This window comes from Antechinus flavipes, chromosome 6 (genome assembly GCF_016432865.1).
Source record: "Antechinus flavipes isolate AdamAnt ecotype Samford, QLD, Australia chromosome 6, AdamAnt_v2, whole genome shotgun sequence".
Taxonomy (NCBI): Eukaryota; Metazoa; Chordata; class Mammalia; order Dasyuromorphia; family Dasyuridae; genus Antechinus; species Antechinus flavipes.
In genome coordinates this window covers 14884737-15028915 of record NC_067403.1, presented here as the reverse complement: position 1 = coordinate 15028915, position 144179 = coordinate 14884737, and the positions used below count along the sequence as shown (strand labels likewise).

At 35.7% G+C, this 144179-nt stretch overlaps 1 protein-coding gene and 1 long non-coding RNA gene across 2 annotated transcripts; one reads left to right on the top strand and one right to left on the bottom strand.

The window, feature by feature from the left end:
- Nucleotides 1–34223: 34223 nt before the first annotated feature.
- On the bottom strand, nucleotides 34224–69552 carry LOC127541278 (uncharacterized). Its single transcript, XR_007948418.1, has 2 exons — nucleotides 68455–69552; nucleotides 34224–34888 (listed from the first exon to the last, which is right to left on the bottom strand). It is a non-coding gene; the product is annotated as an uncharacterized LOC127541278 (long non-coding RNA).
- A 149-nt stretch (nucleotides 69553–69701) lies between these two features.
- DHX15 (DEAH-box helicase 15) lies at nucleotides 69702–135331 on the top strand. The gene is made up of 14 exons (XM_051966543.1): nucleotides 69702–69908; nucleotides 83645–84080; nucleotides 87213–87406; nucleotides 99877–100036; nucleotides 103872–104090; nucleotides 111079–111246; nucleotides 116571–116657; nucleotides 118297–118446; nucleotides 118808–118916; nucleotides 121034–121225; nucleotides 124372–124494; nucleotides 127478–127668; nucleotides 132503–132672; nucleotides 134789–135331. The coding sequence occupies exons 1-14, from the start codon at nucleotides 69838–69840 to the stop codon at nucleotides 134904–134906; spliced, it is 2388 nt and encodes a 795-aa protein (XP_051822503.1). The 5' UTR covers nucleotides 69702–69837; the 3' UTR covers nucleotides 134907–135331.
- The last annotated feature ends 8848 nt before the right edge of the window (nucleotides 135332–144179 follow it).

Sequence of the window (144179 nt, the reverse complement as noted above, 5' to 3'; positions counted from 1 at the left end):
ATGGGACAATTGTTAAATGGGGATATAAAGGTCAAGGGAAGTATTTAAGATCTATTTTTTAGTATTGGTAATGCTTGGTTATATTTGCAGAGCAAACTAATAAATATTGTAGATACAATTTATTTGGCTATTTAATGATCAGGTTGCTGTATTAAGAAGTTGCTGTCCATGGTCTGCTTCAAATAATACCTAAAGACAGAGGGAGACAGATACAAAGCTAAAGAAGTTAAACATTTTAACCCAGAATTCAATTCAATTTGATAAATATTTATTAAGCACTTACTGTGTGCATGACTTTGTGCAAATCTTGGGCTGCAGAGACAAAGATGAAACAATGGCATCCTTAGAAGATATTTAGAAGAAATGTCAGAAGATTGTATATGTATGGAAATAAGAAAACACAAGGGAATTTGATGATAAAAGGAGTCTTAACAAGTGATGATGGAGTATTGTGAGAAGTTTTGCAAAGTAGATGGCCTTAAAGAAAGCTAAAAATTCCAAAATGTAGAGGAAAGAATAAGGTATGAGAGATTTCAATTCATTCATTTCAAAGAGGAGGCAACTGAGGTCCAGGGGTGCAGAGTGATCTCCACAAGAATATTCATTCATTTGGCAAATCTGGCACTAGATGCCGGGTCTTCTGATTCCTGTTCTTGTGCTTTCTTCACAACATTAATCTGGCACCTCAGTACCTTGACTCACACTTTCCAAGTATTTCCCATACTGTCATTTAGCTCCAATTAAGGAACTGTGTAACAGCCATGCTGCTAAAAATCATGACACAAAACAGCAATAATCTAGAAGTATGGGGTGATGATTTAAACCTACCATCAGATCATAGAATCATAGAACTGTGAAGTTGGAAAAGGCCCTAAGAATCGCTTCATTTTGCAGATAAAGAAACAAAAGCTCACAGAAGAGAAATGTCTTATTGAAGGTCATGAAATTAATTAGTAAAATATTTAGGACTAGACTTCAAAATCCTGGAGGGAAATAACCATTTAAGAGTGCTGGCGAGAAAGGGACTTTGTTTCTCACCCTACTGAGATGGGAGGATATTAGAAAGGTGGGAGACAATTAAACCGGTGTCTGCCATTATCAGAAGGGACATGGAAAAACCCCAAAACCCCTTTGCAGGGAGTCAGAGGAGGAACAGTTATAATAGGCCTAGAGGTCAAATCTAGCACTCCATAAAATAATAGACCCACATGTTTAAGCAGGAGAAGGTGATTTGAGTTTACGTGTAACAGGTTAAAAATGTATAATGGAAAATAGATAGGAAGTTCCCCTATGGAATAAACCAATCTGAAGGAAGAAGCCTGGAGCTCTGAGTTGGAACATGGTTTTCACCTAAAGATTTAGTAGAGGGGAAAGTTGATGATAGGATGCTTACTTTTCATGATGCTCCTATTTCTACCCTGATCCACCCGGGCTCAGCTGAAGAAAGTGCAGCTGTGGGATCAGCAGGTTTCAGTATAAGAGAGAATGCCTTAATTTTGAGTTTAGGCTTATCTAGTAACCATTGGACTTACTGGTCCCACCAGCTGCATTTTACAAAGCAGTCTGCCCTCCCCTTCCCCCACAAATTGCATTGATTTACACTCTAGACAACACTGCAATTGCCTGAGCATATGTAATCTCTTCAAATTAAGCCAACTTCACATTCTGCACAGAATATGGAATACTTCTGGGTGTTTACAAACACAGTTACCCCGGGCCATGCTGATAAAATCGTGGGAGAAAACAGTAATAACCCAGAAATGTGGAGTGAAGGTCGAAACTTTCCATGAGGTCATAGAATTATGGAACCAAGAAGCTGAAAGGGACCCTTAAGATCACCTAGTTCAATCTCCCCATTTTATAGGTTAAGAAACAAAATGCTGCGGAAAGGAAACATCTTTCTGGAGGGACACAAAAGTAGTTAGTGACAAAGCTCAGGACTCAGGAACAATATTCTTTCCACTGTACCAATATGAACATATCACAGGGGGCAATGACAGATATTCTGAGAGTGGACAGACAGCGTGGTCTAGTACTGGACTGGTGTTTGGTATACATAAAGCAGATTCCAGTTCTACTTTGCTCGAAACCTTCCAATGACTCCAGTAGCATTGCCTACCACTTAAAGAGCAAGATCAGGAACCCCAATTTAATGCTCTTTAAAACTGTAACCTTCCTAGCTTTTAAGACTCCTTTCATACAGTGTATGTGCTAAAGAAGAGTAAAAGAAAATTAGTTAGGAGGGAGGATCAGGAATTAGTTCATAGAAAGAGTGGAATGGAAGTTAACAGATAAAAAGGAGGTAGTACATTCCCTAATATAAATACTGGAGCTAAATACAAATAAATATAAATTTAAATAGATATAAATAGATATAATAAATTAAATTTATAAATAAATAAAACAGTATAAATATATAACACATATAAATATTTATTAATATAAACATAAACAAATGCCCCCTAAAATAAATACAGTAAAAGAGAGTTTACCTCATTGTGTTCAACCCTGTTCAGACTACCTCTAGAGCATTATGTATAGTTCTGGCCAAGGGAATTAGCCATTTTCTTCTTGCTCCTAAAGGGTAGAGGCATCACAATGGAGCAAAAATTAAAGAAATATAGATTTCATCAGATTTTGAGTTCACTGAGGACAGGGATTGTCTTTTGCCTATTTGCATATCCCCAGAACTTAGTATGGTGCCTGACATATAGTAGTAGGTGCTTAGTGAATATTGATTGATTTTGCTCCCTACAAGGAAAACACTATCTTGAAATTGGAATCATCCCAAACTGCCTCAGTAGCTAATGAGTTCCCATTCCACCTGTCCTTGGAAGAATTTGAACAGAAGCTGATTAGTCATTGTGAAGGCTGTTACAGATGTGATTCATCCTTTAATAGAACTAGATGACCTTTGAGGTCCCTACTAGCTCTTCAATTCTGTATAAGCATCAAAGTAATCTCTAATTTGAAGAGTCTCTGAGTTGCCAGAATATGCTTGAGAAAAAGTCTTTTTTTAAAGTCTCTAGCCAAAGCTGACTGCTCTGCCAAATGATATAATATTTCTCACCCCCCTCCTTCACGATACCAGTCTGGGACCATTCTGGTTCAATATCCTTTCTGGAAGGATAACTGAACTGGAGAAATACAGGGCTATTTTCTCTGGTTCTGATGATGCCCTAGACCTGATGACAATGGTATCGAGTCCCCCTTCACCAGAGGGCTTCAAGAAGAAGCTGAATGACTGCTTTTGGAGTGTGGCATCCAGAGAACTCTTATTAAGGTCCAGGTTGTTCAAGATGGCCCTCTCAATTCTGACATTCTGTTATCCTATGGTCTGGAGAATGGCAATAGCTTCTGAGGTATTCCATAGAAGCTCTAATCTTTGTCTAGGGGAGCCTCCAAACTAAAATGAGCATGAAACCAAGTCAGTCTTTTGGGGAATCTTCGTTGAATTGAGGCTGGCTGAAGCAGAAGCTTCCTCAAATCCTGATCCATCCTTTTAAGACTCACTGGGAACAGGCTGAGATAAAGCTACAGAACATTAATCCTGTGACTTCTTCTGAACTCTCCTGAGCATTTTATTTGTGCCTCTCTTACTAAGCATTTTTCCACACTATCTTGTAGTAGTTACTGAAATATATAACTTCTCTCTTCTGCTGGACTATGAGCACCATGAGGGCAAAGATTCCTATCTCCCCCTGGACAAATCCTGAATAAATGTGTGTTGGATGAATGAATGAACCCACAAAACATGAATGGACAGGAGTTGTACCATATAATTTCCAACCAAACAAAGCACTTGTCTCTAAAACCATAGAATGCTACTGCATCCCATTGGTCCACTTCCAATAAAGAGAGTAAAGTTTGCATTTATTCCTTCCTCACCTCCCCTTTCTGGATGGAGTCCCCATAGTACAGGAGCTCCTTATTGTGCCCCATAAATGTGAATGACTTTAAGAGTTTGCAGAGTTTTCAGAATTACATTGGATGCCAACAATATTTCTAAGAAATAGGATGAGATTTATTCACAGATAAGGATGCTGAACCTCAGAGATGGTAGGGGATTTCCCCTGATCACACAAAAGTTGGAAAGCAGAATATACAGCCAGGGCTTCCGATTCTATGTCCAATGATCCTTCCATTCTGCTGTTCAGCTGTATATAGACATGTTCAATCTCTACTAGAACGCAAACTACTAATCTATTGGAATAGGAGTCTGGACCTATACCTTACATAGAGCCCACTGTCTTGTAGATAGTAGGCTCTCTGATATTTGCGGGATGGATAAAAGGCTCCCTGATTGTCTCTACTCAGCTAAAGGATGTAGTAGGAAAGGACCTGCTAACTAGCCAAGGTTAGGGTGTTAGCTGATAAGGCTTGTGGTGGTCTCTTTACAAGGGCTATTTGCATTTTAATAGATGCCTCTTGAAGACCCCAAAGCCTTCTGAGAACTACCAAGGGCTGACCCTCAGAAAGGGATTTCCTGCACCTCCTTGTCAGGTGGGACCTGCAGCTCAGCCAAGACAATGACATTTCTGCAGAGCCAATTTCCATAAGGCCTACAGCGGGCAGACTGTGGGGACAGAGATATTGATTGAATCTGGAAAGTGATTGTAGTGCTCCAGGATGGAAAGGATTACGCAGGAGCTATTTCTGTCAGATCCATTCATATAAAGCATTTCAGACCCATTCATATAAAGCCTATTTAAAAATATATATATATACATAGTTTACTTGCTGTGTACCACTGGGGAATTTCAATGAATCATCCTGAAAATAGCCAAAAGTCAAAAGGGGAAAAGCAAGGAAGAATGAGGGGAAGTGAGGGAAGAGAGAGAACTAGGGAGAAAGGAAAACGAAGAGGGAATAGAGAATATGTACAGACTTGATTTTCTTGGGGAGTACAACAGGGAAATCTTCATTTAAATAGAAAATACTCAAACCAGTGCTGGAATATGCATTTCTCCCTTCCCTTCTCTTCCCTTTCCCTTTCCCCATTTAAGAGAGCCAGGAAAATACAGTCACTTCCTCAAGGGTTGTGTATGGGAATGGTGGAAAGAAATGGGAGAAAAGGAAGGAGTGTGAGGTCTTCATCAGGAAGGGTCTGAGCTAGGAAATAAGAGAAAGCTCCAGCTAGTTTTCCTATCTCCTGGCGTACCGAGAAGGCCACATGAAAGAATTGGAAAGGCCCATGACAAGTCAAGGAATTGGAGATAACCTAAGACTATGTATAGAGTTGCCACAGTAGGATGGATTTCAAAGGTGTCAGTTAAGTAGCCTTGTAACTGTAGGCTATTCATTTAAACTTAACCTCTCTGGGCATCATTGTGGCCATCTGTAAAATGAGGGGGTTGGACTAGAAGGTCTCTTCTATTGCTAAATCTGTGACTCTATTGAACTACGTTGGTAGGAGGTTGGAAAAGAAAGAGAACTATTATCCACCAGCCTAGGTGGAAAATGAGCAGCAGGATGCCAAACAGAGAAGGGTGAGATTCTAAGTGATTCTGGAGACTGAGACACATCTTTCAGGGACAATGGTTGTGAAGTCGAGGATTTGTTTCTGATTTCATCCTATAATATCATATATTTTGAGACTGAAAGCAAGGAATTGACCTCAGTATACTAAGGATTGGAGTGGTTACATGGTGCAATGGCTAGAGTGCTGGTCTGGAATAGGAAGACTCATCTTTCTGAGTTCAAATGTGGCCTCAGATACTTACTATCCTGTGTGACCCTGACCAAGTCACTTGATCCTGTTTGCCTCAGTTTCCTCATCTGTAAAATAAATTGGAGAAGGAAATAGCAAACCACTCCAGTACTTTTGCCAAGAAAACTCTAAATGGAGTCATGAAGAATCAGATGTGACTAATCAACAAAAATAACAAGAAAAAACCTCTCTGAAGGGGAGACTATATCTTAGTATTTCTCTACCTCCTTTACCTGATATTCAATCTCTTTATGAGTCCTTGAGGAACAAAGCAGGGGTTAAGATATGATGAAAATAAACTCTGAGGTGCATAATGCATGTTAAAATTGTATTTTGTTTTTACTCCTTCTAATTAGAACAATAAGTTTAGAAGGGGCTGGTATAAAGTAACAATAGCAGGAACTAAAACAGCAAAAGGGAACCTGGAAGTCATTTACAGACTGTCCAATAGATAAAGAGAGAATGAAGTTTGTTGCAATGTGTCTTATAAATTAAGAAAAAAATCACATCCTGAGATTATGTGCTAAATCAGGAGAAGTCCCTTTGGTCTCATTAACTGTCCAAAGTCTATAAAGCATCGAATAAGCTCCAGATATCTGAAGAACAGCAAATGTTACTGATAACTTTGAGATGACAAGAACACATTAATGAGCTAAGCCCAAGGTGGCACAGATAAGATTAGTCTGTTTTCCATGAAAAACAACAACAACAAAAAATAGATCCTAAATTCCTGCTCCCTAAGCATGTTTCCATCTCCTAAAGCAAGTTGTTCAATGTGTTCAATTTTTTGCTCTATGTTGCTCAAGTGCTCCCATCTGTGGTCACCTAAGGGACTCTCCCTCTCCTAATTCTCTTCCCCATGCTGACTTTTCCTACCATTCTATCATTAACCCCATGCTATTTGCCAGTGAACCTTCCTCCCAGCCATCTGTCCCAGTACTCTGTGCTTTATTAAAGTATGATGGAAGAATTACTCCCCACTTGTTGCCATCATGATTTTTCCCTGCAATTATCTAAAAAAAAAAACTAGGCATTTTTTCACCACATGTCCCAGAGGTGGACTCCTTATGATGCCATTCTCTTACTCCATAAATAAATTACCAACTCCAAATGGATGAAAAAAAGAAACTTGTCATAATCTTTTTTAAGTAAAGAAGGGAGATAAATCATCAGTTGGAAAGAAAGAAGAAGGCGGCTTAAAATATTTGAAGAGAAAGAAAAATCAGCTGGGAAGAATGTGATAGGAAGCCATTCAATGAAGAACAAAATGATTACTGTGCAGCAGTGAGAGCCCAATTGATATTACCCAATTAATTACTCAAAAGCTATAATCTTAGCAATTTAGAAATTCTCTACAATGACAGATTGTGATTGTCTCTGATTCTTGTCTAAGTACCTTCACCAGTAGACCAAAAGGAATCCACCCAATATACTGGAGACCTAATTAACTCCCCATGAAGGTATCAATGGGATGTTCCAGCCATCTGCCTATCATCAATCATCCTTGCCGAGGGACCAATCTGTCTTCTCTTTCTATAATGAAATTCCTTGATGGTGTTCTTTATTCCTATTTGCTTCAGAGTTCTTCACTGTTTATATGTTGTAGTCCGTTCAAAGCCACAATATGTCTTTTCCTCTTGTTTTCTATTTAATATGAATTTTTAATTCTTCAAAGCCTATTATAGTCTATGTCTCATTTCCTTATAACACTATCAGGAGAGTGTGATCATTAAAAAGATGGTCCTTTTTTTCATGAGAAATAAGGGATCATTAAAGGAATGTTGGAGTTTCCTGAAAGTAAATGTAGATTTTTATTTATCATTTATTAAAATTTTATGAACTGAGCTTTATGTGGCTAGATAATTGTCTAACCCCAAAAGCTTACTATAGAGGTCAGCTTGACCTTGGAGATGTTCCAAGGAATCGGGATGGTTATAGGGAATATTTAGATCTCATCCAGTGTTTGTTTTGGGTCCCCTTGGGTCCCAAAGTTGTGTTTTAGGTTCCCAAAATAGATTATCTTACCTGCTGATATATATCAATCTGATCTTTTTTTAGAGACTACTTACTGCCTACACAAAGCCAAATGTACTTTCAATCTTGGTCTGAATTCATATAATGTAACCTCATAAAGACCTCTTTCTGGCTCTCTCTCTGTCTTTCTTCCAAACAACCTAACAATTTTTTTTCTAAAACTCTTTAAGAGTTTAAAGCTTGTTCTCAAGAATAAGACAGACTAGCTCTATCTTTCCTTCTATTCAATTCTAAGCTCAAATCATTGCCCATTTGTATTCATTTATTTCAGATATACTTGCAGGAACTGGATAATCTTTACAGATTAGACAACCCAAAAATATATGTTGTAATATAAGTAATAGTTCTTCTTTATTTTGAATGATTTGCCCATTGTCTCAAAGGACTTGTGAGCCAGAGGAGAGTCTTAAACTCAGGTCTTCTTGATTTTAAGGCTGACTCTTCATCAACTATATCACTTTGCCTCTCTAATAATAATAATAATAGAAATAATAACAACAATGGACATTTGTATGTATAGTGAATTAAGGTTTGAAAACCAATTTACATGCTTACCTCAGTTGAACCTAACTGATTATTTTCATTTTACAGATGAAGAAATCAGAAACTTAGAAAGGTTAACTGCTTTGCCCAGATCATGCAATAGTAAATGTTAGATTCAGATCATGAATTAAAGGAAAGCCTAAATCAAATGCTACGATAGGAAGATGTCATAGGAAACTTGGCAGTAGCATGTGAGAAGAGAAGCGAATTTTTTTTTGAAAAATGGAAAAGGCCGAGAAGACAAACTTCTTCTAGAATGACCCTCTTTTAGGAATAGCTCATCTTTTTCTTTACTTTTCTTTTAAATTTTTGTTTTCAGTTGCAAATTCTCTCTCTCCTTCTATCCCTCCCCCACTATTTCTTATTAAGAATGGCAAAGTCAGAGAAGACAAACTTTTCCTGGAGTAAGATTGTTTGTGAACAGCTAATCTTAAACAAAGCAAAGGGATTTTCCATTTCTCTTTCTCTTTCAGGCTAGACGGACAGCATTGGTTTGTGTTTTGGCATCTGTTTTGGTCTTAGAGGGAAGGCCCTAGTATCTGAGGTCTGATTTTAAATAATTCTCTTTTGGCTAATCCAGTCTCTATGCCTACTCTCTCTGTTTCTATCTCTGTCTCTCTCTGTCTTTGTCTCTTTCTTTTCTCTGTGTGTGTCTGTCTGTCTCTCTCTTTGTGTGTATCTCTCTCTTTGTATCTGTCTCTCTGTCTGTTTCTCTCTGTTTCTGTGTCTCTGTCTTTGTCTGTCTCTCTCTCTCTCTCTCTCTCTCTCTCTCTCTCTCTCTCTCTCTCTCTCTCTCTCTCTCTCTCTCTCTCTCTCTCTCTCTCTGTGTGTGTCTATCTCTGACTTGGACAAGTTTTGGTTAGAGTTCTTATTCATGTTCCTCTTGTAACTGCAGGTACTCTGAGGTACCAATTTCCTCATGTGAGTCTTCTTCTCATCTCTAAAACTAGATGAAGGTACTAAATGTTTTCTGGGAGCCTTCCAGTTTTGGAACTATGCTTGTGGCTTCCCACTGTACTCCCAGTACCTTCCAATGGAGCTACATCCAATTCATATACTATATATATCTTGTATGTTATTGCATAGTTGTGTGCATGATATTTCCTTCATTTGAATGTGAATCCTTTCAGGTCAAAGATGGTTTTTTTCTCTTTTTGTGAATCTTAGCACTTAGCAGAGTGCCTGATACGTAATTAAGCACTGAATAGATGCTTGTTGCCTATATAAAATGAAAGGTGTTAGATGAACAATTTCTGACATTTGAAAGATGCTGTGGCTCTATGATCTTCAAGAAAATGAAGGCCATGGAAAACGAACCTTGTGAGACTGGTGTAATTTTCAGAAGTCCCTAAGTAGTATTTATATAGCACTCTAAAGTATATAAAATGCTTTCATGTGGATTCTCTCATCTGAACCCTACAACATCCTTGGGATTTTCTTTCCCTTATTTGTAAAGCAGATACTACAAAGCATTTCTCTCCCACCGACCTTCTTCCCTATCGGCTGATGTGTAGGAAGTTTCTAGGGTAGATTTCCCTTTGTTGATGCAATCTAAAATCTTGGGGAATTGCCAGAGGAACTTAAAAATTAGGTGATTTGTTGAAGGTCATACATCTAGCTTATGTTAGACCCTGGATTTGAAAGCAGGTCTTCTTGACTCAAAGTCCCACACTCAATCAACAAATGGTTATTAGCACCTATTGTGTACTAAGCACCATGCTAGGTCCTAGGGATATAAAGACATAAGTGAAATAGCCCCAACTCTCAAAGAACTTACATTATGTTAGGTGAGCCATACATATACATATATACATACATACATACATATATATATGCATGCACATGCAACATAAATACATATAAAATAAATAAAAGGCAATGGGAGGGATTAGCATCTGGAGGAGGGGGATTCAGAAAGGCCCTATATAGAAAATAATATTTGAGCTGAACGTTGAAGGAAACTAGGAATTCTGATAGGAAAAGAGAAGGAAGGAATAAACTCTAGGCATGTGAAACAGCTTAAGAAAAGGCACAGAGGGCAAAGAACTGAAAACTAAGTGGATGCTCATCAGTTAGGACATGGCTGAAGAAATTATGGTATATGAATATGATGGAATATTATTGTTCTGTAAGAAATGATGAGCAGGATTTCATAAAAATCTGGAAAAATTTATATGAACTGACACTGAGTGAAGTGAACAAAACCAAGAGAATATTGTACACAGTAACAACAAGCTTGTGTGATAATTAATTGTGATGGACTTGCCTCTTCTCGACAGTGTAGTGATTCAGGGTCATTCCAACCGACTTGGAATGGGAAATGTCCTTCACATCCAGAGAGAGAACTATAGAGACTGTTGATCAAAGCATAGTATTTTCACCTTTTTTGTTTGTTTCTTTCTCATGACCTTTTCTGATTTTTCTTGTACAACATGATAAATATGAAAATATGTTTAAAAGAACCGCACATATTTAAGCTATATCAGATTGTTTGCTGTGTTGTGGAGGAAGGAAATAGGGGAAGGAGGGAGAAAAATCTTAAATTCGAAGTCTTACAAAAATGAATGTTAAAACTATCTTTATATGTATTTGGAAAATCAAATATTATTGTGTGTGTGTGTGTGTATATATATATATATATATATATATATATATATATAGAGAGAGAGAGAGAGAGAGAGAGAGAGAGAGAGAGAGAGAGAGAGAGAAGAGAGAGAGCAAGAGAGAGGGCACAGAGATGAGAGATGGAATGTTCTATTAACCAACAGCAAAAAGTCTGGCTTATGTAGACAAAAGACTATGTGAAAGGGGGTAATGAATAATTAGGCTGGAAAAGTAGGTCAGAGACATTATCAAGGATTCTAAGAAATACATAACCTAATTTTTTTTATTGGATCCTACAGGTTATTACCTGTAGAAGAAGCCACTGAAGTTTCTCCTCTTGAAAAGGAGAGTAGCATGGTCACACCTATGAAATAGGAAAATCACTTTGGGGATCTGAGGCCAGGAGAACTATTAGGAAGTTATTGTAACAGATAATGCAAGAAAGAAGTCAAGAGAACCTAAACTAAGGTGATAAAAAGGAAGGAAAGCTCAAGATGTTGAAGAGGTAGATTCAAAATATCCTGAGTGACAGAATGCTGAAGACTTGAGAATTATTTGGATGGAAAAGAGAGATTTAAGAATGATGACTCAAGGATGGGTTCAAGGATATTGTACAGAAGCAATATCCTCACCTCTGTTGCCAAGTGTGTTGGGCTAGATTTCTTTTAAAAAGTATTGAGGTCTTTATAGAGACTGTTAGCTGGGGGACTAAAGACTCATGTTGTTGACTTCCTGGTCACCGAGAATTAAACAGCCTGAAGAAACCTCAGGTGCTCCAACTCAATGGTGGATCACAATGAGCACCTTAGGCAAACTCCATTCAGCAGAATTGATATCCTTTTAGGAAAAACTCTATTAAACTGTCCCCAAAGCCTATCCTTATTGAACAGCTTCTTCCCTATGCCTAAGTAAATCCTCCTTTATTAACTATTGCATAACCTACAGTGGTAGATAGTTTTGTTGCAGTATCAAATTTAAACTATCAATCCAGCCTAGATCACATATGAACTTTGGTGGCTGAAAGAGCAGTGACTCTATCCATTAGTTTATCTTGCCTTCCAAAACACATTTTATTTTAAAGTTCCATGGATAAGTACAAGTATTCAAACATGCAAATGAGAAGAAAAGAAATATGAAAACCAAAAAATTGTAAATGATCCTTCATGAAACAATAAACTGTTATTCATCAATTGCCAGGGGGGAAAGTACACTGATTTTAATAGCAACAGAGACATCTGTTCATTTCCATGACCTCTTGAGAACATTTTTTTCTGTATATTTAACATGCACTTGGTGCTATTATTGTTTTTTTTATTTACATATTCATAAACAGTGTGTATATTATCCTTTTGGTTCTGCTTTCAGCACTCTGTCACTTCATATAAGTATTTACATATTTCTTTGAATTCTTCACATTTGTTGTTTCTTATTGTACAATAAGAATCCATTGCATTCAAATACTATAATTTGTTCAGCCATTTCCAATCCCTGGTCCCCTGATTTTCTCCAATTTGTGGCAATTGAAAATAGTGCTCTGAGTTGATAAACAAGAAGGTAGACTAGATATTTCCTTTGATAACCTTCAATGTCTCAAATCTCTCCAAAATAAAAATTATGTGCCATCGATAAAGAAACTTCAACTGTCTCGATGATTCCGATCACCTGGAATCCAAAAAAAGGTTGAAAAAACAAAATTGTAAACTGATCCTCACTGAGCTCAGTCAGCTCTCCTCCTCCATACCTAGCAACTTACCCATTTTTGAAGGTAGGAGGTCCACAGGTGTTACCCATAGTACCCATTTGGGGACCTTTTCAATATGTGTTCAATTGTGCTGATTTTTTTTCCCTATTCTAAAAATATTTATTGTTATATGGTCTGGTTCTCAGACAGAACCCTTCTCCCAGGACCTAGACTTGGATTACCAAGAAGACGTCAAAAACAGATAAAATCAATAAAAAGTTATTAAAATCAAGGATAACAACAAAAAGAAAATTATACTACTAGGAATATTTTGGTATAGAAAGGTCTTTGATAGCGATAGTTCTTTAAGTAAGTAAATAAAGTAATAACTTCAAAAATAATCTAATAATAATAACAGTTAATATGTATCTAGCACTCTAAGTTTTGCAAAGCATGTTGCACAAATTAATTCCTTTGATTCTTTTAACAACCCTAGGAACTAAGTAGTACAAGTTTTATGTACCCAATGTGAAGAAGAGGAAGCAAGAGGGAGATTGGTTTGGGAAGGGAAGTGGAGAAGGGGGAGAGACTTGCCTTGGATCACACAGTTAGTTAAGTATCAGAGACATGATTGTATAACAACATTTCTCTTGACCCCGACTTCACTATACCATTCTGCCAGCCCCACAATGGGACCACTGGCCAAAGGGTAGGAACTTTTATTTTCCTCTTTCTGTGCAAAGTCCTTTCCAAAAAATTGAACCAATTCCTACTTCTTCCTCAGTGTGATTTCTAGCCTCTGGATGCTCCTATGAAGAAAAAAAAAAAAAGAAAACTAATTCTCTCCCATCTATTCAATGCTGCTTGAGAGTCTCTGAATAAGGAACAAAATCTTCCATTCCTTAGGAAGAGTGAATGAATGAAAAAGTATTAATTCCTTATTTTCATACTTACAGTATGTCTGTTACTGTGCTAAAGACCAAGGAATACAAATACAAAAAGCAAGACTGTTCCTACCATCAGGGAGCTTATGTTGTAATGGAGAATATGACATGCAAAAGGGAGTGATGGCCACAGAGGGGCACTTGAGTCCAGAAAGTTAATGGAATGGTGAGTAGGACCACAAGTTGGGGAGTGTGGTAAGTGGGGGTTGACTTCCCATTCAAAAGCAATGGCGGAATTGATTTTATCCTAGTCCATATTCTATGACTGATGAGGTGAGTAGAGGAAACAAAACAGGAGGGGGAAGGAGAGCAAGAGAAACAGAAGCAATAGGAACACTGAGAGGAGCTTTTCTGAAAATAGAAGCCCAGGAGGGATAGTGACCAATAAGGAGAAGGGATCCCCAGGGCCAAAATTTCTCCAGGGAAAAAATAAAAGTTTCTCTATGGAAAGATTAAGTTTAAAATTCAATCGAATTCATAGAAGATTCTCTGACATTCAAAAGCACTTAATACATGTTTGTTGATTTGAATTAAATTTAAATAACTGATGTCAGAGCCTTTCCTGAAAGCAGTTTTAAAGGGGCAAGGGAACTAGATGCTTAAATGTTCTAAGGTGGAAGAACTGGAAGAGTTTGGATATAGGAAGAGGTCAGGAGGGGCTGATCCCCCTTTTTAATATATAAAAGACCATTCTACATGATGGAATGTACTGAAAACATTTATGCCCTGACCTAAGCAGCGGGCATAGAACATTTCCCCAAGCCTGTGAAAATAGCTGAAATTTTGCTGACAGAAAATTACGCTGTTCTCATAATCAGTAATTTGAGGAAGAAAGGGGGGAATTACCTTTCAAGACCACACATGAATTTTCTAGTCAGCAAAACCTCATTCATTCTGGTTTTTTCCCCTCAGTGCCCAAGACGTTGCCATGTCAAATCATCGTATACCTCAAAGACAAAGAAAACTAGTTTTCTTTCAAATAGATAAAAAGGAGATGACTCGAATTTAAATTTAATTTTTAAAGTTAGTCTTCAACCTGGAGTCTGCATTTAAAATCTCAGATACTTCCCAGTTGTATGATTCTGGACAAGTCAATAACCTGTATCTGCCTGTTTCCATATCTGTAAAATGGGCATTTTAATAGCATCTACCCCGCCTCCAGAGTTGTTTTGAGGATAAAATGAGATATGTACAAAGTTTTTTGCAAGCCTGAATGTTATATTTTAACTAATCTTGCTGGAGTAAGCATTTAATAACATCTGGACTCCATGGAATAGCAATTATTTCTCAATCAGTAAGCACTGAGTATTTGCCATGTATCTAAGACAATAATGTCCAATAAACAAGGTATTAAAGAACCACAAGATATAGCTCTCATATTTAATCATACTCTTAATTTCTTTTTTCATGAACTTAACGAATATGAACATTTCAACAAAGAACAGAAAAGAACACAAATTGTTTACTTCTGTTATATATAATTTTTAAGTATAAATTCAATTTAATGTGAGAGTATCAGAACAATCCTGTTTGTCTGTGACCACCGCTGACCTTCCATCCATTCTCTTATGTGTACTTTTAAATGTTTTATTGATAGTCTTTTCTGATTTTCTCATTGTGTGTCACCATCACTCTCTCAAGAATATAAGCCCTCTTTTCTAGCCAATAAACAGAATCAAGCAAAGCACATCTACCTACTGATTTTGTCTATAAATATACGTCTCATCTTGCACATTTATTCTCTCATCTTGCCAAGGGGGTGGGAAGCATGTTTTCTTAGCAGGCTTTTGCAGTCATGATCAGTCACTAATGCTGAATTTTCATGATCAGTCTTGATATGCTCCTATGACCTACTGTCTTTCTCCAATTTCCTGTTTCCTTTCTCACTTTTCCCTTTCTCTCCATGTATCTCTATAAAAAGAGGATCTTAGAAAATTTAGCATGGTGAGGAAATAAACAACTCTTGAATGAGGGAGTGAAAGAGCTAGAAATAAGAAGTCTTTTTCCATTGGACGTCTCAGTCTCCATTTTACCAATAAATACCTATAAATCATCCATAGTGTGCTAGACATTTGCAGGAAAAAAACTACTTTATTATTTATTAATATTGTTGGAATCTAACCTTATGTGGCTAGCTATTATTTAATTCCATTCAATTAATTTAATTCAATTCTTCCCAGAGACCCTCAAGGGGAGCCAGAGCTTACTTTAAGAAATGTTTGGGACCCACCCAAACTTGTGGTTTGGGTTAAGCTAATAATTTGTGTTGGGTTCCATCAATTTTTACTGAATGTTTTGACTTACCTGCTGATATACATCTCAAACAACTCTGGAAACCGTCCATTTTGAAAACTGCATTGTGGGCCACTCAGCTTGTACCCTTGTTTGAACTCTCTATAATGTAAGACTTACAGAAACCCACGGTGAGCCAGCACCACCTTTTTTTTCTGGCTCTCCCTTTTGTCTGACTTAATAAAAATTTTTCTAGATTCCTTTTTAGGTTTCTGATTTGTTCTTGACTGACCTGTTATCCTGGGCCATAAGAATGCAAAGTCAATACAAAGAATACAAAACCAAAACATCTCTTACCCCAAGGAGCTTCCATTCTCTTGAGAAGATACCACAGATATAGAGATACAGAAATACAAAATGTGTACAAAGACTTTCAAGAGGAAGAGAGTAGTAAAGGTATCAGGGAAGGCCCAAAAGGGGGCCTTTCCGTGAGGGACATGGCAGATGACTTGGGCAAAGCAAAAGAGGTAGGAGATAGAATGCCAGAAGGGCATTGAAGGGTTATAGGGTGATGGACAAAGAACCAGAAAGGCCATCTTTTAGGAGCCATCTAGTCATTTTTCAGATGAAGAAACAGAACCAGTTGGACTGAACAGAGAGGGCACAAAGAGACAAAATTTGAAAAAAGACCACCAAAGTAGGTAGGAGGCAGCCTGTGACTGTCTTTAATTTCCAGGATGAGGAGTTTGTGTTTTATTCTATAGACTATAGGGAACTCTTGAACATTATAAAATTGGGAGTCAAATCTGTTTTTAGGTAAGATCTGTATCCTACAACATTAGCTAGGCAGCTTTCTGAGAAATGGAGTGGGGAGAGACCAAACAAAATGCTGGAGTAGAAGGAAAGAGCCTAGCTCCCTTAACAACTACTTCTACAACAATCCAAAAAGAATTCTGGACCAAGTCCTGAGAGGGAAATCGAAGGAAAAGCTACAGCGGGCCGTCTTTCTGACCCAGATATATATTTGAATCTGCAGATTAGTGAATGAGGCAGGAACAAGGATGGGCCTTAAAACAAGCCCAGAAGAGTCAGGACACCTAGAGCTGAATTTGCTTGTCCAGAAGATCAATTAGAATTCCTAGAAGAAATGATAAATGACTTTTAAACTGAGTTTAAAAACATTTTAAATTAAATGAGAGCAATAAAGGAGATAATTTTAAAAATAGATGAGAGATATTAAGGAGTGAATTAGAAAGAGAATTAATAACTTAGCACAAGAAGTAAAATATATATATATATATACACTAAAGTAACAAACTCCTTGAGAATTAGAATGGACCAAGCAGAAGTTAATGACCATATGAGATAATAAAAAATATTAAAACAAAGTCTAAAGCTTGAAAAAATAAAGGAAAATGTAAGGTATCTCATATAAAAATAGCTTATCTTGAAAACAGGTCAAAGAGAAATAATTTGAGAATCATTAGAAGTCCATAACTAAACAAAAAAATTGTAGGCTTAATAAATCATAAGAAAACTTCCTAGATGGAGGGCAAAGGGAAAATAGAAGAGAAAAAATCCAGTCAAGAAAGAAACAACAATATGAAAAGTCTCAAGAATGTCATAGCCAAAAACCAGAGCTTCCATGTCAAAGAAAAAAAAAATATTGTAATCTGGCAATGTTGTAAACACTGATTTACACAGGTGAAGAAATACAAAATTTACACAGATTTCCAAGTTGGAAGACACCTTGAAGATCATTTAATCAAATGCAATTCTGAATAAAAATCTCTTCGACAACATACCTACATAGTATAGTGTTTGAAAGCCTTTATTGTTGGGGTGGGAGAACCTACTATATCCTAGTGTACCCTGTTCTGCATTTGGATAGCTCTAATCATTTTACCTTATAATAAATATGAATCAGCTGCTTTGCCGCTTCCAATCATTTTTCCTAGTTCTATCCTCTGGGGCAGAACTGATGTAATTACCTCTCCTACCATCTTTCAGATTCTTGGAGAAAACTATCAAGTACCATACACACACATACACACACACATATCACCTCAACCCCCATCTTCTTCTCATGACGTTGCTATTTTTGGTACTCACGTGAGCATCTACATTTATCCCTATTATAATGTATCAAATTAAATTTGGCTCAATGTTCTAGCCTATCAATATAATTTTGGATTCTGATGTGGTCCTAAGTTCTTGGCAAGTAGGGAATCTCTCATTTATTGTATTTGAATTTGCAGTTCCTAACATAGTAGGTATTTAATAAATATTTATTGATCGACTGGCTAGAAAAGGAGATGGCTCCTTTTTGTTTCAGCAAAAATGAGGAACAACTTAATGTTGCATTGGTTATGGCAAAATATTAAAAAGGATTCAAGGAGGTGAGACCTCCAGAAGAATGCAAAGATATTGTATGGAAAGACAAGGACAAGAATAGCAGACATCTATGGTCTTAGAAGGCATACAATTGTAAGTCCATCAAAAGATGGAATAAATTAAAATACAAATGCTAACAATGGCTGTTAGCTCTCAATGATCATCTCCATGTTAGGTCTGGTCAAGATGGAAAGATTTCAAGTCCAAGCTACCGATTGTATTGGTTGGCTATCAGCTAACAGCCCACCTAAGAAGAAAGGTCGATCCCCAGAAGATGGAATAAAAGATTTTTTAAATCCACAGAAATTCATGAAGACTATTGTCTAAGATGCAGAACAATAAATAAATTAATTAATTAAAAATAAATTTAAAAAGATGCAAAGCAGCTGTGATCTGAAGTGATGAAGGGAATTTCCACACCACCAAAAGCAGGGGATCACGGATTGAGAACTGGAAGGAACTTCAGAAGTCATCTACTTCATATACACCCCCCTTCGTTTTATGGATAAGGAAGCAGACCAGAGAGTAACTTCTGTTACTTGCCTAAGGTCACACAAATAGTGTCTGAGATGTGTTTTGAACCCGAGGCCACTAACTCCAGATTCTTATACCACACTGCTTTCCCCATTATAAAGTTTTGAAGTAAATAAGTTCATTAAAAGTAGAAATGATGACTTTTTTTTGTCTTTCATCTGGCTACACAGAAGGCAGTAAATATTCATTGCTCATTTGATTTCAGTTATTTGATTTTTAGCAATTAAGAGTTTGCAGCAATTATTCCAGCTTGCTGGCCCACAGTAATTCTATATTCAGCTGGACACCAGTGAGCCATTGACACGGGACCTCTGGGTGTGTTTGTTTATTTTAGTCCCTGCTCATTCTAGCTTGCTCCAAGAAAGGGGTCTATGGTGCAGAGAGTGCTAGCATTCCTGAACAGTTGTTATCACCCTCACCATGCTGAGCTGTCACATGTCACTGGCCCAGCCACACTAGAAAGAGGACGCTTCTCCAAGAAGCGTAAAATAAATCAGTCCGAATAATCAGCATCTTTCTACTGTGCTGGGCAACAACAAATCCACATAAATGAACCTTTGATTCCTTCCCTTTGGTTCTCTTCTGGTTCAATACTTTTTATGCCCTTGGACTGTTTATTAACATATTGTACAGTTTTAAAATGTGTTTTACTATTGTACAGTAAAAATATATCAGTGTGGATGACCTGCTATTCAGAGTTTGTGATGATTCAAATAATCTATCCTCTTTATCTTGCTGGATTACAAAATCTAGCAATCAAATGACTTATCCAAAAACACACAGCTAATACCTGGCAGAACTCAGACCTAGATGTTTTCTCAGGACCCTTTCTATTATGCTACGCTTAATTACAGCTTTCTCTCTTCCTTCTTTCCTTCCTTCCTCCCTCTCTCCCTTCCTTCCTTCCTTCCTTCCTTCCTTCCTTCCTTCCTTCCTTCCTTCCTTCCTTCCTTCCTTCCTTCCTTCCTTCCTTCTTCCTTCCTTCCTTCCTTCCTTCCTTCCTTCCTTCCTTCCTCTTCCTTCCCTCCCTTCCAATCTTCCTCCATTACTTTCTTTCCTCCCTTCCTCCTTTCTTTCCTTCCTTTTTCTTTCCTTTTTTTCTTTCTAAATCAACATTCTTTTAGCTCATATATTCCTCAGAGATAGGGTTTTCCCTTTCCCAGCAGCTTGCTCCAGTCTCTTCTTAATTTTTTTTAAAAATTCAAATAACAAGTATTTTAAACAATTTTTTCTTCCCTCTGTCTTCACTATATCATCCCCTGCTCCTCTCCATTGAGCCAATTAAAAAAGAAAACTCCTCAAAGAAAGAGAGAGAGAGATTTATTTGGAGGTTTCTTTTCAAACATATATACACAGGTGGGAGGGCAAAACGAACATTAGTTAGGTTTCTTTCTGGACTTCAAATTTGTCATTTCTCTGTTAGGAGATGTGTGACTTATTTTATCTTTATTCTTTCATATTCAAGCTTTTTCATTGTGTTGATCAGAGTTCTAAAGTCTTTCAAAGTTATTTTTCTCTATAATGTTCTAATTATAGTTTTCCTAGTTCTGCTCATATCTCTCTGCATCAGTTCACAAAGATCTGCCCAGTCTCCTCTGAAGCTGTTCATTTCATAATTTTTTATGATACAATAATATTTGATTATATTCATATATTATATTGTGTTTAGCCATTACCCAGCAGGAAGATGGTGCCTTAGTTTCTGGGACCTACACAAAAAGAGCTGTTATAAATATTTTGGTACATATACATATATATTTTTGTCTTTGGGGTACAGAACTGGTAACAGCGTAGCTGGGTCAATGAATATGCACAGTGTAATAACTTGTGGGGCATAATTCCTATTCCTTTCCAGAATGGCTGGATCAATTCACAGCTCCATCAACAATACACTACTGTGTCTGTTTTCCCACAGCTGCTCTAACATTTGTTGTTTTCCTTTTTTTAATCATCTTTGCCTGTCTATGTGTGATATGAAACCTTAAAGTTACTTTAATTTACAGTTTTCTAAAGGTAATTTAGAGCATTTTTTATATAATTATTGATTGCTTAGATTTCTTCCTTTGAAAACACCTTTTCAGATTCTTTAATTGTTTATCTGTTGGGGAATGGGTCTTAGTTTTATGTTTGAATCAGTTCCATATATATGGAACTTACATATATGTATATTATGTATACATGAAACTTATAATTATGCACATATATGGAACTTATAATATGGCATTCCATATTTACACATACATATGTGTATGTGTACATACATATATGAAATAAGAATGGATAAACTCATTGCAAATTTTTTTCTCCAATTATCTGTTCCCCTTTAAACTTTTGCTATCTTAGGTTTGTTTATTCAAAAACTTTTGAAATCCCGTATAAATAAAATGGACAATTTAATTTGTGTGGTCCTCTTTACCACTTCTTTTGTCATGAACTCTTACCTATCCATAGATCCAAAAGGTAATTTCTTCCTTGCTCCTCTGAACTGCTTATGATTTAGCTTTAAAAAAAAAAATCTAAGTCATGGATCATTTTGGAGCTTATCTTGGTTTACAGTGTGAGGTATTGGTCTAAATGTAATTTCTGACAGACTACTATCCAATTTTTCTTAGCAGTTGTTGTCCAATAATGCATCCTTCCCCTAGTAAATGAGGTCTTTGGATTCATCAAACACTGTTACTGAGTTTGCCTGCCTCTGGATGTTGTATACTTAATCTGTTTGACTAATTGATCACTCTTTTTTTAAACCAATACCAAATTTTCTACAAAAATAAGTTTACTAAGCAAATTCATGGCAAATGGCTTTTTTTTATGAAGATTGTGGAAAGGGTTTTTTGCTTACCTAGGATAAAATATTTTGAACACTTAGCATCTTCCTTTTACAAACAAATAATTAATGTGTCATTTACAAATTATCCTTATTCATTAAATTATATTTGGCAGGATCTACACTTGGCAATACTTCGTTTACCATCAGCTTGTGCTAATGCCTATACTTGAAAGTAATAAGTTTGCAATTTTTAAAAATGGTTCTATAATATTCTATAATTTAGACGTTTCACTCATCCAGGTTGGCCTTTCTCCCAAACTAGTCACATTTTACTTTTAATTCAGGATTATAGATCAAGCCTCTCTAGTTACAGGTCTCCAAATGCACTCAATGTCGTCTTTTGCCTTTGTGTTATCAGGATTTGTGACATTAGAATCACTTACCGCTGGGAGATTTTGTCTATCATTTAGTGGGTTGGGGGATGGACAGTTAGTTATCTTTCTTTAGAATTATGACTCGCCTAGAGAGATATGTGACAGCAGCAGATGAGAATGGCAGTCTACTGCAGCACTAATGCTGAGATCCATTTTTTTCATTCAATTTCCAGTGGACTAATCCAATTCTGTCGTTCTCATAATACAGCCTTCTAACTCTCCACAGCCACTCGGTACCAAAAAAGGATAGTTTGATGGAGTTGTCGATTTTCCAGTTATGCAAGATGATTTCTCTTATAGCCAAAAAGCAAACTCTTTAATAGTCTTTTGTCTGCCAATGTGCCCGTTAGGAAAGCTTTACTTTCACTAAATAATATCAATGTGGAACGAGGGGACAGATTGGACCACTACTCGGTGTATGGAACCAACAATGTTCTTTCCCAGCATATGATATAGGATGATACATTCAGGCCCATTAATACAACCCAGATATTCGAATGGCCGTGTTTATAGGAAAGCAGACTGGATTAGTGAAAAGATCTGAAATCAGAGCTCTTAAATTTGAACCCCACCGCTCCTACTTCCTGTCTGTGTAACCTTAGACAAGTACCACAATTTCTTAGGACCTCAGTGAACTGCCTCATACAATGGAAAAGTTTAGCAAGATTTTCTCTAAGTTTTTCTCCTACTCAAAATTATAAGATACATAAGATAAAATAGTATTATTAAATGTTAGAAAAGATCATGTTCTTGTATAAGATTATAAAAGTCTAAGACTTTGGAGACACAAAACACAATTTCTAGGCATCGCCTCACTTTCGGTAACAACTGCATTTGTTGGTTGTAAAGCAAATCCTATTTTCCGGTTGAGTTTATTTACAAAATTAGAGCTGTGTTCTGATGGAAGGAAAGTCCCCCAATGGATTGATTTCAGTTAAATGCACTGGGACAAACTTTTATTAGGCTCCTATCATGAGTGACTATTTTTGGTTGAGGAGGGATGAGCATAGTGGCCAAAGCCTCTGCCATATTGAATATTTTGATGTTGAAATTATTTTACTTTTGTTTCTTTAACTTGATGCATTTTTTTCCTCTCTGTTCCCATCCCTCTCCTCCACTGAATCAAAAAAAAATCACTTATGCTTATATGGTTTTCTGACTAATGTTCTCCAGTCTTCAGAACTTACCTTTTCACCTTTTCCTTTTTTTTCTGAGTATGTCTAATAGCAAATGCTTTAAGAGCCTGTCATCATCTCTTCAACAGCCATATCTGACTCCATCCCCTTCAGTCTTCTCCAGCAGACTGAACCCACGATCACCCCCATTTTCTCTAATTTTCTATCTTACCCTATCCAGCGACTCTTTTCCTGCTAACTATGAATGCTTTGAATCTACCATCCCCACCAGTCACCTTCATATAGCTCTTCTCATCTTCTTGACTAGAGTCTGTGAGAAAGTCATCTATCCTAGATACCTTCACTCCCTCTCTTTTCAGTCTCTTCTAAGTCTTTGACAATTTGGCTTCCAACTTCATAACTCAGTTGAACCTGTTTTCTTCACCCTTAATTGATGACAAATCTAATGGCCTTTTTTTTCATCCTCATCCTTCTTGACCTCCATGTTGCATTTGACATTATTGATCTTCTCCCAAATACTTTTCCCCTTTACATTTTTGTGACATTGCTCTCTCCTCCTTCTCTTTCCATCTGACCACTTTCCCCCAGTCTCTTTTATTGCATGAAGATCCATGTCTCACTCAATAATATAAGTAAATCCCAAATTGCAATTCTGTCTTCTCTTTTCCTTCTATATTATCTCACTTAGTGATCTCATCAGCATCTAGGGAGTTCAGTTATTGCTATGCAGATGATTCCCAGATATATATAGCCTTTCTTTCTTTCTCTGGTGTGCATATGTCTGTCTCTCTGTCTCTCCGACTATCTGTGTATGTCTCTTTCTCTGTCTTTGTCTGTCTATCTCTTTATCTTTCCTGAATTCTAACTCACTCTATCAACTATGTCTTAGCATCTTGAAGTAAATATCCTTTAGGCACCTCAACCTCAAAACCAAACTTATTTCATCTTTCCTGGGACTAAGTAACATAGTGATATGATTTGATGTCATGATGATCTCATTTCAAATGTTGTCTCAGGTGTTTAGAAGCTGAGTGGCTAAGGGTAAGTCACTTAATCTCTCTTAATAAAGTTTCCTTCTCTGTAAAATGAGAACAATAAGAACTAATAATAAATATAGCTAATATAAAGTAGACTTTACCATTTGACAATTTATGTAAAGTACTTTCTCAACCTTAAAGTACTATTTAATATTACTTATTATTATTAATAATATGATATAGAAGGCCTGTTACATATACTATTAAGTATAATCTCCTAGACCAACCTTTATCCCTCAGTTGCAAAACACCTGGGATGTTCCAAACATGAAGAACCTTCTACGCAAAGACAAGAAGGTCGATAATGGGATGTCTTGTTACCCATCTTGGGCCCCATCAGGTCAATGTCTGGACTAATATCACTCCTTCACAGGCCAAAGTGAAAACGATATCATCTTTATTGACCGATACCGGTACATACTCCCAAGAAGCATTGCACTGTCCTACGTAGGGTGCCGGTGACACCGAGGAACCAGCTGCCCCCCATTTCCCATTTAGAACCCTATATCCTGACCGAGCCTGGCCTAGTCAGCTGTACATGAATGGGAACATCCCAGAGAAGCACATAATACCATGTCAAACACCATAGTAATCCCTGGCACACCGTGATTGATCGTTAAAAGTGGGCACTATCCACTCTGCTCACAATGTTAAGCCGCCTCTATTTGACCCATCTCAGAGGTGTAAAAATCCAGCTAATTTACTAGTTTAAAATATTTGCTCTCTTATATATATTTTCTAAAAATATGGGTCTACCCACTTTACGGGGTGAACGAGCGAATGTATTACAAAATACTGGGAGCTCTTCAAAGGGAAGATGTTAGGCCAAATGTAAACTCCATTCAAGTCTACAAATATTTATCAAGCTTCTGCTCTGCTAAATGTCAGTGATAATGCAGCTACCGATAGGAAAGTTGCTATCTGCAAGAGTAATAGGCAGATTTGCTTTCTATTACCTTCTATTTGGAGTGGATTGAAAAATAGCTATTTGCAGTCCCAATAAGACACTGAGCATTGGTTCTGCTAAGCCCTTTGACCTTTCTTTAAAAATCACACTCACCTCCGGAGACCTAGAAAGTGATAAATTCTTGGGGGAAAGGGCTCTTCCCAGGGCATATTTGGCTACATCCACCACATCACCACCATTAGTCCCCAATTTACAGAGGTCAACTTGCAAGCATCCATTACTACTACTACCAGGGGCTTTGGAGTTCTAAGTATCAGTAAAATGGAGGTTTGTTTGTTGAGCATAGTATCCTTCCCTGTGTCTCTAAATCATCCCACACAAATGACCTGCTATACTCATTAACAAGTCTTGAATATAAAGATGTGTTGATATAATTTTATAATAGAGTAGACTAAAAATATTTTTATTCTCTAAAGAGATAGGAATTAAGGTTAGGAAAGGAAGGACAGAATATGTCTAATGAGGGGTTTGAGTATCTGCTATCTATTAGCAGGCCTTCTTATAATTTTGCCACTTGCAATCCCTTTTTGTCTGAGAAATTTTTATATGATCCTGGGTATATAGATATATAAAATAAGTATACAAATCAAAAGTTTATTAATAATAAATCATAATTTCATGATGAATTTGCTAGACTCTATATGAGGCCATGAACCATAGTTTAAGAAGCTGGGTGTGAGGACAATCACCAAAAGGGAAAGAGAAGGGATTTTGAAATCATAATAATCTGGAAAAAGGAAATATGCTCAGTCAATTTGGAAGTTTCTCTTCAAGTGCTCCCAGTCTTTCCTTCCCACGGTGGCCTGATGTAGTCTGTAGTCTCTCAAGATTTTGAGAGAGCCGGGTTCCAAACTCAGTTCTGACGCCCACTAGAAATGTGACTGTGATAAGTAAGTTCTTTAACCACTGTGAGACTTGCTTTTATAGTATCTTAGGATTACACAGAGATTTTGAGCTGGGAGGCGATCTTAAAGGCAAGCTCATCCAACCCCCTAAGTGAGCCATAGGTCTTAAGTAAATTGCCCAACATCACCCAGATATTAAATGGCTGAGGACCCCTGACTCAAGATCAAGGTTCTTTCCTTATGTGAATAATCATGATGATCATAATTGTATTGACTACCTCCCCAGATTTTTGTGAAGAAAAATCCTTGAAAACCTGAAAATACTACATCAATCTGAGTTTTTGTCATTATTTCAATTTGCTCAGAACAAATAATAACACTATGAAAAAAGTAAACAACTGGGCAAGTCGCTTGACTCCAATTGCCTTAGCAATGAATGAATGAATGAATAAACACATAAATAAACAGACAAACAAATAAATAAGTGAATGAATGAATGAATGTACTGCAATTACTATAGCTTTGATACTAAGGCAGGGTGGCCTAATGGATGAGGTCTGAATTGAGAATCCAAGAATGATGAAGGCCTTCAAGATCATGCCATGTGAGGATCGGCTGACGGAAGGAGGGATGTTTAGTCTAGAGATAAGACAACTCAGAGAGGAACACGATAGCTGTCTAAATATTTGAAAGGCTGTCATCTGGAAAAGGGATTGACTTGAGTTGTTTGGTCCCAGGAGCATACAATTAAGAGGACTGGATAGAAGGGAGAATGATATAATTATAGTAGGAAGGGAAGGCAATCAATAAAACACTGAAAAAAGAAAGAAAAACAAGCAAGTTAATTCTGGAAGAAATCTTAGTGGTTATCTCATCCCTCCCCATTATTTTATAGACAAGGACACTGAAACCAGGCCAGAAGTGTGCAATCCAAGGTCACGTAGCCAAGTTTGGACTCCAGGCTTCTGATTCCTCGGCCAGTTTTCCTTCTAGTATCGTAGAATGACAATCCTAGAATGTTAATGCTGGAAGGAACTTGAGAAACAAACTGGTCAAACCCCCTCATTTTGTTGACTTTTTTCATAGTGTTATTATTGCTACAGTTGTTTTAAAATATAAGACTTTCATTTATTTTGAATTATTATTTTTGATGTGTTTTCACATCAAGGACATTTCCATTTACCACTTACCAACCCCCTCACAAACACTCTCCCCTTTCCTGACGAGAAAGAGTTAAAACCAATCTATCATAGCTGACCATATATGCAACAAATTATAATTGTGGTTTCCCACATTTTCAAAGAAGAAAAGAAATACTTCCTCATTTATTATTAGGGGGGTCAAGACTGATCATTTTGTTACAGATCTTTATTATAAAATAAAACTTTGCAACTATAAGACCAGTCTTTGTAAGAAATAGACTTTGAAATAAAAGTTTCTCCTTAAGTTTTCTGGCATCCAATCTGACTTGTCAACTCCTCTTTGGATGTAGTTCCAAAGGTAGCATTTCTTCCATCAAGAGAGGAGTATTTTGGTGGAGTTTTTGATGACGTGGATTGGTTCTTGGAACTTTAGACTGAATCCATTGCAAATATGCCCAGTTCTCTCTTTCACATTCATGGTTCAGAAGAGAGAAATATTTCTTCTATCTTCCTCCTTCATCCTTCCCTTTGGTCAGTGACCAAAAGGGAGAAATGTTTATCTACAGACGAACCTTTGAAAATGAGCTTGCAACACCCCTGCAAGAGTTTATAAGTGAGCCAGAGGTTCTCTTTAGATTGTGTTCCCTGGTTTCCATATCTCCCCCTCCCAAATATAGCGAGTCGCCTTCTTTTCCAAGGCTGCAGGAACTAAACACAAATCTGCAGGATGTCTCTGTACTCTGTATGCTGAGAGGAAAAGGACTGCCATTCTCATCGTTTAAATAAATGCTGGCATAGGATAGAATTATGTTTTAGGCTCACTTTCCTTCCTTTTCCCTGTAATACCATATCTTCTCTTCTTCCTCCTCTTCTTCTTCCTCCATCATCAGCACTCTCTCTGTGTCACATGCATTATCATAGAATATATCAGATGCTTTTCTGAAAGCTCCAATCATTCCCAGAAAGCTTTGTTGGCATAGTAATATAGTAGACTGCTAGGAATGATGGGCACATTATTGGTCTTATGATGTCTCCTGATGTCTGGGATATCATTTCTTTGCAGGGTTTGTGAGAACAGAAGTTGCGCGTCTGACCTTTACCATACCCAACATGTAACTAAGGGGAAAGGGGAAGGGAAAATGTTATCCTTTTACAAGCACCAAAGTCAAGAACTTCTCATTCTGAGACTGAGTTAGAAAGAGGAGGGAAGGAGTTTGGAGGGTGGGGGGTGGTAGGAGGGAAAGAAAGACAAAGAGGTAGATATTCTAGTTTTACCTACTTGGAATTAAAATGAAACAAAGATTATTCTAAAAAAGAACTGGAACACCATTTTCCATGGTTCTACTCTATTATCTATTGTGTTCACATAGAGACAAGAATCAAATTTCACAATTAGGCCATCAGGTGAGAAAGATTTTGCAGAGCCTCAGATATTTTTAACCAGCTTCATATAATGTCCCGTAGATCTAGGATGCCTGGGAGGTCGATATCATCCTTAAAATGTGGGATGTAGAATTTCAAAGCTAGAAGGCACCTGCAAAATCATCGACTCAGAGGATTATTATAGGTCAGATTTAGAAGGAATTGGAAAAGTCGCTTAAAGATAGGATCATAGATTTGGGGCCGGAAGGGATCATAAATCTCCCTCATTTTACTGAGAAGAAAACCAAGCCCACCTACAAGGGCTAAGTGACTTGTCTAATAGTCGACAGACCATCAGTGGCCGAGCTGGGATTCAAATTCATGTCCGTTGATGCCAAGTCTAATCCTTTCTACTAAACCAATGGTTTCCAACACTTTTTGTTCCTCTAAATGTTTTTAACAACAGCAGCAAAATGTGTTGCAAATTCCCATGGTAATTTAATAGACTATTCATAATGTTTTATTAGATTTATTTAATATTTCCAAAAATAATGATAACTTTTGCTCCCCAAAAGTTCCAAATTTAAACATATAATTATAAAATATAAAATTTAATACTGTGTATAATTGTGAGAATTCTGAATGTTTTTCCAAATTATAAAATTATAAAATTAACACTTTATTGAGGACCTTCTGTAAGAATTAAAAGAAGTGATACAATAAGACTTCATGTGGTTACTATTACATGTAAGAATTTACATTAAATTTCTAATTTTTATAAATTGTATTTAATATAAATAATATTTTAGTGAAATAAGTTATAATTTGGAAGATATTTAATATGATTTAATAATATATATAAACTTAATTTCTGGACTTTTTTATTTGAACAAAAAGTTGTCAATATCTAGCTTAATATCAAAAATATTCTCTCTCTCTCTCTTTTATGAGGCTCTTCATATAAAGTGACTTGCTCAGGGTCACACAGCTAGGATATATTAAGTATCTGAGGTCATATTTAAACTCAGATACTCCTGATTCCAGCACCACTGCACCAACTACCTCCCCCCAAACACATTCTTAAATTTTATTCTGTGTTGAGTTTGCTTCTGAATTTTTATTAAAAACAAGAATGTAGTGAAAATGCTTATTCACATAAATAAATGAGAGAAATGGTTGGAGAATTTTACCAACTCTCTTGCTGAAAAATAGAAATTCTTTTTTTTTTTTTAATTTTTAGCCAATTGGCCAATTGATGAAAATGAATATTTAATGATGATATAAAATCTTACTGTTCTGCTTAATGACAAGTGTAGTTTTTAATTGTTTTCAAGAAAGTTATAGAAGTCCAGTTCCCTTCTAACATTTAAATATGAATGGATAAAAGTGACCCTGGGCAGCAACTCACTGTTTGCCTCAGTTTCCTCATCTGTAAAATGAACTAGAGAAGAAAATGGCAAACACTCCAGTATCTTTGCCAAGAAAACCCCCCATTAAATGACTAATGTATATAAAATTCAATTTCCCACATTACATCATTTTAAACCATGATTATCTATAAACTAAGCTTTTGAAAGAAAAGAATCATGTCAGACATGACTTTCTCCTCTTCTGTTAGCATACTAGCTACTCTCACCAAAACTCTACTGAACTCTTGAGTATTGCTAACCAGTTCCTTTGAAAATCTAACAGATAGAAAAATAGTAACGTAAGTGAGGAATAAGTTTAAATTTAAATACAGCCTTAACAGAGCAATGAGAACAATATAAAATTTATTTCTGTAGTACATTTGTGATGATATGTGATAGTTTCAAGATGTCTTATAATGCACATGCCCACGGATCATGATTTTTAAATAACCTGACACTTACCCTGGAAGAACCCAAACACTGGACCATCTTGATGATGTGATGATCCAGCTAATAAGGTACTATGATCAAATTACAGAGGAGAACCAGGAAAGTTCTTAGTTGCAGTGTATAGAGGGCAGATACTAATTCATGTGACCATCTTTAAGATGAGTTCCCTCCCAAATGTCCAATACTTATGGCAGTCTAGAAGCAATCTCATGACAGATTGAGAAAACTGTAAGAACTGTAAGAAAGCTTAGTCAGAAGTGACTAGAGTTTGATGTAATTGGTGGATAAACACCAAAATCATTATAATGATCATGGGCTTACATTGCAGCAGAAACAAACCTTTAAAGCTTCAAATATGTACTGGCTTGTTACCAATGAGAAAATATCTTTTGCAACGTAATTAAACAATTGTTTGCTGTTAAGGTGCCATTAAAGAATTTTTAGCATCAGTCTCTTAGACCATCATCACAAACCCTGGAGGGATTACTTGACTACTAAACTAAAACTACCTGGATTACACTTTACATCCTATGAGTCCTTCCTTACATCATAAATGAAGAGCTGTGACGCAATGACTTATCTAAGGCAACTTGGTGGCACAATGAATAGGGCACTAGACTTGGAATTAGGAAGAGTTCAGATGTGGCAACAGATACTCATTGAATTAAACTACTTAGTACATTTTTCAAGAAAGTAGTAGAAGTCCAGTTCCCTTGTAATATTTAAATATGGTGGATAAAAGTAACCCTCAGCAACTTACTGTTTGCCTCAGTTTCCTCATCTGTAAAATGAACTGAAGAAGAAAATGGTAAACCTCTCCAGTATCTTTGCCAAGAAAACCCCTAAATTGAGGTTACAAAGACACAACTAAAATGATTGAGCAACGAAGTCGTGTAGCTACTTGATGATCTATAAAAAGTCACTTGGGGAGGACAAGACATTTTTTTAAACCTTACTGTAGACTGGGTAGAGGCAAATAGCCTTGGTCCTATGCTTATGTACATCTGCTTGAATTTTATATCTAGAATGTAGGGTTTTTAAAAAATACTCTACAGCCTTGTATTTCTCAAGCTCCATCTTCCTCATCTACCTAACCCCACTCTTGATCCCTGGAATGGGCAAGAGGAGGATGGCGCAGGAAGCACTTTTAAATATGCTTTAAACGAGCAAGGACAGTTCAGAACAAATCCTTTTGTGCAGCCTGAAAATCCACCCCAGGTCAAGTATAACCCCATCACTGCTCTCACCCCCTGGCCTTTGCCAACCTTTGGTTACAACCTTGGCACAGCCTTGGATAAAATTAGAAAATAATAGCTTTTCCCCTACTCCCTTTGTCCTATTTTTCATTTGACTGACACTGATAGCTTTGCACCATTTTTAAATGGAGACTTTTTGAAGTTCCAGCAGGTGACCTCTATTTACTACAATAAAATTAGTGATTTATAGAAAGTCAGATTTCCACAATCCCCAGAACTCCTTTTATCCCTAACTACTATGTCAACAAAGCACCCAGCATCAAAGGTCTGGATTATGTAGCAAAATAAATCACTTTGAAAATCCCAATAGTGATGTAGAGAATAAAAAAACTCTTAACTGGAAATGTGTAAAGAGGAAGAGATCATATAGGAGAAGCAGATGCAGCCAACCTTGGCTGTGCTATATTACTCAAGTTGCTATGGGGCAGAGAAGATTGGATATTTAATGTCAATGTTACTATGAGAGGGGATGAAAAGCAAAAAACTCCAAGACAAAATAAAAAAGGGAAATAGAACCTTTTAGACTCTATAGACTATAGCTTTCCTCTCCTCTCCCTCTCTTCTGCATTTCTCTCTCTTCTCTTTTTTCATTCCTTCTCTTTTCTCCTTTTTCTCTCTACTTCTTTCCTTCCTCACCTTCCCTAAGAAACAGATGTGAAATGATAGAAAAACTATTAGACAATGTCAGAAAGCCTGAATTAAACTCTTCTCTTTGACATATATGAATTGTTTTTACCCTTAAGAAGTCACTTAAGCTGCCTGAGTCTGTTTTTTCTCTCTGTAAAAAGGAGATAACTTTTCATCCCCTACCTCATAGGATTATATGGAGAAATGCACTTTGTAAACCTTTAAAAATTATGTATTTTAAAGTCCTGTGAAAATCTAATAGTGCTGTAAAAATGCCAGCTTATTACTTATTTAATTATATTCTTTATTTAATATTCAAAGCTAGAATTGCAGAAAGCTCTTCCACACTCAAGGAATTTTTAATACCAAGGACTATCCTGAAGTTCAGAAATGGAGAAGAGTAAAGTCCAGCCACAGAGACTACTTTTCCAGTCCCCACACAACCCAGAGTTCCAGTATCCATTTCTGGCTCTTGGAATTTGATGTAAAGGGAAAATGATGAAGACGATGCGTTTGACATGTCACAAGAACTAAGGATGGGCCACAGTTGGGACACTAGGATTCTATTCATAAGAAGTAGGTAAAAAGAGCTCTTCTTAGAGGGTTTCTACTTGGGGTTGGATGATTTAAGTTACTTCGTTCATATCTTTCATTTTATAATTTGTTCAGTTGCTTTCACTTATGTCCAACTCTCCATGATCCTGTTTGCAGTTTTCTTGGCAATGGCACTGAATTGATTTGCTCTCTCCTGCTCTGTCTCATTTTACAGCCGAGGAAACTGAGGCAAGCAGAATTAAGTGACTTGCTTAGTGTCAGACAGCTAGTGAATGTCTGAGGCCAGGTCAGACACTCTGTCTACTTTGTCCCTTCCATTTTGTAATACATTTAATAAAAACATATTAGAATAATTGTATCATAACATGTTATAAAAGCTCATATTCACCAAGTTTTCTATGCTTTACCAAGCTCCTTCCTCCCAGCACCTCTCTAAGACAGACGGCACAAGTGTTTCCAGCTCCATGAGAAATCTGATCAAGGCCCTTGCCCAAAGTCACATGGTTCAAAAGGGCAGCAAGCTAGGATTCAAACCTAGGTGTTCTAATTTTGAGATGAGAGCAAACTACTCTATTTTGCTTCTCTCACTCAATATACAACGTTTCATTACTCCTTATAAGCTTTCCTTCTGTAGCAAGGGGACTTATTTAACCTTATCTGTGTCATAAATGACTTTGGCAGCCTCATGAAGCTTATAGACTCTTCTTAGAATAATGTTTTAAAACATAGCCTATGTAGCACTGTGTCCTCTGGCTCCCCCATCTGCCCTTAGGGTTCCAGGGCATGTTCCAGGCTGTTTTTCTCCTCCATGGAGCAAAAAATTGGCTCCCTTCCCCTCCCCATTCTTAGATGCTAATGACTAGCTCTAATTTCCATTTAGATTTCTAGAAGAATAAGATTAAATTTTAGTTTAATTCCTATATAGTATCAATCCTACCAAATTCTCTGCTTCTAATGGCTTAGGTCCAGATTTTTGCTCCTCGAAGTTTTTCATGGTGAGCTGGCTGTAACATCGAGCTAGAACACAGATTCTGGAATGCTAAGATGCTGATATGCAATTTGGATATTTTAAATTCAAAAGGTTTGAAAAACTCTTTTCCTTCCATCTAGAATAGATAGATCAGACAAAAGGGGGGGAGGGGAGAGAGGGGAATGAAGTCTGTTTATCAAGACCACATGGTTAGACCACAAGGGAAAAACTCCTGGGACTTCCCCCTTTACTACATGGATTATCACCAGGCAGAGTAAGATGATTGGTTCTACTGGAAAAAAAAAAAAACTAAATGAGATGATAAAAAGGAGTGAATTGAAGCCTGCTAATCTCTTTTAATGCCTCTGCAGCCAATCAGAAAGCTTCTTCTAAGCACCATGTGCTTAGCCAACCAGAGCCAGTTCTATGGGAGCTTCACAGTCGCTCCAAGATACTTCCCTTAAACATCATCATGTTACTTCCCAGCATCCTCCATGGGGAGAGGTTGCATCAACTAAGAAAGCTAAAACAAACTGTTCCTACACCAGATCCCCTCAGGATTACAAAGAAAGCCAATTACATCAAAGTACAGTTATAAAAATATTTATTAAAAACAAGTTCAAGAACCCCAGGTTAAAAATTCTTATTCTATAGCTTCTTTTACAATTCTTTCTACCATATCCAAGAGATCTTTATTTCAACTCTTATATAGAAGATAATATTTCTATTACGCACTGATTGGATAAAATTCCTCTTGGAATCAATGACTTTCTAATCCATAATACTCCAAGTATATGCTTTCATATGTAAGATCAGAGTTCTTTTGCTATTCCTAGTTAAGCTGATGCAAGCAACATCCCCTAATACAGCAAATATCTAGCTTCATCTGTTCCAGCAAAGGCAGAACAGCTGCAGAAAAGTCAATAGAAAACAAAGGCAGCTAAAGTAATAAGCAATAGAACGATTCCCAACAATTCTCTATTCATAATCCACATTTAATTCAAAAATACAAAAGGATTTGTTTAGAGTCTGGCAGGTTTTTTAATGGCTCTTCTCTACAGCAGCATCTCTGAAGTGGTGGAGATGTCAAGCAATTTTTGACTCTTTACCAAAGTAAGGAATTAAACACACAAGAGAAACAAAGGGTAATGATACAGCAAATGGCAATGCGTCCCATTGTTTGGCGGTGTCTAGCAGGGTGCCACAGGGATCAGTTTTCATTCTGGTCTAATTTAACATCTTCATTAATGATCTGGAAGAGAAAGTAAACAGCACATTAATTATAATCACAGGCAATGCTAAATTAGGATTTACTGCATGCACCACAAAACAGGACACAGAAAGGGCTTGCAATGGAAAGAAAAGAACAAAATGAGATTTAGCTTGGAAAATTATGAAATTAATATCCCAAGACAGAACTATAGAATGGGAAAGAGACACCTAGAAAGAAGTTATAATGTTAGACAATGTATATTACATTAAAAAAAAACACTTTGCAAAATGTTTTTACATCCATTATCACATTATCACATTTGATTCATCAGAACCCAAGAAGAACTTTGATAGCATCAATTCCCTTCCAGGAAGCCACAGTTATTTCCTCAAGATCACCCAGATAGGTAGCAAATAGAACAGCTGAAAATTGAATTCAAGTGCTCTGATTCCAAATACGTTCTGCTTTCAACTCCACTGCAGATTTGAGTTCCAGAGGTTAAGTTCCTTATCCAAAATGATATGGCATAGACCTGAGTCCAGAATCTGCTCTCCCAATTCTTTCTGAGCTTCCTTCATCATAAGAACAGAGCTCACTACCTGAAACCCAGTAGAAGTAATCAGGAACATACAGAGACATTGGTGTATGTCAAGAGAGACAGATGGGGGAGGTGATTTCTAGCACGATATGTGGAAAAATCCCTGAAGGTTCTGAGAAATCGCCCCCACTGAAAGTATTTCTCTTACCTACCTAAAATTTCACCATTAGCTCATTCTTTACTGACCTTCTTAAGAAGATGTATTTTTAAACTGGTTTAAGGTGTTGTGTTATTTGGTAGTTAAACAAATACATCAGAGATGGGATGACAATGGCTAAAAAGCTGGAATGAGAGGCAGAAGGGTGTGGGTTCAAAGCCTGTTTCTGACGGATAAAGGACAGGTCACCTAATGAATCTCTCCTTAAAACTTGATAACTTTTTAAACCTAGAGGTTTCTCAGATAGAATCAGATGAGCCCACAGAAGCCATCCAGCACAGCCTTTCATCTCACAAATGAGGAAATTGAAGACAAAGGAAATTATGACTTCCCAAGTAAGAGTGAGTGTCAGAAGGGAGATTTGCACCAAGGTCCCCTGACCCTTGCACCAGGGGTCTCGCCACTGAACCATGTTGCCGATTTCCTTCCTTGAATAGTTTGCACAGTAGGACTTCCCCACGCTGATGAAATTAGCAGTTCCATGTCTGGACTGCCATGAACAAAACAAAGACACCGGCTCTCAGTTAGGAAGAGTTAAAGGGGAGTGGGGAAGCCTATAATTGGCATTGTCCCAGACTTGGTTCAATGCTATATGGTCAGGCCGTGATCAACTAGGTTGATGGGATGGTAGTAGTCTTAGATGTCTGATGTAAGCATCACAAGGTGGAACCCTGGCATTGGTAAAAAAGCAATGGAAGTTCAGTATCTGGTGCATAGGAGGCACTTAAATAAAGGATTATTGATTGACTGACTGACTGACATCATGGCTCTGCCTTTGGCTGAGCCTGGAAATACGGTTGTTTTTTCCTAAAGGAGGATGGGATTACACTGATCCATCCACACTTTGTCACCTGGTTCTTCTTGTAACTAATGGCATGCATTCACAAGACAGCTGGCAAGGGTGAGGGTTACAGTTCCGCAGGGGAACCCAAGACATCAAGAGATCAAGCCATGACCTTGGGCACATTAGGGCTCCACTGGAAGCAACCGAGCAAACAAGGTCATGTAACTACAGTAGGCCTAATGGGATTAGAGGATGCTAAATTTAGACAGCAAAGACTTTCTAATGATGAATTCTGTTGCAGGGCATAGCAGCATGCTCCATGTAACCTTTGAAGCTGGTAATGGGTATTTGTCAAGCACAGAGCCGAGAAAAGGCCCTTGGACTCTTCTCTTTGCCCAAATTGTGGACAGTTCAGTAATGGCAGAGAAGACCCTTGGAGAGTGGGAAAGAGTGCTGACAGAAGGGAGCTGGGATGGTCGGGCAAAATTATAAACAGGCTAAGTTTGTTTCCAATGTCTTCCAGATTTCTCCCTCACTGAGTCTCTATCCAGAAAGATCATGATCACAGATGACGGTCTAAGTCTTACCCTAAGGATGACTTCTATTATAATAAGGAAATGCCAAAGAACTGTCAAGATGTATAAGAATGAAGCTATTATGGTGGGATGACAGACACAGGGTATTATCCAGTACCCCAACTTAATGTAGTAATGCATTAGAATTACCTCCTCCCTGAGATAATAAGCTATTGAGTCTCTTCATTAAATTTTTTTAAATAAATCACACTGAAAACCTTTAAAAATATTATACAACTCTTTAAGTGGAAAACAGGATTATTCTATTATTTAATTTATAAGATGTTTTCATATCTATTTTAACACTGAAATAATCTTCGTACTTTTAGAATACAAGGACATAAAGTCATAAAAGAAAATACAAAATTATGTTGAATGTAAATTGAAAGATACAATAGCATATGAAATCCATGTTGATACTTCAAGAGATGCCCTTTTTAGGTGGTGCAGTGGTAGCACAGTGATCTGGGAGTCAGGAAGATCTGCATTCAAATCTTGCCTCAGATACTTACTAGTTGTATGATCATAAGCAAGTCACTTAACCTCTCTGTGCTTCAATTTTTTCACCTTCAAAATGAAGATAATGATCCCAGTATTTTTGTAAAGATCTAAAGAGACAATATTTATAACAGTCTATTTGTTGTAGACTGAAACCCTTCTATGCTTTCATATTCTGTGTGATTCTCAACTCCTTTCTTCCATAAGTTTTCTGTGAAAGACCTAGAAAACACCCTGAAAAACTGCATCTGGGCCTTTTACTATTGGGTGCCAATATTCACAACATTCAAACTGCCTTTTTGTTATCTTTTCTGCTCTTGATGCAGGACTAGGTTACTTCCTTTTCTTGTCACACATGGCGTTGATGACATTTTAATGTCACTTCTGATGAAAAAAGTAATCATTAGTACTGTGCGGTGTCCTGCTTATATCCACAATCAATCAATTCATCAGTCAATATCATTTATTTATTAGGCACTTACTACATACATGCCAGGTATTGTGCTGAACATTAGAGATATAAAGACACTAATGAAATAGTTGCTGCCTCAAAATTTACAAATCTATCTATATATTCGTGTGTGTGTGTGTATATACAATATATATGCGAAATAAATACCACGTCAATTGGAAAGGTAGGTGGGATTCAGAAAAGGTCTCATGTAGAAGTTGATGCTTGAACTGATTTTTGAAGGAAAGTAGGAATTCTAAAAGTCAGAGGTGAAAACAGACACACAGACATACATATAATAGTTATGGGCTCCAGTCTATACAAAGGGCGAGTGTCAGTGGTTTATAAAAGAAATGGCAAAGGGCAGATTGGCTAAAGCAGACTTTTTGTAAAGGGAAGTCATGCAGCAGTCCAGAAGGGTTGTGAAGAGTTTAAAATGCCAATAGAAGCGTTTATATTTGAAGTTAGAGGTAATAGGGAACCAGGGGAATTTACTAATAAAAATAATTTGGTCACACCTGAGCTTTGGGAATATCCCATTAGTGTCTGTCCTATGATCTTTGGCAGTTCTGATTCTTCAGAGATCAAGGTATCCCTGTGATTCCCAGTCATATAACGCCAGAAGGAAAATGCTCCTGTTAAGCAGGTGACCTTTGAATGCAAGGAATACTAAAACCATGAGGATCACTAAATTCACTTCAGGTTCCCAAATGGGATCCCACCCTATAATTCTATTCTTGGCCCAGCTGATTGTCCATGGGCATTGCTTGACCAAGATTAATATATTGAGACTCATTGAATGGACTATTCACTCATTTGCATAGAATATAAATGAAAGAAAAGGATGTGAGGAAATCTGACAATAATTAAATGAAATACAAAGTCTTGATGATTTAATGCTTTTCCTAAATTACTTGAGAATTACAGTTTTGCATATTAGATATAATACTATCCAAAAAGGAGAGGAAAACAAACCACATAAAGCACATTAATGTAATAATAATTCCTACTTTCCTTCAAAGATTAGTTTAAGCATCAGTTTCTACATGAGGCCTTTTCTGAATCCCACCTACCTTTTCAATCGACCTTGTATTTATTTTACATTTATATTGTGTACACACACATACACACACACACACACACACACACACACACACGAATATATATAGAAAGATTTATAAATTTTGTTGCAGCAACTAATAAGATGAATCCATAACATTTTTAATCCAATTTATCACCAAATGGTGATTGGTACACATATGAAATTCTATAAAATCATAATATGGAAGTCTGTGAACACTGTTTATATTTTCTGCTTAAATTTAAGCATAGAAACCTTTTTAAACTGCTAAGATTTCTTTCTTGTTTGATGAATCTTCCATTTTTCTCTGTGATGCTGCTAAAACTGTCCTTACTCTGGGACTACTAAACACTGTGTCTGGGGTGGGGGGAACCAAACTATTCTGATCTGTTTTCCCTGGAATCACAGGTTCTATCTTCATCTTTCCCCTTTCCTCTCTCCATTCCCATAATCAAATCAATACTTTCATTATCTCTGAAAAGAGCATGTCCATAAACTGTCCTATTGCTCCACTCACTCATTTTGCCACTTTCCAAACTATAACTGCCTTCTTTAGCCACTTTTCCCCTCCCTGTGCAGTCTCCCCCATTAGATTATAAGCTCATTGAGGGCAGGGAATGGCTCTCTTTTACTATATGGCCATATGCTAGCCCAGATACTTAGCAAATAATGTTTAATAAGTGCTTTGCATTTATTCATGTATTATAAGTATGAAGTATTATCTATATGAAGGTATAAACAGAAGTAAGAGAGAACAAGAGTTATGTGGGCAAAGAGGATCCATGACAATATAGAAAATGGAAACTGTAAGTAGCATAAGCGTGGCAACAATGTCTTATCTCCCCCTGGTTTCCCTGGCTTCCATTGGATCTTAGCTAAAATCCTACTTGTGTAAGAAATCTTTTTTGATTCTACCTTGATGTTAGTGTGTGGTGAGAATAAGGATGGTTTTCTCTGGGAGAAGGTAGGTTTCTCGGGGGAGGTTTTCTGGAGGCAGTCTTAGTTGCAGTTGAAAGTAGTAATCACCCAAATGCAGCTGGCTGGTAAAAATACAAATGTTTATTTCTCCTTCCAAGTCTTGTCTCTTTCCTTGGGCCTGGATAGCTAGATTCTTAGAGGCTTATTTCTTTGCTTGGTTCCAAGATCTCCCTCCGAATGTCTCCAAATCCAAAGGTTTTGTCCTTCAGCCTCTGAGTCTGCTTTCTTCAGCTTCCAGCCAGCACAAAGATGGAATGAATCTCTTGTCTCCTTCACTTGGGGCTCGGCTAGCTTTATGGGGAGTCTTTCAGACCAGCTTGGTCTCAGTGGGGGAAGTGCAGGAGCCCAGCCACCACAGAGAGCCTTCTCAATCTCCCACTCAACTCTCGACGTGTAGCTTCTTCCTCTCAAAACTCTTCTGACTGGCCCCTTTGAAGCTCTATTTATTCTAGACAGAGGAATTGTGGGATGTGAGAGAAAGGGATTATGGGTTTTCTCACATAGTGCTCTCTGGCCCTAAGAGCTTCAAGGGAGGTGTGAATTCACAAAGTTACACAGTTAACTTTGTGAATCTCACATACTTGTGAACTCCAATGAGTAAAGGTGTAAACACAAGCATTGTATTAATTAGTTCTACTTAGTACCTTGTTTCAGGTTCTGGCCCCAAACATCTTCTTGTAAGATCAGATCAATAATCTACCAACTCTAATGAGTTAGCAGTTTGTAAAGATTCCAACATTAGTGCCTTCCCTCTAAGATTATCTTTGATTTTATTTATATCCTGTTTCTTTGATTTGGGGTTGGGTTTTTTTTGTTTGTTTGTTTATTGTTTTGCTTTGTTTTTGCATATTGTCTCTTCTATTACACTGTAATCTCCTTGAGCATAGGACCTGTTTTTACCTGTCTTTCATTCCCTAGAGCTCAGTGTAATATTTAGTAAAGAGTATACAGTAGGTATTTAATAAATGCTTACTAAATTATGAGCCTAATAGCCTAGAAGAATGATGAAACTTTTAACAGAAATAAGGAAGTTTGTGAGTTTGGGGCAAAAGATAATAAACACAGTTTTTAAATTGTATTTGAGCTGTGTTTGGCACACCCAGTTTGAAATGTCCAGTGGGCATTTGATGATGGAAAATTCTCTCCTCTCTTAGGAGAGAGACTAGAGTTAGAAATGTAGATCTTTGGACCATCTGCAAAGAGATGTTTATTAAACCCCTGAGAGCTGATGAGGTCACTGAGCAAGAGAGTATGGAGAGAGAAATCCCAATAGTAATCCATGTTTGGCTTTTGAATTGGTGGAATTTAAATAGCAATGTGAAGGATAAATAAGTATTTAGCTAGAAAAGAAAGGGAAAAAGGGCATTTCAAGTATAGGGAACAGTGTGATCAAAGGCTTGGAGGTAGGATAGGGAGTCTGGAAGTGATTAATATCAGACAAGGGTGGAAAGACAGATGGCACCAATTTGTGGAGAGGTTTGAATGGCATGTAAATGAATCTGATTTTTACTTAATAGGCTATAGGGAGCCACTGAAGAGTTATAAGCAAAATTATGTCTATATCTATGCATAAGAGAGATCATTGTAGGAGTGATAAGAAGACTAAATTGGAGAGAAGAGCAGCTAAAGGTAAGAAGGCCTGATAGAATATTATTCCAGTAGTAAAAATAAGTACAAGGATGGCAGTAATAGAAAGAAAAGAAAGGATATAAGTAAGAGCTCCTCCAAAGGTGGAATTGATAGGGCCTGATAGCTGATTGGATAGAGGAGTTAAGGGGGAGAAGAATAAGATATAATACCAAGATCTTTAGCATCAGAAACTGACAGGAATAACAAATTAGAAAGAAAGAAAAAGCGGGCATGGAAAAATCAAGAGAAAGAATTAATGGAGTCTGAATACAGATCAAAACATACTTTTTAAACTTTATTTAGTTTGGTTTTCTATGTTTTCTTTTATTATAAGTTTTCTATATTTTATTTTATAAATGAAATAATATGGAAATGTTTTACATAACTACATATGTATAATCTAAATTAAATTTCTTGCCTTCTTAATGATAAGGATGGGAGGCTTGGGGAAAATTTGGAATCTGAAACATTTTAAATTAATGTTAAAATTGGTTTTATATGTAATTGGGAAAATAAAATACAAAATAAATAATTTTAAAAATAGAAATATATATTTCATTTTAGATTCTGGTAGGATATCTTCTTGGAGAAATCCTGAAAAATTTTGGAAATATGGGTCTAGAGCTCAACCAAGAGGTCAAGACCGGAGATGTAGATATGGAAATTTTGAATATAAGTAACAGTCAGATTCATGGAAGTGAAGAAAATTGTGAAAGGATAAAGTGTGGTATGAGAAGGGACCAAGAATCAATACTAGGAGAGAGGTTTGGAAATTTAGGGTTCATATATTAGGATAGGTAGATAGATAGATAGATAGATAGATAGAAGATAGATAGAATATAATTAGATTCACAGATACATAGGTATATAGGTACATAGATACATACACAGAGAGAGAGAGACAGAGACAGAGACAGTCAGAGAGACAGAGATGGATAGATACATAGATAGATGATACATAACTATATTCTTCATATAATTGGTTTCCTCTATAATCATTAATTTTATTTTATGCATTTAAAAACATTATTTTGGGAAGGGAGTCCATAAACTTCTCATGATATGAAGAAGCTTAAGAACTCTTCAAGAAGAATATCCACCCTAAGAGATAATGAAGAGAAAGAGAAGCCGGTGAAGGGAATAGAGAAAAAGCAATTTGAACAACAGTAGAAAAACCAGGAAAGCAGATTTTCTCAAAAGCCAAAGGAGAAAAAAATATCCAGAAGGAATAGCTACTTCATGTAATGACAGCTTTATCTTATGCTTTTTCACCATCTATACTCCTATTCATACTTTCTAGTTAGAACATTTTTCTTCCTGACTCACAAATATATTGTCACAATATTAAAAAAGGAAAAAAAGCAAATAAGTATGGAAACATAAAAATAGTTGTGTAATATAATCTGAGTTGAAATGCAAGATTATGTGAGTTGTAAACATATCTTCAGTATTTATTTTTTTTTCTCCTTTACAATAGAAATTTATTATTTGAGAAGAATCTTTTAAAAAATCGTAATATCTATAAGATGCTTCTTGGTTCCCATGAGATCTTTTCTTAAGAGACTTTATAAAGGCAAACTAAATGCTTCCTGGACAGTAACAGAGTTATTCATATATACAACTTAGAAAGCAAGGCAAGAAAGTACTAAAAATATTTTATAGAGCCAGAAAAAAATAAACAAAACTCATCTAGAAGAATAAAAAGTCAAAAATATCAAGGGAATCAGTGTAAAAAAATATAAGGAAAGGTGGCCTAACTGTACCATATCTCAAATGGTTTTATAAAGTGGTCATTATTAAAGCAATCTGGTACTGGCAAAGAAATAGAGTGATGGATCAATGGGATAGATTAGGTACACAATACATTGTAGTAAATGGCCATAGTAATTTAGTGTTGATAAAACCCCAAATCCAAGTTTTGAGAACAAAACCTCACTATTGAAAAAATTTTGGGGGAAACTGGAAAATAGTCTGGCAAAAATTAGGCTGAGTCAAATTTATAAAAATACAAGACATTGCCCAGTTGAAAAATGGTCAAAGGGTCTGAATAGGAAGTTTTTAGAGAAAGAAATAAAAACCAACTTTAGTCACATGAAAAAATAATCTTAATCATGATTGATTAAAGAAATTCAAATTTTAAAACTCTGAGGTACTGCCTCACATTCTCAGATTGGTTAATATGACAGAAAAAAGAAAATTATAAATGTTGAAGGGGGTATGGAAAACTGGGACATTGTTGATGGAGTTGTGATTTGATCCAACCATTCTGAAGAACAAATTGGAATTATGCCCAAAGGGCAACCAAGCTGTGCATACTCCTTGATTTAGCAGTACTACTAGTAGGTCTATATCCCAGGAAGATTTTTTTAAAAGACAAACTATTTATTGCAGCTCTTTTTGTGGTGACTAAGAATTGGAAATTAAGGGAATTAAAATTAATAAATAATTAACAATAATTAATAAAAATTAATTGGGAAATGACTAAATGAGTTGTGGTATATAATTGTGATGAATAGTACTATGCCAAAAGAAATGATGAAAAGTCTGATTTCAAAAAAAATCTTCAAAGATGTATATCAACTGATGGAGAGTGAAGTAAGTGGAACCAGGAGAACATTATACATAGTAACAACATTGTGTGATGATCAAGTATGATAGACTTAGCTATTCTTAGCAATACAATGATTCAAGACAATCCCAAAGGACTCATGAAAAATGCTAGCCATCTCCACAGAAGAAACTGAATACTGACTAAGGCTATTCCCCCCCCACTTTTCTCTCTCTCTCTCTCTCTCTCTCTCTCTCTCTCTCTCTCTCTCTCTCTCTCTCTCTCTCTCTTTCTATATATGTGTGTGTGTATACATATACATATGTATATAAATATAAAATAAATTTAAAAATATAAAATATATACACACATATATACTTCTTGCTCTCTTCTAGTCTTCTGCCCCACCCCCAAATGGAAATATGTTTTATTTTTTATATGATTACACATGTATAACCCATATCAGATTGCCTACCCTCTTAGGTAGGAGAAAAGAGAAAAAAAGGAAGAATAGAATTTGGAACTCAAAATTTACTTCCCAAAAATGTTAAAAATTAATTTCATATATAATTGGGAAAAATAAAAAATATATTAAAAAAAAGAAAGTAAGGTAAGATTGCGTTAGATAAACTCAACTAAACAGAGTTTTAGCTCATCATTCAACAATTGCAGTTCACAATCCTAAGGTAAACTAAACATCCTCCTATTCAAATAAAATTGTTAGGAGAAGTTTCTGGTAAAAAGAGATTTTCTTACCTGCTCTTTTGACAAAAAAGGTCTTATCCTAGGGCCCAGCAACTTTTAAAAATATATAGATAACTATTTCAGTATAATTGGTTTCCTTTGTAACATGTAAAGTGCTTTACAAATCTCAAAGTGCTATATAAATGTTGGCTATTATAGTTATTTTTTTGCTTCACTCTTTTTTCTTTTTAAAATTTTTTTTGAAAAGAAAAAAGTTGCCATATGCATAGCAGAACATAAGAGAAGATTTAAAATACAAAGAAATAAATTTCTATTTCAAGAAAGCCTATATAATAAATACTACACATTGTATTCAGAACTCTCCATCTTTTCTTTGCCTTCTTGTAGATTTTCTTTTGTTTTCTGCTCTGTACTTTTTACTTTATTCTTTTTTTCCTCTTCTCCTTCTTCTTCCTCCCCCCACCAAAGAAAATTATAATTAAGCTTGAATATATATGAATTTATATACACATTTATAAATATACATATACATACATATACATCCACATATATATAGATATTTATAATCATACACATATATGCATTCATATGCATCTATTTAAGACTGTACTATGCTTTTTTTTGTCCTCTGTTTTTCTGAAGGATAGATATCTTCCTTCATAGCTTCAACTCTTTCCATATTTTTCTAATTCCACCAGCTCATCATTTTCTGTTATCATTATTCTTATCACTATTGTTTAGTCCAAACATCAGCTATACCAGATAAGTAGATTTTTTTTTCTTTTCAAAAGCAAGGTGCATATAAATGAATCACAAGTTGACTTTGTAGCTGGCAGTCCTGTTAATTAAGAAGCCTATAATTGCGACATCTGAAGGATAAACTACCCCTGTGTTTGATTCCCTCATTTCCCCTCAGTACCCTCTGAGTCTATCAACTATCTTATCCATCTCTCTAATTTTCATTTTTAGCTATCTTTATATGTTAGGTACCAGTGATTTGGAGATTTAATTATTTAAAGGTTCTCTGAGTTTAAAACTTCCTTATCTGAACTGGAAATGGGAAAAGTACTCAGCTATCAGGCCAACAGATTTAATGCAGATATGCTCCTGCCAAGGGAATTTGAAGGATCTAATTTGGTCATTGAAAATCTAGGAGTAAGAAGAAGATATTGGATTTTTTCTATTGTTGAAAATCTTCTCTTTTCCCCCAGAGTTTATTTATTTTATGCACATTTGACCTTTTTTGTCATTAAGGATCAATTTGTTATTAAGAAAAGCTCTATTATTTTAAATTAATACAATAATTCAGACATAAAAACAAATCTCCAAATCTCAAGTGTAGGTCAAAGAAGACTTGTAAAAAAATTTAAATGCCACAGACCATGGAAAATGCATAAATAGCCTTAGCACTTAGATTCTCCTCAAGATGTATGGTACAGATGGCTGTGTTGGTGGGGGTGACAATTTCAGGTAATCTAATAAAAGTCTGATAAAAATGGGAATAAAATACAGAAAGAGCTTGGAGAGTGGTATAATATACTGAGGAGCAGCATTATTAAGATATAGGAGAGCAAAGAAATTCAATTCAACAGCCATTCATTATGGATCTACTCTTCTAGGCATACGAGACAAGAAATCAAAGAAATTCAGTCTCTGTCCTGGAAGAGGTACCATTGTAATAGTAAGATGCAAGATGTACACAGACCCAAAATTTGATGAGATAAAGCTCTCCTCTCAAATGGGGAGAGAGGTAGGAGTTAGGGAGAAGGAAGCAAGAAAAGCTTCCTCTTGGAAGAAGCTAACCTAAGCTGAACCTTAAAGAAAGATGAGGAGTCTAACCGGCAGAGAAAAGCTGGGAGTCCATTCCAAGTATGGAGGCAGAAGCTAGAGTGTTTAGTTCTGGCCATTTAGTAATAATAATAACTCATATTTATATAGCATCTAATATGAGCCAGGCTCTGTGCTGAGCACTTTGTAAATATCATCACATTCGATCCTCACAACAAACTCAGTATTATGCTCTTTTCACAGATGAGGAAACTGAGGCAAAGATTAAATAACTTGCCCAGGGCCTCACAGCTAGTAAGTGTCTGAAGTTGACTTTGAATTTAGGTCTCCCTGACTTCAGATCCAATACCCTGTCCACTGGACTTAATGTTCTGAATCTTGATTGAATGAAGAAATTGTAAAGAGAAATAAATCAAAATCACTTTGGAGGATAAGTGGGAGTCACAGAATGGACAACTTTAAATGACAGGCTAAGGTATTTGTATTTTATCCTAGAGGTAACCTGGAGCCATTGAAGATTTTAAGTAGGGAAAGAACTTGGATGAACTTATGTTTTAGGAATATTAATTTAGGAACCATGTGGGAGATAGATTAGGAGACCAGAAGCAAGGCTATCAAGTCTGACAGGATCCCTATCTCCCAGGGTTCCCCCTGCCATGTAGATTAGACCTCTGATAACCTTTGGCCAGATTGATGTATCTTAGTGGTCAATTAGGCCCATCCACAGGGGATCAAGGCCCTTTAGCCTTGATGGATGTCCACAGGCTGTCCAAGTCATGGCACACCTGCCTTGCACCCTAAGTGCTTCCAGGAAGGTGAAGTCTACTTGATTGCTTCAGTGCTACTGTAGCCCAGTTAAGTATCTTTTCCATGTTAGAGTTATGAAATTTCCTTGTGGTATCTATTGAATGAAAGAGGAGTCTCAGTTTATATTGTAAGATCTTGGCCTGAGATAGATCCACCTATAACACCAAGGAAACATTGTTTAGACAAAATAATATCTGGAAGTCACATTGATAACTAACAAAATGAGAGATTTTGGACTGATCACTGGTAATGTGAGGCATTTAGGTAGTTTGATGGAGAGAGGGTCAGGCCTGGAGTCAGGGATGACTAGATGTCATGAGTTCAAGCCTGGCTTCAGATACTTAACCCTGTTTGCCTCAGTTCCCTTATCTGTAAAATGATCTGGACATGGCAAATCATTCTAGTATGTTTGCTAAGAAAAACCCAAATGGGTTTTGAAATGATTGAACATGTCTGAACAACAACAAATTGCAAATCCACCATAGCTTCTATGCAGGCAAATGTGAATATGTATTGCTAGTGTTGCCCAAAGTGTTCTGTGGAACATGGTGTTCTATACAATATTAATTTTAAACATTTTTATGCTAGGAATAATTTTCTGATCACTAGAAAAAGGTGAAACAGAAGCAAGGCAAGTCACCTTGGGCAGATGGAGTAAATCAATGAGTACAAAACAAAGGGGAAACAGTGGAGTACCCTTTCCTCCATTGTAACTGCACGGGCAATGGCATTAGAAATAAGTCACAGCAGTGAAAAGGGTCAGTGAAAATGGTCATGGAAGAATCTGGAGGAGTTTACAGTAATATCCCCAGGGGAAATTCAATTATGCCAGTTTAGAAAAGGTATCTTGGAAAGAGATGGACCCAAATGAAAAGTAAAAAGCCCTGAGCATGATAATTGTATAAATACGTATGTCTATATTGGATTTACACATTTTTTGTTTTGTTTTGTTTTGTTTTTTATCATTTTTAACTTGTATTTGACTACTTGCCATCTAGGAGAAGAGATAGGGAGAAAAAAGGGGGCAAATCTGAATACAAGGTTTTGCAAGGGTCAATGGTGAAAAATTATCCTTGTATATGTTTTGAAAATAAAAATGTTCAATAAAAAATAAAATAAACAACAAAAAAAGGAATTGAACAAAGTATAAATGAGTTTTCTAAGAAAAAATTCCCAGACCAGAGAGATTTGAAAGTTAATTGTACTAATTAATTAATTAATAATAGAATAAAAATAAACATAAATAAAAACTAATTGTATTAAACGTTGATTAAAAAAAAAAAAACCTGGGCTTGGACCAATCCTCTGGCTGATGGCTGTAGTAGTTTCTGAGGATTCCTTCCTGCTGCTACTCAGCTACAATACAATGGAACCTCTTGCATCCAAGCCAGGAAATGTTCATTGTAATGGGCCAGAATTCTGGAGAAAGGTGTTAACTCAGTGGAATTGATAAGACAATGGTTATCTACTTTAGTACTGTGATTAATAGTTTTCTAGTTCAGTACATGTACTACTACTTAATATAGTTCTACAAGATTGACACCTATTCTACAAGATTCATACCTACGACAATGTAATTATAATAGAGTATATAAGCTGGGACAAATTCAGCCAGAGATACTTATTCCATCTTCCACCTTTGTGGTGACTGGAGTCTGGAGCACAAGCCCTCGGACTCAGGGAGACTTCAAGACAGAGACCATGGTGGTAGTCCTCCTGCCTCCCCCATAGAAAGCAAGACACATTCTGCAGGACCTCCAGAAAGCTGGCCCAAAATCCCAGGCAAGGAAACTAGACTGTGAAGGAGATAATAAAGAATTTGTACTTTATCCCTGGCTATCCTGGTGATTACTCTGCTGAAACAAAGGCTGGTCCAAAGACCTCTAGAAAACCAACCAGAACATTGCAGTTCATCTCAGGATAAATACTCATTTAGCTATAAGATCATGAAAATACAAAGACAAAAGCCAAAAAAACTTAATAATAGCCAAGGATTCAGGAACGAGCTCATCTAAAATTTCCACTATACTAGAAGTTCCACGTGAGAGAGGTTACCATGAAGCTAGAATGAAAAAAAGTCCAGTTCTTGCTCACTGCTCCCAGGATTCTCAAAGTTACATAATGCTGCTTGGAAAGTCAAAAGAAAAGAGGCTACATAAGAAGCTATTTTTTTTTGTTCATTTTATTTTTTATATTTTTTTTTATTGACCACTTGGGGTTTGCCACCAAAATGCAAAATTCTTTTACTAATGCATCAATACATGGCCAAGGAAGGTCCAAAAAGCTCTCATGTGGTCCATAAGAATCAGGAAGCACATATGCTTTGGGGTGAATCTTATAAGCCAGTTTATTGTCCTTCACAGAACAGGAAAGACCAGAACACATTTTAGCAAAAGGAAAGGAACTACTGGAAAAGAGATTGGAAAAAATAACAAAAAAGACAAGAGATTATTGTTAGAATAAGTTCCTGATAGAGGAAGGAGTAAATGGAATCAAAGAATATGTGGAAAGGAAGCAATGACAAGGACGAAGGCTGCCTCTTCCTCTGAGATAAGAGAAAATGAGTTGAAGATGGATGAAGATATGTAGAAGTTTTTAGATGTGGAGAAGAGTTGAGTGGATTTATTATGGATGGTCTCAATCTGCTCATTAAAGTAGGAAAAGAGGTATTTTTCTTAGTCAGGTCCATTTATCTGCCTTTTTCATATCAAGAGTGAAAATATTATTTTAAAGAAAAAATTCTGAGGAGAAATATATTGTGTTTTTCCATAGATAGAGAAAAAGCTACATTTAATGACTTCTCTCCTTTATAGGCATATAAAATTATTTATGTTGCCACTGAAATGGGGAAGCTCTGATGATATTACCCTTAAGGGTATTCAAAAGTTAACAAACATGAAATCTGAAAACCCAAATTTACTTAGAATCCAAATTAGTTTGTCTTATTTCAACTCCATTTTTGCCCCATCTCATCCTATCTTTCTTTCTTGTAACATCAACATATTTGTTAAGTACTTATGAGTAAGTTACTATGTGTCCTTTTTTAATATTCAGACCTTTAAACAAGCAATTATGAAGAAATAATACTGCCATTTAATTTCTTTGGGTTTTAATTATTTAATCCATAAAATGATGGAATTAGATTTCAGATGGCCTTTGAGGTTGAAGTTAAAAGAGACTATTTGTTGCATGCACTTCCTTACTACTAACTGATTCAACTCTTGCAACCCACCATCCAGAGGAAGAACAGTCACAATGCCAACAGAAAGAACATAGGACTTGGAGACAATGGAATGGGATTCCAATCCAGCTCCAGTATTCAAGATCACACTACCAATGTTTGACCTCAAGCGATCACTTTTCTTGGTACTGGTTTTCTTGTCTATAATATGATGGGGTTAGAGTTTAAAGTTTCTAAGATCCCTTCTAACCTTAGAACCCAATGAATGATGAATATTGATATTGTTTTATAGCTATAAAATTCTTAATATTCTTCATCTATAAAATGGAGGTCTTGAGTTACATATTCTCTATGTTCCCTTTCATTTATATTAAGAGATCAGTCAAGTGAGAGAGATTGATGATTCATTCCATGATTCTTAAAATGGTCTTATGGGTTTAACATATGTCAGAATCTGAGCCATAGCTCTTTACGGGCAGAAATACAATATCTTCTACCCACTGAAAAGTGATAGGGTCTGGGGATCTAATTCATACTAATCACTGGGGGAAAATTGAATAATAATTTGCAGGGGGGTGACTTATCTGGCAAGCTAATCTGCCTGGAGGGCCACACAATGGCCAAATCATAATATGCATAATGGGAGCTACACATGGTGTGAAGACTGGTATTAAATGTCTATGTGGGTTTCCTTTGGTCAAGAAACCAAACAGAAGTTTGCATGGTGAGCATAGGGTTAGAGCAAATGTATGTTCTTGGACATAATATTCTTAAAATTATTACAGTTTCTTCACTCCTTCTTCACTCCTGGAATATGCAGGAAGAGTTCAAGTTCTCTGTCTTTTTAATATTGCCCATGTAGAAGTGATTTTCAATCTGAAAGAGGTATAGTTCTGAGGCTTCCATCTAGCTTTCTTCTCTTTGATCTCCTCCCCTTATCAGAATATATAACATGAAGCTTGAGTGGACCCAATCTGCAATGGTGCAACTTCAAACATTCAAAACCTGAGAAACTGTCAAAACTAATTAAGAGATGACCTAAATTTTAAAGAATGAAAGTATGTGAATGGGATAAGGTAAGAATGCAAGTGAGTGAGTCAAGGGCAAAGAACAAGGGAAAGCTGAACTGGTTAATTGTAATCAAGACTGTTAAGGAAGGAATAGGAAAGAATAAGGATAATGTACTGGGAATACTAGGAGAGATGGAATTGTAGAGAGGATAAAGAGCAAATAGGTTTTAAAGGAATAAAGAAGAAGAAGCTAGAAAATTATGATTAGAGAGGGTCATTTCAAATTTCAAAACCAAGGAAGTGTCATAGTTATGGGTGATGAAGAAATCAAATATGATGTCTTATTCAACCTATTCAATCTATTATTTAGCCCATCTCTGTGGGTTGAATAAAGCTGGAGATCACTGGAGTTGATGAAATTGATGTACTGGAAGTCCAGGATGCTTAAGAGAACATCCACATGTAGAATGAAGCCCCCAACTCTGAGGACATCAGTTGAATTACAGAAAAGGAAAAAGGTCTTCTTGAAAGAGGAGAATGACCTCAAAGATAGGAAATGTCAGTGACAGGGTCCCCAACCAGACCATAGTTGTTGCCTACATGTGGTTTGTTCTTTAGTGAGATTATCCAATATATGGAGTCTAGGACTTCTAAGTTCACACTTACTAGCTGTGTGACCCTGAGCAAGTCACTTCACCATTATCTGCCTCAATCTTTTTGTCTATAAAATGGGCATAGTAATAGCAACTACCTCCAGAGCTGTTGTGAGAATAAAATATTAAAATATAAAGCACTTTGCAAATCACGAAGCATTATATAAATCTATTATTATTATTTTACTTTTTCACAATGCATATTCTGTCATTTTTCATTAGACTTGCCTCATTTTTTTTATCTTTCAAATGAGATAAAAAAGTCACCACAGCTGGTATAGCTGTCAAAAGCAGTTTCATAATCATACTGCTGATGAAGTGACGAACTAGTTCAATCTCTTTGAAAAGTACTTTGCTCTCTTAAGAAACTATATAAATGTTAGTTATTATTCATGGTTATCACTGAATATTGAAGAATAATATTCAATTACATTTAGACACCAAGAGGCAGCATGGAATAATGGACCGAGCACTGGCTTAGAGTCAGGTACATTTTGGTTCCAGTCCTACACTCACTGGCTGTATGACTGGGCAAATCACTTAACCTTTTGTGCCTTACTATTGTCATCAGTAAAAGGGGGAGAAGGGAATTAGATTTAGTGACTTCTATGGTCCCTTTCAGTTCTACATCTATGATCTATAATTTGTTTAGCCATTACACAATCATTAGACAGGTAATTTGTTTCTAGTCATTTGTTATGATAAGTAGCTTTATCAGGATGTTTTTGCATGGATTTTTAAAATCTAGTCAACAGTTTCTTCTGAGTGTAGTCCTGGTAGCAATCTTTGGGTTAAACCCTGAAGTAAACCCTGGATTAAAAGGTCTGAAGAATGTCACAACATATAGGATCATTTTGCTTTCTGAAAAGACTGAACCAATCTACAACTTCACCAGCAATATAATTGTGAAGCCATAGTCATATTCCTGCTTAGGGCATTTTATCATTATTTTTACTTATCATTATCGTCTTTGCCAAAATGACAGGTATAAGGTCATATCTAACTTATTTTTTGGGGAAAGCCCTAACTTTAGAGTTGTTAATCTATTTTAACATAGTTCTTGATAATTTTGTTTCTTCTTAGAAGAATTCATATTCACTAACCACTTGGCTTTTGGTAAATGACTCTTACTTTTATAAAGTTGTATTATCTTATAATGATATTGATTGGCATTGTATTAAATTGCTATATTAATGTGAATAATGTTATCTTTTCTGCATAAATGATCTATTTGCTTATTAAATTTTCTTCAATTGATTAATTCCTCCATTATCTCTGACAATTATCTTATAGTTGTCTTTATATAGATTCTTTGCCAGTCTTATTAAGTTAATTCACAAATAATTAATTTATCTTTCTGTATGTTTTCTGTTGTTGGTAATATTGTTGATGTTTCCTTGAAGGGAAGATAGATGATCTTATGTCCCATGATTTCTGAAACTTTTTTAAATCCAAAACTATAATTTTATTAGTATAAGTTATTCCCAATAAGAAAACTCCATTTATTGTGAACGAATCCAACCATTCTGGAGAGCAATCTGGAATTATGTCCAAAAAGTTATCAAACTGTGCATACCCTTTGACCCAGCAGTGTTTCCACTGGGCTTGTACCCCAAAGAGATACTAAAGAAGGGAAAGGGATCTGTATATGCCAAAATGTTTGTGGCAGCCCTGTTTGTAGTGGCTAGAAACTGGAAATTGAATGGATGCCCATCAATTAGAGAATTGCTGGGTAAATTGTGGTATATGAATGTTATGGAATATTATTGTTCTGTAAGGAATGACCAGCAGGATGAATACAGAGAGGACTGGCGAGACTTACATGAACTGATGCTAAATGAAATGAGCAGAACCAGGAGATCATTATACACTTCAACAACGATATTGTATGAGGATGTATTCTGATGGAAGTGGATTTCTTTGATAAAGAGATCTAACTCAGTTTCAATTGATAAATGATGGACAGAAGCAGCTATACCCAAAGAAAGAACACTGGGAAACAAATATGAACTATTTGCATTTTTGTTTTTCTTCCCGGGTTATTTTTACCTTCTGAATCCAATTCTCCCTGTACAATAAGAGAACTGTTCGGTCCTGCAAACATTTATTGTATCTAGGATATACTGAAACATATCTAACATATATAGGACTGCTTGCCATCTAGGGGAGGGGGTGGAGGGAGGGAGGGGAAAAATCGGAACAGAAACGAGTGCAAGGAATAATGTTGTAAAAAAAAATTACCCTGGCATGGATTCTGTCACTATAAAGTTATTATTAAATAAAATAAAAGATTAAAAAAAAAGAAAACTCCATCTACTAATAAAGATCAGAAAACGTTCTTCAACTTATAGTCTTAGATACAGGTGTCTTGGGCACGGAGAGATTGAGATTTGTTCAGAATGTCATAATACATATTAAAGATAATACTTGAACTCACATTCCTGAATAAAGTCAATTCTTTAGTCATTATGTTGCTCCACCTGTTTCTGAAGCTATTGCCTTAAAAAAATTTCTAATTAATTTTTAAAATTCATTAAAAAATTGAGGTCCAAATTCTCTCTTCTAATTTATCCCTTCCCTACCCATTGAGATGGCAAGTAATATGATATCCATTGTACCTGTGAAGTCATGTAAAACATATTAATATATCCATATTAAAAAGAAAAAAAAAGAAAGTTAAAAAAATCATGTGAAGCTATTACTTTAATGGGTTTTTGAGTGTTTTGAATTTTTGGGGTTTTGCATATAAAATTACTTCATCCATAAATAGAAATATTTAGCTTCCTCTTTAATGATGTTAATTCTTTACTTTCATCTTCTTGCCTTATTCCTATATCTAACATTTCTAGAATTATATCAAATAGTAACTGTAAACCAGGTGATCCGGGCCAGTTCCAAAGGTCTTGTGATGGAGAGAGCCATCTGCACCCAAAGAGAGGACTATGGGGACTCAATGCTGATCACAACAAAGCATTTTCACTCTTTTTATTGTTGTTTGTTTGCGTTTTGTTTTCTTTCTCAGTTTTCCCCCTTTTGATCTGATTTTTCTTGTGCAGCATGATAATTGTAGAAATCTGTATAGAAGAATGGCACATGTTTAAAATATATTGGATTACTTGCTACTAGGGGAGAGAGTGGAGGGAAGGGAGGGGAAAAATTAGAACTCAAGGTTTTGCAAAGATGCATATGTTTTGAAAAAAAAAACTTTATTAAAAAAAATAGTAACCATGAGAGTGAACAGCCTTGTTTTTATTAAGAAAGTTTCTAATGTTTCTTTGTTTCATAGAACGCTGCCTCTTAGACTCAAATAAATACTTTTTGACTTTTGCATGTAACAAATTCAGAGTAAGAGGCCGGGATGTAATATATTGATGGGGAAATAGAGTTGGAATAGAGTTTCAGAATCCCCTAATTAACACAAATGTTGCTATTTTGCATAGAACAGAGTAGCTGCTTGGGGAAGTTAAAGATAGTTTCTTTACCACAATAGCTCAAAATCCCCTTTCCATTTGAAGAAATTGAGCACTGGGGAGATTTACCTCAGCTAAGGGTTGTGATAAGACCTGGAACTAAAATGAGCCTTGTTTTGTTTTGTTCTGTTTTATCTCAAGTTGGCTGACAGTTAAATTGAGAAACCCAGGAGTGAAAGCAGAAGACAAAGCATTTAAAGGATAATTTTAAAAAATACTTCACCAAAACACTTAATAAAAGAACCCCTAAGGAGTATCGAAAGGGCAAACCTGAACTCAGTTTCAGACTCTATAATTTCTAATGCATCCTGGATGAAAAGAAGGGAGCTTCTAATAATCATTTAGTCTAAAGCTAAACTGATCCCAGAAGCTAAGCTGGCTAAAGAGAATAGAGCTTTAAAACCAATGGCTGAAAATTCTGACAGAGGAGAGCAACAGTCCTATCTGCCTATGACAGATCTGTCAAATGTAGCCCTTCCAAAGGGAGGACTGCAGGTAGCTTTGTAGATTGCATCTTAGCTGAGGGGCAAGTTGATGGGGCTGAGGTCTCTCCTCTGCTTACAAACCAAAGGATCTTTAACTGGGTGGGAGAGGTAACTAAGACAACTGGTAAAAAGAACTGTCCCCACTGCATCAATGACGAATGTTGTAGAAAGTATTAGGTGACACTGACTAAAATTGGAGCTGATGGATGACCAGCAATAGCAGAGAACAGTGTCGAGCAAAGAGCAGCTGAGAGCAATTCCTGGCATAGAAGAGTGGACAGTCAAACTTTGCAGGGAATAGGGCTGGCAGAGAATAGCTTGGTGACATCAGCAGAAGACTTTAGCAGCTCTGCATTACTGGAGGCATGACTTATCACTAGGCTTACCTGACTGCTGACAGTTGATCAGTAGATAGTGAATTTATAATCCTCTCAGATGGATAGTCCTAACTTCAATGACTGACCTCATTGTATTGACTTCAGCACCATTTAGAGGCCTGAAATCTGAAGCCCCATTTCATGGCTTGTTGTCAAATGATCCTTAGGATAACCTGGTTTTGATTTGTGGTACCAACTGCTCTTTACCCTCTAGTTTAGTTGGTTGACCTCTCTGTGTGATATTAGTTCTCCCCATTGATCTCAAAAACAAAACCAAATTGGTTGATGTCTCTAGCAAATACTTTTATCTAGATCCTTGATAAAAACATGGAAAAGAACAGGACCAAGAACAGAACAGAACTAAAGTTAACCCTCAAAGTTTATATCAGTCCATTTTTCAGGATTCTTTTAGGTCCAATCAGTAAATCAGTTCTAAATCACTATACCGTTCTACCATTTTTGTTGTCGTTCAGTCATTTCATACATTTCCTTGTAACCCCATTTGGGTTTTTCTTGGTGAAAATACTGAAATTGTTTGTCATGTCCATCTCCAACTCTTACAAATTAGGAACTGAGGCTAACAGTTTAAGGAAATTATCCAGTCACATGGCTAGTAAGTGCCTCCTGACAATGACTTCCTGACTCCAGGACAGGCTCTGTCCATTGAGTCACCTAGCTGCCACATCATCTACATTAATCTGTATTGTCCACAAAAATATCTTGGGTGAATTTGTTAAATACCTTGCATATCCATAAAATTAATTTGTTCTACCAGTTTAGTCATTCGTCTTTCAGCTGAGTACAGTCAAACCTGAACATTGAACTGTTAAAAGATCAAAATTAAAATAAAGATGGAAGAACAAGGGTGAGGAAAAGAGATAATATATGATAGAAATAGCTCCAACTTGAACTTTTTAAAATAAGTTATTAATAATGAAAAATAAGTAATGGGTGGTAGGATATTATCAGTAATTACAACAATTATATAAGATTGGTGAAGTGTATATGTATGTGTATGTGTAACAGATATAATTATGTGGGAAGTAGTTCTCTTTTTTTTAAAGGAAGGAGAGTGCTGGAGGAAGCCGGGATGATGTCCTTCGCCCCACTCTGGCAATATGGCAGCTGCAGAAAGGTGAGCTTCTCCTGATCTTTAGTTGCCTTTTCTATTTTCTGTGTCTTACTTGAGAATAGGTAACTGAATGGGTAACCTGATATGACCATTTCTCAGCCTTGGAAGCAAAGTGGTGAGTTCAAGAGGTTGGAGTTTCTGGGATTTTCCAGGCACAGCTGATTGGCAGAAGGAAGTTTCCATATGAAAGAGGTGACCACCAACAGGAGTCAGAGCCCAACTTGTACCCTAACTTATTGGAAGCTCCGGATGTGGTAGGAATTATCTAGATAGTGAAATTTGAATGCTAATTTAGCAATGCTTTAAACTATATAGTGGTATGCTCAAATAGAGTGTATATATTTTTTTCTGTCAATGTGTAGTTTTGAGTCCTTTGAATTAGAATTTATTTTTGTGTGTGAAGGAAATAAATAATTATCCTATACCTCATTTATATTTTACATTTAGTACTTTCTATTCAGGTTAGTCAAAGGGCATTTAAGCACTGGGTTTACAAAGAAAGTTAAAATCAGTTTCTGCCCTCAAAGAGCTCACATTTTAATGGGGCATAGAAACAAGAAAAAGAATGCGGTACATAAAAGACATAAACAGAGCAAGATGAAAGGTAATCTCAGGTGAACACACTAGCAGTTTGAGGAACCAGGAAAGGTGTTCTGTAGAAGGTCAGATCTGGAAGGAAGCCAGGAAATTTAGAAACAGGTAAAGCATTCTAAATGTGGAGGAAAGTCCATACAAAGAAAGAAAGAAGGGAATTGGAGTGACACGTGTAAGGATGGGCAAGTAGGCAACTATGGCTGAATTGTAGAGTCCTTTTTAAGAAGAACCTAGACATGAGCCAAACCTACTCTTTAAAGTAAATCTTGGATGGAATTCTGGGTGTAAAATCCCAGGAGTGTAAAAAACCAGCAAGTTCAAAGAGCATAACCCCTTGAATTAGAGGCCAGGATGTTCCCAACTGAGGTTGGTGTGCATGGGTCTAGATTTAGAGGAAAACTAAGAGAAGAGTCCTGGTCCCAGGAGCAGAGTTCTTATTGCTACACACAAGTATCACTCAAAGAGGAAGGGAAAGACAAATGGTGGGTGTGAGCAGACTGCAATATAAAATAACTGGGGATTTTTTTAACAATAGGAGTAAAGGATATGATCAAGTAAATGTATACTAGGAGAACAAAATTTGTTAGACCTGTTATGTGGGTGAGGGATGACAGATGAGAGCCTGGATGTTCCAATGATATCTCTGCAATGTCGAGAGAAAATAAGGAAGACCTCAAACATATTGGGTCAGTCCCTTTTGGAAAACTCATGGGAACACAGGACAAGTATCACATAATTTAGGCAGACATGAATGGGTTTCAATCTGCATTGTTGTAGGGATTATATAGACTGACAACATTCCTAATCTGTTTGAGCATTTGAGAATACCATTCTAGTGAATATCTCCAAAAAAAGTAGATTATTATGACTTTTCTTAATGAACCCATGTCTGTAAAAGTAGACTTTAAAATGACAATTTCTGGTGATCATCGCTTCCCTTTCCTCATAAACCATCTGTCTAATAACCCATTCTAGAGCTTTGCCTGGAATTGACATCAAGCTAATGGTGGTAGTATGGAGATACTCGATCTCCCTCTTCTCTTTCCCAACCCTTGCCCTTGCTCCAGCTGCTGTCGGGCTCAGAGGACATCTTCCAACACACTTCAGACATGAGTCTCTAGACTAAACTAAAGCCAATCTCATCTGTGGCTGCCAACCAATCTGACTAACAGGATATGCGTCTGGATCCATCTACACTTGCTCAATATACATGTAAAAACAAAACACTGAAAAGGAATTCTACTTTCATAGAATTACAGAATATTAGAGCTCAAAGGGCCTTGAAATTTAAATGAATTCCTTTCTTTTGCCGATGAGGAAATTGAGGCCCCATGATATAAAATAACTTCCACAGGATTACTAGAGCCTGGAATTGAGCCAGCCCTAGAAATCAAGTCTTCAGACTCAAAAGTTTTGGCCTTTATTCCTCTACCTCTTAAAATCATAGATTTAGAACTGAAAGGGTCTTTATAAATCATTTGTACATATCTTTACAAGTCACAAACACCATCCCATCAGCAAGTGTTACTCCATTTGAAGCCCTCCAGTATTAGGAACTCACTGCCTCTGGGAACAGATTACATTATTTGGCAGCAGCTGGACTTGGTTTTTTCCTTAGGTCAAATCAACATCTGCCTCCTAATAATTTCTACTCAGTGACCCAGTGCTCCTCTCCAGAATCTAGAAGAACTAACCTAATTCCTCATTCACATGGTGAAAACCCTACAAATACTTTGAGTAAAACATCATATTTCTAGGAAGTTTTCTCCAAGCTAAACATCTCCAGTTCCTTCAACTGATCCCCAGATGTTGTAGTTTTTAATTCCCTTTATCTTCTTAGTGATAACCTTCTGAATGAATTTCATTCTATTAATGTACTTTTTTAAATGTGGCATCCCAGACTATATACAATATTCTGGATATGTCCTGAGCAGGGCAGAGCATAGAGAGGCTACTATCTCTTTCATTTTAGACAACACACTTTTATTAATAATACAGTCTAAGATCACATCAGCTTTCTTGACTTCTACCTCATATATTAAGGTTTTGTTATACCACAGTGACTCTGAAAACATTTTAGCCACATGTTCCACCATACATGCTCAGAAAATTGTGGGTTTTTTTTTTTTAACACAAAGGGAAAGTTTTAAATTTCCTCCCTCATTACATTTTATTTTGTTCTCTTACATTCATCCTTACAACCTGTCAAGATGTTTTTAGTGTCTGATATTTTCTACATTAAGATAAGTAATCATTCTCATTTTTGTATCATAGACAAATTTGACAAATAAACCATCTGTACCTTTCAAAAATATTTTTTATTGATAACTTCTGTTTTTCATACTGCCAGTTTTTGTTGCTGGATCTCCTTTTCTCTCTTGGAGAGTCAATCCCTATAACAAAGTGGTTTTTTTTTTTTTTAATGGAAAAAAGAATCAGAAGAGGGAAGAACACACACAGCAAACCAACCAATATATCCCCCTCTAAAAAAATCTGAAATTCTATGGAATGTTCCATGTCTGTAAATTGTTCCACATCTGTGAATCTTCCCCATTCTGCAAAGGAAGAGCAAGAAAGGTACATAGCCTATCTTTGGGGGCAAGCTTGTTCCTTAAATCTGCTGGTTTTGAACCTGTTCTTTCTGTCTGCTGATAAATCATGATGCTCAGAAGAAAGAATAGGACTGAGTGTATAGATCTGCATAGAGTTCATAATTGAGCCCATGGGAACTGATTAGATCACCAAGAAAGAGAATAAAGAGAAAGTATAGGACAGAGTCTGGCAGTACACTAGGGGTTAAGACAGCTCTAACTCACCATCATATGGTTTGTAAAATTTATATTTTTTTTTTTTTTTTTAAAACTAGGATAAGCCTTGTTCCCACTCTCCAAGACAGTTTTAATGCCCCAGGGTACACTATTCCCCACCTCACACTCCCCTTTCTATCAGCAAGTCCATACTCTGGACTTCACTTATCTCCTTCAGATCTAGAATTGCTGTCTCTCATCAGTTTCTCAAGTTTCTCTAACTTAGCTGGCCATGGATGTGAATGGCCCCAGTGTGACTAGCTTCAATACCTAGTCCCCCTTCCAAGATCAGGCTTATATTTTTAAAAGATTGGCTCTGATGTCAAATTCACATGACATGAATGGTGCAAGTGTATTTTGGAGAATTTCCTAACTTCTCTAGCTCCAAGGCCCCAAACAGGAAAAGTGGTGAAATGTACAAATAGTACTCTTCAGGATTCATAGACTGACTTAACTTGGATCCATACTTCTTGCTATTTTAGAATGTTGTTACTATAACATAGGGGCCCTGAAATGAACTATTAAAATCACAGATGTATAAAAATCCTCACTCATTTATATTCCTGTATTTGAAGGCTCCTCTGGCAGGTCCCTCTCTTACCCTGACAGCATGCTTCAGTTCTAGCCTTGTCTATTGCTTTGTAGTGGGTGGAGGGACAAAAGGCAATCTTATTTTTTTTTCTGTTTCCTACCAATTGTCATATCTTTCTTCTTTTCTCTGGGTTCATGCTCCTGGCTCTACTACTTAAAAAAAAAAAAAAATCCACTCTCCACCTGTTATCATCTCTGCTCTCTTTCATGTAAACTATAGGATAGATGACGTTTATTTTCCAGTCACTCAAAAGAGGGAGAGAAAAGATCCCATCATAATGCTACATTTTTATGTACTATAAACTGAGATTATCAATAAAAATTTGAAAAGTAAACAGGTATTTTTTGCACAGATGCTTTTATAAGAGATCACATGTTGAAGGTCATACAATTGACTGACAGATGTAGACTATAAGATGTTGCCATGTTTATTATTAAATGATTTTTTAAAAATTAGCTCAGTAGCAGCTAGGTGGTATAGTGAAGTCAGCAGACCTGAATTCAAATTTGACCTCAGTCACTTAATACTTCCTAATTGTGTAACCTTGGGCAAGTCCCTTAACCCCCATGGCCTCAGCAATAAACTAACAAATCAAACAAACAAATGAATGGATGAATGAATGAATAGATAGATAGGTAAATAAGCAAATGAATAAACAAACAAACAAGTGGGTGAATGAATGAATAAATGAATAAATAAATAAATAACTCAGACAAAATGCATCTAGGTTCTTTTTAGATAAGACAAAGTATCATACATATGTAGTATTTAAATTATACAATATTTTATGATGCATCAACAGAGATAAATCTATTTACAGATCTCCTCAGTACTGATAATCAAATGAGGTAAAACCAAAACAACAAAACAAGCCCAGAAAGGCATGCTCATTTGAATCACTGAAATGATCATGAAAGCTTTTAATTAAGATTTAAGTTGTAGCTAGGTGGCTCGGTGGATAGGGTGCTGGGCCAGGAGTCAGGAAGAGTCTTCCTGAGTTCAAAGCTGGCCTCAAATACTTACTAGCAGCTATAGCTCACTAGCAACAAGACACTTAATTCTGTTTGCCTCAGTTTCCTCATCTGTTAAATGAGCTGGAGAAAGAAACAGCAAACCACTTCAGTCTCTTTTCCAAGAATACCCCAAATGAGGTCAGGAAGACTCACATGTCACTGAAACAACTAAGCAACAACAAGAAGTTGTAGTCTACCAAGGTAGATATTGAACACATACTATGGCTAGAATATGTTAGATTCAACTCCAAATACCCTCTAATCCCATTTACTCCTTTAGCTAGGAGAACAGTAATCAAATAAAGGTTACTACTCATCATCACCCAACCAAAGCACACTTTCCTGCTCATCACTCCCCTATATCACTGACCTTGAGGGCAGGGACTATCAAGCTTTTTGTCTTTGATCCCCAGCTCTTAACTCAATGCTGCACAGATCAGATTGCAGATCACAGCTGGAAGAGAAATCAGAGGGTATTTAATCCAACCCCTCCTTTATAGATGGGGAAATGTCAGATCTAAAGAGATTAAGGATGGTGCCCAAAGTCACATAGGTTATAAGTAGCAGATCCAGTTTTCAAACTTGGGGCTTCTGATTCCAAATGCAGAACCTTGGGTGTTGTGCCATGCTGCTGTCCCACCGAGCAAATATTTAATCTAAAGTTAGATTGTAAAAAAAGATAAAGACCTCGAGGAAGCACAAGCAGGATCCAGTATGTTATCTACTAGCATATCATATGTTATCATAGTATAGTGGGAAAAATATTCGATTTAGAGTCAGAGTAAGTGGGGTTCAAATGCCCACTCAAGCTACTTACTACCTGTGTGTTCCTGGACAAGGTTATACAATGGAAACAGCATCTGGAAATCAGCAAGACCTGAGTTCAAATCCAGCCTCAAACACTTACTAACTGCCACTTAACTTGTTTGCCTCATTTTCCTCATCCATAAAATAGGGTTAGTAATAGCATCTTCCTGCCAGGACTGTTGTGAAAGTCAAATAAGATAATAATTATAAAGCACTTAGCCTGCCCTGCCACCTGGCTCCTTGCCACCTGGCTCCTAATAAGTGCTATATATGTTAGCATTATTATTCTTATTTCAACTCTTTGGATTTCAGTTTCTTCATCTCTTAGATGACGGATTAAATAATTGCCAAGATCCAGCTATAAATTCAAGTATAGGCTGTATCCAGAAGTTGTGAGCCCCTTGTCCTAAACTAGAAAGACAATAGAAGCACCATCCATATATTATGTGATGATATCCAAGTGACTATAAAGTCAGAGGAGGCCTCCAGCAGGATGGGATTTTGGGGAAAAGATACAGACAAGACTTGCTCAGGATATGAATTCATGAAAAGTTTGAGATCCATCTAAGTGGGAGTGAAGGCCCCTGTGACACAATCATGGATGCTCCCAAATACCAAAATACTATGCTTTACAGAAGTATAGCCCAGGAAAATGAAATCAACTGCTGTACTTTCATGGACTAATCATGTGATCTCATCAGCATGATTAGTCCTTCCAACATGCAGTACAACCTGGCCAGCCTTCTCTTCTGCTGACACTCTTACTCATGTCCTTCTATATCTCTTGACATTTTGTGGATACCAGGGTGGCTATCTCTGCCTCTTGCTATATGAATTGTTCATTCTCTTTTCCAATCATACATCAAGACTGTTTCTCTTGAACCTCTTCACTGGTTGTAAGTTGGTAATTGGTTGTAGGCTAGGTGAAGTGCATGGTGACATGTACTTCTTTATCGTCCTTTGGGGGACCCTCGACTTTAATTCTTTAGCAACCTTGCTATTTCACGAATTGCAGCCATAAAGGAACACTGGAAGAACAATTGTGCTAAAAGATGTGTTTATATTTCAGGCAAGGCACTCAGGGGCCATTGAAAGCAGTTTCCCAAATGTGATCAGCTCTGCCCTCTTTCTCCCTGCTCCCATTCAGTTCTGGGTCCAGTTCATCCTCCATCCATATAACGTCTGTCCAAGATATATGTACTGATAACATAGCTCTACGGTTATCCACACAACTGCTTGCCAGAACCTAGATAATAAGCGTTCTCCAGCCACTTGATTTTTCCTATATGGAGACTTAGGCTAAACTTCTTGATTCTGGATCTTCCATAAGCAACTCAGCAAAATGCTGGGCCTTGATGTTATCAAGAAAATACAGGGGACTATTAATCATTCATAAGAAATTCCTCTATCCATTTACTCTATGCACGTGTATATACCCTGCCAGTGGCAAACACATTTGCTAAGTACATGCCTCCTTATTTTATGTCTTTCTGGATATTAATAATCAAATAGTTTAGAAACAAAGTTATCTCTTTTGTTACATTTTTCAATGAATCCTATGTACTTTTGACAGATGCAGAGGATACAAATCCTGTCAGAGGAAAGCCTTTAAGACAACATTTTATCCTCTAGAATCATGTTATTTTCTTTTTTAAACAGTCAACAAACAATAAATCCAGTAGGATCTTAACTGAAAGGAGGATCTTTCCATCGGTTGTGAAAAAATAGTCTGTTTCCTCACTGCTCACAATCTCAACAAGGATTCCCTGGAGGTATGTGCAGAATATGCTTGGGAAGAATTGTAGTGGTGGAAAAGTAGGCCTCTAGGTCAGCAGTCATAGATATTTTTCTTAGTTATGTATTCTTGGTAATAATTTTCCCTCCCCATTTGACACTTTCCCCTTTTTCAGTCAGTCCCTCAATGCTCTCAACATTATGTTCCTTCTTATTTGAACCTCTTCCATGGATTTTTGGACTATCAGGTTCCATTCTTCTTCCCAACTCTGTTTTTCTTCATGCTATCTGCACCTGCCATCTAACTCTAGTAATTAATGGAAATCAAAGGAAGTTTGGTCAAGAAGTCACAGAATCTCAGAGTGGGCAGGAACCTCGCAAGTGCCTTGGGCAGCATACCTAATAGGTGGTCATCCAGCCTTTGCTTCTAGGAGAGATTAATAGGAATGATCAAATCATACATGTAGAAGGAACTGACAATACTTAGACTCACTCAGCAGCATAGAAACAACTGAGTTTAACACTGATCTAGCAAGAATAAACTTAAAATAGGAAATCACCAAATGACCGGTTGCTGCTTTTCACTGCCACCCTCATCTCCAAACCAAACTCCAAGGTGGCACTTTCAGTGATCCAGGGTATCAACCAGCACAGAGACTTTTGTCCTGGAGTCTTTCTCTTGGCTCCAATAGACAGTAATTTTTAAAAAGCTAATTTGAGGGCCCATTTTGTGAAGCTTGCTTTAAGTCCCCAAATTGATAGTGTAAGGGCTTGGCCTGGTCATACTCAGATTGCCCATCATGGAAGCATCCTGTTTTCACATAGTAATGTGAATAGATTTAGCCTCCTTTTATTGGCTATGTAGCCAGAAAAGGCTGAATCTGATTTACACAGGGCAAGCACTCACAAGATGGTCAGAAGTGATATAAGGACTCTCAAGATATCTCTTAGGAACTTTAGAATGCAAAGCAGAACGGAATTAAATCAGAAGAAATGCGAGATGCACGAGTTAGAGAAGCATCCCAAATGGTTTGTGTCCAACCTGTGACAGAGCATTCCTAACTTATATTGCTCTGATCAGCCACAATCAGACACACTGTAACTTGACTCTAACATAGTGATATCATTTTGGTCCTCTTCAACTACAAAGGACGATAGCCAACAACTCATTTTTTTCCTGCTGTGTCCAGTTGACTAAAGATTTAGACACAATGAACTTACCTAGAAAGGGGATATATTTTCCTTTTATTCTAGTTCTAAGAAATAGGCCTAAGATGTCTGCTCTGTCATTTGTTCTTCTTCTTCTTCTTTTTTTTTTTTTGGCTGGGACAACTGGGGTGAAGTGACTTGCCCAGGTTCACACAGCTAGACAGTGAGTGTTAAATATCTGTCATTTGGTCTTCTTGGTTGATTGTTGTCCTTCCTTCTCAAAGAGAACCAAAATGACATTATTATGTTTGTCAAATTAGTGCATCAGATTGTGGCTGATAAGACTAATATGAACTCTGAATGCTCTGCTGCAGGTTGGCCACAAATAGTTCCTGTGGACATTTAGAGTGAATTGTCTAACTTTTCACATTGCACATTGCTTCTGAGCCAGTGGTAAACCCTATTAGTGTGAGTGTTCAAGCCATAGTTACCCTGGAGCCAGGAGTCCAGGAGAGCGATTGCAGCCAGTAAGCCTGTAGGGAAAATCTGAGAAGCCAGGGCTGGGACTTGAGACTGAAGCAGGTTTGGACTCGAAATTGGACTGTGCTTTACAGGAACTGAGCTAAGTTATGACTCTAATCTCCTTTTCTACCCACCTCTATGAGGTGGTGAAAAGTGGGGTGGAGAATTATTTCCTATTTGTGGGAAAGCATATCTGTAGATTTGTTGTTATACTTTTGAAGTAAATGTTTCCTTATACTAGAAGACAAATCCGACTGATATGTAGGTAAATGGAATTGGGATATAGAGGATCACCCACTATACTTGAGGAAACTTCATTAGTTGAGGTTGGAGTCATTAGCCAAGAGCTTAAATACCCTATACCTTTTTTTTTTTTTTAAATTATTTTATTTTATTTTATAATAACTTTATATTGACAGAATCCATGCCAGGATCCTATACCTTTTTTGGGTATTGTATAATTGATTTTGATGTAACATACTTGGCCTTCAGGCCGGGATAGACAGTGTCACCTTAGTAATAGTCTTTCTAAAATACTTTAAAGTAAAAAAGAGTGGGAGAAAACAGCCAGAGTAGATCTACTGTGCTATATAACATTGATAATAGCTATAATGTGGGAATAGGAGTAGATACACCTAGTAATTCATTTGAGATAGAATCCAAGAGAAAAGAAGCAGCAGCATGACTTCATCAAGAACAGGTCATGCCAGACTAACTTCATTTTCTTTTTGGACAGGATTACTAGACTGGCAGATCAGGAAAACACTTAGAGAATTTAAATTTCTGTAAAGCATTTCACAGAGTCTCTCCTACAATTCTTATGGATGAGATAGAGGAAAGTGCTCTTTTCCATTTTATTTAGATGTTCTTTATATTAATGTACTTTTAGGTTTTAGGAATAACTTTTGATTTTGCACCTCATTTACAGCTCTAATATACCTCTCTCAGAACTATCCCCTTTAAAAAATTACTTTTTAAAAATTATCTTTTATTTTTAGATCATCTTCATTTTCAAACATATCTCTTTTTCCTCCCCTACTCACCAAATTATTCTTTGTTACAAAAAAAAAAAAAAACCCTGAAAAAAAAAAAACACTCCAACCCAGTTTTCCAAAACTAACACATTAAATGAATCTGACAGGATATGGAACCTATTTGGAATTTAAGCTCCTTGAGATAAAGGCTGTTTTTTGTTTTTTTTGCTTTTTCTTTGCATCCCTGGAACTTATCACAGTGTTTTGAACAGATTAAGCACTTAATAAAGGCTTGATAGATTGAGTAATGAATATTCTATCCCTATAATCTATTAATTCTCCAGTGAAGGGAGAATCTGGGAAGTCAAGCTTGATCCTTATACTTAGCATTCATTTTCTTTTTTCCTCTTCCATTTATATTGCTATAACAATAATAAAAGATACAAACATATAACTCTTTAAAGTTTTTGCAAATATTTTTACATCTATTACCTCTTTTGACTTACAGTTAGGAGAGAGAGTTGAAACTGAGAGAGATTAAGGTGACACAGCTAAGGTCTAAGACAGGTCTGCATTTGTTTTTTCCCTGACTTTCCATCCTGTAGACCATCTAGTTCTTTAACTTTCTGCAAGGTATTTTCTAGCTTCCGCTTCCTTCTTTTTCCATCGGGTTATTTAAAAGCTTCCAATGTTTCTCTGTATTCTTCCTTTCCATTGCTTCTGGCAAAGCAATTTTCCATTGTATGTATTCAGCAGACACCTACTTTGTTTCTAATTGTGTTTTCTGTAGATCAGAATGCTGACACAAACCTTTTTACTGGCCGGGAGACCTTTTGTCTTGGAGCCCTCGGGCTCAGTCCCAGGTTCTGCGGCCACTTAAGCTAGCGCCAGATCCCCAGCCCTTTTGCAGTGGCCGGACGTCTGCGGCTGCACCCATTAGGTAAAGATGTGCCTATTTTCCCGCGGTAGTAGCCCCCACGGTAACTATTTCCATCCGATGTCCACGTTTAAAGGTCGGCTGGGTGTAACGGTGACCCATTTATCACGAGTGATTTTGGGAACATCTGTTCGTGCTTATTTGCGACTTTATTATTTTAGTTTTCTTTTGAGAGTGATTGTTCACATTCTTTGAGTCAAGGAAGGCCCTTCTCCTCACTTCTAGGAGTAAGACCCCCGGGGGGGGGGTGTATGACTTCTTGTTCAGCAATTAGTTGGCCATCTCCCAGCACACAGCAGGCGGCTAATAATTGCTCGTTGATTTATTAGCTGGTACGTGAGGTTCTTTCCAATCGGGTGGTTTTAATGGGGGGCACTGAAGCACCTAGGGGAGAGACCCATCTCTCCGCTCCTACTCCCGGCAGCAATGGGGCAGGTGAGCCTGGGAAGGCCGTTCTTTCAGACCCACTCTGCACACCACGTGGGGCTCCCCCTCCCGCCACTTCTCCAAGGTTTCCCCGCTCTCCGGAGCGGGGGAAGGGCAGCGGAGTAATCTTCCCAGCAGCCCTTTCGCGTGACGTGCACCATCACGCCGAGCCCAGAGGGCGGGTGACTTCTCGCCCCTCCCCCTCCTCGCCTTTCCCCAGCTAAAGGCGGGAGGGGCGTAGAGCGGGAGGACGGACGAATGAGCGAGGGAGAAACGGCGGGGAGCGGCGCGGCGCGCGCGCGCCCAGGCACGCACGTACGCAGCGGGGGCGCGCGCGCAGGCCCGGTCCTCGCCGCCGCCGCCATTTTACCTTCTGGTCCTGGCCGCACGGCGGAGGCTGTTGTAGGTGGGGGGGGCGCCCCGAGCCGAGGATCGCCCTTGTCCCGTCGCCGCCGGCCGCGCCTCGCCGCCTTCCCTCCCTCACTGCCCACATCCGTTCCTCCGTCGCCGCGGCCTCAGCGCGACCATGTCCAAGCGGCACCGGCTGGACCTCGGGGAGGATTACCCCTCCGGCAAGAAGCGTGCGGGGACCGATGGGTGAGCGCGGTCGGGGCGGGCGGAGGGTCGGGCCAGGGGAGGCCCAGGAGGCGTCGGGGCCCCGGGCGGGGAGGCCGCGGGGCCTGCCGGGGATGGCGGCCTCGTGGCTGGGACAGCGGTGCTCGCGGAAGCGGGGAGGCCGCGTCCGGGAGGCTGAGGGCGGCGCGTGGGCCCGGGGAGGCCGCCGTGGGGGAGGGGCGCGCGCGTGGGCCCGCCGTGGGGGAGGGCCGGGTCCAAGCCTTCCGAGGTTCCCCGTGGGGATGGATGCTGGAGTAGGCGACTGGGGCTCCCGCGGGGCCGTAACCTTGGGCATCCCAGAGCCCCACGGGAGGCGCCCCGCGTGGAGGTCATGCCGGCCCTGGCCGCTGGCTTCTCTTCTGTAGCAAAGGGGAGCGGACTTGCCCTGGAACCCATTCCGACGTTGTTATACTTTGAGACTAGGGACTCAAAGGCCCTTGCGCTATTCGGGTACTCATGTGCTCCTCCTTAGAGACTCAAGTGTGCTTTTCACTTCCCGGGTACTCATGTGCTCCTTGCACTTCCTTGGGACCCAGGTGTGCCTCGCAGTTCCTAGTGATCCAAGTGTGCCTTGCACTTCCTGGGGACCAAGTGTGCTTTGCAGTTCCCATTAACCCAAGCGTGCCTTGCATTTCCCAAGTACTTAGGTATTTCTTGCACTTCCTAGGCACTTCTCAGCTTCTCTAGTGCTTCTTGCACATCTTAGTTATCCATGCTCTTTGTACTTAAGTGTTCCTTGAATATAATAGGTGGAAATGCTTGTGGGATGAATAATAGTCTACATCCCAAGCTAAGGTTATTAACACAGTTAATCCTTAGAGTTATTCATCTGCTGGTTTTTGGGCCTACCTGTCTTCCCTCCCAAGTCTGCTGCTCTTTTCTCTGACTTCGGACAAGTTACTCGAGTCATTTCTTCGGCTTTAAAATAAAGGGTTCTCTCAGGTTCTTCCAACTTTTAATCTTGTAAACGCCAAGGTTAATTACCTCCAATTAACTATTTCGCTGAATTTAATTGCAGTTTAAGGTAAATTACACTTTTCCCTCTTCCTTTTAAACATTTGATTTTGAGCTCATTGCAGCTTAATAGTAAGTAGATCTCGTTTTTCTGGAATCAAGTGTAGAATGAAGTAGAGGAGGATTTCTTGCTCAAAAGTTTTTGCTTTTTTGAATATTAAAAACAGACTGTCACAGTTAAATATTTTTCAGAAGTCTCACAACTCTAGACTAAATTTGCATGTATTCCTGGTTTTTTTAAAAAATTATTTCTGAAAACTTTGTTTTTTAGAGGTCTATGTCCTGTAGTTTTGAAATCATAATTTAGCTAGAACTACAGTAGTGAAGGAGAGAACAGGAGGTTCTTAAATTCTTTAAAGCAGAACAAACTGCTTTTGTCATCTTTAGGGATGGCACTTTGTAAGGAGAAAGCCAATATTGTTAAAGTATTTTAAGAAACTGAAACTAACATTAGTTACAGCTGAGTTTAGGGAATATTAAATTCGCTTCCTCTTTATCTTTTAATTTTTTTTAGAGTGGTGATAAGCGCATCTGCAGTTATGTCTCATGTCCATGTAGCTAAATTATGTCTGATTAAGGTAGTACTTGGACAGTAAAATTTCAGAATTCAGCCTTAACATTGTTATACTTCTCAGTTTGACTTATTTAGAGTTAAGTTGTATATGTGTAAAATTTTGTTTTCAACTCTTGGGACCACCTACATGGTAAATCTTTTGATCTATGCAAACAGGATCTTTATAAAATGGTCTTATAACCCACATGTATATGTGATATAAATGAAAGTGCTATCCAGTCTTATATTCACTTTGAAGAATTATGTAATAGTTCATTGTATTTGAAATCAGAAGGCGTGCCTTTGAATCCTGCACCTACTCATAATTTTAACCTGAGTGATACTGGACCATGAGGAAGTTAGAAAGCACCTATTATGTAATATGCACAATAGATACAAGTAGAAACCCAAAATTGCTCCTTCCCTCAAGGAGCTTCTGTTCTATCGGTGGAAATATCGTGTACGTATAAGTAAATATGCAATTGAGATAGTAAACACTGATTTTGGGAGTGAGGAATGTCAGAAAACTTGTCTTGTAGGAGCCGACACTTGAGATTTGAAGAAAACTAGGAATGATCAGAGGTGGAACTGAAAGGAAAGTGCATTCCACGCATGGGACAAGGCCTAGAGAGGGGAGATTTAACCTCAAAGGCTCTGAAATAGGAGATGGGATTAAGGCTAATAGTGAGAAGAGTTCTGGCTCTGATGTCACAAGCCCTGGGTTCAGATTTAGCTTCTAGTCTAAAGCTATAATCCAACTTTATGCACAAGGGACAACAAGGAACCTGGTTGGACTGGAAAGTAAAGTGCATATAGAGGAGTTATACAAAATATGCTTATTAGGTAGGATAAAATCAGATTTTGGAAGGTTGCAAGTAGGAGCTCCTCTAGAGGTATATGAACAGGAATGGGGTGTAGTGAAAGCTGTGCTTATCTAATAGCATGTTGGCTCCATGAACAGTGTTGATTAGAGTTTAAACGGGAAGAGGCAGCAAGAATTGTGTCATAAGCTAGGTGATGGCTATGGAAATTGGGAGGAAGAGATTCTAGAGGTTTTAGATAGGCAGAGTTGACTAGTGCCCAGTTAGATGTGGGGAGTAAAGGAGAATGGAAAGTTTGAGGATGATTCCAGGATTACTAAGCTGGTGTCAGGAAGGATGGTGTCCTAGATGGAAAGAGACGTTTGAAAAGAGCAATGGTTAGGGGGAAAGAAAGATATGTTTTGAACATGCTGCGATGGATAGCATACTTACTAAGGTTGTCCTGTGGGAAATGTCCAGTGTGCAGCAGGTGATATGGGACTGAAACTGAGAGAAGACTTTAGAGCTGAGTACTTAGATTTGAGCATCAGCTGTGTAGAGATTATAATTGAGCCCCAGAGAATTGAAGAGATCACTGGGAAGAGGGTATATAGAAAGAAAGGACTTTGTATATCGCTGTGGACTGCTCCCACATTTAAGAGGCTGAACTTGGGGGAAGAGAGCAGTGATCTAGTAAAGGAGACTTAAGGAGTCACCTACTAGGTGTAATATATAGTGTAATACACTGAAGAACATAAAATATTAATATTCTCTCCTCCCCCTTGCCCAAGGATGCACTTTTATTATTCTTCCCTGGACAAATGATGAAAGCAGTTGAATTATTTTTCTATTGTGGCTGTCCAAAGTATTCTAATTGGATTCTGTAATTTAAGGTGTCATTTCTGAAGCATCATATAGGAATTTTCTGAGGCAGCCATTTAACCTCTTTTAAACTCCATTTATATTCATAGTTAAAATGTGGAGTTGACCTTAGATGATTTTAAGGCCCCTAAGTTCCATCTGCTTTCTTGGATCTTTCCAGGGGAGTGGCAGCTTTTGTACATTGTCTGCTTACAGCTCTGTGATAGTGCTCAGGAATTTTTCATACTTGCTAATTGACTTAAATGCAAATCTGCATGTTTGTTTTTAAATTCCTGTCTGTTGGTGAGTGAATTTTCTTTTTAATGGTTCATACTTGGCAGTCTTGTGAATACCACTTCCAAAAGTTTCTGTCAAAATAGATACAGGTACTATATTTTTCTGTTTCTATGCCTGGCATCATAAGTTACTAATAGTAGATAATATATGTTACATCCCCTTCTCTACCTTCACCTCCATCTGTTAGGAACCCTAGGAACATAGAATTACAAAGAAAGATTAAATATTTGCAATAATGTGCTATTACAAACCAAAGAAACATTCTTGAAATTAGAGCTTATTAAGGAAATGCTTGTCTCTAGTGCCTTCAGTATTAAGTTTAGATTTAAGACATAAAATGAGATGTAGCATTTACCTTTTAAAAAAACAAATTTAAAAGTAAATTATTTTGAGAAAACTTTAAATAGCCTTGATTCTACTTGAGTAAATTCATAGAACACGTGAATTACCTACTCTATTTTCAAGTCAACAGTACTCATCACAATGCATAAAAGTAGAAACTTATAATTTCCACTATAAAAGATAAAAAAAATCTAAAAAGTTTTACCGTATTTTATGCTTGAATTGCATAATAATATGGGACAAAAAACTGCCCTGCCAGTTTGTATTAATTACAAATTAATTACATATGCATTGTGTTGCATATATGTTAGATGCTTAATGTTTGAAATTTCCTCTTTGCATAACTTGACTAAGACCTAAATACTTCTAACTTTATATGTTAGGTAGTCATTGATATCTTCTGACCCCATTTACCATGCATTTTAGCATAAACCTTCAGACAATTAAGCCATTTCCTTACTCCAACCCTGAGACTTACCTAGACTGATCAATAAATACCCTGAAAATCCTGCTTCTTCCTCTCTTCCAATTTTTTTTTTTTTTAAGGAAAGAGAAATTTTTATTAGCCAAAAGGTTCAATGTGTTAGGAATACTGGATATTCAATATCTGAAATGAAGCTTTATTTTTGACAGTATCCAAATAAATTAGCCAATGTGCTGCTATGAGCAGGTCACAACTTCTTTTAACTGCTTATTCTCCACCAAATGTGTGTGATGATGTGTATAGTACCTATCTCACAATATTGTTGCGAATTGGCATGTGAAATAATATGTATAAATAATTTTGTGAATTTTAAAAACACCATATAAAATATTAGTTATTAACACTCTAACTTTTGAGATGTTAATGATTCTTCTAATTTTCTCTCATCTTTAAAGGTAATACAGACTTAATTCACAGTTGTTAACTTAGTTGTAGTTAAAGTCCCCTTAGGTACCCTTAATTTATTTACAAATTTTCTTGCACTCCAGAGCTAAAATTATTTGTAAAAAATTAAGCAGCCAAAATAACCTACTACTGCAGTGTTATACTAGTCTGGTTGTTTCAGATTAGCTGTGGTTTTTTTTTTTTTTTTTTTGGTTTGTTTTTTGTTTTGTTTCTCTTTCTGAAATTTGCTATTGGGGAACCTTAGACAAATATTTAGCTTTTCTGGGCCTTAGTTTCCTCATCTATAAAATGAAGGGATTGGACTAGATAATCCCTAAGGCCCTTCCAGCTATAAATCCTATTATGTCACATTTAGATGCTTACTTGTACTTTTATAGAGAAATGATAATAAGGGAGTGAAAACTCTCACTAACTAGAGCCCCTAGCTTGAATCCTTGCTCTCTTACTTGCTGCTCATTTGATGTAGGATGCAACTTTAGTTTTCTTTCTTCATCTCTAAAATGAAAGGATAACAAAGATTTAAAAGCGGGTGAGTTGATTTGTACAGAAATATTTATAGCAGCTCTTTGTGATAATTGTGGTGGAATATTATTGTGCTATAAGATGATGAGCAGGATGGTTTCAAGAAAACTTGAAAAGACTTAGATGAACTGATGCAAAGTAAAGTGAGCAGAACCAGGAGAACATTGTATATAGTAATAGCAATATAGTAGGATGAAGAATTGTGAATGACTTCCAATTCTCTGCAATACAGTAATCCAAAATAATCCCAAAGGATTCATTATGTTGATACATGCTATCTACTAGTAGAGAAAGAACTGTACAAACTGAAGCATACTAATTTTCCCTTCTTTACAATACGATGGAAATATTATACATGTGAACCCATATCAAATTGTTTACTTTTCCAGGGAGGGATAGAATTAGGAACTCAAAATTTTAAAAACCATATTAAAAAAGCTGTTTTAACATGTAATTGAGGGAAAATTTTATTTTAAAAAAATGAAAGCCATTATTTTAAAAATAAAATATGAGTATAGTTGATCTTGGTAACTTGCCATAATTCTTATCTTATGAATTGATTCCTTTTAGATTTGGTTTAAAATAGGTTGATTTGAAATGTAGTGCTTTAAGATTTGCAAAACACTTTACCTGTATTTTTTCATTAATTTGTGCTTGAAGTTACTAATGAGTAGTAGGGATGTTTCTGAAGAAAAGGAAATGTTGTTTCTTAAATTTCTAAAACACTTTCTAATTTGTATAAATTATTTTTGGGTTTAAATACTGTCATGCTTCAATTAACTTCTGAGAACAAAGCTCCTTTATAATGAAATTATTTGTTTTGTTTGAAGTACAAAAATCTTTATTCTAGGGAGAAGACTTGCAGCTGAACAAAAATGTTGGCCCTCTTTGTCCCTGCCTTTTCAAAAAGAGATAGGGGAGGGTTTAGGTAAAATTGTTGGGAAATACAAATTTGTCTTTGCTTCTACTACTTTCTGGGTACTGTTTCTTCAGTGCTTTTATCTATCACAGTAGGAAAGGATCCCATATCATTTATATTGATTGATTTTTATATCCTGAAAGAAAAAGTACAGGTAAAGTGTTTTGCAAACTTTAAAGAACTACATTCTTATTAGTTATTTTTATTCTGTCCAGTGTCATGCAAACCAGAAAATCTTTATATAACTGCCAAATTTAAGATCATAAATCTAGAATTGGAGGGGGATCCCAGAGCCCATTTAATGCAAGCGCTTCATTTTCTAGATGAGAAAACTGAGACCCAAAACGCAGAATTTCATTCTACCAAGGCTTCTGAATTCTTCAGAGCCGTTCTTTCCATAGAAGGATATTGCTTTCAACCTTGTGATGATTTCTGATTGTGCTACTTTTGTGAAATTGAACTCAAGCAAATCTCTTAACCTCTCCTAAGTTTATTCCGAGTATAAAATGAAGCAGTATGGGTTGGACAATATCAGAGTTGCTAACCCAAGGAATTGTTGCAAGAGGTTCTCATTGAGTGATTTGGGGTAATAAAAAAGCAAGCCCTTGTTCTGTGGACAAAGTGATACTGATATCTTCTACCTCTATTAATTAACAAATAATTATAGATGCTTTATGGTTAAATTTATTCATTTGAAAGCATTAGGGCTCATAGGAATTTTTTGCCATTCTGTAGTTTACTTTGGCATTGTCTAGAAGCAGAAACAGCCATTAGTATCATGTTGAGGTCTTAAAAAGAGGTTGTTTACTCCTTTTAAAGATTTAGTTTTTAGGGTTGTACAACTATGTACAAACGAGGTATATAGCAAATGGGACTTAAGCAGAGACTTAAAGCTAGGAAGCAGAGGTGAAGAAGGAAGAAGTTCCAGGCAAAGGGGACAATTAAGTGAGAAAATACTTAGCTAGCATCCGGAAATGGCTTGTGCTGGGAGGAATAGTGCAGCCAAGGACTGCACTATTACAGTCTTGTTACAAACTTGGATTGCAGAATACTTGGAAAGTAGAAAAGTAGAACCAAACTAGAAAGTTTGGAAGAGGCCAAGCTAGGAAGAGGTGAACCAAGGATATATTTGATCTTTGAATAGAGAGCTGGGGGGGGGGGGAGAGAAAGAAAAGGAGGGGAAGATCAATTGAGACTCTAGGTGAAGACCCCCAAAAGCAGGCTGTCACAGTCTGCATGTGAGGTGATAAAAGGTCCTGAATAAGGAAGTGACAGTGTCAGAGGAGGAGGCGTATATGAGAAATGCTATGGAATGTAAATGCACAACAGACTTGACTGCTCATTAGATGGAAATGGTATAGAGAAGAAAAGAGGGCCCAAGACAGAGGTGCCAGGTAAAGAGCCAATAAAGATAAAGAAGTGGGTGATCAGCAATGTCAAAGTCTAATTCTCAGGCTGCCAGAGTTTAAGAAGGGTAAGGATTGAAAAACAAGCCATTAGATTTGGCAATTAAGAGTTAATTCCATACTTTGGAAAGAACTTTCAATTGAAACATGAAGTTGTTGGAAGGATCAAGGAAAATAAAAGACACAGAGCATTGGAGAACAAGTCACTTAGCTTGTTCTTTAGAGAAATATGGCTCATGAAACTGAACCATGAGCTCTTTGAGAAAAGGGATTTTTTGCCTTTTTTTCCCCAGCATTTAGTACAGTGGTTGGTAGATAGTAGGTGATTAATAAATGCTCACTGGCTTACTGATTTCTTCATTCATGCTTTCTGTCTAGAAGATGGTTGTCAGCTTTGTTGGAATTAGGAAAAAATATCCCGAATTAAGTGATACCATAAGATCAGATAGATTTAACCATACTTTTAGATATTAGGCCTTTTTGCCTTTATTTGCAGGATGAAATGTTGCATCTCCTAAAAACAGAATCCCAAGCATGGCACATGTCTCGTGCAGCATCCTACATTCCTTCCTTAAATTTCTTTCAGTACTCTGTCCTAGAACAGGTTGGATTTTTACCAATTTTCTCCAGTCATTTTAGTTTTTGATTTATTAGTTTCTCTACGGAAACTCCTCTCAGTGTTTTGAAATTTAGTCCTATGCCATCTATATGATTTTCTTGCTCACTTGATGAACTTTGATATAAAACATGCTGCTAGATTTCTTTGTAGAACTGTGAATGTCTTCTTTCCCAGGTGGAAAATAGGGACTTTTATCATTTAATTTCTGTTTTGTGAGAGAATAACCTTAAACTATGCATGCACAGGAAGAACTTCATAAGTACTTTGTCAATGTGTAATGAGCACTGGACTATGAATTTGAAGATCAGAGCTCTAATGACTTCTCATTAACTTGCTATGTAACTTTAGGGGAATTTGCCTTCTGTTTCTTCTCTAAAATGGATGAGTCAGATGCAAAGATATTTAAGATTAACCCTTTCTGCTATTTGATAGACTGTTGGATACATTTGTAAACATTAAATTGCTATGTACATGTGACTTGTTATTTAGTTTTACAATCTGCTGGAATTCAAAAGTCTACTTTTGGAAATATGGGAGACTTCAAATTTGTAACAATGGTAAAAACTTCCTATCACTGAATTTACTACTGAAATTGTTTTAAAATATTTCTCTTATACATCTTAAGATAGCTCACAAAAACACCTTCCTCTTGTCAGTCTGCTTGGTGGGTGTCAGGGCTGGCCAGGGACACTTGAAAATGTCAGGATGGAGACTGTGCTGGAGTGTGGCCTAGATGACCAAAGGTCTTCCTTTGACAATCTGATGTAAATTATATGATATGTGATTTTTAGATTTACTTTAGTTACTCTGGTGTGTCTCCTTTTATTTATTTTTTTGTGGATTTTAAGATGTCTAGATGTATTGAAGATAATAGCTCTTAATGCTTATGGCCTCAACTTGTTCTGTCATTGACTGTGAGTACTGAGGGTAGATACTCACTTTGCTTTTGAAAATGACTCATTCATTTTTTTCTTTTTTTCTTTAACAATATTTTATTTTCCCAATTACATGTAAAAACAATTTTTAACATTCACTTTAAAAAAAAAATTGAGTTTGAAATTCCTTCTCCCCCCCTCACTGAGATAAGCAGTTTGACATAGGTTATAGATGCATAATCATGCAAAAACATTTCTATATTAGTTATGTTGTGAAAGAAGACACAAATCTCATTGACCTCATTTCCTTATCTATGTTCACTTTGTCATTCCTTGTATTTTGGCTTCTAACTCACTAGTCAACTGAAACTTCATTTTCAGAGGTTACCAATGTTCTCTTAATTGCCAAGAGTTTTTGTTTCTGTTTTTTCCCCCCTACTGTCCAGTCTTTGTGATCTTTCTGTAGCTGTAGGTCACCCCTTTGTCCTGCATATTTTCCACCTCCCTTTATTTTCTTTCTTCATTGTTTAGTATTTTATTTTTCTCCATTTACATGTAAGACAATTTTAAACATTCATTTTTACAATTCTGAGTTTCCAGATTCTTTTCCTTCTTCTAGAAGATGCATATGAAGTCATGCAAAATATTTCCATAAAAGTCATGTTGTAAAGGAAAACATAGGAACCCCTCTCCCCTCAAAAAAGAAACAAAAAACCTCAAGTATAATAAAGTAATAAAAGTAGACTTCAAAATGAATTTAGAAACAATCAGTTCTTTCTCTGGTTATAAGTAGCATTTTTCATTTTAAGTCCTTCAAAGTTGTCTTGGATCATTGTATTGCTGAGATAGCCACATCATTCACAGCTGATCAACTTACAATATTGCTGTTACTTTGTACATGATATGTTTCCTTTTGCATCAGCTCATGGAAGTCTTTGCAGGTTTTTCTGAGAACATCCTGCTCATTATTTTTTAAAACACAGTAGCATTTCATCATCATCACATATCACAATTTGTTCAGCCATTTCCCTCTTGCTGGGCATCCCTACACTTTCCAATTCTTTGCCCTGAAAAAAGAGTTGCTATGCATATGTTTGTACATACAGGTTTTTTCCCCTCTTTTGAGATACCTATCTAGTCGTGGTATTTTTAGATCAGAGCATATGCATGGTTTTATAGACTTTTGGGCTTAGTTCTAAATTGTTCTACAGAGTGGTTGAATCAGTTCTACCAGCAATGCACTAATGTCTCTTTTTTCTTACATTCTTTCCAATATTTGTCATTTTTCCTTTCTGTCCTCTTCGCCAATATAATAGATATGAGATAGTACTTCAGAATTGTTTTAATTTGCAGAAAAAGGATTTCTTTTAGTGCTGTATCAAGAGGGGGATAGCTTCTTTCCCTCCCCCTCCAGTCCACTCCTCATATTCTTCTCTCCCCCACTCCCCATACTCTTCTCTCCCCCACTCCCCACTAAAATTTTGAGCACTTAGCTATGATGGTAGGAGAAAGAAAACATTCTTTCTACTTATATCTACATCCAAACTCATCTCAGCCCCATATTCTCATACTTCAGCAGAAGAAAATGTAATCTCATCCCTAGTCCAGGTAGCAATGCATAAGGAGGGGAAATTCAGTCCAGCTGTGTGATGAACTGTTTCCTCATTTAATTGACCTTCTAGGGCTCTTCTACCCTCAAGCTGCCATGTAGTTCAAGAAATTCGGGCCAGAAACTCCCATATCTTATTATAGGTTTGTCAAACGTAAGAAAATAGAGTTGAAGTCTCATTTGTATGGATTAGATTTTGATTATCTTTACTAGTAATTCACCTTCATTCATGTGAATGAAAATTGAGTAAAAAAAGGTTTTTTTTATTAGACCCTGTTTAATTTTATAGTTGACTACTATATATAGGTTTTTTTTAGTAGTTCAAATTTACTCTGTTAGAAAAATAGAAAAAAAGTATCTCTTTTTTACAGATGAGGAAAGAGGTTGGCTGATTTGACTAAATTCACACCTAGTAATGGTCAATATAGAGCAAGCTTTACACTAACTCTTCTAAGCCCCTTGCTGACCACTCTATCACATGACCTTTGTCAGATTTTACTCCTGGCCTATTACAAAGCTTGCCATTAAAACTAATTTAAGTATACCTCAAAGTTGTTTGACCAATATCATTTTGAAATAACATAATCTAACTCTTTAACTCATTGATCCCTATAACATTTTTGGGCATATCATCCTTGCTTTCCTGGAACTAATTAATTAAAATGGTATCAAATACATAATCAAGGGACATTTATGATTGGAAGAGAAGATTGTGGAAATGTGTAGAATCCCTATCATTAGATTCATGTGTAGTCCATCCTAAAATGGAGTCTACAGAATGAGTAGTGAAAAGGTTAAAGTAACTTCATTAGAATGATAGTGGAAGACTAGTGAGATGATGGTAAAAATGCTACTTTTTTTTTTTTTTTTTTTTTTTTGCTGCCAGAGGATTGGCCAAAGTTAACCACTGGTTTCTCAGAAACAGACATGAAGGCAGTGTTAACTCACCATACAGAGCCAAAGGCTTTTATAAACATAGCAGAACATTTCTTAATGATAATTGATGCTTATATCATGCTTTAAAGTTTGCAAGCATTTTCTGTATATTATCTCATTTGAACCTTCACAACTACAGCTATCTCCATTTTACAAATGAGAAAAAATGTACTATGTGCAGGATTTGAGCCCAGAACTACCTGGGCTCTACACCTTAGATTTTGTAACTCTTTATTTTTATATCATGGAATTAAATTCAGTGCTCTATACCTTGGATTTTGTAACTCTTATTTTTATATCATGGAATTAAAGATTCTCACTTCCATTAAAGTAATTTCACAAATTTCATGGTAGCAGGAAGATCTGGTGGTAGAACTGAGGCAGGACACCCAATAATGTTCTTGTATATTGGTTGTTGTAAATAAAAATCCAGAAGGATAGTTCTGGATAGTTCAATGTACCTCAAGTCATCTCTCTCCCAATGAGGACTTTTGGAGAGCTATTTCTGATGGAAAAAGAAGCATTTTAAATGTAAGAAACCATTTGATTGTATTATTAATAATAGCACACACTTAATTAGAGTACCACTTAGTGAAGTATATCTAATGCTCATTATCTTCATCCTTCCCCCCCCAAAAAAAGAAAATATTTGTGGATTTTAAGGTGCCCAAAGTTACATATGGGCAAGTAGGGGGTATAATGAATGGAGTTTAGAGTTAGAAAGACCTGGATTCAAATCCAGCCCCGTATACTTCCTAGCTGTGTGACCCTGGACTATTCACTTACCCCTATTTGCCTCAGTTCCTTATCTATAAATTGAACTGGAGAAGAAAATGGAGAACCATTGTAGTATTGGATTGGGATTTCTTCTCAAAATTAGTGGAGTGGTTTGCCATTTCCTTCTGTACCTCATTTTACGGGTAAGGAACTGAGGTAGACAGACAGTTATGGTAAATGACTTGACCACAATCACCTGGCTAGTAAGTGGTCAGATTTAAACTTCAAAAAATGAGTCCTCATGACTTCAGAATCAGCACTCTCTACTGAGCCACTTATCTTTGAGTCACACACACACACATACATACACACACACACACACTGGTGTGAGTAAAAATTTATAACATGTTGGATAATCTTTGTCACAAATGTTACAAAATCTTTGAGCAGGAAGGGATTTTGTGAAATCATTTTCTCTGTCATACAATGCTCCATTTCTTTATCTCTTTCCTTTTGCACCAGCTGTTCACCCTATTCCCTTGAATGTGCTCACCTTTGCCTTTTGGAATCTCTTTCTCCAAGATGCAGCTCAGACCATTTTCTATCTGAAATCTTTGCAGATATTCTTTGTCTCTGGTACCTCCCTCTCAAATAACTTTGTATATTTAACTACTTTGTATTTATTTGTATTCTCTTTATCTTTATTCTGTATCTTCCTATATGTGTCAGTCTTTGACCTACTATAAGTAGAAACTGTTTCATGTATTTGTATCCTCAGTGCCTAGTATAGAATATAGGCTCTACACAAGTAGGCAATGTTTTATTCATTGGATTTGTAGCCTAGTGTTTCGCATATATTGGGCAACTTAATTCTGATTGATAGTCATAGCAGCCCAGTCATATGCAACTTTGAGTGGTATAGTGGTAAGTGGTAAGAGTGGTAAGCAAAAGACCAATTTTTAGAATTTGTAAGGACCTTGTCAGCCATTTACTCACTTCCATACCCTGAAAAACAATGCTCACTATAGTATGCTCTACAAGTAGCTTAGTTATCCTAGGCTTTTCTTAAAGATTTCCACTGACAGGAAACTCCTTATACCTATAAGCTGGTATAGATTCCATAGCATTTGAGAACATAGTTCCATTGTTCTGAAGTATCATTCTTAATCAGCTGAAATTTCTTAACCTATTTTCATGACTTAGACTGCATTTTGGGGGTGTTCATAGAACTCACTTTGGAAAAGGACTGTGTTGAAGGCTTAATTTTTTTTTTTTTAGATTTGCTGAATGTAAATGTCTAAATATATTACCTTTTTTTTTAAGCAAATAAATATCTGATTTTTAAAATTTTATTTTTAGGAAGGATCGAGATCGGGACCGGGACCGTGAAGATCGTTCCAAAGATCGTGACAGAGAACGTGACAGGGGAGATAGAGAGAGAGAAAGAGAGAAAGAGAAGGAAAAGGAATTGCGTGCCTCTACTAATGCTATGCTCATTAGTGCTGGATTACCACCTTTAAAAGCATCGCATTCAGCACATTCAACACACTCAACACACTCAACACATTCAACACATTCTGCTCATTCAACACACACAGGACATGCAGGACACACATCACTTCCACAGTGTATTAATCCATTCACTAATCTACCCCACACCCCTCGTTACTATGACATTCTAAAGAAGCGGCTTCAGCTCCCTGTTTGGGAATATAAGGATAGGTTTACAGATATTCTTGTTAGGCATCAGTCCTTTGTACTAGTTGGTGAGACCGGCTCTGGTAAAACAACCCAGGTGAGTTTTTTCATTGTGGTGTTAGATGCTGTGTGTGTGTGTGTGTGTGTGTGTGTGTGTGTGTGTGTGTGTGTGTGTAAGAAAGACACAAAAGACAGATATTCATGTTCAAATATTCCAAGGAGAATTGTAAGTCTTTTCATGTTCCTCTGATATCTTATTTATCATTTCTTATGACATAGTAACATTCCATCATGTCCTTATACCTTGTTTTGTTTAATCATTTCCCCACTTAATGTGTATTTAAGGTGCATACAATTTTTTGATAATCACAAACTGATGCTATGCATGCTTTCATTTATACAGAATCTTTTTATCTTTGATGTCCATGGAGCTGTCTGTTTCATATTTCATCCATAAATGTTTAAAATACTTAAATACCCTAATTGCTCCTTCTGGTCATTTACTTCAGAATTTCTAGGGTAGTGTTTATAAAACCATTTGGGGAGATGGGCTGGCTCTGCCACCACTTGTGGCGGGAAAGCAACCGCAGTTCTGTTGACATGGAGTTAGGGAGTCCTCAGGGAGGATCAGAGGTACACTTCATGTCTGGGAGTCTGGAGGGAAGATGAAGCTTTGTTGGGAAGAGCCTTAGTGAGATGTAGGAGAATGAAGGAGAGAAAGCATTGGCTTGGAAGCACATGACCTGGCACACTAGTAACCTGTGACCTTTAACAAATTATTAACTTCTCTTGGTTTCAGTTTTCTCTTCTGTATAATGTCACTTAAATGACCAAATTGGAATAGATTGTCTGGGTGCTGATTTTTGAGGGATACATTTGCAGATAGTTTGCAAAATAATTGGAGATTTGCAACCTTTGGAAAGTTGATTAAAAGTTAGGAAGTGCTTCTGGTTTATAGTGTTGTGTTAGTATGCCAGAATTTTAAGATCTTTTGTACAATTATCAGCTTTAATAATTAATCACATATTTGGGAATGTGTCTGCATACTGACTAGTCTATCTTTTCTATCCCTCTTGTTGATTATTATCCTTATTCAGAAATTTGTTAGAATAATTATTAAGTGCTCTGGGAAAAGAAAGGAAAAAAGTAAAATAGAGACTTGGATTTAGATTTGTATTTTCTCTGTGTAATTTTGCAGTTTTCATTAAGGATATAAGAGAGAAGCTCAAATTAGAAGTTGTACAGTCAAAGGTCTGTAGTCAAAAGTGACTCAACTAATGGGTCTGTTTTTGGCAGTCTTTCAAACTTGCTTTTTCTTTATGTACTTTGTCAGTCAGCCATCTTTAACCTTTTCATCTCAAATGTTCTGTGCCTTCCACCCACATACTACCATCTGCCTCCAGTACCCCAAAATGAATTCCAAAGGGGTTCCTTGCAATCACAAGGCTAAACGTGAGAAAAATCTTATAATAGCTTTAAAATAGGCATAAACTAATTTACTCTCACCCCTTTTAAAATAGCACTGATTATTCTGTATTCTAGATAAAGGATTTAAGTGAGCATTATGTAATTCACCTTTTTTTGGTAGTGTTCTACATTATTTCTTAATCTTTTCTCATTGACAGTTTATCCCTTTGTTTTTTCCTAGGGAATCTCCCCCAATCCCCAAACACCTATCACTTTTTTAATAGGAAAGGGTACATGCACACCTAGATTGATGGTACAGTTGCTTCTCCCACTAGCTCTTAATTGAGTTAATTGAAATGCATTGTTATTCTGGATCTTTTCTGCTTTTTAAAAACAAGTTCTTGCCACTAAGCCCTTCCTCTTGGCCTACTACAGTTTTTGTTTGGTTTTGGCTGCACCACAATATTGAGTTTGCCTTCCATATTTTACCTTTCACCAAAATGATGCACATTAGATAGACTCAGCATATATTTGGGGAAAGGGAAGCAGGAGAGGAAGGATATTTTGATGTAAAGATCATTGAACCAGAAGTTTAAATCCTAACTTGATACTAACTAGCAAGTAACTTGGAAACTTGTTTATTAGTTGTCTTTCGATTGAAAGAATTAAACCACTTGATTTTAAGGTTCCTTCTTGGAGTCAGACTAAAGGAAGACTAGAATTGTGGCAAGCCACAAGTGTTGGCAAGACAAGCTTGATTAGGATGTAAAAGAGGATTTAGTCTGAGCTAGTGAGTCTGGATAGACAGTGAACTAGTTTGAAGAACAAAACATTGATCTACAAAACAACTAGGAGATTTAAGGAATTGTACACAAGGAAATATGGCCTATCTGCTTTATCTTCTCTTACCCTTTCCCTTTATGGGTTTTGTTTCTAAACATTTTTGGCATTGTAGAATGCATAGAAGGATTGGAAGACCATCTAAAAAGATCTGGTTGAGAAGGCCTTTTAAGGGGTGAATGATAGCTGATTCACCAAAGGATTGCTTTGAAAGTGTTAAGCTTTTTGAATAGTTTCTAAATATGGTCCTTAGTAATTCTGGATTGTCTATGTCAATTTGTGATATACAGAATTCTATAAACTTGGGGTGTCAGGGAGTGTAGAGTTAACAACCTTTCATGAAGACTTAGCTACTGGCTCCCTATGGCTCTCCATCATTGTGTTAATTTTCTGATCAACTCTCTTCATGGTTCTTTGAAAGGGAAGAAATGCACTGTCATTCTCTTGTATTTTTAATACCCTTAATTGTGTTCTTCTGTAGCTGTATAGCTCCAACTCTAGACCTTACCTGAAGCAGGTGCAACACTTAAAGCTCTCTTAGCCAGATGGGGAGTGCCAGTCCTCTACCCTGCCGACAACAGCAGGGTTATTCTGGTTATTCTCAGAGAAAGAGCGATGTTGTCTGACTGGAAGGATGGCTGGCTGCATAACTTTGGTTGAAGTCTTCTGAGACAAAATTTCTATTATGTTGTAACTGAATCTGAATAACAAGAAGTTCTAGGACAGTTGTACAATTTATAACTTTTGTGCTGTTCACAGAATGGAAACAAAATATTTTAATGTTCATTGAGTTAAATTATTAATTGAAAGAGGAATTTTTAACCCCATGTTATCCTTTCACTTAATTTAAAATAATGCTCTTGGAACATGATTAAATGAAGCTGTTTAAAATGTTAAATCAAAGAACTTGTGTGAAATTTCATTTACTGTGTATGCAGAGTGAATCAGTATTGTGGTGTGAACCTGAAAATGTTTTTGATAGATCCCTCAGTGGTGTGTTGAGTACATGCGCTCCTTACCGGGCCCCAAGAGAGGAGTGGCCTGCACACAGCCCAGGAGAGTTGCTGCAATGAGTGTGGCTCAGAGAGTTGCTGATGAAATGGATGTGATGTTGGGCCAGGAAGTCGGGTACTCCATTCGATTTGAAGACTGCAGTAGTGCAAAAACTATTCTCAAGTAAGTGCTGTCACTCTCCTTTGAACTGTGAACTTTGATTACAGGGATCTTCTGCCACTTAGAAGTCTATTTCTACAAAATAAAATGTAAAATGGATGGCTAGTGGAGGTTTCCAGTTTCTTGAATGGAACTTGATCTGGTGATAATGCTAATTATTCTCTTTGACAGTTATAGATTTCATCAGCCTAAAATTTATTAATGTGCTATGTCCTAGGCTCTGTGTTTGCTATGGAAACTTCCAGTGTGATGTATAGTTTGCTGCTTTTAAGAGTTGTTGATACACTGATACACCTACTTAAAAACTACAGGTGAATTTTTAGTATATATTCTAGTCATTAGTGGATAGTGCAGTGAATGTAGATTGCAGTATCATGACAGTCCCTTGCCATGTTCCAATATTTAATTTAATCTGCTAAATGCTGGAATAAAAAACTAAAATGTATGTGGAAGTTAGATGAGTAACATGCTTTGTTGCAAATGTATAATTGGAAGAAGTTGTGTAATTATCCTAATGGATACAATCACTTATTCTTTGTTCAAGATGATCTCTAGAATCCTTCTAAACTTTAATGATTTACTTCTTAAAGCTTAATTTTTCTGCTATTAAAATAAATTGTTTTTCATTTTTAATAGTATTTGTCACATTTGCTTCAGCAATTTTAGTTGAGAACTGTCCACGATAACTAAGACAGGAATTAGCAGTGTTAGTATTTCTATCTCCTTGCTCTTTCCCATTCCCTACAATTTTTGAACATATGATCTCTTCTGGTTTTTTATATATATAAAACTATAAAATGTCAGGAGGTCTCAAGTCGAACAGAAATCTAGATATAAAATTTTAATGTTTTTTGGTTGTCTTACAGACAAAATAGTGTTGTTAATGGTATGTCTATTTATCTTACAAAACAGAGAAAATATAAAGCCTTACTTGTTTAGGGGGGAAAATGAGCTGCCAAGTGATGCTGACTTGATTTCTTTGATCTGTACATGTTGAGGGAAAGGGAGGTTTTGATTTGTTATTTTACATTTGTCATTCTGTACTTGAAGACCAGCCACTCACACAGACTAACTCTGTGGACAAACCACTTACCTCCTGCGAACCTTTTTCTTTGCCTGCTAAATGGGGATAATGATTACTTAACTCTCATATGAGAATGATTAAGTGAGAAGTGCTTTGTAAATCTTGAAAGTGCTACATTAGTGTTATTTATTAATGATGATTTGATGAGGGAGAAGATGACCTTTTTTTCTTTTACTTATATGTAATTTTTTCATGTTCCTTATTTCTCTTTACTGAAGCAAGAAGCACATTTATTTACAAATTTGCTATATCTTTGCTTCTTTAAAACAAGGTTCTCAATCATCTGCTCCATTTAGTATTGCCACTTTTACTAATGCCATATATAATGGTCATCAGCAAAACCTAGCAGTCTCTTTGTAGCTCTTGCCCATATCATTTCTTTGGTGCATTGTGATAAATGTCTTGCTAAAGATTTTCAAAGACAATTTTATAACATTGCCTCAGTTAATATATCTACCATAGTCTCAAATATTAGAGTAGATATTTGTGATGCCCATTGATAACCAATGTTGAAATGAGAAGTTTTTAATTTTTATTTCATTCGTCATTTTAAAAATGTTAATGTTATATGTTTATTTCACAATATACTTGATGTCATGTTAAAAGCAATTGGAATCACTGCATATTTTAATCTCACAGTGTAATAATTTAGTCTGAAATACAATCTAGGTTTGATAATTCAACAGTTCTTTAGTTCTGTGATGTTACTTAAATTTATCACATTATAATTATAATGTACTCTAGAAAATAACACTGCTAATAGGGTTTATTATTTAATTTAATTAATAATTTAATATCAGGGATTTGGAGACAGTATAGAAAGAACATTTAACCCTGGTCAGGACTCGGGCAATTTTGAAGAAATAGACCCATCTACACATGTTGGCAGCTCTAAACTAGGTCTCAGCTTTTACACATTTTTCTTACTGGGCTCATGATTTTGTGAAATGTAATCCTCAACAAAATTTGGATGTTGGAATGGTTTGTAAATAATTTTTAAAAGGATAAACTTCACATCAAGATTTTTTTGTGTGTGAAAAGTGAAATATTCTCTTGAGTTTGATTATCCAGGTCCCTACTTTTTGACAAATGTGTGTCTGATTTACCCCACTCCTCAAGGTATCAGTCTTGTTGCAGAATGCTTTCTGATCTGTGGGATGCTGGTCATTCATTGATGGCTCAAGAGCAACCTTTGTGGATCTACATATAGTACTAGCTCAAAGTTAGGAGAGTGTAGACTGGCTCTTTAAATGTTTTGAAGGATATTATTTTTGAGTTTCTAAACGTTCATTTCTCAGTACTAAAGCTTTAATAGGTCTGAAGTGAATGTTAAATTTTGGACCCTGAGGAAAACCTTTTCTTTTTTGTTAACTGTAAGATGAAAAAATATTGATATTAGCCAACCAGTTGGGGTGATGAGGCACAGTGGAAAGAGTGCTTGAATACCAAAGACCAGAGTTGAAATGTCACGTTAAACATTTAAGTAACTCTGTTATGTTGGGCAAGACTTTTAATCTCTCTCTGCATAAAAAATATTTTATTGAAATCTTACCCTATCACAAAATTCTTCCTTGTATCCCTTCTGTTATCCCCTTCCAGATAGCCATCCTGTATAACAAATATTTTTAAAGAAGGAAAATGATTGTTTTCTCATAATCTTTGGAACTGTGCTTCTTTGTAGTTTTTCAACTTTCATTTGTCCTTTTCTTCCCTCCCTTCCTTCCTCCCTCCCCCTTTTTTCCTTTCTTTCTGCAAGGCAGGTGGGGTTAAATGACTTGCTTACAATCATAAAGCCAGTGAGTGTTAAATGTTAAGTGTCAAGGCAGGTGGGGTTAAATGACTTGCTTACAATCATAAAGCCAGTGAGTGTTAAGTGTTAAATGTCAGAGGTCACATTTGAACTCAGATCCTTCTAACTTCAGGGCCATTGTTCTGCTACTCCATCTAACCGCTCCTTAATTGTCTTTCTATTTATATGTCGGAATCACTGTATATATTGTTTTCTTGATTTTACTTATTTGACCATGTAAAGTCTTTCTATAAATCTTTACCTATTTCTCTTTATTCTTCTGCATCCTTATAGAACTTTAATATCTCATTATATTCATGTACCGTAGTTTAATTAACCATTTCCCAGTTGATGGTTTTCTATTCTATTCTTTGCTGTCACAAAACTGCTGCTTTTGTTATTTTGATACATATAAGAACTTTATTATTAATAACCTCCTTTGGGACAAAAACCTCAAAATCAGTCCCCTCAGAGTCAAAGAGTATGGACTTTTTGGTAACTTTTATTTGGATGATACCAAATTGCTTTTCAAATCATTGTACTGATTCATAAGTCTATCCACAATATATAATGAGCTTATTTTCTTGTGCCTCCTCTAACACTATCTTCCCATCTTTTGTCCGCTTTAGTATAAGTTTAAAACCTTAGGCTTATTTTAAATAGTGTTTTTGTAATCATCTACAGAAATATATGTTCATGTTCTTTAACCACTTACCAATTAGTCAATTGCTTTTGGTCTTTTTATTTTTATATGAATAAATAACATTCTCTCTCTTTCTCTCCACAAAACCCTAGTGCTTTTCTTAATTTTGCAAAAGCTTTTTGGTTTCGTATAATAAAAGTTCACAGTTTTATTTCTTTGTCTTTGCCTCTGTCCTTTGTTTGATTAAGTATACCCTATATCTGTGCCTTAGGAAAGGTATAATGTTTCTCCTCTTCTTTTTAATTTTTTTCTCAATTACATTTACCATTTTTTTAAAACATTAAAATAAATGAGTACCAAATTTGCTTATTCCTTCCTGTCCTTCTCTCATTCTTTGATAAGAAAAGCAATATAATATTGATTATACATTTGAAATTATGCAAAATATATCTACCATGCTCAAAAAGAAAAGTGAAAAAACTACTTCAGTCAGTAGAGTGAATCTCTTCTCTCTGGAGGTAGATTACATCTCTCATCATGGTGCCTTTGGAATTATCTTGGATCATTTTTTTGATCACAGTATTTCAGGGATTCATGATTGATCATCCTTAGACTATTGCTATTATTTGGACAATGTTCCCTTGAGTTGGACTCACTTCATTTTGTCAGTTTCAACAAATCTTCCCGGATTTTTCTGAAACTATCATGCGCTTAATTTTTATAGTACAGTAGTATCTCATCCTAATTACACACTAAAGTTTGTTTAGCCATTTCCCAAATGATGGGCATCCCCTTAATTTCCAGTTCTTTGTCATTACACACAAAAATAGCTTCAGTAAATACTTTTGCTTTTATTTTTTGATCCCTTTATTATGAAGACCTTGTTGTGGTATTGCTGGGTATACAGTTTTACAGCCTTTTGGGCATAGTTCCAAATTGATTTTTGTTTTGGTTGGACCAGTTCACAACTCTACCAATACTTCATTAGTATACTTATTTTTTCACATCTTCTCCACCATTTATCATTTTTCTTTTCTGTCATATTAGTCGAACTGATAAATGTGAGTTGGTATTTGAGTTGTGTTAATTTTCATTTCTCTCAGTAATAATTTAGAGCATTTTAAAAAATGTGATTGTTGATAGCTTTGATAACTTCTGAAAATTGCCTGGTTGTATCCCTTGAACATTTCTCAATTGGGTAATGGCTCTTAAGAAATCTGACTTAATTTCATTTTACCCCAGTTTCCTGCTGTCTCCCTAATTTTGTCTGCATTGATTTTGTTTATGTAAAAAACTTTTTAAAATTTCATGTAATCAAAACCCATTTTACTTCCTGTTATCTTTAGCTCTCGTTTTGTATATAAGTTCTTCCTTTATCCATAAATCTGATGGGAAAATTTTTCATATTTTTCCAATTTACTTAAATTTCACTCTTTACTCAAATTTCATTTTTTAGGATTTAATCGAAGTGGGTATTCTATGTAAGTTCATTCCTCTCCCTTTTCTGTTGTGCTATGGGAGCCACCTGACAGTGGCTGTTGGAGGTCTAACTCAGATCTGTAGAATGGATCTCTTCATGTGAGAGGATGATGATGATGGTAATACAAGGAGACTGAGAGGCAATTGCTGTTCTCTGACCTCTCTCCTTTTCCCGCCAATTTATTTCATTCCCAATCCACAAGAAATATCTTCAAGGCTGCTTTATAACTCCTTCAAGTGTTATGATTCACAGCTATGGAGGCTCTCAGAGAATTGACCTACTCCTTCACATAGGCATGGTCCTTAACACTTCTCCTCCCCTCCTCCCTCCCTCCCTCACTCTATAGGGAGTATCTTTCACTAAGAGCTTTTTCTAAACATGTTAATCCCCTTTATATTTTTTAATTAGTTGCTATCTTTTATTTTATTATCACCTATGTTTTCCACTATATCCTACCCCTCTGCCAGAGACCCCACCTAACTTTTGATTTACCAGGAAGTTAGAAAAGCTACCATACATCTCTCTTATGGCTCATTTTGTAAATGCTCCTTGGATGCTCCATTTTTTGCCAGCATTCTAGAGATGTGAGACATCTTAAAATTGGTAAAGGGCAAAGAGGTCCATTTTTAAAAATTTCTGTATTGAGAACCAGAGGTTAACGCCATTTGTCTAATTCTTGCATTTTATGAATACTTAATATGTTAAATATAATTTTTTTTGGTAAGCTTAAGCTTAAATATTTTTAATCACTTTTAAGGTTGGGCTTGTAGAAGGCCACCCTTACCAAAATAATTTCTTGGTGAAATGCATTCTAGGCTGTCCTGGTGAGATCAACATGTTTGAACACTTTGATTAGGAAACACAAACAGAAAAGAAGAGTCAGGCATCATTAATGAAGTAGTAGAATCAATCAAAGCAGTGTAACACATTGGATGCGTCTGAAATATGGGCTTTACTCTGCAAATAGAATTTCCCATTTCTCTAGCTGTGAGAAGTGAAAAGAATGCTTTACTTTTAGTCCTTTGAAGTCACAGCTTATAATTGCAGCTATTGGGTTTCTATATTAGATATTGCATTGTGCTATTTGATATTAAATTGTGCTGTTATTTATGTTACAAGACAGTCTGGGTTATGTGAGACTAGTATAGTCAGCCACCATATCTGGAAATGTTATTAATATTGTTGTGTTATATTAAAATTATTAAGTTAATAAAGCTTCCATTTGCTATTTGTTTATATTGGTTTTTTTCCAAAGTGTGTCTCATAGAGTTGGCAAAGCTTGGATATTTTAGAGCTGAGATGATGAAAGTACTTTACACTCTGGGTTTGAAAAAAATATAAAAATGGTGGGGAAATAGAAAATTGACAAAAAGAACAGTTCATTGTCATCATTGCCTATGTGATTTTTAACTTCTGAAGGAAGCTGTTAAGGATAGTAAAATTGTTTTCAAAGTTTTTCAAAGGGGGTTGATTAACTTTGTTGTCACTTAGGGAGTCTGGTGCCTTTGTACTTTCTGCTTTTATGCCCCTGTACCTTCAACTTAGTGTCCTAGTCTTTCTTCTGAAGGAATGTTGTTGTCCTGGGCTGTATGATCTTTTTTCCACTCTCTGGCTGCCTTTTCCTTACAAGTAACTTTCCATCTTTTCTTTCATTTTCTCTATCTCTGCCTCTGCCTCTGACTCTCTGTTTCTCTGTCTCTGTGTGTATGTATGTATACATATGTGTGCCAATTCCTGGCACATAAGTACTAAATAAATTCTTGCTTGCTTCTTAGTCTTGCTTCTTATCTGAATGCTTTAAACCAGGTTTACTCCCCTCAAATTCTTAGCCTTTCTCAAATTTGTAGATCTTAATAGGCAGTGCTGTTCTAAACACTGTCCTCCCTGTTTTTTTTTTTTTTTTTTAATAAAGGCATACTTCTAGTCTTGAGCCATATTTAACAAGTCTCAGTAATATTTATATAGCTAAATTGACCTCTATTTTAAGACTGTTGGCTCATTCAGTTACTGTTTTATATCTGCCACTCTAATAATACTAAACTTGATGGATCTAAGGAACAATTTTCTCTTTCCACTCACCTTTTTTTAGTTTAAATCTGTCATGATCAAATTCAGAAAACTATGTACAGATATTTTTTAGTGGTTCTCTTCAGGTGTACTTCATTTCTTGACAACAGTAGAATCATTAAATCTTGCATTGGATGAACAAAGTAAGGCCTGTGATGTGAAAAGGCATATTTGAGTTAATAGAATTTAAACAGATTTTAGATAGATAGATCACTAAGGTGGGAGTAGCAAGAGCAAATGACATAAAGTGTAAACAAGTAATTTAGTCTTAGGTTCTTTTAGTAGAGCTAGAAACAATGAATTTATGTAGTAGAGTAACTAACTACAAAGATAGAAGAGTTTTGTCAGATTGTGTGGAATTCAACATCATAGACAAGAGGCCTTTTAACCAATAATTTCTAGGAACAGGATGAAAGATTCCATGTAAGGAACGCAATAGCTTTTATTTATTTATGACTTATATTCATTTAAGTGCGTTAAAATGTACATTCATTCTTCACTGTAAGTAGAGAATCATTTGGCATGTTGAAAGAACAATTTGTTTAATATTTAATGTGCCTCCTAAAGTACCTTATTAACCACCAAAAAATAGCTTGCTCACCTCATGGGACTTGCTTCTCTACATAGTATTTGAATTTATAAACAATCCAAAGTTGAGGTGTTTCTTAGCTTCCATTTTATAAGATTTTATTTTTTTAAAATTAATAATAGCTTTTTAATTTTCTAAATACATGCAAAGATAGTTTTCAGCATTCAACCCTGCAAAACTTTAGTTTTTTTCTTTCCCTTCCCCCTCCTCTCCTCCCCCAGATAGCAAGCAATCCAGTATAGATTAAATACATACAATTCTTCCAAACATATTTCCTCATCATGCTGCACAAAAAAAATCAGATCAAAAAGGGGAAAAAAAGCATGCAAACTAGAAAAAAAGTGAAAATACTATGTTGTGATCCACATTTAGTCCCCAGAGTCCTTTTCTTTCTCCATCACAAGTCTATTGGCCTGAATCATCTCATTGTTGAAGAGCCATGTCCGGCACAGTTGATCTTGAAATAACCTCATTGTTGTTCACAATTGTATGCAGTATTCTCTCAATTCTACTCATTTTACTCAGCATTGGTTCATATAAGTCTCTCCAGGACTCTTGTAAAATCATCCTGCTGATCATTTCTTATAGAACAATAATATTCCATAACATTCATTTGCCATAACTTATTCAGCCATTCTCCAGTTCCTTGCCACCACTAAAAGGGCATTTTTGCACATGTGAGTCCTTTTTCCTTTTGGTGATAAGATCTTATTTTTGAGTGAAAAGATGAACTTCAGACGCTAGGCATAAAAAGACAAAAGTAAAACAATCCCTCTACTCAAAAAACTACTACCATGTTGTATGTTTATTTTTGCTTCCTTGGGAGCATGTTATATGTGTAGGTACCGTCTAGCAGAAGAACAGTTGCCCTTTTGAAGTTTTGAGTTCCTGTTGTCAAGAAATACAGGAAAAATTTGCAGTATCTTTTTCCCTCATGAACAATATAATATTTGTATCTGGGTAAATTTACCTATTAAGTGAACATTTCTCTGTTCTTTTGTCTAATTTTATTAGGTACTGGTGAATATTTTGTTTATATTTAAAAAGATTAGCATAAGGAAAGAATTGAAATCGTGTCAGCATCTTTTTAACATAACTTTTTCAAAAGTTTTAAGATAGGTTAAAGTTGTTAAACCTTAAAAGGACTTTACTCACTCTGTAATTGCCACCTAATTGTTTTAGCTTTCAATTTAATTACTTCTTAGCCTACTTTTGGTTGTCCATTTCATACTAACATTTTAATACATAAGTCAGATATGTTATATTAGGTTTAAGGAAATAGAATTAAGATCTCATTTCAGGGAGCATTTTTTCAAAGTATTCAATGGCTATGTTTTGTTTGTACTTAGACCAAGTAGCACTTTGTTAATGTGATTGTCATTTATCACATTTTCCCCTATTCTTTGGTACTGACTCTTTATACCAAAAATATTTTAGTTGGTCTGAGGCCAAAAAGAACTAAGCTTAAAACTGCATTAAGAATTTTGGAGCAATGTAGATGATGTAGTAATTGTAGCAATGTAGGTAAAACAACAAAACCATATATTACTAATCCAGTTACTTAGAATATAGATGTATTTTCTTACTGCCTCAGGTGTAGAGGTTTTTGGTTTTGTCTCATGGCAAATAAGCAAGAACTTCAAGAAATATAATTAAAATGACTGGTAGAGTCGAGGAGAAAGAGTATCAAAATAGATTTTAAATGATTTGCATCGTTGACTCATATAGCATTAAAGTGCTTGTTGGGGACTAGCCTAATGGAGATCGTTGAAGTTATTGCAGCCAATGAAACAAAAACAAAATGGCTTCAGTATTCTGCCTCCCTCACAATTGTGTAGTAATGGTGGCAGAAAGGAAAGTAAAGGTTTAAAGAATTTTTATAAAGCCTATGGATATTAATCCAGATTTTGATGCTCTTTTAAGTGTGAAATCTATAACCAGTGACCACTAAAGTAACACGCTTCCAGAGGAATAGAATCATATCGGTTTTAACATTTGCTGCAAAACAAATAAAGCCAAATAGATGATTCAGAAGTTTTCCTTGGGAGTAGTTGATAACACTGTTGGCAAATAAGGGTCCAAGGACATTAAGCAGTGCATAATATCATTGGACAATGTATTATCTTATGATAGTTTACATGAAGTGTAAGAAGATTACATGAAAGTAAAGTTTGCATATCAGGATATTGAGGATGAAGTAGATAATTCTAGGAATTCAATTAATTCAATACAAAGGTATGTTTAGCCTTTCTCCCCATTCTCCCCCCCCCCCCCCAAAAAAAAAGTATTGGAAAGCATAGTTCAGAAACAAGAAATGAGATGCCAAAATATTATATCCTACAGGTAAGAGAAAACATTCCTATAAATAGCAAAAACTTTCAAGGATAAAATCAGCATTGGAGTTGTGAACTAGTCCAGCCATCTTGGAGAACAATTTGGAATTATGTCTGAAGGCTGTACACATTTTCATTCTCTTTTCACCCAGCAATACTACTACTAGGTCTATGTCCATAGCAATAGAGTTCAAAAAAGAAGGAAATGGACTTATTTGTACAAAAATATTTATAACAGTTGTTAATGTTGTTTTGTGTGTGGTGGCGCTGAAAACAATGGAACAACAACATTATTAATGGAATATTGTGTTGTAAGATGTTGAAAGAGGTATTTTTGAGGAAACCTGGAAGAAGTTGTATGAACCGATGCAAAGTGAATTGAATAGAACAAATGATACAATAATAACATTATAAAGAGATAACAAGTTAGAAAGATTAAAGAATTCTGATCAGTGGTATGACTAAGCATAATTCCAGAAGATTTGTAACAAAATATGCTACTCATCCCCAGCCTGACAGAGGAGATTAAGACAGATAGGTAGTTTTGGAACATGGCCAGTGTGGGAATTTGTTTTTCCGGACTCTCTGGTTGATACAAGGTTTAGTTTTATTTCCTATTTGGGAGGGAGATGTGAGGAAAAGGAGGGCTGGGAAATAAAGTATCCAGGAACAAAAGAAGGTCATGGACAAAAAAGAATAGTAGAAAGACAGTTTTGAATTCATTTACTCATTTATTTGTGCATGTACACTCTTTCAAGTATTGTGTTTATGATACTTTCAAGTGTGGTATCTAGGTGGAAGTGACTGTCATGCAATTGGAGATATCAAATTGACCCTTAGGAAAAAGATGAGGGCTATTTATGTATTATAACTGAATCTCATCTGCATAGAAATGCTATTTGAAAACACAGACACTGATGAAATCATCTAGAAAGAACAGTCCTAATTTTTGAATTTTTTTTTTTTCTTTTTGCGAGGCAATTGGGGTTAAACCACTTGCCCAGGGTCACACAGCTAGGAAGTGTTAATTAAGTGTCTGAGATCAGATTTGAACTCAGATCCTCCTGACTTAAGGGCTAGTGCTCTATCCACTGCACCTCCTACCTGCCCCCAGTCCTAATTTTTATATATGGTTAAGGGACAAGATGGGAAAGATCACCTAACAAAAGAGATGGAGAAAGAACAATTATACAGGAAAATCAGAAAAAACAATGCCATTAAAATCCAGAAGGGAGAAAGTGGTGTCAGATGTCACATAGAGATCTTGAAAGACAAAGACTTAGAAAAAAGACATTAACTTTTTCAGTTGCAAGAGAGAAGTTCTAAGTAGGAGGAATAGAAAAATCTAGGTTCTTGTTGTTGGGAGATGAATGGGTAGTAAAGAAATGGAGATAGTTTTGCAATGAAGTGGTCATTCTTGTATTATTTTAGCTCCTCATCTGTTTGATGGAATCCTTCATTTTATGTTGCAGCTCCATCACTTCCTTTCTTGATCCCCTGGAGTTCTTAATCTATGGGAATCCTCAGAGTACCATTTTAAAATTCTAAAATAAAGCCAATTAATGTGAAATAAAGTTTGCAAGCTATCTCTTAAAAAGCAACTTGACAGATCTTAAGTTAAGAAACTGCTTTATCTGCTAATGCATTTCCTTTCAACCTGCCTTATATTTATTCCTCAGACCTCTACATTAAGAATAATGCAAATTTTCCTTGACTCTCAGGGAAGGGAGGGATAAAGTCTGAAAAGGGAACTTGTGGAGCCCTAGGAGGTAGGGGCAGCACGCAGTTCAAGATACATTGGGGCTGGGACAAAGAAGAAAAAACAGGAGGATGAACAAGGGTTGAGGATGGGGAAAGCCATGTAGTATCTGAGTGAGGACAGAAGCCATATAGGACCCATTTGATGAGTGGGCAGGGTAGGGCAGGGCAAGCATCTCCTTTTCCAGTGCCAGCGGTCTCAAGCAAAATCCTGATCTAATGGTGGTGATGGTGGTCTTTGTGGACATCTTTGCTTCTTTCATTTGGAGAAGTGTTTTTCTTTTTCTGTTGTTGGGATGTTGAGAGGCTATGGAGCAAGCACCAGACCAGAGGTTTGGAGCAGAGACATTTTGGGCATAGTACTATATGATAAAAGCCTAGGTGTTTTTTTTGAAATGTGGATTTTTTTCAGAAATCTTTAACGTCAAATTCATTTAATCTGAATTTAGATAGCCATCTTATTTGTTGTTTTTCTTTCATGTTAATATGTAATTTCCTCACAGGAAATTACAGAACTGATATCCCCCATAACCTTACACAGTGCTTGATATATAGGTATTTGATGGAACACGTTCTTGTTTAGGTGTATTGGGTTCCCTATGAGATTCCTTTCAACTTGGAGCTTCTGTTTTTGTTTTTTAAAAATGACCTTTCTGTTTTTAAAATTTTATATCAAATGACATTTAAGTGCACAATGACTTGATTAGTCGCTACTTCTTTTCAAATTCAGATATATGACAGATGGAATGTTACTTCGAGAAGCTATGAATGATCCCCTTCTAGAGCGCTATGGTGTTATAATCCTTGATGAAGCTCATGAAAGGACCTTGGCCACAGACATTCTCATGGGAGTTCTGAAGGAAGTTGTGAGGCAGAGATCAGATTTAAAGGTAAGGTCCATAAGCGTTTACAAAACCTCCTTGCATTTCAAAAACATTCTGAATGCCTCGATTGATTCTAGACATTTAAAGGAAATCTTAGCAGTTCATTATAAGCATAAAGTTTTTTTCTCTTACTATACTTCTTTATTGACTTCTGAAATATAGATAAAAAGAAATCCCAGAGCTCTCCAAATAAAATTTCCAAATAAAAATTGCTATTCTTTGCTTTCATCCATTTGGAATTTTGGTTTTGAGTTTCTGTGGTGGTGTACTCCCTACCATTTAAAAAAAATAAAAACTTTTTTTTAAATGATCTTTGTAATTTTTTTTAACTCTAGGCTCATATTTTTTTTTTTTTCCCCTTTAAGGGTGCTATAGGGTCAGAATATTGCTGTGTTTTAGATCACGTTTTATCTTAATAAGTAGGGGTGAATGTTTCTTGCTATTCTTTCAACCTCAGATACTCAAAAATATTGTTATGCTTTTTAAAAATAAGATGAGTAACATGCTTGCTAAGCTTCCCATTTTCCTTTTGTGCAATCCCTCTTTTCTGCCTGCAGTAACTCATTGTTACCTGTAGTATTTTGGGTATTTTAGGCATTGATATTGCTATTGTCTTAGAAAATGTTGACATGGTACAGTTCCCTTTTGATACAAATGAGGTGAGTTTCTTTATTTTTGAAGGTAAAATTAGCCTCCATGGCATAAATATCTCTTGTATTAGATGAATGACCCTGGCAAATTCAATGATGTCTCTAGTGAACTCTCTTAAGACGAAAATTTACAACAGTATCTTTAATGATAGTTTTTTAATGGAATTTGCCAGCACTAGTGAAATCACAAGGTCCAATTCTTTACCCCTATATTATACCTGGTGTGTTTTTAAACCTAGCAATACCAAGGAGAAGGATGAATGTATGTGCTTCCCAACTTTAAGGATAATCCATTTAAGATATACTAAAGATAATGTGTAATAGTAGGAATACTTTTTGTACTTTAATATTTAGCATTGTTTCTCAGTCTTGGAGAATGTAAAACAAGCAGATAGAACCACTTTCTTCAAGGAGTATATAGTAACAATAGGGAGGAAACATGACTTATTTATGAAATGACTCAATAGCTGCATATATTGGAGTGATGAGAGAGGGAGAACTTGCATGTTGAACTTGCCTTGGAAGGGCATGTAGAGGTTGAAGGGCAGAAGCATTTTTTGCAATGCCACCATTACAAGCCTCATCTTTTTGAGAAGGTTCTAACACAGCTCAATTGTGGTGGCAAAAAAAAAAAATTGGTTCTAGAGATTGAGGGGGAAATGATCAATAGTAGTTGATATTTCTGCTAAAAAAAACTTCAAAAATAACAGCATTCTAAGTTAAAAGTACATTATTAAGGTAAGAGATTGTAGTATTGAGAGAAAGTTTAAGAAATAAAATGTTGATAGGTAACATTTTAATTCCTTAAGAGATCAAATCCTGAAGCTGCAGGAAATCCCATCTAATTAACATTGGCAACTAGGATAGAAAATAAGCTCAAGCTTTATATAATAGAACTTTTCCATTTTTAGCTACTCTACAACTTTTGGGAGAGTGACATTGCCATGATTGTCTAGCTTTATATTCTCACCTCCCTTCTATGGTTTTAGTCCCAGATCTGGCATCTTTAAAATAGAAAAGAGGCAACGATTAGACTTCTGCAAAGGACAGAAGTAGAGCCAGGGGAGCAAGAGTGAGAAGTTAGCTGAGCTCTAGGCCACAACTCCCAAATGATTTAGAAAAAGCCCTAGATTGAATCCTTACTGAGAAATTGGAGAAACTGCACCAGAGCAAGACGAGGTCCTTGGAACATACCAACCTGAGCTTGGAAGAACAGATGCCAATTGAAATTTTTTGGCTCACTATCCAATCTTTAGGTACAGATGCAGAGTAGACTGAGCCCTACATCTAGTGTTGTGATTTTAGGGTGAGGAGTTCTTGGTGGTGTAGCAAGCAAGGCTCAAATTCTGTAGCTTTATAGCTGATTTTAGGAGCAAAGCCAGGTCTCAGTTTCTAGCCCATTTTGGAGTCTTCAGCAGAGTAAAAAGAATAAGGATCCCAGGCCAAATCAAACCCGATAGCGTTGCCACTCTGAGCAAAGCTTTCTACCTGGCTGTTAGTGGAAGATCATTGGTCCACTCGGTCTTCTAAAGAAGGGTAGGCCTGAACCCAGATCAGGAGGTTCTAGATCTCAGCCAGGGAGGCAACAATCAAACTTGGCCCTATATCATGCAATTTTGGGGAACAGGTTTCTAGTTTGAGCTGATCCTGCAATCCTAAAATAATATAACATTCAGTACCTTAAGAAAACAATAATATGTTCCCTCTATGTTCCCACCAGAAGTGTGCAGAGTCTAGCTGTTAAACCAGCAAATAAACTGGAAGAAATAACAATTTAAAAGGATTTCCCTTCACACAAAACAACAACCCCCCCCCAAAAAAAAAAAAAAAAAAAAAACCAAAAAGGCTATTACGGTGACAGGGATGCTCAAGACACAAATTCACAAGAAAAAAAAGGATGTCTAATATCTAAAAGAAAAGCCTGCCTCAAAGAGAAAAAGCATGTTTTGTGCAAGACCTATTAGAATTTTGGAAGAGATTAAGTAATTTTTTTGAAAAGTTTTAAAATGTTGCGAATGAAATAAGAATGCTAAAGAAAATTGACTAGAATAATAGAAGAAAGAATTGACAAGGGAATTTAACAGCTTGATACAAGAGATACAACATCTTGATTAAAAAACAAAATGATTTCATGAAACAAATATTAAAGGCAAAAATAACTGACCTGGGAATCATTTAACTCCCTATGTAAGCCATGACCCCCCAAAAAACCTAACTGTCAAATTTCAGGAAATCATGAGGGAAAACTTCAGATCCCCTAGAACCAGAGGGTGATTAGATTTACAAGGAAGGGATTAGTCTAAGCCAAACAGATTCTAAGCATATACAAAAATATTTCTAGTCATTCTTTTTGTGATATCAAAGAATTAGCAATGCAAGGAGTCCTCAGCAATTGGAGAACCACTGAACAAATTACAATATATATTGTTCGTTTAAAAATGATGCAGGAAATGATTTCAGAAAAGCCCCTTGATGTAAAGGCGATAGGCAAACCTGAGAAAACAGTTTACACAGTGAAAACAATATTGTTAAGATTGGAAAGCTTAGAAATTCTCATCAATATGATCATCCAGATTTCCAGAGTACTCATAATAGAGCAAGCTCCTTACCTTCTAATAGAAAGTACTTAATACGGAATGGGTTATTTTATTGGACATTGCCAAGGCACAATTCTCTTTTACTTGTTCATATAGGTGTTTAATTTTTCTTGTTTGGTGAAGGGGTGGGGAGGGGGAGAAAAGGAAAGAGAATTTTTCCTGATTGAAAAAAATTTAAATCACTAAACATAAATGGACTATTTAAAAAGAGGAAGCCAGAGTCAATATTGGGAAGATTTTTTTGGTTTAAGAAGCACATTATAGGAGATTATAGGTAAAGTAGGGCTGAGCCAAAATTTATGAATGTTTAACTAAGATGAATAATATTACTTAAGCAACCTGCAGAAAAAGTAACATAAATTGTCTTTTGTTTAAGTATATTGAGAAGTACCATTGAAGAAGAATAGATATACAGGAAACTTAATTCAAAAATTTCCATTTGAATTCATTCAACTATTTCTTATTTAGTCAGTATTATTATGAACTTTCACAACCAAAATAAAAGGCAATATTTAGAGTTATATTTTAAAAATAGTAAAATTGCTTCATATATATAACACCTCAATATATTTAAAATTTTTTTTTTCCTTTCAGGTTATTGTTATGAGTGCTACTTTAGATGCGGGGAAATTTCAGATTTACTTTGATAATTGTCCCCTTTTAACTATCCCTGGCCGTACACATCCTGTCGAGATTTTTTATACTCCAGAACCAGAGAGAGATTATCTTGAAGCAGCAATCCGAACTGTGATACAGATTCATATGTGTGAAGAGGAGGAAGGGGATCTTCTTCTTTTTCTTACTGGACAAGAGGTATTTTTATTCTCTTTATTTTATGAAACTAGTAATTTGTTATTAGAATATTTTGGGGGGCATGTTTTTTATCATTTTACAACAGTTGCCATTCATAATGGGGTGTGTGTGTGTGTGTGTGTATACATACATATATATGGTTTTTTTTCTTTTCTTTTAGCCCAAAGTCACATAGAAAGGTAGGAAATGTCCAAAACCGGAGGAGAATGTGAGTGCTCTGACTTGGAAGGACTGGATTCACATTCTTGTTTCACGGGACTATTGCTTGGTCTTATTCTTTTGAATTTGGAGAAAAGACATAATATTACAAGTGTAGAACTCCCAATTCATCCATCTCCAGAATGCGCCTTTGCATTCTCTGCTTAATTAGAATTTGAGTTTACAAGTTCTTTTCTTAAAATGAAAGCATTTCCTAAAGGGGACATTTCTGATTTTTAGTGCTCTGGGCTCTAAACATCTTTTTTCTTATCCATCCCATCTAATCTCAAAGTTTCCTATTTCTTTTGAAGAGATAATAACCATATTCTATTTATGAGTTTCATTCCCTTATGGCTCAATAATACCTCACACTAAAACCTGTTTCCTTTCAATTATTGCTTAATGGATGGACATTTGATTAAAGATATCTTAATGAGTTTTATCACTGGGTTTTTCCTTTTTTTGTTCTGAATTTCTGGATATCTTAATCTTTCTTCACAATAACTGTCCTCTATAGTTTGCTTGTATATAAAGTGTATATTCTCTTCCTGCATGCATCCTTTTTGGTTTAGAGTTCTTTTATCTAGTTAGACTAGAAACCAAACAAATACTTTTTTTTTTAATTCAAAGAAATAATATTCTTGATAGGAAACTATCTTAAATTTTCAGCTAATTCACAGAAATATAAATTTCATTGTAACACTAACTTCTCTGTCTTCAATTAGCCTATAATTGACTTTTTCCTTCTTCATCACTTGCAAAAAGGGTTGAATTTAGGGAAATTCCTTCTCTGCCCTGTGGATCCTCTTTTTCTTTTGCCAAGATTGTGACTTTTGCCAATATTTTCTGAATTTATTCTGGCAATATCACTGTTGTTCATGTGAATCATTAAAAATGGGTAGTGGTCTTACATTTTGACAGGTCTTGAAAAATCCCTTGGTATTTATTGAAATGGTGTCCAAGGAAGACTAACATCTTCCAGATAATTATGTCAACAAATAATTATCTTAGTTGTTATCTTCTTAACCTCTCTCCTGATAGTTTTCTTGGCTCTGCTTGATAATTCCTTGGAGTGCAAGAAGTTACTTCCTCCTCAGAGCATCTAGTTTTTTTCAGAAAGAACTTCAATTGGTGTTTTGTTTTGTTTTTTAACTCCCAAGTATATAATTGTTCTTTTTCTTCAAGAAATGCTTCATTTTCCCCTAGTAAATCTGATGCCCCTTCTTAAAACCCTTTGCCTTCTCTCCTTGGAGTATGGCAATAACTGGATTGGTGATTTATGTTTTGTTTTTTTTTAATTTTCCAAAAGAATACATCAGCTACTTGGAATACCACTGTAATTTGGTCTTAATTTTAGAACCTGTTGTTGAAAGGGACCTGAAAAATGTATGATAGTCCTGCCTATACAAATTGACTGCTACAGTATCCCAGCGATCTAAATTGTATTTGATTATTATCAGTGATGGGAAAAGAATTATGTCATGGAGAAATTGACCTATGCTGATCTGTTCTAATTTTTCTTTGAGGACTTTTGGTCCTGGACATTCCTTATTCCTTCAGAGATCATAGCTCTCCTTTGCCTTTGTGAATGAACTTATCAAACTTAGTTTTCAAATGGCAAATATGTAGCTTATTTCTGTGCCCATGCTCAAAACCTTCAAGGATACATGGATAGGACCATATTGTAAAACATTAGAATGGAGAATCTGTTGTGATATTTTAAGATTTGCCTCCCTGAAACTTTTATGCAATGGTGCCAATTAATACTTTTGATACAATGTATCCTAGCTCTTTAAATATTTAAAAATATTTCTTTAGATATAATAAACTTTCCTAGTCCCTATAAGCGTTTTTCATCTTATTCTATATTCACCATTGTTTTTATGTGTTTTGAGTATTATATTTCAATTCGTATCCTTTATAATCCTATTCATTTTATTTGATTCATTAAAGAACATTTGGAAAGGAAGTCCTTCGGTTTCACTATATTGCCAAAGAGGGTCATGATATAAAAATTATGAACCCCTGACCTAGCTTTTTAGATCTAGAATTTAAAACAGGATTTATTTTGAACTCAAAGGGACTTTGGGGATGATCTTATTAGAGGAGTTCTTACTGAGGTTCTGTACATTTGATTTTTTAAAAATGTTTTTATGATCGCATTTCCATATAATTTGTTTCTTTTGTAATACTCAATTTTTTATCTCATATATCTGTATATAAACATTCTGAAAAGGAATCCATAGGCTTTACCATACTACTAAAGGGATTTATGAATATTTAGGATCCATAAGTGATAGATGTTCTTTAAGAAATGGAATGCTTAAAAGCACAATCATACTTAATATATGCTGCTGTGTTCAACATTGTCCACCCTCCTCCCATATTTGTTGCTTAATCTTTTTAATAGCCCTCTCACAATCTTGTGGACAAAAACTCTTTGATTGGTATTTTACTTGTAAGGAGAAAGTACTTCAAATTAGGCGCTTCTTAAAAGCTATACAAAATAGTTTATCAGTCTATAGACCATAGACAAGTAATTTATGTGGGTTGGATTTGTTGCTGTCTTAGTTAAACCTAAAATTCTGATTATAAGCAGTTTTTTTCCCCCTCCATAAATACTGTTTTCCAATTACTTGTAAAGATAGTTTTCAACATTTGGTTTTTAATAAGATTTTGAGCTCCAAATTTTTCTGCTTCCCTTTCTCCCTAAGATGGCAAGCAGTCTGATGTAGGTTATACATGTGCAGTCTTTTTAAACAGTTTCATATTAATCATGTTGTGAAAGAAGAAATGGAATAAAAGGCAAAAAAAATCACAAAAAAAGTTATGTGCCCTGCATTCAGTCTTCTCCATAGTTCTTTCTCTGAATGCAGATGGCATTTTTCATCCCAAGTTTATAAAAATTTTCATGGATCCCTGTGTTGATGAAGACAGCTTTAAAATTTATCATGGTTAATCATTGCATAGTATGTACAATGTTCTTATGGTTCTGCTTACTTCACTCAGCATCACTTCATATATATCTTTCCAAGTTTTTCTGAAATCATCTTGCTCATCTGCAGCTCTCTACACTACCCAGAACCAGAACTTCAGGGAATGAGGGAATTTTGGTTGGTTAGGGGTTTTGTCCCTTTTAGACTCTCAAACTGCCTGATTCTTTTTTCTCTCTTTTTCCCCCCATGTCTTTCCAAACCAGCTTTCTTTTCTTTTTGAATTGGACATATCAATTGTAATTTCACCTTGATAGCTTTTATTTCTCTATTGGGTGTTAGGTTGAAATAAGTGCCATCTGAGATTCTTGCTGCAAGTGATTATCTGACTTGGTATTACATGTTATTAACAATCATTTATTTCAGTAACTGCTGTGTATCAGGAACTATTCTAGGAGTTGGGTGATTTTGGAGGACAAAATTCTAGTTTGTAGTGAGCTAGGGAGTTAGGTATTTAAACTGGTTTAAATTGTATGTAAAAAATATTTAACAGATTCTTCGTGAGTATATCAGGTAAGCTTTTGGTCATTGACTATTGTAATAACTCTTCCTGCAAAGATGTCTTTTTGTATCCTAGTTCTCACTTGTGTTTTTGGAAGAGTAAGATTGCTTGGGGAGAAGCTTAATTAGAAACCTGAGATTTTAACTTTTTATTAGCAGTACTTTATACCTTCAATGTGTGTGTGTTTCCACTAAGTTTTAGCCTTGAATTTTAATAAAATCTTATGTATTAGACAAATCATTGAATTTTTTTTTGTTAGAAAATTCAAATCCTGTCAGTTATAAAATAAATGTTAAATGTTTCCCCCAAAAGTACCTGTGGTAGAACTAGTTTGAAGTTTTGCTTATTATAGGCCCTTTGGAGAGCTGCTTTAGTTAAGAATAATTATCATAATGCTGTTAGTGCATTTGTAAAGTTCTTGGGGAGATTTGAGCACTTCTCATCTTGGATGGCATTTTACTTGGATAGAAAATCATTGAATTTCTTATCTAGTGTTCTTCCCATATGTGGTGGTGGTGGTATTCATTTGTTTTCAGTTATGTCCAATTCATGATCTCTTTTCTTAACAGAGATATTGGAGTGTTTTGCCATTTCCTTCTCTAGCTCAATTGGCAGATAAGAAAATTGAGGTAAACAGAGTTAAGTGAGTTGCCCAGGGTCATCTACCTAGTGAGTGTTGAACAGAGTTGAACTCAGGCAGATGAAACTTCCTGATTCCAAGCCCAGGACTCTGTCCACTAAGTCATCTGGCTTCTTGAAAGACTTTATCAACCACATTAGAAGATGAATATATTGATATTTGTGGCAGGAGCGATGGAATATTTGCATACTACTAAACCAGTAGGGGGCACTCAACTCAAGATTTTTGAAGATGCTTTTTTTTTTTTTTTTTAAAGTTTACTATTGAGAAGTAGCCACATTTTAGCAGAAATAATTGACCTAGTTTATTTAATTCTATTGTAGGTGTAATTAGTGTGCCATTGGAGAATTTTCTTAAAATTCATTGATAAAATTTTGAGGGGAGTGCTAGCATTTCCCCAAACTCTCCCATCTATTTAGGAAAAAAGCAGCAACAAAATCCACAAAACCACTTTTCCATTGTAGCTAAGACATGTAAGGAAGCAAAGCAACAATATTGATTTGATGATGACTAATATTATATGCTTCATTCTGAACCCATAATCTGTCATGCATCCTCTTTAATGTGAGGGGAGATGTATATTTTTATCCTGGAGTCAGGATTAATCATTGTATTTACATAAATTCTGGTGTCCTTCAGTGTTGTTTTCCTTTAGATTATCATGGTTTTATTCTTGGTTCTGCTGAATTGGTTCTTCCTCAATTCAAATGTTTTCCTAAAATTTCTCGATGTATATTTTTATCCTGGAGTCAGGATTAATCATTGTATTTACATAAATTCTGGTGTCCTTCAGTGTTGTTTTCCTTTATATTATCATGGTTTTATTCTCAGTTCTCCTGAATTGGTTCTTCCTCAATTCAAATGTTTTCGTAAAATTTCTCTCAATAATTCATATTATTCCTTGCCCACACCACATTCTTTTCATAGATTAAGATCTGAATTCAGTTTAGTAAACAGTTTCTACTACGATACAGATAAAAGAAAGTCTGCCCTTAAGGTGGATGATTACACAAACAGTAGGGATGGCAGTGGGGTAAAGCTTGGTGGGATGGCTCAAGTTTTCTGTTCTTCTAGTTCCATGGAGCAAGATTTAAGATAGATAATTCTATTTTTTGTTTTTGTTATGAGACATTTTTTCTTTTACCTCCTTAAGATATATTCTCAGGAATTGTGTCACTTGAGTCAGAGAGTATAAATAAGTGGTTGGAGCTATTAAAAGTTCCATCCCTGGTGTAGTAGTTTGTCCTGTTTTCTAATAACTCATATTCGAACCTTGTGAAAGCCATGATCCATGATTATTACAAATACTGTTCATGTGTATAAATCTTCTGTTTTTATTCATCAGCTACTTTTACTAGATCTTTATAATTTGCATTAGAATTCTTTGTTTTCCCCACAGGAAAACTTTTAAGATTATTTTCTGTTAAATAGAATCAAATAATTCTTTGTAATCATTATTCTTCACTATAACTTTTTCAGTTGCATGATGATTAAAAAGATATGATGTGCTTTTAAAAATTTTCAGAAATCATGCCTTATTTGCTCTTATTTTCATTAAGCATTTTCTTCATATGTATGTCATTGTTGTAAAGATTCTCTAAATATAACAAAGGCACGAAAGTTAGTAATTATTGATGATACCTTACAATTTGTTGATACTTTTAAGATTATATTGCCTACAACACTATAAACTTTAGTGATTTTGGTCTGATGTAGTTCTTCCTATAATCTTGAAATTGTTCAATAAGAATTTGGAAGAAAGTAGATGTAGGCATGTTATGTGGGAATTGACTTCAGTTACTTTTTAAAACTGCTAAATTGTGGATTGCTTGTTTTAATAAAAATTAAATTGACATTTCTCATTTTTTAAAAATTGACATTTTTAAAATGCTTGAGAAAAAAAAGGACATTTTCATTACCATTTTAGCAAATCACAATATTAACTTTAACTGCACATCTGATAATTTGTTTATCTTCCACTTTGGTATTTGAAGAATCTTTCAATATATTTTCAAAAAAACTATAATATTAAAATTTATGTTCTAATTGAATCTGTACACATACCATTTCAAGTATATCAATTTATAATAGTTTATTGTGGTAAAATTTTAGCAAAAATTTTAACAATATTTTTAGACTCGGTACTTAGTTTCATTCTTGACTATCCATGTTGATACTAAAAAGGTGTTTATTCTCATTATATACAATAAAGCAAATCTTCCATATAATTGCATTAGTGATACGTGACATTAAAGCTTAATTGGTTTATTTAAAATATCTTGCCCATCAATTTCTTTTAGATTGTGAAAATTGAAAAGGTCATGAGTACAGTTTAATATTCCTGGGTGAGAGATTTCAATTTTAGCACAATTTGTTGAGAATTAATTAGGAAATCCAACTTGAAGGAATAGGGGTGTTGAATACAAATAAGGCCATTTAGGTGTTCATTAGACTATAGAAGCTTCAGCTTCTTGGTACTGTTGTAAAAAACAATGGGTGTTCACTAGATTAGTTTAAGTTACTAAATTGAGAATATCCATGAAGATAAAATGTGCTGGCATACACAAAATAAACTGCATAGAACTTGATTATGATAAATACTTGAAAAATATTTAAATTAATGTTGGTTTTGTTTACTTGAAACTTTTTTGGTAGGAAATTGATGAAGCCTGTAAGAGAATAAAGCGTGAAGTTGATGATTTAGGTCCAGAAGTTGGTGACATTAAAATCATTCCTTTGTATTCCACACTTCCACCTCAACAACAACAGAGAATTTTTGAACCTCCTCCTCCAAAAAAACAAAATGGAGCAATAGGACGAAAGGTAACAATTAAAAGATTTATGTTTCATATTCTGTAGCAGTTAGACAAATGTGACGTGACATGACAATCATAATTACACTTGTTTTTACATTTAAAGATTCACAAAAATATTTTCTTCACAACAACTCTGGGAAGTAGGAAGCTCAAATGTTGTTATCTCCACAATCAAGATGCAGAGAAGTCAAAGAGCAGCTACTAAGTGTCAGGGCTGGAATAGAGATAAAGTTGCAGATTATTAGAACAAGCATTTAGATATTATATTACTAAGATATTACTTAGATATTAGATAAATCACATAAGAAGTGCTGTTAGTATAGTATTAAGCTTGTTGAATGAATTTCTGAATTCTTTGGGGAATATTAAACCAGGTAATTTGGGGATAAATTTGATTTCATTTAGAAATGTCAAATTCTTTGTCTTACAGAAAAAATTAATCAGCATTTTTATTTGTATTCTTCAAGTTTACAACTTGTAAATACATGTTTTCCAATAAAAATTGGTTGTAATAGGAATTTGCTTTCTAATTTGGAGAAGCCTTATAATTAGAAGAACAAAGGTTCTAGAGGAATATACAGTATTTATGACGAATCGAAAAAAAAAATTGGTGGTATTGTGTGTTTTGTCTCAGTTTCTGAATATTACTTTTGGCTATAATTAAAAGTTGAATCATTTTTAGAACAGTTAACATGAATGAGAACACTACTACAACTCTTTGCTTTTGTGACATATACTTTATTCTCCCTTTTACCCCCAACTTTGTTTTGATTTAAAACTGACTTAGTCATCATCATTCATCCTAGAGGATTGCTAATTGACTCAGCTAGCATTGCATACTGTTCAACAAGAAGGGGAAATGGGCCCTTGTGGAAATGCTTCTGGGGTTTTAAAGAGAGATTTAGAAGGAACTTAGTGCCTTCTTGGAAGATGAGAAAGCCAACAAGTAATATCCTTCCTGAATTGTTGAATTTAACATTTTTGCAACTGGTGTCATCCTTATTCAGAAAGGAGATCCAATCAGTGAATCTTTAAAGAAATTAATTCAGACTGTTAACTGGAAGGTCAGTTACTAAAACTGAAGCTTAAATATTTGGGCACATAATAAGACGGGACTCATTGGGAAAGATTGAAGAATGGAGAAAGGACAGCAGAGGGTGAGATGTATAGAGAGTATCATGGAAACGATGAACATAAACTTGGACAAGACTTCAAGATAATGAAGGAGAGAAGGGCCCAATGTGCTATGGATAGCTATAGGATGACAGAGTTGACATGAGTGAACAACAGCACAAAGCAGAGTCTTGAGGACTTATAAAATAAGCTAGTTTAACCTAAGTGCATTATGATTTTGAGACAGTTAAAAGATGAATCAACTGAAACATGACTGGGCTAATCCTGCTACTTAAAAGTGGAATAACTGAACGCTGTCCCGAGTGGATTATTCTTTGATCTCAGCATTCCACTTCTCTTCCTTTCTGGAGGATGATCTCTGTACATTATATGCATTTTTCTTCTCAACTTTCCTTCAAGAATCTCAGAATCAGAGCTAAAAGGCACTTGAGAGCATTTAGTCCAAGCCCTTCATTTGGCAGCTTGCCAAGGCTTGTGTTGGTATTTGATGGTAAAGGCTCCAGATATATTCCAAGCAAAGGTACCTTGACTGTCTTTCTATTCTTTGTCCTTTCCCCTTCACCCTTCACTTAGATCATGGTCCAGCTGGTTGCCTTTGAGGGAGGCAGGAGTTTTCCATGTTTTTCCCTACTCATTTATCTTTACGTGCATATTTCCAGTAAAATGTAAACTTCTTGAGGGCAGGCAACATTTTTCATTTTGTCTTTGTATTTTTCAGTACCTTGTACAGTGCTTTCTTTGTACATAGTAGGTACCTAATAAGTGCTTACATCAAGCTATCCCTGATATTCATGTTAACTAGTCCCTGAATTATTTAATCTGAGCTAAGGTCATCTCTCTCTCATTCCCTATTTATTACCATCTCCCTAGCTTTGGCTCAGTTATTCAGCTCTTAAACTGTTGTGAAATGGGTTTACACAGTTATTATTCACCTCTGAACCCCAGTGTTGAGGACTTGGAAAAAATCCGGACTCTGTAGGAGGTGATCTTAGTAGGATCACCTTCATAGATTTATTGAAAGGAAAGCAATTTTTTGGATACAGATTGCCTTATAAATATTATTGATCATTAAATCAGAAATGATTTTTCTTCCCCATGTTCACATTGCAAAGCTGTGGCAGAACAAGGCCTAGTAGCTTACACTTTCTGATCATGTAAGTCTCTATTTTTCCACACCAATTTCCATTGGTTCATAATTGTATTGCTCCTGAAACAGAAGTGGAGGTCCACTATTGGGTGCATTCAATTATGTAAAGCCAACACTAAGTGGGGCTACTATTGTTGATATCACCTATTGGGTGATTCTGCTGTATCACAAACAAAGTTACTGTCATCATCTGTAATTCGTCTCTCTTCTCCAGCTTCTTATAATACTTCTAATGGAGCAGGGAAATGGTGTTATTCTCTCTAACGTTGGTGTGTCCATTAGGCTTATTCAAGCTTTGACCTCATAATAAAGATTCATTGTCATCAAATTTCTTGTTTTGATTTCCAAGTCTGAAAACAGTAGTTTTGTGTCATAGCCAGGCAACCATGTATGATCCACTCGCAAGGCAATGTGAATTACACCAATAGATAGAAATTGAAAAAAACTCCCCAAACACCTATCCCCCTAAAAACGGAAATGAGCCTTTCTTCCTTATTCCTTTTCCCCAAATGAATTGCACCTCCATTCACAATAAGATTGAAACTAATTTTCTAGCACTAGCAGTAGAAACTGTGTTTTTCTATTATTTATTAGGTAAGCAGCTCCATTATGGGTAGGAGATTGATATACTTACTCTGGGCCATTGGCCATAGCTGCTGTCTCACTGTGACTCAACTTTACTGCCTTCCCTCTTGTTGTAACAGGAACAACCATCCTTTTCAAGGAATTCAGGTCCAATACAAGTTCATTGTATTGTGAACCATCTACTTTGTCTCTTGTCTGTGACTTTCTAACTCCTTTCATCATGGTTCCAGAGCTGGGAATAACTTGAGAGGAATTCTGAATTACTAAGAGCCAGAAACTTCTGGGCAGCAGTCAACACGAAACAGATTTGCAACAACCATCATAGCTAATAAATCTCCCCTTCCTGGGAGTTGATATTTTCTATGCCTCACATGACTCACAAGTGTCCCTCTTTATCTCTTTCCAAGTGACACTCAGTTAAGGTCCAAGATACCCAACTAAGATTTGTATAGGAAAATCCTCTGTTGTGGTCTCATTGTGCTTACATAGTAAATGCCTCATCCCTGTGAGATGATAGGTCCTTTTATTTTTGATAGGATTCTTCAGGGAAATATCAAAGGGGTATTTCTCTGCTGATGTCCATTAAATTTTGCATCTCTATGCTAAGAATTCTTGTTTATCTGTAGTGATATTTTTTGAGACAAAAAATTAAGATGACCAGATATTTTTAGAACTTTTGATACTTTTCAACTTCCCGAGTTAAATTCTGAAATGTTGGCTGCTCTCCAAACCACATCCTTTCTCTTTTCCTCACTTCTAGCTTAATCCCTGTGTAACCTTAGTATTATAGAAGGAGAGGCAGGGATGGTATGTGGCTAGTGAGCTGTCTGTGAAATCTGGAAGGAATGAGTTCCTCTCTTCTCTTTGACATAAACTGGCTGTGTGACTCAGAACAAGTTGCTTAGGAGCTTTGTGCTCTGAGCATCTAAGACTCGTTTGCAGAGAAACTTTCTACATGTTCTGGTAGAAAGTTCCATGTTGGTAGAAGTTGTCCCGTGCTAGTAGAAGAAATTCTGCACGGATAGAAGCTGTTTTGTGCTGGTAGAAGTTGTTCAGTGTTGGTGGAAGACATTCTGCACTGGTAGAAGTTGTTCTGTGCTCGTAGAAGAAATTCTGCACTGATGGAAGCTCTTATGTGCTGATAAAAGTTGTTATATGCTGGTAGAAGAAATTCCAAGCTGTAGAAGTCGTTCCGTGCTGGTGGAAGACATTCCATAGAAGAAATTCTGCACTGATGGAAGCTCTTATGTGCTGATAGAAGTTGTTCTATGCTGGTAGAAGAAATTCCAAGCTGTAGAAGTTGTTCCGTGCTGATGGAAGACATTCCATAGAAGAAATTCTTCACTAGTAGAAGTTGTTTCATGTTGGTAGAAGAAATTCTATGTTGCAAAAGTTGTTCCGTGCTGGTGGAAGAAATTCTGCACTAGTAGTTTCGCTCTGCTGGAAATTCCATCAAGCTCTTGATATTTACTAAATGCAGAGCTCTGTGGTAGGTATTGGGAAAATTGCATTGTTTAGTTCTCTTTTGTAAGAAAAAAATCATTTATTTTCTGAAAAATAATTCTCAATTACATGTAAAAAAAATTTAAGTTCCAAATTCTGTCTCTCCCTTCTACTCTCTCACCTCCTTTGAGAAGACAAGCAATTTGATATTAAATATACGTAATATAGCCCTTTTTAATGGAATTACTATGTAATAAAATACATTTAAAATGTCAATGTATTATTTAAATGAGTTTTTTAAAGACAAAGTTGTAAAAATACAGCTAATTATTTTCTTTGGATTATTAATGTTTTGAATTATTAGTGCTCTGATGGGCTAGTGCAAGTGAGAGTAATTTATTCTCAAAGTGTAAATTATTTATTTATTAATACTTTCTATTTGTGAGGTTAAGTACAGTAAAAAAATCTCATTAGGATCATGCAGTTGTTCATAACTACTCTGAAGAAGCTATGTAGTACAGTGAAAAAGATTGCTTTGGCCCTATTATCTCCCATCTGTATGACTTTTAGTGAAGTCACTTATTTTCTGGAAGCTCTTCATTCCTTTGCAATTCTTATTCTATAATCTTAGGAAAACAGGTAGTGGAGGACAAGTTGTCATTTTTAGTAAATATTAAATATTTGTTTAAAGAATGAATTGCTCTGAGGATTTTATGAATTTAAAAAAAATTGTTATTACTTGCTTATCCTCAACATAGGCCCAGAACTTGAATATGTTTTTAAGCACTTGAATTTTTTAGGAAAAACCTACAATTTAGTACAATTTTAAGTAGATCGGGTTGTATTATTCAATTTGATTAAGAAGAATGTTGGATTAAATAAGCAAAGAGAAAGAACTACTTAAACCTGTGTATTTGCTAGAAAATACATTTACTGGAATTTATTGTGCTTTATAACTGATTTGTTTCAGTCATACTACATAGTTATTTAATTTTGTATTACATATGGTATTTATCTTATAGGTAGTAGTGTCAACCAATATTGCAGAGACATCACTAACAATAGATGGTGTTGTGTTTGTCATCGACCCTGGATTTGCAAAACAAAAGGTAACTTGGTTTCACAACTTACTCTAAAATGATTTAGGTTTTCTGCAAATCATCTTTTTACATATTCATTTAACACGCTAGTAAGATTGTCATGTTTGAACAGTAGGAACTAAAATGGACAGAAGGAACTGTCTTTCAAATTAGTGAACATCAGTAACTGTTTTCTTGAATTGAGAGGACTATCCCGAGACCTTTGCAACTGGATTGTCTCTTCCTTTTTTCTTTAAGAGAGTTGGATAGTAGTAATGGTTGAAAATAGCACAGCTTTATTCCAAAGACCAAAATCTGTCCCTCTTTGACTAGCTTCCTCCCACGAAATCCCTCATAATTATTCTTCCAACTGGAAAATTATTTTGATTATCTAAAATTTTCATCACTAGAATGGCTGCTTTAGTATACAATACCTGTATACTTTATTTTACTAATCCTAATATTTAGTTGATCTTTTTGTAATGTTCTAATAATCTTTAAAAGAACCTTTAGGTTATTAGTCTATCTAGATTAACTTTAGGGATAGATAGATTTTAATATGCAGTGTATATGTGTGTGTTGTTGTTTGTTTTGTTTTGTTTTTTGTGCTGAGCAATTGGGATTAAGTGATAGGCCCAGGGTCACACCGCTAGGAAGTGTCTGAGGCCACATTTGAACTCAGGTTCTCCTGACTTCAAGGTTGGTGCTCTATCCATTGGGCCACTTAGCTGCCCCTAATATATATTTTTGAAGGAAGCCTTGCTCCCTAAAGTGGACATTATGAAAATTAACAGTTACATTTACTGGAATTTTTTTCATACTGGGGACCAAATTTTTTTTATTTGGAAATTCATTTTTGAAACCACAATAGAATTCACTGGGAAGAAATAAAGTGTGACTATTGAATGATTCAAGAATTTTTCTAATGAATAAAGTGTGCTCATATGGTGGTAGATGTAAAATTTGAGTCCTTAGTTTCCATGGAGTTAAGATTATTTAAGATAAATAGGATAATGAGATGAACCAATTACCATTTGCTCAGTAATGAATAGAACCAGCTATACCCACAAAAGAACTCTGGAAAATGAGTGTGAACCACTACATAACATTTCCAATTCCTCTGTTTTTGTCTGCTTGCATTTTTGATTTCCTTCACAGGTTAGTTGTACATTATTTCAAAGTCCAATTCCCAAAATAACTATGAATATATATACATATATTGTTTTTAACATATATTTTAACATTTAACATGTATTGGGCTACCTGGCATCTGGGGAAGGAGGGGGTGGAGAGGAAAAATTGGAACAAAAGTTTTTGCAATTGTCAGTGCTGAAAAATTACCCATGCGTATATCTTGTAAATAAAAAGCTATAATAAAAAAATAAAGATAAATAGGATAAGCTGAAAGTTCTTGAGGTTAGTTAGCCTTAGGTTTTAAGAATTTAGAGAGCTAAATTGGCAACTTCCATAAACAAGTTGAGGCATAAGCATATATACTCCAGTTCTTCCTTTGTTGCCATATCTTTCACTACTGGTCAGGTATCATGAATGTCCCAAGGATTGCAATGTTTATGTTTTGTGGGATAGTGTGAGTCATCAGGAGTCTTTATCAGAGTATATATGTTTAAGTGGAAGAAGTAACTTTGGTTTAATTTGATATTTCCATTAGGTATATAATCCTCGTATCAGAGTGGAGTCTCTTTTGGTGACAGCAATCAGCAAAGCTTCTGCCCAGCAAAGAGCTGGTCGAGCTGGCCGTACAAGGCCTGGAAAATGTTTTAGACTTTATACAGAGAAAGCCTATAAAACTGAAATGCAGGTAAGAGCTTCATTTCATTTAATATATGACCTTTCTGGGTACCATAAACTGATGATTTGCTTACATTAAGTTTTTAAGCTATCAGAAGGCAACATTAGCAATTTAAAGATTCCTTTCCATAAAGGTCTATGGTGTAGATCTTAAATAAAACATATATAGCAGATGAAAGATGCTTTTCATACAAGATGAAATCAGATTTTCTCCTTCTTTAGTCCATAGTTGGCTTATTTGATTTTGTGTTGTTCTGATAGGATAGGCAGGGATAAGAATATGCCATTTCCTGGAGAAATGGGGTGAGAGTGAATGTAAAATAAGCAAAGCTAATATCTTAACATCCAGCACTGTGATTTTTTTCTTCTAGGACAATACTTACCCTGAAATTTTGAGGTCTAATTTGGGTTCAGTGGTGTTACAGTTGAAGAAACTTGGTATAGATGACTTGGTACACTTTGATTTTATGGATCCACCAGGTAAGGTTTTTTAAAATAATATTGTTCTTATCTTAGTGAAATTTCCCATGTTAATTTCCTTCTTTATGTGATGAAACTCAATTAAGGTTATGTTAATTTTTCTCTCTAAATGAGTTTTGTGAATGAGTTTTATATTTTTTTTATCAATGACTTTCTATATTTCTCATATATATATATATATCCCATTTGGGGAATATAGACCTTTTTAAAAATGTGGCCATTAGCATGTAAATGTCTACTTAAATTTGTAGTAAATAAATATAAACATGTTAAGCATTTAAAAAAACTTTTTACTTTGTCTCTTTCACAGTCAACACAGATGACAACTCTAACCTAATTAGGCTTATGTTTTCTATTAGTCAGATTTATGATGGTTCATTAAGTCTTAGAACTTCATAGGATGTAGATGGAGTTGTAACCATACATACATAAAATTATTATAGCTTTTATTGACAACTCCTTTTTTTCTAACTTGAATCTCAAAAGTTGATAAGTCTGTCACATGTAATTTAGAATATATTTATACATCTTCCCAAAGGGAGGAAATGTTGCAAATATTGGTAAGATTCAGTGATCAGTTACTTTATTGGATAGGTCACATAGACTGAGTGCTGGAAGTTGAAGTATTAGAACAAATACCCAAGTCATGTAGGAAATAGAAAGGAGGTAAATGAAGATGTTTTCTGAGCTTTCTTTTGTGCAACATTGACCCTCTCCAAAATTTTTAAATGGCTAAAGTTTGTATTTCTTATTTATCCCATCTTCCAACTTCTGTTCTTAGTCATTTATTTGGAGTTTCCATCTTTCTTTATGTCTCCAGCACTTAGCATAATATAGTGCCTGGCATTTAATAAGTGCTTGTTAATTTATTGAGGTCACTCACAGATTAAACTAACTTGGCCTTTTCTCCCACATACTTGATAATTATAATAGGAAAATTTAGAGCTGGAAAGGACTTCAGAAAGCCATCAAGTCCAAACCACTTATTTTACAAATAGGCCCAGAAAGGTTTAGAAGGTCCCGCTTGTAACTGAGATAGGATCTGATGCCATAGAACCATCTTCATCTTCATTTTTTCTGTGATCAGTCTTTGAATAGCTCTATTATCCATTATTCCAAATGAAAACATCTATTCTTGATAGATGATTTTAGAATTAGATGATTTGATTGAATTAATCACATAATGACTAAGGATTAAAAACCTTGAACCTTTAAAAGAGATGTTTGTATTTTTAAAAAGGATGATTATTAGCCCAAAACAACTAACACTTAGAAAATTATTATTACAGGTGTAACAATGAAATAAAAATATTCCAAGTTTGCTTGAGAGTTTGTCATGTGATCATTCTTCCCCTTTTCCCAATGCCTGGTTTTATGAGCTTTTTGTATAGGTCGAACTCACAGAACTTTTATTTTCTCCTGGTTGATATTAACATGCTAGCTGCTGAAAATTTCCAGTTATTTGCCAGCACACAAGCCACTTTGTCCAAAAATTTCATATGTAAATCCCTTGTTAGTTGGACTGCATTTTCCCAGTTCTCTGTGGAGATCACTGCTTAAGAAACCAGGCTTCTAGTCTGAATTCTAGGGCAAAATAGCTGTGTAACTAAGGGACAGAGTTTGCCTCTTTTGGCCTCAGTTTTCACAGCTGTAAAAGAGGTAGTCAAACTAGATGTTTTCTAAGGTCTCTATTAGCTTCTAAGTTCTATAATAGCCTAAACCTATGAACTGTGGTCTCTAAGACTGGGAATAAGTTTGTGTGTGTACATGTGTTTGTATGGCTAAATGTAACTTCCATTGGTATTTTTAAGAAGAAAGACCCTTATCTTTCTTTGCGAAATATGTTTAGTGTAAAATATGTAATATGGTACTCATTCGTTAGCAAATTATCTGATCCTTTTGGAAGAAAAACTCTTGACTTTTAAACTCTTTAGCAAACTTTGAGATTTTGGGTGATTCATTGGTTGCAGGATTCCTATAATTGAATTTGATGACAGCTTGAATTCTGAATTTGGCCCACTGTAGAATGAAAAATGAGTTTGCTTATAATAGTTTGTACTTTGTCACATTTTTGCTTACTAAAGGCAGCTTGACTAATAGAGTATTTTTTCTTCCAGCTCCTGAAACTCTGATGAGAGCCCTAGAGCTTTTGAATTACCTAGCTGCTTTAAATGACGATGGAGACTTGACTGAATTGGGATCCATGATGGCAGAATTTCCATTGGATCCACAGCTCGCTAAAATGGTTATTGCAAGTTGTGACTACAACTGTTCTAATGAGGTCCTATCTATTACTGCTATGTTGTCAGGTAATGGAGGGAAAAAGCCACCCTCATCCTTCCCCCTTCTCCCTTGGCCCCCTCCATTTCTTGCCTCCCCTCCTCAAAAAGCCCAGTTTGGGTGGACATCACTTAGTTTTTTTCTAACATATGATAGTTTGATGTATACTCTTTAAAAAGAACAAATGCTGTATATATGAAAAAATGACTGAAATTGAAGAATAAAATCTTCACAAAATTTATAAAAAGCAAAATTTGTTGTATCAAATATTAAAAACAATCAACTCAGAAATACTGCTAAAACTTAAATTGCCAAATTGTAAAGAAAAGAATACTGGTACCTCACTATAACAGTAAATGTTATCCCATAATTCAGAATTTTGAACAAGGTGGGTCATTATCTCCCTAGGTTTGTCATTAGTCCCAGAAGGACCTTGTTTTGAACACTGTTATAGTGATCCTCTTGACTGTGTACAAATATGCCAGTGAAAAGAACATCAATTAAAAACTGTCACTGAAAGAATAAAAATAGTAACCAAAAGTCTCCAATCTAACTCAGTCTGTTTAAATGGCTATAACTCATGATGGTAGAAACATTTATAAGGCATATCTAGTATATAAAAGTCTAAATTTCAAAGTCGGACATTGATTCAAGAAGAGAAACATCCATTTGAGTAAAGCTTAATCTTTGAAATGATATCAGCTTGGATATAAATATTCCAAAAGCAAGAAAGGAAATACCAGTAAAGAAATTCAAATTGAGCTTTACAGCTACAAATTGCTGATGTGGTAGTTGAGTAAAATTTCCAGTAGAAAAATAACTCAATGGGATGAGATTTTGTACAGAATATAACTGACCTATAATTAAGGTGCTCGTGCATTTATAGATTGAGATATTGAGGAGAATGGACTTTATGTCTAAAAACACCTGCTCACTGTTGTAATCAGGATGTTTATTTATGATGGTTTTAAATATTTAAAGGCCTTATGCAATGTAAACCCTCTCCTGATTACTTCTAAATTTGTTAAAAAAGAGAAACTGAAAAATGTTTTATAAAGTTATGGCCTAGTTCAGTCTTGTGGCATATATTAATGGTGTGAATTTTTTTTTATTTATGAACTAGCTAAAATGTTTTTTTTTGCAGAGTTATAATTGATCAGACTCAGAGCAGATGGGCAGGGCAGAATCTAATCATTTAACTAAATTGTAGTCTTAATTGCGGAGGTGGTGGTAGGTTGTTGTCTGCCTTTCTTACATGTTGTTTTTATTAGTTTCTTCAGTGAGTTTCATCTTCCCCCAGATTTAAGAGAATTTGTGGTTGCAAACATCAACAGGTTATTTTTATGCTTCACCTGCCTTTCCCCTGTAATTTTCAACCTTTGCTGCCTGTTTGTTTTCTCAGGTTTTCCCCTTTTTGGAAACTAGTTTAAGAGTTGATAAGAAAGTTTTAGTTCTTTAAGGAAATTACTATTTGGATTCAGTCAGTCTTCCAGCTTGTTTTAAATTCCCTTCTTTTCATGGTCTTGGTCAGTAATAGATATTCTGCATGAAATGATGGTTTAGTGATGCTACATACTTCACCATAGAAATCACAAAGTTTGAGCTTATTTGCAGCAATACACGGACAGGCCATTTGGGAAGAAATGAGTAAACTAACACAGAGGGCCCATTGAACACGAACAACTTGCCAAGCTTCTCATGCTTTATTTTCCATCTTAAGTTTTAAGTTACAGAATTTTGAGGTCCTGACATAAACTGTGCAAAAAACAAGGGCCTTCTTTTTATACAATCCTGTTTCTTCACTATTCCTTAGTTATTATGTTGATCAGTTTTCCACACTAACTTTCTGATACATAGTCACAGCAAAGTGAACTTTTTTATGCTTCAATGACTTGACTTGCTCCTAATATTTTAAGTCAGACCTCTAATATTTACCATGAATGTGTCTTTATTTTCTGTTGGCTATTTGACATCCTTTTAAGGGGAAAAGGTTATGGGAAAGAGTAATTCATTTGACTGTGTATTCGGTCTACAAGTCTGCTAGTTTCACTTCCATCTGAATTGATGATCACTTTTGATATTTCCATTGATAATCAAGAGTTGAAAAGCTTTGCTTTTAAAATGTGTTGAAAAAGGTCCCAATTTGTTAAATATTTAATTTTTTATCTTCTCATGAATATGGAATTGCTAAAGTGGTTTAAGGAAAGTTGTATTTTTTTTTAATGCAGTGTACAAAACACCTTGTATTGATTATAGCCTTATTTGAATTAAGATTGGGGCTTCATATAAATACATGCTGGGCTTACCTTACTGGCGATCTTGATGACCCTTGAAATAACGAATGTCATGGGCTCACAGTGTCCACTTTTCTATTATCGAGTGTTGGTTTTTATTTGGGGATATTGATTCAAATACCATTTAAAAAAATCTTCATTTAGGACTCTCAATTTATTGGTCCTTTGAGATTTTGAAAGAATAGGCTGAATTCCCCCAGCCTTTTAATTGAATTTCCTTAATTTAAATAATAGTAAAGGGCGGTTTAACCTTCCACCACTACTGCTACTATCAAAACCCAAGTTTCCCTAATACTTTCTTGTTCACATATGCTTCTGCACACCGGTGCTTATAGTAATGCCTACCAGTGGTGACAGCCACAACATTTTTAGATCTTTCTTATTTAATTGTGGTAAATAGGACTAGTTGTAAAAATTGATTATAACCACAGCAGTGGTGAAGTATAGTTTTTTAAATTACTTGTGTTATTCAGTGGACTTCTTACTTGAAGAGATAATATTTAGCTAAAAGGCTGTTGTCACCATAATTCTGGTTATTGGTAGAGCTATCAGCACTGGTTTTTGAAATAAGTTCTATTGAGCCCTCCTTTGTATACTTTTAGCAATCTTGATGGCCTTCAGAATAGCCGTTTTGATGCCTACTTTTAGTTCTAGTCAAAATAATCAGGTACTCTGTAGCTTTGAAACCCTCTTGTCTTACAGATGTGGTTAGGTGTTGATGTACCAAATCAAGGTAGTAAACAGTCCAAGATGCAGTTGGAGGCCATCCTGCCCTGCCCTATGCTCTGTGAACTGACCTAGCTAGGCCTTGTTCCTCTGTCTGTGAATGCGTGACTCATCGATATGGGCGTTTGTGTTGGGCCCATACCAACCTTGTTTAGTCCCACAGTGTTTTGTTCGCCCCACGGAGGCCAAGAAAGCAGCAGATGAAGCCAAGATGAGGTTTGCCCACATAGATGGAGATCATCTGACACTGCTGAACGTTTACCACGCTTTTAAACAAAGTAAGTTTTAATTAAGTTAAATTTCCACTTTTATGGAAATATCAAGTAACAATATTGATTTCTATTTCTCATTTGACTTTTATTTATTTTTATGTTTATGTATTTGTTATTAATGAGACCTTTGTATTAAAAGCACATCCATAATTATTTTAAATTCTGATTGGGATAAAAAATGGAGATCTTACTCTGGCTAACTATTTTATTCTAAAAATAAAGCTACATCTTAAATATTTATTGAATAGGAATATTTTATTCTGATTATTTTTTAAATTGCTGAGTTTTTGTGACAGATATTTGTAAGAAAATGATTTTATATTTTTGCCTTTATAAAACACTTCATAAGAGATAAACATTTAAATTCAGAGATATACTATAAGGCTAGAATAGTGAATATATCAAAATCATAAAATCATCTAAAAATAAAGCATGAGTTTTGTAGAACCTGTGTAATACCAGATTGTGATCATGTTGATTATTGATCAGTAGACTGAAAACTGAATTTTTCCTAAGATGATATTAATGCAGAATTGTTGCTGTACAGATTTCTGAATATATAAAAGGTAGTTCATTCAGAAGTCTTTAAAACTTTTTTTGCTTTTGGTTCTAATTGTTTTGAAAACTATAACAGTAGCTTTCTTAGACCATTTTGTTCCAGTGATATAGCTATATAATTTGTCCATTGCTGCTCAGTAAGGAAATTGGATCGATAATTCAATTTTTTTGACTACTTTTTACCTACATACTCTGAATCGGGCATTCAAATTTTCAATTTCTCACCTCGGTGAGGGGCTGCAATTAATTTGACAAAGAACACTGCTACTTTTCTCTTTTTCTTCTCATCATTTCAATTGCATGGGTGTTTGTTTTTGTTTTTTTCTTATGTCAAGGCCTTTATACATGTTTGTAGACTTAATAACAGTTTAATATTTTCTGATCTTTTGGCAGAGAACGGGGCTGGCCCTGTAATTTCAGGCTTAGGAAACTTCTGTAGCTACAGGTCAGCAGCTGCCCTGCAATTTAGTCTCTTAAAAAGTTGCCTGGGAGATTAATGACTTGCCCTTGGTCTCACAGAAACCACAGAAACTTGTGTCAGAAACAGGACTTGAACCTGGTTCTGCCTGACTGGTATATTTTGCCATTTTTCATAGTAAGGAATATTGCAATGAAAATAGTTTGAGGTACAGTGAAGCAGTTAAGGTATCTAGCCTTTCTAATTTATCAGTTGTTTCCTCAGAATAAATAAGCCAATATGAGGACTTGTGGAATTAGTCGCTGTTTTAGTTGTTACTTGTTTTTCACAGGGACATAATCATTTGTAAAGTGCTACCTTAGGCAGAGTTTCTTTGTTAAAGTTAGTTTGTAATCTGCTTTACCTCTTGAGTAGGCTTTTGGGAGTTTAAATGAGATTTTTGTTTTTAAAGGGAATCTTAAACTTATAATTTAAGGGATTATTTTGTTTGTTTTTGGCTAATGTTAATGTCAACAAATTAATTACCTAAGCAGAAGTAATGTTGCACAGAAAAAAAAATGCTGCAGACAAGCTCTTAAGGGAATAATAAAAATTTGATTCCATTTTAGTTTTTAAGCTGTATTCTCTCTAACTTCAGCATAGTCAGTTTTCTTACACGGTATGAACACATACCAGTTTGAAGATAGAACCTCAAGTATATAACTTGATGTATATGTGTAGGAGAAATAAGATGTAGCTTTATATTCCTTTAGTATGCCAGAGGAAATTTGCTTCTATCACATTTTGCAAGGAATAGTCTTATCAAATGGGAGTTTAAACACACAAATAGTATTTTCGATACTAAGTCCTTATAACTAAAAAGTAACACAAGAAGTTACTGTTAAATATGCTTTAGAGTAAAGGCTGTTTGGGAATTATTTGTGGGGCTTCCAAATGCCATGTGAAACAATGTCTGCTTGTGACTAAAGACTAAAAAAACTTTCTGTCTTGATCCACGTTGGTCACTATGAAAATTTATTTTTTTTTCCCCAGTGACATCTAAATATAAGGGGGAGAGAGAATAAGGTATCAAGTACTATGTTACATCAACGCACAGGCATTGTCTAGATAGGGGGAACACAGCATGGTCTATAGAATGATCTATAAGACAAGGAGGTCTTAGAAATCAGCGTGGGTTAGGAGAAAGTCCTGGAAATCAGGAAAAGCCTGGGATTGACTCCTGCCATCATTAGCTGCTTTAACATGAGTCAGTCACTCTCCCCCCAAGTCTTTAGTTTCCTTAATTATAATAGGAGAAGACTAGATGGTTTCCCAGTTTCCTTCCTGTGATAAATCTATGATTTTTTGATCCTTTGAAGTAAATTATTAGAACATTTCTAATTTAAAATCTAAAGTTAGATAAAGGTTTATGTGGATTGAATTCCATTACAGCTAACTAAATCACAGTTTAAAAATAAAAACAAATTTCTTGGTCTTAGATTTTATTCCATTGAATTTAAGCCCCCCCAAAAAAATTATTAAGGGAATCATTCAAAATGTCAGCTTGGAGATTTATAAATGGAAGCTGGAGGGCACATTAGAAGTCTTTTCAGTTAATCCCCTTCATTTTATGGGTGGGAAAGTGAGTCTTGAAGACATCAGGTTCCTGAGGTCACATTGGTAGAGGCAAAGACTGAATCTGAGTTTAGATCTTCTGTGCCCTTGGTCATTTTGATTAGTATGGAAATTACTCCCTGTAAAGTGGGGGGGGGGGGGGGGGGCGGCGAAGAATCCAATCAATTGTTTTTAAAATTATATCTCATCTCTATTTTGACTCACTAAGGATTTAGAAAGAGTTTCATGGTGACATCTAATTTAAATGACATGACAGTCTAGAATTCTAAAGTGCATAAAATAGCTTTATTTTTCTGGTTTGACCACTTAGTTATATATTTTTTTAAATTAGGTAAATTGTTTGGATGATATATATCCTTTTTCTTTTTTCTTTCTTTTTTTATTTTTTAAACATTGCAGATCATGAGTCGGTTCAGTGGTGTTATGACAACTTCATTAACTACAGGTCCCTGATGTCTGCAGACAATGTACGCCAGCAGCTGTCGCGAATCATGGACAGATTTAATTTGCCTCGTAGAAGTACAGATTTCACAAGCAGAGACTATTACATTAATATAAGAAAAGCTTTGGTTACTGGGTATTTTATGCAGGTATGTGAAGAAAATAGGGTAAAAGTCCACTGTTCACATTGGTATTCTTTGCTTTTCTCTAATTGGCCTTTAATTCTTCAAATGTAAAATGAATTTAAGAAACCTAGTGAAAATTGCTCTTAAAAGGTTGTTTAGTCAGGATGTCTCAGAGGAGCTTTTATTAAGAAATTTAATATGTCTGAGAATGTGTAACCAATTAACCCAGTAAATGGCAAAGTTGGCATCGCAAATCATGCATACTTAAATTTTAGTTTTATTAATGTAATCTCACTTGTATCAAATGGCCAATCTGGTCATTATGAAGCTATATAACTGACATTTATTACTTTAAAAGTATAAAAAGAAAGCTTTAATTCCTCATAAATGATTTTTTTTCAATTAAGTTTTCTTAATCTAAACAACCAGAAAAATCACATAACCAGAATATTGGCTATACAACTATGGAATGATTATCAATAGTCATATGATGATGACCCTGATATACCGAAGTACACTTTGAATTATTCTTTCTTGGCCTTAACTAGTTAAATTTTATAACTAGAAGCCAACTTTGAGCTTTTCAGCAACTGTTGAACACAGAAAGTCTAAAGGTTTAATGAGAGATTCTATCCATTCCAGTGCTTTATGTGCCTTTTCAAGAGCCACATAATTCCTGCAACTGGCTCCCTGAGCAGCATTGTTTATAATTAAACTAGTGGAGATTTACAAGCTGATCTTCATTCTGTTTTTGCTTTAGGAAGAGTTGCTTGTACCCATGTAGAAAATAGCAGTATTCTGCAAGGTCAAACAAGGAATGACTTTTAAAAAAACTTCCTCATGTTAGCTTTTAAATTCTTTCTCCATTCTTTGGAGGTCTTATGAATCCAGTGATCTCAGCTATTATTCTCCCTCACAGCCAGTTAATTGTCAAGTTCAATTGATTCTCCCTCCAAAGTATTTTTGCATTAATGCTCTCAACTTCATAGTAGCATGTTGATTTAAATTTGTTGACTTCATACATAAATTGTTAGCTAGCATGGGCTAGCTCTCTTTTTCAAATGGCCCTAATCTCCAGATTTCTATAACTGCTTCTCTTTCACTTTTCCAAACTTCCCACCATGTGCTTTTCCCTCTTAGAAATTATAGTTATTATATATTGCTTCTATGAATATTGCTAGTTACATGATGTTTCCCCCACTAGTATGTCTTTGAAAACAGGGCTTATGTCTGTCTTGGTATTCTCTGTTCTAGGGACAATGCCCATAGTAAGAGCTAAATAAAAGTTTGTTTACCCACTATTTCCCTGACTTTAATCTATCCTTCTGAAATATGGCCATGCCTTTCCCATGCTTGAAATTTTGAGTTATTGCCTGGATAAATAAAAATCCTTTACCTGGCATTAAAAGTTTTCTCCTTTAAACACTGCTCATTTACATATTCCATTTTGGCTAAACTTTGGCTAATAGCTGTTCCTCAATCTCATTATGCCCTCTCCTGGCCATCCCCCATGACTAGAATGTACTTCCTCCACATCTCTACCTATCAACATACATTCCCTCTGAGTCCTGGCCACTTTTCTAGCTACTTTTCCTGATCTTCTGCTTCCGTAAGTATCCTTCAGAGTATTTGGGGCATCTCCCTGTATCATAGTACCCCCTGTGTCATACTCACTTCCACACGTGCCTTACTCTTTCTGTGGCATTCAGATAAACTTTTCTGTGTGTCTGTCAATCGATAAATATTCACAATGGTGTTTCTCTGTGTATTTATATAATCTATATTGCCAAATCATTGCATAAGACAAATTAATAGCAGAGATATTAAGGAAGACAAATCCTTTGCTTTGTGAGAATGAACTAAATAGAGAAAAAGGTGACATTTTTGTCATAGTAGAATTATAGAAAATAGTTGATTGCATAAAGTTTTTGTATTTTTGTCACTAGAGTTATCTGGAACTATACACGTACTTTTATTCTCCTTGTTTTCTCTTTGTTCTTTGATTTTACTGATTATACTAAGTATGAATAATAAGACTAATTGAACATTGTATATCTAGTCTGTTTTAGAATGATCTACTCTACTCCGAACACATTGCAATACAAAGGCAAGAACCATCTTGGAAGAGTTGATTTTCCTTGTATTTTCATGAAATAAGCCCCACAAGTGCTCATATTTTCCCATTCTTTTATTTCACTAACTCTTAGGAGAATTTTTTTTAAGTTATTATATTCTACGAAAGTTCTGTATTTGATGATTTTATTTGTATCTCTTTCCTTACTCTTTCTTTTCTCCAGGCTAAAAATACTCCTTTAAAAATATTAAATAGGCTCTGTTAACTATAGGAGAGTAGTTATATAGAAGAATTCCAAAGTAAATAAAAAGTTGTACAAGGTTATTTTATCTTTTTTGCTCCATTTCTAATAATACTCGATGAAAAAGGAAATGGCTGCAGACGGAGCTCGTCCATTTGCTTTTATATCCGGTTGAATCTGTTTCAACACAGCCTATCCAAAGGTGGAGCTGGGGAATAAAGATAAATTCCCTTCATCCTCACCCCACTGATTTTTTAAAAGTAGCATTTTCAGGAAATGAGAAGAGAAATTATGAGAAAATTTCTTATTTTAAAGTATTTTTTTCCATAAAGATTTTATATTCTTTAGCTTGCTTTTCTCCAAAGTATTATAAATTAATATTAACATAACACTGCAGCTTTAAAACTATGTTTAAAATTTTGAGTGGTATGGTTGTGAGATGAGCTGACTTTGTCTCATATGCTGGCTTAATTCTCCCCCCATTATGCGACCTGGGTCAACTCATTCAATTTCTGTGATTTTTTTTTTTTTTTAATGAAGCACTTGATTTGATATATAGTGTTTTATTTAGCCATTCTTGTATTTCAGAACCTAGTCTGAAGTTGGGAGAGTTAGTTCTCCATCTTTAAGTTGTGTAATCACTACTGTACGTTATCATTTTGTCAGTGAGAACTAGAAAATTCACTTTGTAGGGGATAGAGACATTTTTAGATCTTCACTAAACATTCTGAATTGGATTGAAAAGACAATATTATCTCATGGGCAAAGCACAAGGTTTGGATTCCCAAGACCTGAGAAGAAAATTAGATGTCATGTCACTGACTAGCTTTGTGGCAGTGACCCTTAGTTATATCATCTGTGAAATGGGGAAGCTGCTAGCTTTCTCACAGGATTGTTTTGGACAAACTACTTTATAAACTGCAAGGTCTTATGATTAATATTGTAGAGATCTATATGCTTGATGAGAACAGCAATGTTAATGCTGTGGGAAGTTATTGATGCTGTGAATGTGACATTATATGCAATGATCTTCATGAAGAGAGGTGTCTAATCATCTTTTTGTTGAAATCCAAGGATACTCATTTTGTAGCATATGGTTTTTATTTTGGAGGGCAGGGTTGCTTCTCTATTTATATTTTTTAAATCATTTTATATTTTTCTGGTTCTGCCTACTTGTTTTGCATCATGTCATGCTTTTTTTGTATTTATGATACTCATAATTTCTTATAGTACTATAGTATTCGATTCTATTTATTAACTACGTTTTGTTTAGCCAGTCCTCAATCAACGGACATTTATTTGCCTCTGGTTTTTTTCTACTGCAAAAAGTGCTGATGTAACATGTATGCATGGGGGCTGTTTTTACAGACTCCATCTTAAATGATTTTATTTCTGAGATAATTGAATCTAATAACCAGAATCTACCAATAGCACCTCACTTATAGGGAGGAGAGATCTTCAATTTTTGTGGTCTTTTGCAGAATTGAAGCTTTATCCTTGTGATCACTGATTTTTTTTTTAAATTAATCATTTTGTTAGAAAGTATTTCTTAAATATATATTTCCCTGAACATAAGGAAAAGTAAAATCTTTTCTCCTCATTCTTCTTGACTTCTCTGTTGAATGGCTCTCTTCTAAGAACCTCTTCTCTGAGTCGCCCTAAGATTATTGTCTGCTCATTTTTCCTCCTCCTGCCCTTCTCACTGTCTCCTTTGCTAGATCCCTATCTGGATTTCATCTCCATTTGAGGGTATATTGCATAGCTGTCCTGTACGCTTTTCCTCCTCCCCTGCCCCCTTGAACATTTTCTTGGTCTTTGAATTCAGATATTTCTGTCAGTGACACACAGATTTACATATCCAAGTCTCAACTTCCTCTTGAGGCCCCAGTCTTGCTTCTCACTGCTTGGTAAATATTTCCTCCTGGGTGTCCTGTAGACATTGACTTACTTTAGACATCATTTGTTAACTGCTTTGGCCCCAGATGCTATCTTCAGTCTGGCAGTGAGCTGGAAAGCCAAGTTTCTTACATTTGGATCAATTCAGTAATTTGAATGAGCATCTATCATGTGCTGGTCCTCTCTCTTCTTTGGTGAGAATTGGTCATAAAATAACATCACTGCTGCTTTTTATGAGCTCCAAAATTCGAGGTTCTAGAAGTATAAGATTTCATGCAAGAAGGAACCCTTAGAGAGGTTATTTTACAAACTAGAAAACCAAAGCTCAGGGGAGTGATGTCAAAATCACCCAGAGAGTACTGGGTTTAGTATCCACTGGCTCCATATTCATTGATCTGTGAGTTGTATTCTAGGAAACTGCCTGTAAAGGGGCATCACATAGAGCCAAATTTTGTATGTTCTAATACTGTTCAAAGCCAAAAGGAAAGCATAAAATTTAGCCTTCGGCAGGTACGTGGGAGGAGTGAAATCCAAAGCCACAGAAATGGGAGGCCATAGTTATGCTTGATTAAATAAGTATCTCTTAAAACACTTTAACTTCCCAATTGTTGCATCACAGTATTAATTTAGTTTGGTTTTAATTTTAGGTGGCACATTTGGAACGGACAGGGCATTACTTAACTGTAAAGGATAACCAAGTAGTGCAGCTACATCCTTCAACTGTTCTGGATCACAAGCCAGAATGGGTGCTTTACAATGAATTTGTCCTGACAACAAAGAATTATATCCGGACATGTACAGATATTAAACCGGAATGGTAAGCAGATGGTTTTCTTTGAAATGTTCCATTTTTCCTTAAGAAATCATGTGGTAGAAAAGTAATTGATACTGTATGGATATGCTGAGTGAGTGTGCTGATTGAAGATAGTTAACCATTAATCAGTTCATGAATTATCAAAATGAATGAAGGATTTGTGTTTGTAATATTTTGTGTATGGGATTTTCTTGTAGTTGTTGTTTATTCTGAATTGTACATTTGATATTTGACTTAACATACCCGAAAAATTGACTCAGACTCTGCTTTGTCTTATTACCTGTACGTGAAAAGTTTGCCACACAGTGACGGAAGAGTTCACATTTGCAGTCACCACAATTAAGTTCTTTTGCTGTTGGCTCACCAACCAAGGGACTTCACCCGCAATGTTTTTCACTCAGATGGAAATAGAAACATGCTTGTCTCAAGGCTGCTATATTTGGCCATCCAATAAGAATCCTCAATCACATTGGTAGGAGGCAAGTGGTGTTCGCCTGCTAGGGCCAAGGAGCTGCTCAATCCTGCATCTTATTTAGGGCTTGTGATTCCTGGGCACTTTCTGCAATACCTTAGGTGCTAACCTAATGTGGACTGCCACAGAGCCTTTCACAGGATACATGGTTGTTCTTTGACTTGGAAAAGCTTGATGGTGGCTGTTTTTAGTTAAACAGATAGAAGGTCTTTAGCTCCATATCTTAGCTTGCATTTTTCTCAAAACCTTCATGGTTTGGTTACCTTGCTTAAAGGCTTCAGTGTGGGTGACTTGTTTTCACTCTGTCCACTCAGATATCAGGGACTCCTAAAGGGAGGAGCAGTTGAAGAGATGAGGGGAGAGTGGAAGCTGAAAGCCAAAAAGTGAAGAAAGATGGTCTGAGTAGTGGGCATAGTATATTGTATGTCTAGAGTAACCCCAACAGATTACTGTACTAATTGTACTGGCCACCAACTAAAGCCTACCTTATCTCCTGTCTTATCTGTGCCCAAATCTTCCAAGCTCAGTGACAAGTTGATGTCTCTTCTTCCTTTCCTTTTGCTTTCATGATTACATTTATCTAGGTCTAAGAGGGGGTACTTTGAAGTCTCCCGCTAATGTATTTTTGCTATCCTTTTCCTCTTTTAACTAACTCATTTCCCGTTTTCCTTAAGAATTTGGGTGCACTGCCATTTGGTATACTCCTTTTATTTCCCACTAGACCTGTGATTTCATTGCTATAGGGTACTCCCAGTGCAGATTGGCATCTAGTTAAAAAACATAGAATTCTTTCTTGCTGAAATAAATATTTGAAACAATTTATTATGTCCCATATTTCTTTTCTCCATTCCATCTTAGTAATAGAAATTTATGTTTTGTGGAGCTGTATTTAAGTTGATTTCTATGAGAATTCAAACAGAAACCTGATTAACATCATAATTGATAACAGTGTTGGCAAAAATCTGCTGTACAAATGCAACCAGTGCTGGTTGTTTCAATGTAGAGTTTCTCAACTCCCTCATTATCTATTACCAGAATCCACTCTGGGGTGATGCCCAACATGGTTAGTTGAGGAATTTGGTATTTGTTTGCTTCTTGTGTGGAATTTTTTTTCCTTCATGATAAAGGGTGTTTGAAACCTGAAAATGTGAAACATTGCTGTCTTAGCACAAGGAATTGACTAAATAAATTGCCAATAAATCGTCCCTAATACTTAAAAGTAATAATTAGTTTCCTAAGATCTAGTATGATTTGTTCAATTACTTAAAAGTAGAATTGAAGTTGAGTAGAATAATCTGAATAGTCAGTAGTGTATATTCTCAAGATACTAAGAAATGTGATGTGCCTCAGGTCCCCTTACTCAATTTAGTAATGTGAAGAGAGCTTTTTTTCATTAAAGTCATGTGGAAATATCTTTTAGAACTATATTTGAGATGGTGAGAAATTTAAACTTGCTACTGGTTTTAAGATTAACATTGGAATACTTAGAATATTTTGCATGTGTTTTTATTCATGAATTGGATTTGCAGATTTTATCGTGTTCGTTAGTATCATAATTGGTAACCGTTGTTCAGCCAGCCAACAAGTATTGCTTAATAGTATTTTAATCAAATAGAAATATTGTAATGTTTAAATTTTTGTTGACAGGTTGGTGAAAATTGCCCCTCAATATTATGATATGAGCAATTTCCCACAGTGTGAAGCGAAGAGACAGTTGGACCGCATCATTGCCAAACTCCAGTCCAAGGAGTACTCACAGTACTGAAGCAAGCGCGTGGAGCTGAGACGAATGAACTCAAAGCTCAAGTTGTGCTCTTCACGTTGGTTCAATAATGGCCTTTATTTGAAAGCTTTTTAATTTTTCTTTACAGTAAATATTCCATTCTGATTTCATAAATTAAACATTTATGCCTCCTTTTTGTGTTGACACTGTAGCTCATACTGGAAAAGTCGATCAATGTTTTGCAGTTTATTGAAAGTAGTTCTATATATATAACAATGTTATAAGCATTTCTTTAGAAATGGTTGAAAATGCTTCTAAAATGTGATTATCGACCATGGTATGCATGATCGTTGTAATTGTTGACATTCCTTTTAGAAGTTGTGAAATGTTACAACTTGTGCTTATGTAGACACAATCTTCGGTCTCAGTACAGAGGCAATGACTTCAATAAAGTCTATTTATACTAATTTTGGCCAGAGTACTTCAGTATCTTTGTTCTGGTCTCAGAATGGATAGATTTCTTTTCCTTTCCCCCTCAGTGTAAGTGCTAAAGTAATGATAAATGTAACATTTGTGATATGAGAAAAAAGGTTTACATGTTATATATCATATAAACTCAGGTCTATACACTTTTCTCTACAATAACTTCTTCATAGAAATGAATCAAATTTATCATTCAAAAAGCCTATCCTGGAGTCTTGGTATGTTAAATAAGATGTAATGTAATTGGAGAAAATGAGTGCTAGGACATGGTTTTCATCCAAAATAAAAATTCGAGAAGAAAGGCTATATAGTAATAATCTTTCCTCTTCCCCTCCCCCCATACATAGAATACATTTCTCTTCTCTTCCCCCCCTTTTGCAGGCCACTTATCCTGTCTCATGTTACAGGCAATTTAATGAGACCATTAAGTTGCAAAAGTGTTGCTAACTTACATCAGTAGATGGAATGTTCACACAGAATTTCCTTCACTGATGAAGGCACAGGCTTTAATCCCCGTCCCATCACATACTATACTGACCCACCTCCAAAAAGGAAGCAAAAGTCGTATTACTAAATATTTTTTAAAGCTCATCCTTTTCCTGGGTAGTTTAAAAGAAAGTAGCTTCTTGTTGGTTACTGAAACTGATCAAATGTAAAAGTGTCACAATAGATCCTGAGCGTTGAATGTCCCGGGCTAGGCAGCGTCATACATTTGAAAGGTAAAACATTTTCAGATCAGGAATTGAAGTTTTGGCTTGGCAGTTAGACTAATAAAACTATTTAGCACCACAAGTCAAAAATATAGGCCATTTTTGTCTCGAGGGGTGTGTGTGGGGGGGAGTTTCTATTCTGAATCTCACATAAATGGACTTTTTCTCAACTGTAGGTTTAAGGTATTAAAATGAATGTGCTATTAAATAATGCTTCATTTGATCAATTTCTAAAATTAAATTTGTAGGTATATCTTGTGTTTCAAAGGTACATTTAGTAGTTGATTTTTAGGATTTGGTCCTACTTTGTAACATTAACTCTTTGAAGCCACTAAGGCCTTACATAATGGTAATTGTCATTTACTAAATTGTTGCCCTGGTGACCTTGAAGGGACTAATATACATGATTTGTTTCCAAAGAAATTTCTACACTAGGAGAATATGCCTGATTACCTTTGGAATACATTTATAGATCAATTTTAAAACTCACTGCACTTGAGTCCTTTGGCTACATTACCTGCTAGGGGTCAATGTGGTTCTTTTTCTTTTTATGTTTTTTTTCCCTTTTTAAAGGCTAGGCTTAATAAAAGTGACCTTCTGGCACTTGACTCAAACTGTGTTTTCATGGGAAAGTATTGTCAAAGGAATACACTTTATAAAAATGACCTGTTTAAGATCTATGCTACAAATGTACAATTTCTGGGTCGTTGTAAATGTCAATTGGAGCCTTTATAGATTTCAGTGTGGCTTACTTTAAATGGAGTAATCTTGAACTTTAAATTTGATGCTTCAAAGCTATGCATTTCAGTTGATGTTGAACAAAGATTTTTAGAGCAAAGTTTAGCAAAGTTTCTAGGAAAAGTAACAGCAGTCTAATAATAGATATACTTCTTGTTAATAGGAGTTACTATCAGGAGACAGTAGGTCTAGGCAACTTCACTGCCTTCATCATGTTTGATGTTATTTTCACTAGAAGGCACCTGACCAAAGCTTAGGCATTCTAAGGATTGAAAAACATTTGTATGTGACATTATGTGCCATGTCTGTTATAAAGATTGCCAATTCCTACTTTAGAATTAAATTCTGCTTAATATGTTAAATTGTTTTGCATTTTACTTTTCCCAATAAGGAATTTGAGGGTAATTTTTCAGTGAAAAAGACAACCGTTCATTAAATGTTCATTGTATCCTTTAAATGACTTGATTTGGTGGGATTAAGCAATGTCATAGAATTTTGGATGAGGAGACTTGAGGTCCAGAAGGCTGAGCCCATAATCATATGGCCAGTTAGTTACAGTTATATTAAAAATAAACCAGATTTTTATTTCAAAAGGGAGGGAAGGATTGGTTTTCTTGAGGTAGGGAATTTTTAAACCTTTTTTTTTTTTTTTTTAATTTGGCTCTCTCATTTCTTAAAGTATTAGCAGCTGCCATGAGGATAATATGAGGAAAATAGGAATTTAAGAGAAATAACTAAAAGGTTGATGTCTAGGGTGCAACAACAGAATTTTATAATAATCTTAGAAAATTTAGAATTTGGATGGCACTTCAGACTTCCTAACAATCTATATCATTCAATGAAAAATACTCCCCAAATCATCATAATTGCTTAAATACCTCTAATGAAGAGGAGCTAGGAGCTCTTTTGATGAGCTAGGATCTCTTACTCTGTTTTTTAAAGTTTTTCTTTATTTGAAACATTGATTATTTGTAATGTCCATTTCCTAATTATTGTCTGACCTTCAGCAGTGGGAGAGAACATTTTTGTTCCCTTTTTTTGCACTGTGTGAAGAAAATTCACGGCTCCCTTTACATTATTTTCAGACATTTCACCCTGCTTGTGTTTTCTTGGCTTGATCGGGTTTGTCAGGATTTCACGATTGTACACACAACTGACCCCTGTATGGGGTTCTAGATGTGATCTTAGGAATACTTGAGAGAGGTCTTGATAGGCTCAGCTGGATTGCTATTCAAGTTTCTTCCATCTTGTGGATTCTGTGCTTTTTCAGTTCATTTGTCTAAAGTATGGATTAGACTTGCACATGATTCCATCTCTGAAATTCTCTGATTCTAATGTAGACAAAGATGAAAACATTTTGAGTTATTGTGAGTTGTTTTGGTAACTGCAGTGATTTTTATCACCTTTAACAAGATCAGTTCATTAAATTTTTTTTCACATTGACTGCTGTCAAGCCAGCCCTTCTCTATACTGTAGTTGACTTTGAATTTCATTTTAAGATTGTAAAGTTGCTTAGTAGCAAAAAAATGTTTTCTGGAAACCTTAACGTAGTTAATTTTTTGAGTCCTTCACGGTATTATAAGGGTGCTTTAAAAAAAAAAAACTATCTTGGTTTATAGTTTGTATAACAAAGTGCTCTTTCTAGTGTAGTGTTAATGCTGCTAGAACTAAGCTGAGAATTCAGTTAGTCATGTTAATCTTGTACCATTATAATCAGGAGAGGTTTATTCGATATGTAAGTGTAAAAATAAGGTTTGTATATTTGATTGTTTTTTAAATTGTCCCATGGAACAGTTAGATTAGATTGTGTTCCTAAAAATGTGCAAATAACAAATGTGGCCAAATTTAGTCATTCAGTATATATTGTTTTGAGTGCCCCTGTGTTCATAGTAATGTCCTACAATTGAAGTAGTTATTAAAATACAAGGTGCCTCTTCAGCCCCCTCCTTTCAGGGACTTAAACTCTAAATAAGAGAGATCTGATGGACATTACTTCACACTGGTATATGATCAGTACAATAAGAAAAGATAGAAAGTGTTGTGGAAAGCTCACATCCAGGTGGAAAAGCTTCATTGAGGAAGAGATGGGATGTTTTATCTGCTACCTGGAAGAGAGTTAGGATTTTAGCCTGCAGGTGTTCTTGGGAGATAACAGCATGCCAGGCTTGTAGGAAAGAGTTCAGGCACAGGAAGTTTGGCCAGAGAGGTGTTCAGTGTCCTAGAAATCAAGAGATACAAGTTTCTAGAAGTGGAAGATGAATATGAAGAAGAGCTCATAGAGATGTGATGAATTTAAAACTAAGAGGAGTACTTTTACTGATTTTAGGGAATTCTTTAATAATATGAACTTTTAGGTTGTTTGAATAGAATAATGGTAAAGTGTAATACTCGGAGAAATTTGGTAGAAGGAAAGTTTTCTTGTTTTTTAATAGAGAACTTGAATGTGTTTTTAGGCAGAGAGGGAAAATGTGAAGATCAAGAGGGAGATGGAATTAAACACAGATAAAAAGGCCAGCCTTTGAGGATAAGGAGGAATGAATCGTAATGCAGAGATTTTGGAAGTTTTAGAGAATTCATTCGCTTAGAATAGAATTGAGCTAGTTTAGGAACATTAGAAAATGTGGAAAAAACTTAAGGCAGCTGTATGTCATAAAATAAATATAAAGGGCAAAAGGTTTGCTGAGCAGCTTGCCAGCCAAGGTTCGATTCTGTCAGTTTTAGTAGAAAATGGTTGAGGGTTGGAAAAGCCAGCCCTTTGTTATTTAGGATTGGGGAGTGATGTGGGTTGGTGTTCGGGATTGAAAAAGCCTTATAATTTGAGGATCTTTTTAGAAATCATAAAATGCTTTTATTTTTTTAAATTGACCTTACATCTTTCACTATGTTTTAAACATATATATATGAGAGACAAACAATAGTGACAGTTCTCTCTCTTAGTTTATGCAAAGTGAACTATCTTTATTTCAGACCATAAATTCTTTACAAGATTGAATAGGTGTTCACAAGTTATTTGAAATAGGGAATTTTAGCTCACTTCTATATATTAGACATGCCTGATACTGAGGAATGATCAGAAGAAAATTAAGGTGGCTGCTCTTACTGAAAGCAATTTGTTGCATGGAAGTTGTATAAAACAGTGATGTGGGGAGAGCTATTTCTTAATGGTTATAAGAGTATTTTGTTAATAGTGTTGTGAATTGTACAGTGGAATAACAACACTAAATACACTCAAACTTTATGGCGCTAGTGCATACTTAATACCTCATCAAAGAGCCCAGAGGCTTTATGCAGGTAACCTCTACCAGTGCTATTCCTGTTCTTAATTAAATAAGGGAAGATTTTAATTTTAAAAGATCACGGAAAGTAATGTGAGCTATTAGTAGACAGCATGAATAAGATTTCATCTGTGTATTATGATGGTGGGTTTTTGAGATTGATTTTAGTATATTTGCTTTATGTGTTTGTATGCAATCATAGTTATGCTTATCAGCAGTAAAAGATATAAAACAAGTTACTGGAAAGATTATATATTGTAAAAAAGTTACTGAAAAATTTTTAAAGCTTTATTTTGACAATTTTGTCTGATGTGTACTTACTAAGATTAAATACATTACCAGAATGTATTTGTTTCTTAGATTATCTGACATATGGTTTATATTACACCTGCATTACTGTATTTTATATTTTCTTGCATTTTTTTTTAACTAAACCTTCCAATCTCATGTGTTCTGATGTACTAAATTTTCCTAAAGTATATTATTCATTTTTTCCTTATAGATGCAAAATAAATGTGTATTGTTGATGAACTTTCAATAAAGTGCTGCTCTGGTGCCTCATGGAGGTAACCCTGGATTCTCAAAGGCTATGCCAATAAATTATAAACTTGGAAAGGTCCCACAAAGAGAAAACTAGGATAGACCTAAAAGTAGTGGATAGGATATGCCAAAGAGGCTGGTTTTATTTAAGGGAAAAAAAAAAAAAACCAAAACTTCCTTGTAATTAGAGCTATCCCAAAGTTGAACATAATGCTTTTGGAAATAGTCTGTTCATACTCTGTAGAAGTCCTTAGGCCAAGGCTGCTGGAAAACGATTTGTAATTTATTTTAGAAGATTTTTTGTTTATGGACAATTTGTACTGAGGTCCTTTACTACTTTTGAGTTCTGTGAAGTTGCAGAAATTCACATTTTAGCTCAGTGTAAGGGAAAGCTTCAGTTACCTTGATTTATTCATAAGAGACTTCTCACTGCAACACGTTGGCCCGTAGTCTTTTTGGCCACAACATCTTAAAAATTGCCTGTAAATTTTTGGAACAATTGGAGTTTGTTAGTGTTAGGAATTCTCACACTGAATGAAATGTATCCTCAGTGTTGAAGTTGATACTGAAACTAATCTTGATAAGGGGAACAGGTTCTGCAAATGAATTCTTTGCACCTTTTTTAGAGGTGAGTACTTGTACTTCCTCTAGAGATGTCTTCACTGTGGGGGTATACAACAATTCCTGCACAAGATTTTGGAGTATGTGATGTGTACCCTATCCTCTAAGGCATTGAAACACTCTTTTACATGTGACCAGCAATATCCTGTTTAATTTGTTAATTTCCCCAACATTATGTTTTGATTGCCAAAAATGTTGAAGGGCAATTTTACTATAATGATTTTTCCCATAAAAGACTTCCAGTTTTATAGAAATTCAACATTGGAAATCTCATATTTGATTTTGTACTGAACATTTGAGTATCCACCAATTAACTGATTTGATTTTCATTTCCCTGTAAAGACGGGCAAATACCATTCTGGCTTTTGTACAAAGAACAAAACTGGACTAGAGACCGATTTGCCCAGGAAGGACTCATACAGGTTTTCTGACTCTCAACTCAGCTACTTCCACTGCAAGATGCTATCTCCCTTTTTAAATTATGAGTGCTGGAAGGAATAAAGCATGTAGAACTAGTCGTGTAGGCCGTATTTCTGGAATCTCCCACCCAGCCATTCTGTGCTCTTTAGAACATTTATTCCCTCGCCATTTAGGAGACTTCAAGCTGATTGCAGCCTTTCCCAGGTTTATTGTGAGAAAGTACTGAGATGAATTTTCAGTGGAGTGCCTTTCCTCAGAAACACTCTACTGGCACTTCCTAAGAGGGACTGCTTACTTGGTGATTGGCCAATCCTGAGGCTGCTTCTTTCTGCTTGTAGTCACATCACAATTCAGTTGATCATTCCATGAGAATTTCCTTTGTGTTCAGCTCTTGATCTATACTAATAGAGTAAAGCAATGATGTGGATAATGTGGAATAGATGATCATGTTTTGAAATTTATATTTGGTTTTATAATAATAGCACCTCTTCCACAAAAGTGAATTTTCCAGATTATTGATGCTTACCCTTATGAGTACCAGATTTTTTTTTTATTATTGTTTTTTAACTGTTTTAGATGGAAATCTTTTTTAAATGCCCACAATTATCTTTTATTAAGCAGGGGATATGGAATATAATTTAACCTTTTCTTGATGACAGCTTCATTATGAACACTAATTCTAGTACTCCATAATAATCCAGTGCTGGCCTCATGAGCTGTTGCAGAATGGGACAAGCCCTGGGTGCTCTTAATTGAATGGCCCCAGATGACTCTGCTTTTATAGTTCTTGCATCTGCCTTGCATGATTTTTGTCTTCTTTTTTGCTTTTCTCAGTGTTTCTATCTCCAGGGTTCCAACGTAGCTGATCTCTGATACTTCCATTGAGATGGTTTAGAAATAGTTAATTGAATCAATGGAATAATTTAGATCTAAGGAATCTTAAGCCCCAAGTACATGACTTTTTATATTATGCTTTTTTTTTTTCAGCTCTTGTTTTGTCTGTTCAGAGTTCCTTTGTCCTTAGCACCTCGTTCTTATCAATATTCCTTAAGGTCATCAGATTACACGGTCTTTAGCTTAGTGAGGAATGTATATGGATTGTACCCCTATTTCTTAGTTACTTTGTTTTATTTAACAATGGGGGAGTTGGGGTGGCATAGAGTTTTAATAAAGATGTGACCTTGGAGTTCTGAAGTCCTGGGTAAATTTCTGCTGGGCAAACTATTAAACTTCTCCTTGCAACTCAAAGACTACATAAGTTGTATAAATGAGTTAAGGCAATTCCTTCCCTAGAAGTTCTCTAAACTATGTAATCACAAGTCAATACTAAAAGTAAATAAAGGCAAGATTCGGTATCAAACTAATGACTGAACACTGTTGGTTCACCAGAATTGTGTTGAATGTGTTCATCCTGCATTTTAAATTAGCTACCCCATTCGTAATTTTTAAAGGATATATTGTACTCTAAACATGCTTTTTTGTCTCTTAATTATATATTTTCACAAAAATATCACTTAAGAGACCATGTAAAAGCTTTCCTTGAATTCCCATGACATCTTGATATCAAAATAGCATGTAGGCTGACCATTGGTTATTTCTTGCCATGTAACTTAACATTTCTTTCATTTTTTTTTAAATACATTTCTTTGACATCCCTTAATACTATTTTTCTTACATAATTCCTCATTTGGAATATATTGTATCCTCCTCACACACACACTTTTGTCCTTAATTCTACATTCCTTAGGGAATTTGGGAACAATAACATAAAATCTATTTAATGTTAAGGTGAATTGATTACAAAGTGAGTTATGACATTATTTTTGGGTCAAGTATATTTGAATGAGGCAAGACCAAAATGAGACCCTTTTTTGGCCTTACCAAACTATTTCAGCCTACCTCAGGTCTGCAGCAAGAAGGACAGCAAGCACGGACCTTGGATAACTCCCAAGTGCCAACAAACTATGGCTGATTGTTTCTCCCCTTGTGTGTCTGAATAAGTATTTGGGCCTCACTTTATTCATTACATTTTTCTTTCATATATGTAGTTATAAAATTAGTTTCATTGTTCTTATATTAAATTTTCAAAAAGATTATAGTGGAATAGTTTCACATGAGGATCTTTCTTATATTTATTTCTGCCACATTTTAACCTTGTTTCTCAAAATTTGTAAACAACGTTCAAGTTTGACAAGGTTCATCATCACTTTATTGCAATGTCTAGTTTGTGCTTATGTATGTACATGTTAGATACAAGTTTATTTTTTGTAGAAACAAACTAGTCAGACACGGTTACAAAGTACAATATTTAAATTCTCTAAAGAAATTTAAAATATTGGGAATCATTGACCATCCTGTTTCATATCAGAATCTCCAGAACTGCGAGATTTATTTTTCTACCATTTGTATAATATTTTAAAGTCTAATGGGCTTTTAAAAACTCTTTTATTGAAAATTGGAAACTATTAAGAACATATATGTGTCAGTTTATCACTTTCTCCCCCTTTATTTCCAAATCATCTTTCCAT

What these genes read in the sequence shown, in the direction of transcription:
- DHX15 (XM_051966543.1), top strand. Translation starts at nt 69,838, where the DNA reads ATGTCCAAGCGGCACCGGCTGGACCTCGGGGAGGATTACCCCTCCGGC. An exon ending in GGCAGAGATCAGATTTAAAG is followed by an intron (nt 100,037 to 103,871) that starts GTAAGGTCCATA and finishes TTTTCCTTTCAG; the next exon opens with GTTATTGTTATGAGTGCTAC. An exon ending in TGATTTTATGGATCCACCAG is followed by an intron (nt 118,917 to 121,033) that starts GTAAGGTTTTTT and finishes TTTTTCTTCCAG; the next exon opens with CTCCTGAAACTCTGATGAGA.